Source organism: Macrosteles quadrilineatus, unplaced genomic scaffold, assembly GCF_028750875.1.
Source record: "Macrosteles quadrilineatus isolate MER2022 unplaced genomic scaffold, UCM_ALF_1.0 Scaffold_5__1_contigs__length_97177068, whole genome shotgun sequence".
NCBI lineage: Eukaryota > Metazoa > Arthropoda > Insecta > Hemiptera > Cicadellidae > Macrosteles > Macrosteles quadrilineatus.
In genome coordinates this window covers 81,783,131-81,924,770 of record NW_026542598.1, presented here as the reverse complement: position 1 = coordinate 81,924,770, position 141,640 = coordinate 81,783,131, and the positions used below count along the sequence as shown (strand labels likewise).

At 34.7% G+C, this 141,640-nt stretch overlaps 9 protein-coding genes across 11 annotated transcripts in view; 3 read left to right on the top strand and 6 right to left on the bottom strand.

The window, feature by feature from the left end:
- Positions 1 to 28,520: 28,520 nt before the first annotated feature.
- Positions 28,521 to 40,640, top strand: LOC128994881 (zinc finger protein 729-like). Its single transcript, XM_054419708.1, has 3 exons — positions 28,521 to 28,734; positions 35,152 to 35,286; positions 38,991 to 40,640. The coding sequence occupies exon 3, from the start codon at positions 39,486 to 39,488 to the stop codon at positions 40,629 to 40,631; it is 1,146 nt and encodes a 381-aa protein (XP_054275683.1). The 5' UTR covers positions 28,521 to 28,734; positions 35,152 to 35,286; positions 38,991 to 39,485; the 3' UTR covers positions 40,632 to 40,640.
- Positions 40,641 to 40,963: 323 nt separating this feature from the next.
- LOC128994880 (zinc finger protein 708-like) lies at positions 40,964 to 49,083 on the top strand. Its single transcript, XM_054419707.1, has 2 exons — positions 40,964 to 41,017; positions 46,527 to 49,083. The coding sequence occupies exon 2, from the start codon at positions 46,993 to 46,995 to the stop codon at positions 48,196 to 48,198; it is 1,206 nt and encodes a 401-aa protein (XP_054275682.1). The 5' UTR covers positions 40,964 to 41,017; positions 46,527 to 46,992; the 3' UTR covers positions 48,199 to 49,083.
- A 7,089-nt stretch (positions 49,084 to 56,172) lies between these two features.
- LOC128995227 (peptidyl-prolyl cis-trans isomerase FKBP1A-like) lies at positions 56,173 to 85,476 on the top strand. Its single transcript, XM_054420173.1, has 5 exons — positions 56,173 to 56,419; positions 68,138 to 68,185; positions 68,830 to 68,942; positions 70,251 to 70,324; positions 84,714 to 85,476. The coding sequence occupies exons 1-5, from the start codon at positions 56,383 to 56,385 to the stop codon at positions 84,769 to 84,771; spliced, it is 330 nt and encodes a 109-aa protein (XP_054276148.1). The 5' UTR covers positions 56,173 to 56,382; the 3' UTR covers positions 84,772 to 85,476.
- Positions 85,477 to 86,119: 643 nt separating this feature from the next.
- Positions 86,120 to 96,434, bottom strand: LOC128995844 (slit homolog 1 protein-like). The gene is made up of 3 exons (XM_054420865.1): positions 96,288 to 96,434; positions 91,224 to 91,397; positions 86,120 to 88,136 (listed from the first exon to the last, which is right to left on the bottom strand). The coding sequence occupies exons 2-3, from the start codon at positions 91,362 to 91,364 to the stop codon at positions 86,256 to 86,258; spliced, it is 2,022 nt and encodes a 673-aa protein (XP_054276840.1). The 5' UTR covers positions 91,365 to 91,397; positions 96,288 to 96,434; the 3' UTR covers positions 86,120 to 86,255.
- A 1,022-nt stretch (positions 96,435 to 97,456) lies between these two features.
- On the bottom strand, positions 97,457 to 116,853 carry LOC128994546 (solute carrier organic anion transporter family member 74D-like). 3 transcript variants are annotated; one of them, XM_054419169.1, is made up of 13 exons: positions 116,704 to 116,853; positions 115,045 to 115,248; positions 112,148 to 112,360; positions 111,204 to 111,398; positions 110,522 to 110,662; positions 109,690 to 109,828; positions 108,576 to 108,742; positions 108,053 to 108,248; positions 106,896 to 107,046; positions 101,439 to 101,599; positions 100,388 to 100,491; positions 99,747 to 99,848; positions 97,457 to 97,724 (listed from the first exon to the last, which is right to left on the bottom strand). In XM_054419169.1, the coding sequence occupies exons 1-13, from the start codon at positions 116,714 to 116,716 to the stop codon at positions 97,546 to 97,548; spliced, it is 1,965 nt and encodes a 654-aa protein (XP_054275144.1). In that variant the 5' UTR covers positions 116,717 to 116,853; the 3' UTR covers positions 97,457 to 97,545. The 3 variants fall into 3 exon arrangements, 2 of the variants coding, with proteins under 2 accessions (XP_054275144.1, XP_054275143.1); XM_054419168.1 differs by lacking the exon at positions 116,704 to 116,853 and adding an exon at positions 116,553 to 116,645; XR_008490899.1 differs by lacking the exons at positions 97,457 to 97,724; positions 116,704 to 116,853 and adding an exon at positions 116,553 to 116,648 and having other exon boundaries at positions 99,813 to 99,848; positions 100,388 to 100,486.
- Positions 116,854 to 122,041: 5,188 nt separating this feature from the next.
- On the bottom strand, positions 122,042 to 125,658 carry LOC128995318 (MICOS complex subunit Mic10-like). The gene is made up of 4 exons (XM_054420301.1): positions 125,435 to 125,658; positions 124,396 to 124,443; positions 122,816 to 122,907; positions 122,042 to 122,165 (listed from the first exon to the last, which is right to left on the bottom strand). The coding sequence occupies exons 1-4, from the start codon at positions 125,511 to 125,513 to the stop codon at positions 122,160 to 122,162; spliced, it is 225 nt and encodes a 74-aa protein (XP_054276276.1). The 5' UTR covers positions 125,514 to 125,658; the 3' UTR covers positions 122,042 to 122,159.
- Positions 125,659 to 128,587: 2,929 nt separating this feature from the next.
- LOC128995723 (uncharacterized protein K02A2.6-like) lies at positions 128,588 to 129,787 on the bottom strand. Its single transcript, XM_054420741.1, has one exon. The coding sequence runs from the start codon at positions 129,785 to 129,787 to the stop codon at positions 128,588 to 128,590; it is 1,200 nt and encodes a 399-aa protein (XP_054276716.1).
- Positions 129,788 to 135,957: 6,170 nt separating this feature from the next.
- LOC128995884 (uncharacterized) lies at positions 135,958 to 140,331 on the bottom strand. Its single transcript, XM_054420917.1, has 3 exons — positions 140,040 to 140,331; positions 139,487 to 139,612; positions 135,958 to 136,707 (listed from the first exon to the last, which is right to left on the bottom strand). Exons 1-3 carry the CDS (start codon positions 140,202 to 140,204, stop codon positions 136,558 to 136,560), a joined length of 441 nt encoding a protein of 146 aa, XP_054276892.1. The 5' UTR covers positions 140,205 to 140,331; the 3' UTR covers positions 135,958 to 136,557.
- Positions 140,332 to 140,380: 49 nt separating this feature from the next.
- Positions 140,381 to 141,640, bottom strand: part of LOC128995883 (uncharacterized) — a 9,401-nt gene continuing 8,141 nt past the window's right edge. Inside the window, exons 6-7 of the mRNA XM_054420916.1 lie at positions 141,213 to 141,418; positions 140,381 to 140,506 (exon numbers count right to left, since the gene is read on the bottom strand). Of these exons, the coding sequence (XP_054276891.1) occupies positions 140,396 to 140,506; positions 141,213 to 141,418 (317 nt within the window). The 3' untranslated portion in view covers positions 140,381 to 140,395. The remainder of the gene's footprint in view (positions 140,507 to 141,212; positions 141,419 to 141,640) is intronic.

The window sequence follows — 141,640 nt, the reverse complement described above, 5'->3', positions numbered from 1 at the left end:
TTGACCCCCAAAACACAAAATTTACCAATTTCTCTTTAGACCTTTTTAAAGAGCTTAAAAAAACAAATAATTTAGTATATAAAAGTATTTTTGTTCGGTTATTAGTAACGGAGAAAATTTAAAAAATTTTAAATTTAAAATTCCCATCTTATGGAGAATATTGTCAAATGTTGTAGTTTGCTTGTTTATGGATATAATTTGATCAAACTTGGCAAATTTATTTATTTTGTACTAAGCTATCAATATTTTACTAAAAAACCCACTTTATTAGTTTCCTTGTAGCAACAAACCTAGGTACTCGTTAAACCTAATGATATTAAAATATATTTAATTGAACATCAATTCAGACAAATGGAAATTCGCTTAGTCGGCAGGTTTGCTGCGGCGGGGGTATTAACATTCAGTTTTATATCCGTGATGGTCGTGACAAAATTTCGTGTTTTTCCATCAAAGATGCTCTATTAATAAAATACCCCCGCCGCAGCAAACCTGCAGACTAAGCGAATTTCAACTCGTCTGATTACATTTTTACTAAAATATTTCCATAAATAAGACATATTATCCCCTATTTAAATAACATTAGATTTAACGAGTGCTTAGGTTTGCTGCTACGGGGAAGGTAAAAAGTGTTTTTTGACCATACGTCAATAGTATAGGATGAAATAAATAAATTTGCCAAATTTTAGCGAATTTCCCTATAGGGAAGTAGCTATTACCGTAGGTCTCATGGTAAGACCTAGGCCCGGGACCGATTTACTTTTTCATTTTGATGTCCCCAGAGGCCAAAAACACCATTCGTTCAAATTTTTATATATCTATATATATATATATATATATATATATATATATGTGTCCATCCGCACGATAACTTGAGTAATTTTTGTCCGATTTTGATAAAATTTGGTTTGAAGGTGTAAGGCGGGATAAACTCGAACGAGTTCGCGAACCAGCATGATCGGACTATGGGAACGGGGGTTTACGGGGGGTTTTATGGGGTAAAAATAGGTTTTCCCCATTTTTGACCCAAAAAAAATAAAATTTTGCAAAATCTTTTCAAACCATTTTGTAGAGCTTAAAAAAACAAATAATTTAGTATATTGAAGTGTTACTATGCGCCTAATGGTTACGGAGAAAATTCCAAAAAAATGTAAATTTTAAATTCCCATGTTATTCTTATGGAGAATGAGTAAACTGTTGTAGTTTGCTTGTTTATGAACATATTTTGATCAAATTTGGAAAATGTTTTTATTTCTTACTAACTATAAAAAGTTTTACCCTCCCTGATGCAGCAAACCTAAGTACCTGTTAAAATAATTCTATTTAAATAGGAAATAAATGTTAAATTTTTAAGTAGACATTTTAGTGTAAATCCAATCAGACATATGGAAATTCGCTTAGTCTGCAGGTTTGCTGCGGCGGGGGTATTATCAATATATACCCATAAATTTTCATTTTCTCCATAAGAATAACATGGGCATTTTTAATTGCACTATTTTTGAATTTTCTCTGTGACCGTTAGGCATACAACAGCGCTTCAATATACTAAATTATTTCTTTTTTTAAGCTCTACAAAATGGTTTAGAAAGAAATCGCAAAATTTTTTGTTTTTAGGTTCAAAAATGGGAAAACCCCATTTTTACCCCATAAAACCCCCCATAAACCCCCGTTCCCATGGTCCGATTATGCTGGATCGCGAACTCGTTCGAATAGACGTAGGTTTACACGTTTGTGCAAAATTTCATCAAAATCGGATCATTTTTGCTCGAGTTATCGCGCTAACGGACACACACACACACACATATATATATATATATATATATATATATGAATTTGAACGGATGGTGTTTTTGGCCTCTAGGGACCTCAAAATTAAAAATTAAATCGGTCTCGGGTCCAGGTCTTACCATGAGTACCACGGTAATAGCTTATTCCCTATATGGGAAATTCGCAAAAATCACCAAAGATATTGCGTTACCATGGACATTTTATGAAACTTCAAATGTCAATGAAATAAAAAAAAAAAAAAAAGTTTCAAAAAACGGAACAAAAAATTTTAAAAGTGCTTTTCCTAAAAACGTACGTTTTTAAATTTTCACTCTTTAATGCTTTTGAACATCATAGAACAGAACCAACTTGTTTAATTGAAACAGCTGTTAAGATTCATTAATTCCATTTATCATAAGGTTAACATGGGAAACTCCAGAGCCACTGGGGCGGAGCCGATTGGACGGATCACGAAATTGATGGTGTATGTACCAAGTTTCGTGGCAATCGGTCCAACGGTGTCCGAGTTTATCACTGCCAAATATATATATATATATATACAAACATCCTCTTTTATACTTATAGACTAGCTGAACCCGGCAGACGTTGTCTTGCCTTTGACTATTTATAATTTAAGTACCGTTACGTTCAATTTTCAAGATGATCTCGTTCGCTACGCTCACTCACCTTTAGGTTGGAGCTCGTTCGCTACGCTCACTCACCTTTAGATTGGAGCTCGTTCGCTGCGCTCACTTGCCTTCAGGTAAGCTCGTTCGCTACGCTCACTTGCCTTCACGTTAGCTCGTTCGCTACGCTAACTCGCCTCCAGGTTGAAGTTTGTTTGCTACGCTCACTCACCTTTTGGTTGCGAATTAGCTGTTGTCATAAATGTAAAAGAAATAATAGTGCTGCACCCTGTTGGTAATCCTTGTAACTGTAATGCTATTGAACATCATAGAACAGAACCAACTTGTTTAATTGAAACAGCTGTTAAGATTCAATAATTCCATTTCTCATAAGGTTAACATGGGAAACTCCAGAGCCACTGGGGCGGAGCCCTTTTGACGGATCTGCACCAAACTTCACACAAACCTTCCTTGAATAATGCTTAATAATGCCTGAAAGTTTCTTTACAATCTGTCAAGCGGTGTCCGAGTTTATCCCTACCAAACAAACAAATATATATACAAACATCCTCTTTTATACTTATAGATTTGCTAAAAACAGCTGCTGATCTGAGTAAGTAAAGCTACACATTCCATTCCACACTCACCCCTGCAAATACATGCACAAATTAGCCTACTATATATTATATTATTATTATAAATATTATACAATAATATATATCTATATTTATCTAAGAGGAAGTTTGTATATATATATATATATATATATATATTTGTCACGTTGTCAGGGTTGTAGGGTATGTCAAATTACTCAAATTTGTATATGTATTTTTTTTATTTGGTTGTTATTGTTTTTATTATTATAAAAACAATAGCAATCAAAACAAATACATAATAATTTGACAGTTACAATCAGGGGCCTTTTTCATAATAAAGTACAAACTAATATTATTAGTAAACAGCTGATCGCCCAATGCAAATCTAATGGAAATCACAAGTTACAAGTTGTAACTTGTAGCTTGTAGTTTAAGTTTATTATTAAATGGGCCCCAGGGGATATTTTGTTTGCAACCCGAGTGACGTCAGAATTATGACGGGGATAGCACACATATGTTTTTTCCTTCCAAATTAGGAGCAGAGAAAAACCTCAGGAAACTAATTTTTTTATAAAAAGATAAATCATTTCCTAACTAGCATCATGCTAGCATTTTGAAAAAGCCCCTAGAAAATTGTGTTGATGAGATAGTGCGGCTACATGGTAGTTAAACCAAGCCAGCTGTATTATAGCAAACTAGAAAACAAAAAGAAGAGAGAAGAGAGGAACAGAGGATGGGAGATGGATGGAGCCGATGGGGGTGGAGGAAAAGAGGAATCTAATCAGAATCATCATTTCGAATTTCGATTTCGATTTAGAATCATCCATTTCATTTGTTACTTTTACTGTGGCCATGACGACGTTACGCCTCTTTCACACGACGCGGCGCGCGCCGTGCGGCGCCCGCCGGATCCGGCGTAGGGCTATGGGAGTATATGAGTCCTTTCACACTACGTCCGGCGCGCGCCGCGCGGCGAATTCGCCGCACGGCGCGCGAGTTACCGCCGGATGCACCTTGAGCCGGACGACAGCGCCGCGCGGCGTCCACGCCGGACAACTCGGTGAAGGTGCATTGGTTCTTATGGGAGCCTTCACACGGTGCGGCGCGCGCCGCACGGCCCAACCCCTACGCTGTCTCATTTTAGGCAAACTACCTGACTAAGAGGGTGCAACAGTTAATTAAGAAATTATATATCGTTGTGTCAGAAAATAATATATTTAAAGTTATTACAAAAAATATATTTTTATGTTGATCCCATGCAAATCGACCAACTTAAAGTATTAAAACAAAAAATTTCCTTTAATAACTAGAGGATATATTTAGTATTAAATTAATAATTTAGTAATTTATACGTAATGAAACATTTTTTTTAACTTCTAGAATACAATATTTTCAGATATGACGAATGCTTATATATAATACGTGAAGGTGATTTCTACGAAATACTACTCCTCCGTTAATAATGAACCGATTTTTACAAACGATGTGTCAAAATTAAGTATTTGTTGTGTACACGCCCCCTTTCACCAATTCCTGTAGTAAAAGTCCTCGGGCTTTGCCCCTCAGGCCATCAAAATCCCAATGTATATCTTATGAAGACAAGATTTTGTTTAGTTAAACGGACGAATAATTTGTATTAATTACAGCTGTTCATACAGTACACACATGATACACACAAGAGTTTTCGTTTTCAGTTTCGAAATAGTGATGGAGTGGAGTGAGCGTTCGTTTTCAGAGTGAGTTCGTTTCCAGTTTCGATAACTGGATTGGAGTGATTGGTTTGGTGGTTTGGTTTACATTATCTTTGAGTTGACCCTCACACGTCAACGGAAATAGTGACAGTTATTCGTAAAAAAAACTCCTTTAATATTTTGCAATTGCTCAAATTCGAGCAACACGTGCACTAGTTTATTATATTTAAAATTATCCTATTAATTTAATTTGAACTTTTAAGTGGGGCATTCATTTAAAAGCCACAACTGAACAGAAAATAATAAATATTTAGGAGTGCCGTACGGCGCGCGCCGCACGAAACCGTACTAGTGTGAAGACACACGCTTGTCCGGCGCAGCGCCGCGCGGCGGACGCCGTACGGCGCGCGCCGCTTCGTGTGAAAGAGGCGTTACCGTCGTGAAGTTAGCGGCTCTTTTCATCGGCGCTTTTTCGGTTTGTAATAGATGTGGGTTGGTACTCCTGCGGACGCCACAAACGTGTTTTGCAGGGATGTCGGAAACACAATTCAATGACAATACGGTGCGAAATGATGTTTTTATATTTATATAATGTCAATTATACATTGATAAAACGTGTATACAAGTTAAAACTAATTAATTGACGTATTTTAAAAGGCCAATTTGAGACCGTAGTGTACATTATACGTAGCTATGGCTTAACGCGATCAATTAAAACTCCGAACACAAAAGTGCATAATCTTTTTTTCCCAAGCCCATCACATCAACTTTGAGCTATTCTAATGGTAATATACAATGTGTAGAATACTCAGTATAAATATGATTGAGGCAGTCCAGTGAATTACGAAGCTATAAGGCAAAATCTATATGGTTGATAGGAACTCGCATCAGGAAAAAGTGCACAATCTTTTTCCTTAGTCCATCACATCAACCTTGATGTATTCTAATGGTAATATACAATGTGTAGAATACTCAGTATAAATATGATTGAGGCAGTCCAGTGAATTACGAAGCTATAAGGCAAAATCTATATGGTTGATAGGAACTCGCATCAGGAAAAAGTGCACAATCTTTTTCCTTAGTCCATCACATCAACCTTGATGTATTCTAATGGTAATATACAATGTGTAGAATACTCAGTATATATATGATTGAGGCAGTCCAGTGAATTACGAAGCTATAAGGCAAAATCTATATGGTTGATAGGAATTTGCGTCAGGAAAAGTGCACAATCTTTTTCCTAAGCCCATCACATCAACTTTGAGGTATTCTAATGGTAATATACAATGTGTAGAATAATCAGTATGAGTATGATTGCGGCAGTCCAGTAAATTACGAAGTTATATGGCAAAATGTATATGGTTGATAGGAACTCGCATCAGGAAAAGTGCACAATCTTTTTCCTGAGCCCATCACATCAACTTTGAGGTATTCTAATGGTAATATACAATGTGTAGAATAATCAGTATGAGTATGATTGCGGCAGTCCAGTGAATTACGAAGTTATATGGCAAAATGTATATGGTTGATAGGAACTCGCATCAGGAAAAGTGCACAATCTTTTTCCTAAGCCCATCACATCAACTTTGAGGTATTCTAATGCTAATATACAATGTATAGAATAATCAGTATGAGTATGGTTGCGGCAGTCCAGTGAATTACGAAGCTATAAGGCAAAATCTATATGGTTGATAGGAACAAGTAAAACACCGAATATTAAAAAATAAAACGCACATTAAAATTGGCCGATTGATTATACTATTAAAAGATAATGTAAATGTGACAATAAAAAACATCCGTGTAAATATAGCTGAATACAACAAAGAAAAGAAAAATAGATTTAAAGGTACAGTTAATGAGAAAGCGAAACCATTTGCTAAATTTAAAACCAAAAGAACTGGAAAAGTTCAATCGTCAAAGGATAACGATATCAATAACAATTCAAAACTACCCAACACCTTCCACAGCTCAGAAACAAAATGTAATGCCGAATCCGTAGATGGACAAAAAATTGAGGAAACGTACCACGATAACAATGAAGCTGAATCTGCAAGCGCCATCAAGTTTTTTTGTAAGGTGGAAAATGAAAAAAAGAAAAACTCCGACACCTCCGACACCGACCTTCCTGTATCAAAAGCTATTGTGAAAAATGACAGAGAAGAAGATATTGAAGACCAACTGAGAACCATATTGAAAATAAACAGCGAAGAAGACATAGATGATCCACCGAAACCCATTTTATTCGAAATTAACAGCGAAGAAGACATCGATGAGCCACCGAAACCCATAGTATTGGAAATTAACAGCGAAGAAGACTTCGATGATCCACCGAAACCCGTATTATTGGAAAACAGCGAAGAAGACTTCGATGATCCACCGAAACCCGTATTATTGGAAAACAGCGAAGAAGACATCGATGATCCACCGAAACCCGTATTATTGGAAATAAACAGCGAAGAAGACATCGATGACCCATATATTGAGGAATCATGGTGCAAGAAACGAAAATCTGCTGATAGCTATTTTACGGGCCACTCTCTAAATTCAGATTACGCCCTGTCACTACTAAAGCATTTGTAGAGAATGACACTAAACAAGAGGAGGAACAAGTAGATAGTGTAAAAAGTAGTACAATAACTAAATGTAGAATAAGTTTGAACAAGGAATATCCGCACGAGAAAGCTTTGCCAAATGGACTGTTCGATAACCCGGATTTTTATACAGACGTACTTGTTGCTGATTCATACATAGTAGCAGTATTCAAAAATTTTACTCCAACTAAAACCTTAGTATTATTTGGAGAAGAATATTCGTCTCTATTTGATAACCGCGAGTTAATTCAAGGCTCGGTTGATGCATGTATTGCAGCAGTTTTAAAATCATTAAACAAAGAAACAATTATAAAATTAGTTAATGTGGAATCAAATTACTCCTTGTTGAGAGGACATTCAGTAACTGTAGCATCACCACTGTGGAGTTATTTTAGAAACTTAAACAGGTACGAAGCCATGCTAATGCCGTATGTAATACCAATTAGTGACCAAAGGAACCATTATTGTTTGATCATAGGCGATTTAAAAAATAAAGTTTGTTATTATTATAATCCTCTACCAGATTGTGGCGATACAAACACAATAGCTCATAGAAAATTTCGCAACTTCTTGTGTTCTCTTCAAAAAACACAATACAGATCAGATGACTTTGAAGTAAATAAGTGGACTTTTACTGAAGCTGTCGGAGTAACGCAACAAGACAGTTATAGCTGTGGTGTGTACGTTATAAATTTTATAGAGCGCTGGCTAAAAAAAGAAAATCTGACTTCTAATTTTGATCCAAGAATTTACAGAAATTATTTAAAAAGACTGTGCCTACATCAGTCTGAAAATGTTTCCGATTTATGTTTATATTGCGGAAAGGGAGAAACAAAATGCCAAATTTGGGTAATGTGTGACAACTGCAAACGATGGGTTCATTACAAGCCATGTTTGAGACACTTAAACTTAACATTATCGGAAGCACAAAGTGTAGATTTCTCATATCAATGTGAGCTTTGCAAATCTTATGAGCGAAAATATAACTGTAATCCATGGAGCGTTTGAACTATCTTTGGTTGATGGTTGAGAGACGTTAAATATTGAATTTTTGACGAATCACTGTGTAACAGACTTAGATCTTTCTGTAGATGAATTCAAATTCGTTATATAAGAACTGTAAGCCTTTGTTTGGTGTTTTATTGAGAAATGATTAAACACTCCAAATTGTAGCCTATATAATTCATTTGTATGCATTACAAACAAAACTCAGTAAACAAGATACAATTAGGAAAAAAAATGAAAAATATATATTATGATTTGAACTGCTGTATAGTAATCAAATCTAAATTATCTTAAAACTGTACATACTACTATCATGAAGATCTGTCAGCTTTATAAGTATAGAAACAAGGCTATGGAACTAGGAAGTGCTCTTTCTGCACATTTACAACCCATAATGCCCCTCATTGCCCTTGAATTGTCCAGAAGAAAATATGTTAAACATATGGGGACTCGTGTTCAACGTAGCCGGCTAAAAAGCGGATAGTATACTTCTGATTCTTCTTCTTAATTCAATGCTAGGTAAGTAAGCACGTTAGTTAGCATGTTAATGAGTATAAAAACAGGTGGTAGTACCAGTACCAACAACATCATATTATAACACCGTTTAAAATAATAAACATATAATGTTCAGATACTCGGATCACATATGGAATATTTTTGGTTACTAAATTATTAGATTTGTTTACAAACAAATTATAATCTTTTTAAACCTATGTCAAGAGTGACTGTTAACGTGGTGACTGTTTTCCTATTTAGAAGGCGAAACTTATAATTTTACTCCAAAATATTTTCAATGAAACAGGTGCAGTAAGAGTTTTTAATTTGGAACAATAGTTATTATTTCACATTCGTCCCAGAATTGAAATGAGTAATGTATTATTGCTTACTAAAAAGGGGTAATATTTATATTGAATTGAAAATTTATACTTTTATTGAAATAACTAAACACGATAAATTTAGTAACGGGCGCTAATTAACTCTAATTTTAAAGGCAGTCTTTCGATTTGGACCAGTCCACAAGCGCTCAAAGGAGTTGGAAGTCAAGCGAGTGACGAAATGACTATTGCGGTGCCTCACCTTCCACCTGAAGTCAACGACACCTTGACGACACACAGCTAAACGTAATGTGTTTCTTTATCAGTTAAATTGATTAATTTAACTTACTCTAAGCAAAATCCATGACACATATGCAACCATTAATACTACACTTTAAATAGATATTCTCTAGGTTACCTCCCGCTATCTCCGCGTCCCGCCACCTCCGATTTTCAGAGTGACCCTTATAATCCTCGATTACTACCTGAATTAAGACTTTCCGCGAGCGCGAAGCCCCTTTTAACCGTTTAACAATAACTTATATTCTAGTTATATAAACAAACAGTAAAGCACAAACCATAAAATTAACTCTAAAATAATAGAAACACAATTTCTTGGACACTAGCCACCAGTGTCGCCGGACATGAACTAGATATGGAAAACGAGCTTCAAAATTTACAATGAGTTGGGAAGTATACTTATATTGGTTAGTCTATGGTTAAATATTTAAGAAGTCAATTCGTTAACCCAATAATGGTATTTTATAAGTGTAAAAGAGGTGTCGGCTTGTTTGTCTATTTGTTTGGCAGTGATAAACTCAGACACCAGATGAGACTAGGTACATACATGTAGAATTTTTATAACAAGAATTATCATTACTAAAAGACTGATAAGGTTTGTAAACTCAACTCTGTAGCAACATATTCAAGCTTATTACTAAATGCTCAATGCACATGCATTTATAATTTTGGTTTGATTACAATTATTTAACTCAGAAAGGTTTGATCACTGTATTTTCGTGTATGGAGTGTTTATAAACCATCGATTTCATAATAACTTAGCTTAGCCCTGGGACCGTTTTAAGGGTACCCATGTTAGGGATTTCGAAAGAATTTTTTTGAAATACGCATTAAAAATAACTGTACTATTTTTTATCTTCAAAACTCAATTCAAAATCAATATTGACTATTTTGTTTAAGAATTGATAGTAAAATATCCAGTTAGTATAATTTCTTTGTTTGAAAAATATTTGTATGGTAAAATATTCTATAGAACTATGAGGTTATTTGATTTAGTCTATGATTTTGTCATTGGTTATAGGAAACAAGTAAGATTAGTTGATATGAGTAGACCACACAGAGATAAGTAAGACCATTGCTGTATATACAAATCGAATGCTCTGCTCCTGAGAACTGTTTCAGGGGTTTCAAATTATCGAATTTAAAATGCATAACGAACTGTTCTGAATTAAACACAATTTTAACTGACTACTCGATTCCCGTACGTATGACGGGCCAATAGCTTGTATATATTAAAACGTAACAGGGTTTTTTTTATTTCACGATACTGAATCAACCACACGATTTTTGTGTCGAAAGAAAGATAATTTTGAGAACTAGGATATGTCGAAGGCATAATTTTAGTTTAGGGTTTCAGTTTTCTAGAAATTACGTTTTAATTTTAAAAAAGTCTAGCAGCCGACGCTTACCTTTTAGACTAAAGCTTTTGCTATAACTCCATTTGCTTAACGTAACAGCTGTAAACATTCAGCGTTTGTGACACAAATTCAGCATTTAAAAATAAAATGAAATGCAGTAGGGTGACAGGGGATTACAAGGGTCACTCAAGAATTCAGAGGATAAGGAACAGATTTGGGTTCGGAGGTGGCGGGACGCCGAGATAGCGGGAGCACACGCCTCAACAACACCTGAAAAAGATTAACCAAGTGCAATTAGACATAACCCTCAACATCCAAAGTGAAAGCTAACTTTTGACTCCAAAGTGTAAATTATTCAATTTACAAGTCCCCTTAATACCTACTAAAATACCTGTCAAATTGGAGTATCTATATAATTAATACGCTACATGAAATTTTGTCGGTTGAACTCCTCCACCATTTCTTAGCCGATTTTATCTATTGTCGTCTCACAACAAGTCTCTACAACAGTTTCCTTATTCTCAATAAGATTAACATGGGAAATCTACACTTCAAAATACGAAATTATTTGTTTAATAATCCAAAAAGGGTTAGGGAGAAATTGGGAAATAGTTATATATCGAGTGTCAAAAATGAGAAAAACCAATTTTTACCCCATAAAATGTGATCAATTATCATGCCAAATTTCAGCCCAATCTGACCAGTCCTTGCGTGATTGAACTTAAAAAAAAAACACACAAACTTCCACATTTAAATCTTATATAGTACGGTATGATGTTTGCTAGACTAGGTAATCTATTAACTTACTTTGACGATTGAGATCTGCGTTGTTGTATAGGCCTATGTGCTTTATTCATGAGTGCAATATTTCATTACCAAGTATTTGTAACCGAACCAATTATAAATCCATACCAACGAGTACATTTGGATTTTTTATAGATTTACTAGCTGACCCGGCGAACTTCGTATCGCCTAAGTTATAGGTTTCCCCTAAGACAGACTGATGGAAAGAAAGTACCATTACGTTTAATTTTCAAGATGATCTCGTTCGCATCGCTCAATCACGTCTTGGTTGAAGTTCGTTCGCTACGCTCACTCACCTTTGGGTTGGAGCTCGTTCGCTACGCTCACTCACCTTTAGGTTGGAGCTCGTTCGCTGCGCTCACTTGCCTTCAGGTTAGCTCGTTCGCTACGCTAACTCGCCTCCAGGTTGAAGTTCGTTCGCTACGCTCACTCACCTTTGGGTTGGAGCTCGTTCGCTACGCTCACTCACCTTTAGGTTGGAGCTCGTTCACTGCGCTCACTTGCCTTCAGGTTAGCTCGTTCGCTACGCTAACTCGCCTCCAGGTTGAAGTTCGTTCGCTACGCTCACTCACCTTTTGGTTGCAAATTAGCTGTTGTCATAAATGTAAAAGAAATAATAGTGCTGCACCCTGTTGGTAATCCTTGTAACTTTAATGCTATTGAACATCATAGAACAGAACCAACTTGTTTAATTGAAACAGCTGTTAAGATTCATTAATTCCATTTCTCATAAGGTTAACATGGGAAACTCCAGAGCCACTGGGGCGGAGCCCTTTTAAGAATTTCGAAACGGGAAATAGTTTACGTCCGATTCGCATACCTACAGAATTTACACACCAAATTTCATAACGATCGGTGAAGTCGTTCCGGAGGAGTTTGCAGACAAACACTGTGACATGAGAATTTTATATATTAGACTAGCTGACCCGGCGAACTTCGTATCGCCTAAGTTATAGGTTTCCCCTAAGACAGGCCGATGGAAAGAAAGTACCGTTACGTTTAATTTTCAAGATGATCTCGTTCGCATCGCTCAATCACGTCCTGGTTGAAGTTCGTTCGCTACGCTCACTCACCTTTGGGTTGGAGCTCGTTCGCTACGCTCACTCACCTTTAGATTGGAGCTCGTTCGCTGCGCTCACTTGCCTTCAGGTTAGCTCGTTTGCTACGCTCACTCGCCTCCGGGTTGAAGTTCATTCGCTACGCTCACTCACCTTTTGGTTGCAAATTAGCTGTTGTCATAAATGTAAAAGAAATAATAGTGCTGCACCCTGTTGGTAATCCTTGTAACTTTAATGCTATTGAACATCATAGAACACCTTTAGGTTGGAGCTCGTTCGCTGCGCTCACTTGCCTTCAGGTTAGCTCGTTCGCTACGCTAACTCGCCTCCAGGTTGAAGTTCGTTCGCTACGCTCACTCACCTTTTGGTTGCAAATTAGCTGTTGTCCTAAATGTAAAAGAAATAATAGTGCTGCACCCTGTTGGTAATCCTTGTAACTTTAATGCTATTGAACATCATAGAACAGAACCAACTTGTTTAATTGAAACAGCTGTTAAGATTCATTAATTCCATTTCTCATAAGGTTAACATGGGAAACTCCAGAGCCACTGGGGCGGAGCCCTTTTAAGAATTTCGAAACGGGAAATAGTTTACGTCCGATTCGCATACCTACAGAATTTACACACCAAATTTCATAACGATCGGTGAAGTCGTTCCGGAGGAGTTTGCAGACAAACACTGTGACACGAGAATTTTATATATTAGATTATACGTATTCCTATAAGAATAAAATATTTTCATTACAATACTGTTAAATTACCTGTTTTCGTTACATGGTTATCACCTGCAAAAATTCATAATTACATTGTTTACTACTGCTAAAGTAAATAATAACTTTAAATTGAAGTTATGGCCTGAAACATTTTATGAGTTTGACATGTTAAAAACACAATGAAAGTGGGTCCATACCAGCGACCACAGAATTAAAGTTTTAATTATGTGATCGCTAATCTATTCATGTTGCCATTTAAAGTGCTCGATTAATCTTCCACTTCAGACGTGATCTCAAATATTTAATTAATAACTTTCTACTCTTGTTATGAAATAAAACATCTTACGGCTTTAAAAATAAAAAGTAAACTAAACGTCAGAACATGGACACATAAAATAAAATTAAGGGCTAACTTATTACAGTATGTATTTTGTCAGAACTTGTGCTTCAATAACTACATTTTTTGTTATTGTATTGGTTACTGGAATGTTAAAAAATGCCTAGGGATATTGTTGAGCTTATTAATGATATCAATTAACTTTTTAGTATCACTTACCATGAGGGTAACGGCCGGCAGCCGCAATCTAGCTGAAGAATAGTGAAATGCACTTGATATTAATACATTTTCATTTGCAGGAAAAACATTTATAACATTTTACCAATAACATAATTTGTTTTTAATACTTGTCATTATTGTTACATATGCGATTACTGCTGATCTGTCGGAACATTGGAGATGTGTCGTCCTGCCTGTCCCGTCAAGACTGTGTGCTGTGTGCTTCACTGTTGCGGCGGAGGTTCACCGTTGAACGGACAACAGTACCAATTCTGACACCGGCATACTTGGACGTGCTTCAAACAATGATAGGGCCGAGTCAACATACAGCATACAGTTTGACATCGCGGCTACACTCGGAAGATAAGACAGTCGAAACGCTCCACTTTTACATTTCATTGGCCTAGTAGTCCTTGGAGCCTAGACGTTCTGATTCATAAAACAATTTAGGAAATTTTCCATTTAACAGGGTGCTGTATATTTAAATTACAATCACTTTGGTATTTGAAAACATATTTTGAGGTGGTAAATAACTCTTCAGTGGCTATTTAAAAATAACGCATTTAACATTGCTCTTATTGCGGGAAAATCTAATATGGCCGTTTGCTTCCATGATCTCCCTTGAAAATCAATTCAAAACAAACAAGACAATTTTTAATGTCATAGTATTGAGGATATTTAAATGATCACTTTGGTGTTTGAAAAACTATTTTTGGATCATTAACTCTACAGCAGCTGTTTAAAACTATCCAAGATGGCCGCTAGCCTCCAAGGACTCTTAAAATATTGTTGTTGATTATATTTGTTTTACTGTAATAAATTGACACTTTGTAGCATAAGAAGTATTACTAAAAATAATACTAAATATGGGTTGTAAGACAATACACTAGTACCAACAAGCATGTACAGTAAGTTTTTTCTGTACATCTAGCGACAATCTTACCAATTAATAAATCTTACAAGATAGTTTCTAGGTGTATAGAAACCTTATTGTACAAGGTATTATAATACCAACTAGTAGGAGAGTCATCATCACCATTGGTTTGTGTGATCAGTTATCGGTGGAGGGGAGGGGGTGGTTTCAGGACGAGCGGGTGCTGAAGGTGAAGAGTACAGTATTTTACGGTACAGCAATACGGCATTACGGCATTTTAGCAATACGTAATAAAATAACTGTACTACGTTTTTAATTACAATCTCTTCTAGTATGTGATAGAAACAAATATAAATAAAATACACAAAATGTACAAAACAAAACCGGCAGTTGCTATTATATAAATTGTATCCATTTATCAGCGTTCTACATCGCCCTTTATTTTTATATATAGAGTATATAGCAATTTAGTTCAAATTGCACATTTTTAAATAACGTGGGAAGCATGGGAATATTACCAAAACATGTTTGTAGCGTTTCTCTGGGGGTGATGAAGATTCTTATCTGAATAGTGATCAAAATGTCGAGGTTTCTTAAGAGTCTAGCCTAGGAGGATTAAACATTACGGAGAGGGCATGCGAATAGGGATATACATGTTGCGGTGAAGCCTAGTACCTAATAGCGGTGAAGCTTATGGTAGAACCGTTAAGGATTTAAAGTCAACGGTAGAACACTCGAGTGGCAAAAACCGTAGCTACCTATAATAAACATGGATGAGATTGGGAAACTTTTGCGTAGAATGTTTTCTGTGCTTTTACTAAAAAGCGAAATCTTTCTGCTATCGCATCCTCTGACGCCACAGTGCGTACGTAGAAGACCCTATCATTATTTTATAGTTATTTGATTTGTTTTTATGCAAATATTTTCAAATAGGTACTTCTACTTTTTCTTGATTTGAGTATATGATTATGAACCACACAATCTATATTAACACAACTAGCTGTTACACACGGGCTTCACCCCGTTTGACTTCATAAGTATTAATAAAAATATTGGTTGGTTAAGTTAAACAGAAATTAGCAAAACATAATACAGTAATACAAACAAATAATAACACCTAAATTTAATAAGGTAATAAATTATAATATTAACAAACAAATAAGTACAGCTGAGGTATTTTTAACATTAGGTATATAAGTGTTCCCTTTAGAAAGGAATTGCGACCTTAAAGGGCAATTTATGGCATAATGGATAATTTTGCGCAAGGTTTCTCGTAATAACAAACATTTTAAGTATATGGTTTATGGGGGTGTGACTTGTATTTTTCTCATGTGGGATTTATGGATAGTAGTAGGACAAAAAACATGAATCCTTTTTAAAACCATATTAACTGGCCATCTTAGTACATATTATTCGTTTATTAATACATTCTTCCTCTTATGTAGGTTTCTAATATTCCGATTCCATAATATGAGTTATTAATTTTGTTTGCGTGATTTATGTAGACCTATATAAATCTTTTAAATACTTCACTGCTATTTCAGTAACTTAATCTCTAAAATGACATTCTAACGGTCCTAATTGGTTGGCATGTACGGTTGCCTTAAAAATGTTATATTGTAATGCAGGTATCTAAAAATCCCCCCCCCCCCCCACACACACACAAAACGGATCGGCGCGCGGTCGGGCTGGCATCAACAAAACTAGAGCTTTTCCTCTATCCTCCTAAAATTTAATCCTCCTACATTCTAGCTGTGTTAAATTTGCTACTATGTATAGTTCGGCCGCTTAGAAAGCGACCTCCTCCAGCATTAGTTTAGCATTAGCGCGCAAGTCGTTTTCTAAGCGGCCGAACTATACAGTCAAAATCATAAGGGCATTTGTTATTATTATTCAGTTTGTTTACGTAAATATTTCCTCAAAATCTTCATTATAACGAATCTTGAACTTTTTACTTTATCACTGTAATTTGGTAACTTTCTATGTAGTTCTGTTTGTACATCAGATGCATTTACCTATTATTGTTTTGTGTGTGCATTAGATCAATTATCATGGCTATGGAATAATCAATAATCAGTATCCTTAAGCATAAATGTCCTTTTTCCGAAAACTGTATTCATTAAACCCCATTACTCGTTATTATTTACTCGTTATAGTGCAATTTTCAACGTAATGCTGTTATTAACTGTTTTCCAGTAATTTATTGAGATCTTCCACTAGTATAAGGTTTGTTAGCTTGTTCAGTTAGTAGATTTTATGACCTATTTATGTCAGTCGTAAAACTCCAAAGAACATTTCCTGTCCAATACAGTGTTCATAGTATTAGGTATTGGTTTTTCTTGAATATTTTAGTATCCTTTTGTGTTAGTCGTGTGTTCATCAGAGCCGGCCTTAGATACAATGCCCACACATTGGGTATAAAATACAGAATAATTTAAAAGTATTAAAATTTTACAATATTTATGTTAATTATAAAAAATTTAAAGGGGGAATTATTTTATCATCAATTTTTTGTTTGCACCATCCACGGCCGGCTATGGTGTTTACAGTTGAAATCTATTTAAACTTCGATATCTATCTCCACTGATTTGACAGAATTTTTTAAAAAAAGAATCGTCTTTATTACCTTATATAACGTATCTATTAAATTTTGAAGTAATACAAATTTTATATAAAATTCTTTTCAACCCATTTTTAATGTCTTAAAAACAAATCATTTATTATGTTGAATAGTTGCTAAGGCTTAAAGTTAAAAAAAACATTTATAAAAAACATGAAAAATTTAAATTTCCATGTTATTTATACATTACCTACATAGAATAATTAAACCGTTGCAGTTTGCTTGTTTATGAACACATTTGTATAAAATTTGGCAAATAAATTTATTTAGTAATAATCTATTAACATTTTACAAAAAAAACCCTTCGTTGTAGCAACTCGCGTGATAACTCATTAAACTTAGGTTATTATTTAACTTCGGAATAAACATGACTATTTAAGGAGATATTTTGATGAAAATCCAATCGAGCAAATAGAAATTCACTTATTCCGCTGGTTTTCTGTGGCTGGGGTATCTTGTTACTTCAGTTATACTACTTAAAACATTGATTAAGCAAATAAAATTATCCAACTATTGTAATACAGTGGAACAGTAAAGCGCTACTCATAAAACTCACACAGAAAAATAAAATAATACATTGTCGACTTAAGCGTACAGTGACACTAACGTCTTGAAACAAACATAAAAAATCGTTTTACAATAGGATGAAAAGTCTATAAGCTAATCGGCACAATAAATTCGGACACCTAGACTAAAATCTAAAACTACAAATGAAATTATTTGATCCAGAGGAATCATGGATCAGAGTTTCGGTAAAACATTACAGTATAATGGAACAAATTAGATATTATTCTAGTTAGTTGTTTTTTATCATTATGTTTTCCAACATGTTTTGCTTACGATTATAGTTTAAGGTTGTGTAAATAGATTATTTTCATACACGATATGTTTATAAAGTAAATAAAATAGCTTATTAAAATTTTTATCTTTTTGAAAAAGCAGTTTCATTTTGTTTCCCTTTCGTTAAGGTTACCTCTCCTCAGATTATACCTCAGATTTCTCCACAGATAATTGACTTGATTGCCTCAATCATATTCATAAATATTATATACTACGATGTATTTTACAATTGGAATAGCTCAAAGTTGTTGTGATGTGCATAGAAAAAATATAATGCATTCTTATTTGTTGCAAGTTCCTATCAACCATATACATTTTGCCATATAACTTGGTAATTTAGGGGACTGCCTTAATCACACTCATACTGATTATTCTACACATTGTATATTAACATTAGAATACCTCAAAGTTGATGTGATGGACTTAGGAAAAAGGTTGTGCACTTTTTCCTGATGCGAGTTCCTATCAACCATATACATTTTGCCATACAACTTGGTAATTTAGAGGACTGCCTCAATCATACTTATACAGATTATTCTACACATTGTATATTACCATTAGAATACCTCAAAGTTGATGTGATGGACTTAGGAAAAAGATTGTGCACTTTTTCCTGATGCGAGTTCCTATCAACCATATACATTTTGCCATATAACTTGGTAATTAAGGGGACTGCCTCAATCATATTTATACTGACTATTCTACACATTGTATATTACCATTAGATTACCACAAAATTGATGTGATAGGCTTAGGAAAAATATTGTGCACTTTTCCTGACGCAAATTCCTATCAACCAAATACATTTTGCCATATAACTTGGTAATTTACTGGACTGCCTCAATCAAATTTATAATGATTATTCTACACATTGTATATTACCATTAGAATACCTCAAAGTGGATGTGATTGACTTACGAAAAAGATTGTACACTTTTTCCTGATGCGAGTTCCTATCAACCATATACATTTTGCCATATAACTTGGTAATTTACTGGACTGCCTCAATCATATTTATACTGACTATTCTACACATTGTATATTAGCATTAGAATACATCAAAGTTGATGTGATGGACTAAGGAAAAAGATTGTGCACTTTTTCCTGAAGCGAGTTCCTATCAACCATATAGATTTTGCCTTATAGGTTCGTAATTCACAGGACTGCCGCAATTATACTCATACTGATTATTCTATACATTGTATATTAGCATGAGAATACCTCAAAGTTGATGTGATGGGCTTAGGAAAAAGATTGTGCACTTTTCCTGACGCAAATTCCTATCAACCATATAGATTTTGCCTTATAGCTTCGTAATTCACTGGACTGCCGCAATCATACTCATACTGATTATTCTATACATTGTATATTAGCATTAGAATACCTCAAAGTTGATGTGATGGGCTTATGAAAAAGATTGTGCACTTTTCCTTACGCAAATTCCTATCAACCATATAGATTTTGTTATATAACTTCGTAATTCACAGGACTGCCGCAATCATACTCATACTGAATATTCTAAACATTGTATATTACCATTAGAATACCTCAAAATTGATGTGATGGGCTTAGGAAAGAGATTGTGCACTTTTCCTGACGCAAATTCCTATCAACCACATAGATTTTGCCTTATAGCTTCGTAATTCACAGGACTGCCGCAATCATACTCATACTGATTATTCTATACATTGTATATTAGCATTAGAATACCTCAAAGTTGATGTGATGGGCTTAAGAAAAAGATTGTGCACTTTTCCTGACGCAAATTCCTATCAACCATATAGATTTTGCCATATAGCTTCGTAATTCACAGGACTGCCGCAATCATACTCATACTGATTATTCTAAACATTGTATATTACCATTAGAATACCTCAAAATTGATGTGATGGGCTTAGGAAAAAGATTGTGCACTTTTCCTGACGCAAATTCCTATCAACCATATAGATTTTGCCTTATACCTTCGTAATTCACTGGACTGCCGCAATCATACTCATACTGATTATTCTATACATTGTATATTAGCATTAGAATACCTCAAAGTTGATGTGATGGGCTTAGGAAAAAGATTGTGCACTTTTCCTGATGCGAGTTCCTATCAACCATATACATTTTGCCACATAACTTCGTAATTCACAGGACTGCCGCAATCATACTCATACTGATTATTCTAAACATTGTATATTGCCATTAGAATACCTCAAAGTTGATGTGATGGGCTTAGGAAAAAGATTGTGCACTTTTCCCGACGCAAATTCCTATCAACCATATAGATTTTGCCTTATAGCTTCGTAATTCACTGGACTGCCGCAATCATACTCATACTGATTATTCTAAACATTGTATATTACCATTAGAATACCTCAAAATTGATGTGATGGGCTTAGGAAAAAGATTGTGCACTTTTCCTGACGCAAATTCCTATCAACCATATAGATTTTGCCTTATAACTTCGTAATTCACTGGACTGCCGCAATCATACTCATACTGATTATTCTATACATTGTATATTAGCATTAGAATACCTCAAAGTTGATGTGATGGGCTTAGGAAAAAGATTGTGCACTTTTCCTGATGCGAGTTCCTATCAACCATATACATTTTGCCATATAACTTCGTAATTCACAGGACTGCCGCAATCATACTCATACTGATTATTCTAAACATTGTATATTGCCATTAGAATACCTCAAAGTTGATGTGATGGGCTTAGGAAAAATATTGTGCACTTTTCCCGACGCAAATTCCTATCAACCATATAGATTTTGCCTTATAGCTTCGTAATTCACTGGACTGCCGCAATCATACTCATACTGATTATTCTATACATTGTATATTAGCATTAGAATACCTCAAAGTTGATGTGATGGGCTTAGGAAAAAGATTGTGCACTTTTCCTGATGCGAGTTCCTATCAACCATATACATTTTGCCATATAACTTCGTAATTCACTGGACTGCCGCAATCATACTCATACTGATTATTCTAAACATTGTATATTACCATTAGAATACCTCAAAGTTGATGTGATGGGTTTAGGAAAAAGATTGTGCACTTTTCCTGACGCAAATTCCTATCAACCATATAGATTTTGCCTTATAGCTTCGTAATTCACTGGACTGCCGCAATCATACTCATACTGATTATTCTATACATTGTATATTAGTATTAGAATACCTCAAAGTTGATGTGATGGGCTTAAGAAAAAGATTGTGCACTTTTCCTGACGCAAATTCCTATCAACCATATACATTTTGCCATAAAACTTCGTAATTCACTGGACTGCCGCAATCATACTCATACTGATTATTCTAAACATTGTATATTACCATTAGAATACCTCAAAGTTGATGTGATGGGCTTAGGAAAAAGATTGTGCACTTTTCCTGACGCAAATTCCTATCAACCATATAGATTTTGCCTTATAGCTTCGTAATTCACAGGACTGCCGCAATCATACTCATACTGATTATCCTAAACATTGTATATTACCATTAGAATACCTCAAATTTGATGTGATGGGCTTAGGAAAAAGATTGTGCACTTTTCCTGACGCAAATTCCTATAAACCATACAGATTTTGCCTTATAGCTTCGTAATTCACAGGACTGCCGCAATTATACTCAAACTGATTATTCTATACATTGTATATTAGCATTAGAATACCTCAAAGTTGATGTGATGGGCTTAGGAAAAAGATTGTGCACTTTTCCTGACGCAAATTCCTATAAACCATATAGATTTTGCCTTATAGCTTCGTAATTCACAGGACTGCCGCAATTTTACTCATACTGATTATTCTATACATTGTATATTAGCATTAGAATACCTCAAAGTTAATGTGATTGGTTTAGGAAAAAGGTTGTGCACTTTTCCTGACGCAAATTCCTATCAACCATATAGATTTTGCCATATAACTTCGTAATTGACTGGACTGCCGCAATCATACTCATACTGATTATTCAATAAATTGTATATTACCATTAGAATACCTCAAAGTTGATGTGATGGGCTTAGGAAAAAGATTGTGCACTTTTCCTGATGCGAGTTCCTATCAACCATATACATTTTGCCATATAACTTCGTAATTCACTGGACTGCCGCAATCATACTCATACTGATTATTCTAAACATTGTATATTACCATTAGAATACCTCAAAGTTGATGTGATGGGCTTAGGAAAAAGATTGTGCACTTTTCCTGACGCAAATTCCTATCAACCATATAGATTTTGCCTTATAGCTTCGTAATTCACTAGACTGCCGCAATCATACTCATACTGATTATTCTATACATTGTATATTAGCATTAGAATACCTCAAAGTTGATGTGATGGGCTTAGGAAAAAGATTGTGCACTTTTCCTTACGCAAATTCCTATCAACCATATAGATTTTGTTATATAACTTCGTAATTCACTGGACTGCCGCAATCATACTCATACTGATTATTCTAAACATTGTATATTACCATTAGAATACCTCAAAGTTGATGTGATGGGCTTAGGAAAAAGATTGTGCACTTTTCCTGACGCAAATTCCTATCAACCACATAGATTTTGCCTTATAGCTTCGTAATTCACAGGACTGCCGCAATCATACTCATACTGATTATTCTATACATTGTATATTAGCATTAGAATACCTCAAAGTTGATGTGATGGGCTTGGGAAAAAGATTGTGCACTTTTCCTGATGCGAGTTCCTATCAACCATATACATTTTGCCATATAACTTCGTAATTCACTGGACTGCCGCAATCATACTCATACTGATTATTCTAAACATTGTATATTACCATTAGAATACCTCAAAGTTGATGTGATGGGCTTAGGAAAAAGATTGTGCACTTTTCCTGACGCAAATTCTTATCAACCATATAGATTTTGCCTTATAGCTTCGTAATTCACTGGACTGCCTCAATCATATTTATACTGAGTATTCTACATATTGTATATTACCAATAGAATACATCAAAGTTGATGTGATGGGCTTAGGAAAATGATTGTGCACTTTTCCTTATGCGAGTTCCTATCAACCATATAGATTTTGCCTTATAGCTTCGTAATTCACTGGACTGCCTCAATCATATTTATACTGAGTATTCTACACATTGTGTATTACCATTAGAATAGCTCAAAGTTGATGTGATGGGCTTGGGAAAAAAGATTATGCACTTTTTATGTTCGGAGTTTTAATTGTTCGCGTTATGTTAAGCCTTAGCTACGTATAATGTACAGTACGGTCTCAAATATGCCTTTTAAAATACGTCAATTAATTAGTTTTAACTTGTATACACGTTTTATCAATGTATTATTGACATTATATAAATGTAAAAACATCATTTCGCATCGTATTGTCATTGATTTGTGTTTCCGACATCCCTGCAAAACACGTTTGTGGCGTCCGCAGGCGTACCAACCCACATCTATTACTTACTGTATCTGCCAAATTGAATAAGCTCCTAGACAACTTTGCCCAGCTTCCTACTAAAGAAGATTTTAGCAAATTAGCGAGCGGGATTTCCGATCTTAAGGCTCAACTGAATGACCTCTCCTCTAAGGTCTCTGACATCGAACCTCGACTTGCCGTTGCTGAAAATGACATCTCCGACTTGAAAGGCGTCATCTCTGAACTGAAATCTACCTCCCTGGACCAATCTACAACTGAACATATTTTTGAGGAATTCAATGACCGGATACGTCGGGCTAAGAACATTATCCTGTACAAGCTCCCTGAAAGCAACTCCAACAACGCTGACCTGATTAAGGCCCATGATCTGGATACTCTTAATAAAATCTTTCAGAGCCTGGGGGTAAGCTTCTCCTCTTTCAGTTTCTTTAGAATCGGCCGTAGTAAGGGTCGAGCTCCTCGTCCCCTGAAGGTTACTCTTCCATCTTCTGATGATGTTCGTTCGTTCTTTACAACGTTTTCTGTTGATAAGATTGCCTCGATTCACGCTTCTTTCTCCGAAATAGAGCTTTCTAGAGATAGAACTCCAAACGAACGTAAGCTTTTAAGCAAACTACGGAAAGAGCTGGAAGAGCGCACAAAAACAGGCGAAACCGATCTCACTATCAAGTTTGTCAATGGTACACCCGCTATTGTGAAAAAGCCAAAAAACGGTTAGACTCCCCAGTCCTTCACACAATTCACATGTTCTATCAAAATGTGAATGGACTGAGAACGAAACTTTTGGATCTAAGGAAGTCACTCTCGACATGTGTCTATGATATTATTGTTCTTACGGAAACTAACTTGTTACCTAATATTTCTAGCTCTGAACTTGGTTTCCCTAGCACCTTTGATATATACAGGCAAGACCGATCTAAGGATAATAGTGCCAAGTCTTCGGGTGGTGGTGTGATGATGGCTGTTGACAAGAAGTATTGCTCAAGGAGGGTTGATATCCAGAGCGAAGATGTTGAGTGTCTGGTGGTATCACTGTCGTGTGGCGCTCTATCGAACTTTCTTCTAAGTGGCGTCTACCTTCCCCCTAAATCCCACAGAGATCTCTACCAGGAGTATTTTTCCATTATTGAAGAAGCTGTTGTTACCACTAATCCCACTGAGTCCCTCCTGATTGGCGATTTTAATCTACCTGAAGTGAACTGGTGCCAAACTGCCGACCCCCCCTACCCCCAGTCAGCTCAGTCCAACGTGGTTATGAACTCTATGTCCTTTTTGAATTTAAGTCAGTTCAACGATGTCCTAAATGACCGTGGAGTGTGTCTAGACCTTATTATGTGTTCCCTCAACAACATCATGGTATCAAAAGACACTGATCCTCTGGTTCCAGCGGAGTCTCATCATCCTGCTTTATCAATAGATGTACCTTTGCCTCAAAAAATCTCTGACAGAGCTCCTATTTTCCGACCAAACTTCAGTCAAAGCGATCTACCTGCTGTTCATTTGGAACTTCAGTCACATGATTTTAGTTGGTTTGACCCTGAGTCAGATACCAATGCTTTGTTTAATAGCTTCTGCAGTACAGTCAGTACCATAGTTTTGCGTCATACTCCCATGAAAAATATTGCCAAGTCTCCCTTTCCCGTCTGGTTCACACCCCAGTTGCGTGAGCTGGTGATCGAGAAGAAAATCCTTCACAAGGCTTTTAAGACGTCCCTAAAGGATAATGATTACGTCAAGTTTGCACGTGTCAGAGCTGAATGCAAACAACTCTCTGGAATCTGCTACAAAAACTACTTGCAGTTTATTCAAGCCAATATAATGGGCAATCCTAGGTCTTTCTGGGGTTTTGTGAGGAACCTTAAATCTTCTGATGATCAGCCTAGAACCTTCAAGTATGATGATCATTCATCGGAGCATCCTGATATAATATCCAACTTCTTCGCTGACTTCTTCTCGTCGGTCTATACCAACGATCATGCCTATAATCCTCCACTTGATGTGGGAGCTTCAGATGTCCTCTCTTCCTGCTCGCTTCAGCTTGGGGAAGTTGTCGACTGCCTCAGGAACCTGGATGGATCTAAGGGTTGCGGCCCTGACAACATACCGCCTAATGTTCTCAAATCAAGTGCTGATGTACTAGCTCCTGTTATTTTAGTTCTGTTTAACCACTCTTTAGCCTCGGGTGTGTTTCCTGATGCCCTGAAGACTGCTTACATCTTACCCATTCACAAATCTGGTCCTACTCTAGACGTCCGCAACTACAGACCTATAGCTATCTTGAATACACTCTCCAAAATCTTTGAAAAGTTGATCCTCAAAAGACTGAATTTTGCCATCAAGCCGTATCTCTCTCCACTGCAGCATGGATTTTCTACCGGACGCTCAATTACCACCAATCTTTTGGTAATGCAAGCTGACATCCTTGATGCCTTTCAAGATCGCTTGCAAGTGGATGCAATTTATCTTGACTTTGCTAAGGCGTTCGACAGGGTAAACCATCCGCTCCTCCTCACCAAGCTCCAAGCTGCTGGTGTAACTGGGAAAATGCTATCTTGGTTCCGGTCCTACCTTGCAAACCGCCCCGTCCAAGTTAAGTTTCTTGGTTCTTTATCTCACGAATTTTTCCCCACATCTGGTGTTCCCCAGGGCTCACACCTCGGTCCACCACTTTTCAACATCTTCATAAATGACCTTGTGACCCACGTAGGTAACCATTGCCTTCTATTTGCTGATGACCTGAAGATATACCGTACCATTAGAAGCCACGAAGACTGCCTTCTCCTCCAACGTAGTCTCGATGCCGTCCAGAACTGGTGTCTCTCAAACCACATGGATCTAAACATTAAAAAGTGTGTAGCCATATCGTTTAGTAAGAAGAAGTCTCAGTCTCAGTTCGTATATAGCCTGGGTCAATCTAATCTTGCTAGGGTTAATGAAGTGAGGGATTTAGGTGTGACCTTAACCTCCTCCCTGTCATGGGAACGTCACATTACCTCTAGTTGCAGAAAAGCCCTTCAAGCCCTGGGTTTTGTTCTTCGAAGCTCCAAATATTTCCAAGACGTTACTCTACTCAAAACCCTGTTCCTGGCCTTCGTATTGCCACACCTAGAGTTTGGCTGTTGTGTTTGGTCACCTCACCAGGACTATCTCAAGACCGAACTTCAAATGGTTGTTAATCACTTCTTGAGAGTGGTCGGTGTGAGGTTGGGCTACAACTACAGAGAGGTACCCATCCAAGAAATCTCCAAGGCCCTTCAAATCCTTCCATTGGAGTCCAGACGTGAGATCCAGGACATCTTGCTCATTTACAAACTGGTCAATGGCTTCATCGACTGTCCCGGACTTCTCAAACTTCTGAACTTCAGGGCAGGTAGATCTTCAAGATCCAAGGATCTCTTCTCTCGTGAGCATCTCAGCACCAACTACCATCTCTTCAGCCCACTGCCTAGAGCCCAACGTCTCGTAAATGCTCTACCGGATGATATTGACCTCTTTAATATGTCGCTGGCTACCTTCAAGAAATGTGTGGTGATTTCGAAGTGGTGAAGTGAAGATCTTTCTGTGTTTTGTGCCTGTGCCTCTCTGTTTATGCAAATTCTTCTACTGCCCTTTCTGGTTTTGTTTAATTGTATGGCAGTATTCTTCTCACATTTTCTGATATGTTTGGGTTGTTCTTTGCTTGGTTTGTTCATGCATTATTATTGTTCTGTTTTTGCACTCAAATGTTATATCACATAATTTTCTCAAATTAGTAAATCATTATTGTGAATTTCGCCTGTTTGTCAACTTGTATTTATTGTTGCTATTTATTGTTGTTTTTGTTTTTATTGTTGTATTTATTGTTATCTCGTAGCTTGTTACTGTTCTGAATTGTTAACATTTGCTTCTTGTTAGTTCCCAAATTGTATCTCAATCTAATCATCTATGTATTGGCGTCAGCCGTTGAAACGATAAATAAATAAATAAATAAATAAATAAACCGAAAAAGCGCCGATGAAAAGAGCCGCTAACTTCACGACGGTACGACGTTCGATAGTCTAACCCAGTGTTGCCACTTTTAGGGTAATTACCCTTTTTTAGGTTAATTTACTAGTCTTAGGGTAAAGTTTAGGGTAATGGTAGATTTAGGGTGATTTTAGGGTAAAACAAAAAGTTAGCATAACAATGGAAATTTAACGAAAAACATGAAAATAAACTTCAAAATTTGGCAAAAAACGTTCATTACTACATATTATAGCCAAACCGTCATATGCGGTTCAACCGGTTTAAAAATTGATTGTTATGATGCATTTTTCATTTCAAGTTAATCGATGGATCCAATCAATAGTAGTGAATTATCTGCTTTAGATTGTATTCAATTCTATTTCCATAACACGTTATAATAAAATATGACATATTATTCATTACTTCTTGATTTTTAATTATGTGATTGAATTGAATCAAACTAGGATTATTTTACAAATTGTGTCAAAAAATGTCTGCTAAGTATAGATTAAAGCTTTGGTGTTACCGTACTGTATTAAAAAGATATGATTGTCCAAAAACAGTAGTAGGCTAATGGGTCGACACAGTAAGAAAATACGATAATTCTTGATTCGATATTTTTCGTACTGTATATACAATAGAGCTGGTTATCGACATTTTGTTCTTCTTTTTCGGGTTTTTTTTAGAAACGAGTATAATTTTACGTATATTGATTGATATTGGAACCTTATTTAGTTTAATTAACCACCTTATGTAAGATTTATATTATTTTAACAATGTTTTATAGCATTGAACGAAAATATTAACATTTAGGGTAACTTTTAGGGTAACTCAAAGTAGATTTAGGGTAATTTAGGGTAATTTTAGCCCGCCTTTAGGGTAAAAACGCAACAACGAGGTGGCAACCCTGGTCTAACCTAACCTAAACCTAAGATGAACCTTTTTAAATTTGTCTTGTTTGACATTATATTCTGTTGCATTAATCATTAATATCATATAGGCCTAAGTTTGGAATATAGCCATTTAATAGTATACAGTAGTTCTAACCATGTGCAGTTCAAGTTAAAGGAAACTAGGCCCATTCCCGACCAAACTGGACCAGAAATTTGTAGATGAATAACTAAACACGGGTAAGTTATGAGCTTAGGTATATCTCCCCTATTTATAGAGGAAAATTAGTAGAAGGCCTAACTTAGTTTGGTAGGTGTATGGCTCTGGGGAGTGGGATTTTCCCCTTGAAACCCTTTATTTTGCAATGGAACAAAGTAAACCTTAAAAGCTTTATACCACCGTCAACGATTTCATGGGACACTGACCACGTTAAATGCTTTTCTTAGATCACACTAACATGTTCAGCAGGACTGAGTCCTTGGCTTCAATGAAAAGCATCTGCGATTTGGTCGACCATGCTAACCAGGGCTGTCGTGGTAGATCGTCCTTTAAGAAAGTCATGTTGGGCATTTATAAGTACTAAGTAGCCTATTTGACTCAAAATAATCAATTAGTTTTACAGACTATCTTTTAAAAGAGAGAGCAGGCAGTATGGCAATAGGTCTTAAGTTTGACAGCTGTGAGAGGTCACCTTTTATAAAGATGGGGATGGCCCGTGCAGTCTTAAGCAGCCAGGAAAACAGCAATTTTTCAAACAAGTTACTTAATCATATTCATGAGAGGATAAAAAATAGCGTTGATAAAAATTATTTTTACTCCTGAGTAAAAATGCTACTTTAGACCCGCAACACATACATTAACCCTCCAAGTGTCATGCGTCGCTGCAGCGACTCACGAACACTGTTTACGGCGAAGGCTCTATGTAGGGATGAGCGATAAATCACAGACTGTGATTTTGTCACCGATATTTTTAAGTCGCAGTCACAGTCTGTGACACGATATCAAAAGTAGCAGCTACCGGAGTCACAGTCTCTGTTCACCATTTGCAGTCGCAGCTTTTTAGTTCAAAATATCGACTGTAGAAGCGCGAGCAGCGCTGTGACTGAGCGAGTCACAGTCTCTGTTCCCCAGTCACAGGCTTTTAGTTCAAAATATCGACTGTAGGAGCGCTGTGACTGGGCTGTATCCGCCGTCCTTGTAAGTGCTTAGTGATGTAAAATTCCCGGGAATTTAATATCGAGGAAATATTCCCAGGGAATATTGCCGGCAATATTCCCAAAATTCATAAATTCCCGGGAATTTATTTTTAATTAGCAAGGTAGGTTTGAAAACTGTTACTTAATAGTTAAAAGCCATAATTATAAGGTTAAATCAACCACAAAAACTGAAATATATTATAATACAAAGTTTTAATTGAAATAAATAACTGGGAATTTATAATTTTATAAGCTAATTGCTCAAATCGGTCACTGTGTGGTAGTTTGTTTTAAATAAAACACAAACAATCTATTTTCAAAAAATGTTGATTTAATACAGCTAGTGTACCTGTTGCTCGAATTCAAGCTATTGCTAAGTATTACAGGTGTTATTTTAAAACGAATAAAAGTCATAATTTCTGATGACTTTAAAAGATTTCGCCTCAAGAATTATGGAAATACTCAAGATCTATATAACAGATCGATATAATCAACATTTCTTGTAAATATCTTATCATTTTTCAAAAGCTGATCTTGTTTTTTAGTGTTTTCTACAAATAGCCTTACACATAGCTGCATTAGGTTGTCCATAATAATGATTATAAATTCTTAAAAAACATTATTTCTATTTCTTCTTCTTGGTGGTGTTCTATGACTTTCCTACGGTTCCATAGTTTGCAAATCGGCTCTTTCAATTATTACTAAGAAATGCAGCACAGTGTTAATTCAGTTTTCTTTTAGCGAATTTCCCTATAGGGAAGTAGCTTTTACCGTAGTTGGCAAGGCAAGACCAATGAGCACATAATATGATAAGGCCGGGACCGATATACTTTTTCGTTTTGATGTCCTTAGAGGCCAAAAACACTGTTTGTTCAAATTTTTATGTCCGTAAATGGCATGTATATATGGCGGACATATATATACACAGACATATGTAACCTATATATGTCAGTAAACGTGATAACTTGAGTAATTTTTCTCATATTTTGATTAAATTTGGTTTGAGGATGTAGGGCAGGATAAACTTAAATGATTTAGCAAACCAGCATGATCGGACCATGGGAACAGAGTTTTATGGGGTGAAAAATGGTTGTTCTTATTTTTTACCCTCAAAACACAAAATTTCCCAATTTATATCTAGACCATTTTAAAGTACTAAAAAACAAATAATTTAGTAAACCAAAATGTTTTTGTACGGTTATTGTTTATTACAAAAATTAAAAAAAATAGCAAATTTAAAATTCCCATGCTATTATGGAGAATATTGTAAAATGTTGTAGATTGCTTGATTATGGAAATATTTTGATCAAACTTGGCACATTTATTTATTTTATTTAAGGCTGACCTTCTTCTGCATCGCAGTCATGACCTCCCATTTTAATCTTTTGGAGGAATACAAAACTTTAAAGGGCCCCAGGGCCTCACTTTCTAATTATTTCCCTAAAAAAGTTTCCTGCACAACTTCACGTTACGCTCTTTCCAATGACACCAAAAACATATCTATATATATATTGGTTCAGTAGTTTCGGAGGAGTAGGCCTAATTGTCACAAAAAACCTGCTTGCGTATCAAATAAGTATATATATATAGATAATCAGAAACGAACATAACCTAGTAAATATACAGGAAATAAAAATATTATTTGAAAAAAAAAAATAATTTAGTGTATAAATCAAGACTACATATTAAAAACAAAAAGGTTAGATGGGAAATACTGAAATGACATATTTGCTTTCTGTATTAATTTTTATGTTTCCTAGTCACTGTCACTTTCTATGTCAATTATATTTACTTCGTCCTTCTCGTCATTTACATCTCTAAATCCACAAAAATCGTCTTCATTGTTACTTGTCAAGTCAATCTCATCCTCATCCCCTTCTTCGATTGTGAGAAGGGACAGGATGTCTTCATTTTCTTCCTGTCCTGTTTCCTCTGGGTTGCCTTCTGCTTGCTTACTCTCTCTTAGAGGTTGAGCATTCATGAGTTTCCAGTTGTAAGAAAGAACTGTCAGTTTTGCTGCTCATTTAGATAAAAGTCTGTTTCTTTTCTTGGAATGCAATAATTAAAATCCATTCAATTTCATAAATTCCAAAAAAATTTTATAGAAATGTACATGGAATGACAACTCTTAGATTTAAATGTAAGAATTTACTATAGGTAACAAGTTTTAAGGTTCTTTAACCATCAATATGTGTTAAAACGTTCAGAATTTTAAAATTTTCATAAATTCCCAATTTTTGGGAATATTCCCAGTTTTGGGCCAAAGAAATATTCCCGGCAATATTCCCATTTTATAAGTTCCCTCCCACTGGGAATATTCCCGGCCCACATCACTATAAGTGCTGCTCTTTGTATCCTTCGGATTTTGAGCGAACTACTGTACTTTGAGCGGGCTTTGCACCCTATATCGTCAACAGCGCGAGATCACAGTAGCAGTCATTCGGGGTTTGGAGCAGTCACAGTCGCAGTCACAAGTAGCTGGTTAGCCGTTCGAGTGATGCACGCCAATGGCATCGTCACAGTTTCGTAGTTTTGAGTATCACCGCACGGAGCGCCACCGTAGCATATATCGCTGTGACTAGTCACCGATATTTTTAACCGATATTTCTTTGTCACAGTCACAGTTCCGAGTGATATTTTAAAGTCACTGATATTCTCATCCCTAGCTCTATGACTGACAAAATCGGATTGAACTGGATCGAGTTTGGTATCGTTCTTTTCATTATATTCTAAGCTTTCTCCAGAGGTCTGTCTCTAAGCGCTTTATGTTCTCCGAGCCGATCGTAATTGTAGCAGACAGCTGACGTGCGTATTTGTAAACAGGTTAGTTAACCTCGGACCGATGACTGATGTGTTTTATTATGTTTATCATTGTTTTAGTGTTAAAAATCAAAAGTAGTGATATACGTGGTGCATTATAAGAAGATTTAAGTTATTTTGAAGGGCTGGTTGATGATCCTGAAGAAGTAGGTAGTGATATTGATGTAAATTATCAGCCAGATTCCTAGCTATGGTTAGGCTATGCATTCTTAGCTAAACACTATGTACTGAAATCTGTTTTTTGCCCATAACTTATTTATTTGCAAATCTACTTCCTTATACTATTATATATTTGTAACCCTCATAAAATTTAGAACAAAGTGGCTATTTTCAAATATTTATAGGCCTATAATTTATACAATTTCATTGAGCGCGAACTTATTTTTTTTCAATTTTTCCAAAATAATTTTTATTTTTACCTAAAAAAATTTTTTTGAAAAAATATTTCTTAGGTTTTATGTATGATATTGAAGCCCATGATTTTCCAAACAAAATGGTATATAGAACAGTAGAATTAACATTGTTTTAAGCTTTTCAGATCCGTTTTAATAAAACCTTACAAATGCGCCAAAAATAGGCGGACATTAAGGCCTAAACTATGGACACTCGGAGGGTTAAAAACAGCTGTTTTTGCTGCAGTATGACGAAAAAGTATTTTAATACCTGATGATTATTATATGGACACCAGGTCCTATAACTTACAAGCTTAGATTACGGTAGGCCTACAGTACACAAATTTTAACGGCATTAATGGTTCAGATTTTCATTGGGCCTAAATATTATGATAATCTAGATCTACTTAGTACAGTACGTATATTTTCGCAAAACTAACTTACTGTGAAATTACATGTTTTCATTTCATGTTTATCAGCTGTGAAAATCCATCATTAACTTACATTGTTTACTTCAGCAAAAGACTGTTAACCATGTGAAAGTAATGTTTACCGTAGGCTACCTGGATTTTGCCGACGTAAACAAACAAATATATGTTATTAATTTATCAACTGTTTCAATGTTCAAAATTAATAAAAAATACTATGAGTTTTGTAATGAAGAAAACAATTATCTTTTGTAGTGTAGCGAAAAGTAAGGTTCAAAACACGAGTGAAATTGGGCCTTTACACAGTGGCAGTTCCAAGGGGGGGGGGGGGGGGCTACAGGGGCTAAAGCCCCACCCTTGGACCCTGAAAAAATAAATTTAAACGTACATTTTGTCCTTAAAACACGCGATGTCTTAAAACAGACATCATCAATGTAGTTTTTATTCATCTTAATAAGCGATGGCAGGAGTATTATTAAGTTCCACATGGATAAACTTTTTGGACAATAGCGTTAACGAATAAGACAATATTATGCTATGGAAAGTTGTATGCATCATCCAATTTTTACAGCAGTCAGCTGTGGACATGCTAGGCAAAGGCGAGCGAGGACGTAGAAACAGCTGATTTCCTGATGTTCCATAGTTAGTTGTCAAATTGTCTGCTAGACACTAACTTTACAAAGGCTTCAATCAGCAATCAGCGGTAGCACCAGTAGCCTATTATCATTGACTATATAAACAAAAAAAGTATAGTGTTAAAGTATATAGCCTAGTCAATGCTATTACTGGATTCGATAATATACATATTCTGACAGATCTATGAAATGGAGAAAAACGTAAGGTTAAAAAACGTGTTCACTTGCTTGCATGACATATATAGGCCGTTAGGTTTTCCTGTTAAGGTGAAATGGAAGGTTTTAAAACAATTGGGCACAGTTTTAGCCGTTAGAAATGGCTTTAAAAAGTCACCATACGGCTTTTAGGAGATATAGCTTCGTAGTCTACAGTAGGGCCTATGTTTTGAAATTCATGAATGCAAGTTCGTCATAGTTTGATTTTTAAAATGTCTACTTGCTCATGACAATGACAATTAACAGGTGAAATGGGAGGTTTTTGGACAGTTGGACACAGATATAGACATTAATAATGGCTTTAGAAAGTCAGTAAACAGCTTTTAGGAGGATATGGCCGTAGCCTACAATATGTTTTGAGATTTATAAATGCAATCGTCATAGTTAGTTTTAAAAATGTCTACTTATTCATGACAAATAAATGGGGAAATGGGAGGTTTTACACACAGTTGTAGACGTTAAAACTGGCTGTACAAAGTCACCCAACGGCTTTTAGGAGGATATGGCCGTAGTCTAAAGTGTGTTTTGAAATTCATGAATGCAATCGTCATAGTTTAATTTTTAATATGTCTATTTGCTCATGACAAACAACAATAACTTGGAGTTTGACAAAATGGGAGTTTATGGACAATTGGTCACGGTTTTAAGTGTAAAAATGGCTTTAGAAAGTCACCAAACTGCTTTGAAAACTCCAAATTTTCCCAGGGGAGAACCTCAGGACCCCCCTGCTTTATTGGGGGATGCTCCACACCCACCAATCCCCCCGGTAGCCCCCCCCCCCCTGACAAGGTCCTAGAACCGCCACTGCCTTTACATATTCTCGATTATTTGTAATGACTTACTTTCTACTCTATAGCCTAAATATACTATTGTAATGCTTTGAATTAATTGTTTAGACTAAATAAACAAAAACTTTCCTGGATGATTACAACAAATGTATATATTTAATGAAATTATGATATTTTTCAGGAGAAGTAATAGATTTGAAGAGGAAAAGGAACTTCAATTCATGCCGCAAGAAAGATAATTTACATTATCTGTTATAATACTTAAAACAACGTTTAAATCAATTAAGTGTTTTCTTCTCTAAAAGTGCAATTTAAAGTAAGTAATTAACTATGTAAAACTTAAACTATACATTACTTTTATATAGTTGATGCAATATTATTTGGGCAAGAAATTAAACAAAGAAGCAAAGTTCTTATAAATAAGTAGGATGATTCAGGCCTTATATTAAAGTTGATTGATAGGCCTACACACATAACTGTTAAAACATTTAACAAATCAAACAGAAATAGACATTCAAAACCAACTGACTGATTCCAATTAGTTTCTAGCATGTCTAAAAGGTTATGTCAGAAATTGAAAACTAAAAACATGTTAAAGATCACTAAAAAGCGTCCCCTTGAGTGTCCAATATGTAGACAAACTTTTTCAGCTGAATATACAATGAAGTGTCATATATATTTACACACAGGCGAGCGTCCCTTTAGATGTTTGGCATGTGAGAAAAAATTTATTCAAATAAGCCATGTGAAGTGTCATTTGTTGACACATTCTGGGAAGTGTCCTTTTAAGTGCACTAAATGTGGAAAATCCTTTAAAACTAATAAAGATTTAAAGCGACATACATTGGTTCACACAGGAGAGCGACCTCATAAGTGCACTATATGTGGAAAATCCTTCATATCCAGCAGCCATTTGAAGAGTCATACATTAGTTCACACTGTAGAGCGACCTTATAAGTGCACTACATGTGAAAAACCCTTCAAAACTAATAAAGATTTAAAGCGACATACATTGGTTCACACAGAAGAGCGACCTCATAAGTGCACTATATGTGGAAAATCCTTCACAAACAAATACTATATGAGGCAACATATATTGGTTCACACCGGAGAGCGACTTCATAAGTGTACTACATGTGGGAAATCCTTCACAACCAATTCAAAAATGAAGCGACATTCACTGATTCACACAGGAGAGTGACCTCATAAGTGCACTAAATGTGGAAAATCCTTTAAAACTAAGGACTGTCTGAATAAACATTCTTTGGGTCATACCAGCGAGCGACCAAAAGTGCACTACATGCGGAAAATCCTTTAAAACCAACAGCCTATATTAGGAAAACTGCAATATATTTAATGAAACATTGATCATTGTACAGCGTGGTGTTTTCCTAATAATGTTACGAGGATTGTAAAACGTGACTATGCCATGAATTGCAATGTTGTTGATCCCACTTATAGGATTTTTTTGAAGTGGTAGGAGTCAACAATCATTTTTTTTTTTTAAGTTAGATTTCTTATTAAACTTTTAAATGAATTTATTAAATTTAGTTTATGAAAATTGAGATGGTCAAGGAAAACATAGCAATTAATTACAAGGTTTAATACTACAAGAATATAAATAATCTTACAAAGCAAAATATTGTAAAGATATTTGCTCCATTGTTCATCAAATTTATATTGTTATAAAGGGTGATTGAGAATAAACCGGGCATTTTAAAAATAAACATTAATCATTGGATTTTTTCAATTAGAACTTTTATGTCTGAAAACACTTGCCATTTAAGACATGCATTATTTGCTAAACATACTATAGGCTACACTTGTAAGATATCCTTAACTTTTAGAAAATATCAGGTGGAATCCACTTTCATTCATACAGGTTTGAGTTATTTTCTTAATTTCTTGCATTACACTTCCATAAAAAAAAAATATTTCTGCAACTTCCTGGTAAATAGTGTCCTTTAAGATCCATCAGAGTTTGGGGTTTGTTCAGAGAAACGTCTCCACAAAAAATTCACACACACGCACAAATCTCTTAATGTGGAGGCTACAGAATACCACGGGAACACAAAATAAACCCTTTATAGGAACCTCTAATACACAACACCAATGCCATTGAATCCTGAGTTGTATTTACGGTCAATGGTAGAATGTACGGTGGATCTTGTTGCAAATAAACTAAGGTACATTTTGTTTATCAAACGTCTTACCTGTGACTTAAAAAAGTTCTTGAGCACATCAACACATTGTATTTAATTCCTCAATTTGTATTTAAAGCTTGCCGAGCCCTTTAAAAATGTACTATGTGGGAACAGTTATTTGTTTGGCCAAACAGCCTCTTTTTCGGATGGGTCCTCTTTTCCTCAAAATTTTAACCTACTTGAGAATTGTATTTTAGCTGAGAATTTATTAAATCATGACGTCTAAGATGAAAGGGAACTAATAAAAAGTCCCTGCGCTGCCGTGATAGGCACGACATTTCGCACATATTCACAATAGTCAAACGTGTATGGTGTTTATTATCTAGTGCTCCATGACTATTAAAATAAGTTTTTTACATACATATAACAACTTGAATACAGGGTGTTGTTTTTTTTTTTTACGCAACACAAATAATTACAAGTATTGTGAGGTTGATTACTATATTGAATTTATATTAAATCTTAAATTAGGATAAACCTACATTAGTTACATGTCTCACAAAGTTACATAAACTAACTGATATATTAATTTAAGTATATTTGTTAATTGTTGTATCACTAGTGAATTAAAAGGTACTGTATTAACATTAACTGCTTGAGTGTTTGACCTTATTTAGGTATTGTAGTTGAACTGTATTCCACCTACCTAGTGATAATCCCTCTTCTTGACCCTACACCATTCAGCTCATTTTATTCTATAAAAAATTAAAAAAAATGACAATTAGCTCCTTGTATAAAATAGACAGTCAAGCTTAACATACTGAAAAAAATTCTACATCAGCCATGTTATCCGTCTTAAGAGCTATTATATCAAGAGCTTTCTTTTTGGGGATCTCAAACTACGCATAAAAATCTAGGTAGACACAAATATCTGATCTTTATTAAACATCTTGTGATTTAATTTTAAATTGTATACCTAGAAAAAACTATAGCTCAAAGTGGAGAAGAAGTTATTACCATGGATGATACACCTTTAGTAGATTTCTCATCCTTATCGATCAGCTGAAGACAATTTTATTGTTAGATCTGTCGACCACAGTGAATGAGCAATATTTATTTAGGGATAAAATGAAATCGTTATAACCTAACCAAACTTGCTGATTATGAAAAAAATTTAATGAAGGTTTAATAATCGAATAAATATTAGTTTTCAATCGATATTAGGGTAGTCCAGTTAAGAAACTTCTTGGGTAGTCCAGTCTCAGTTACATCCTGCCCACTACACCCTCTTCCAATAATACTCCTCCCCCAAATCACTCTTACGCTCTGAAGTCAAACGGCACTCAGACCTATCTGACGGTTTTGACAGTTTATTATCCCCACCCACGGCAAAGAATAGAACATTACTCTGTCTGTTTCCCAATGTTGTCAGCTGCCCACTTTTTCTACCCATATACCTATGTCCTATTTATTTGTTGAATACACCAAAGTGAAAGATCCCCTCTCACTCTGACAATTAGACCAATTCGTTAATTACAAAACAAAAATGTGGTTTGGATTCCACTTTAAACTGTAGGTACCATGTTTACCACGAGCTGTGTGGGATATTAAATAACAGTCATCTCTAAGGAACATGTTGGGCTTAGTCACTACAAGACTACAAGATCGCGCCACTCTTCCTACACTCATTTGCATTCATACTTGGCTTAAAATGCCTACCTTCGTATGGTCGCCATTTCAATTAAAAGTATTAAAGTATGTTAAACAAAATGCAGTGTAAAGTTTTAAAATAATTGGTCAAGCTAAATAAACATAAAAAATACCTAAATGATTACAACTAATGTGTATATTTTATAAAATATGGTATTTTTTTCAGAAGAGGCAATAGATTTGAAGAGGAAAGGCAACTTCAATTCATGCCACAAGAAACATAATATTAAAAATCTGATGTACTTAAAACAGCAGCTAAATAGATAAGTTGTTACCACTTGAGAAGTGCAAATTAAAGTCAGTAATTGACTATGTAAAACATAAATTTAAATTACACCATTGACTAAGTCAAAGATTATACACAACTTGAATATGGCTGATGCAATAGTATAAAAAAACTAAACCTAGACGCTACTTTTTCTTTTAAATGAGAAGACTAGTTTTACATGATGGGACATAAATGTCAAGCAAAAAAATCAAATTGCTTCAAGTAGTCTATGCTGTAAGCAATTTAATACAAAACAATATTTGAGCAAGAGTTGTTTTAAAGTTGATTGATACACGTATATCAAAGGAAATACGCATACAAAGCCAACCGACTAGTTCTTATTAGTTTCTAGCAAGTATTTAAAGTTAGAAGCTAGAAATTCAAAACTATAAGATGACCACTAAAAAACCTTCCCTCGAGTGTCCAATATGTAGGAAAATGTTTTTAACTCTATTAGGAATGAAGGGTCACATATATTTACACACAGGCGAGCGTCCCTTTAGATGTTTGAAATGTGAGAAAACATTTATTCAAATAACCCAAGTGAAGTATCATTTGTTGACACATTCTGGGAAGTGGCCTTGGAAGTATCATTGTAAATGCACTATATGTGGAAAATCCTTCACATCCAGTAGCAATATGAAAAGTCATGCATTGACTCATACAGGAGAGCGACCTCATAAGTGCATTATATGTGGAAAATCCTTCAAAACCAAGAACAGTATAAAGAATCATACATTGGTTCACACAGGAGAGCGACTTTATAAGTGTACTGTATGCGGAAAATTATTCAAAACAAAGAACAGTTTGAAGATTCATACATTGGTTCACACAGGAGAGCGACCTCATCAGTGCACTACATGTGGAAAATCCTTCAAAAGGAAAAGTTATGTAAGGAATCATATATTGCTTCACATAGGAGAGCTACCTTATGATTGCACTGTATGTGGAAAGCCCTTCAAAACCCATACACAAATGAAGCGACATGCATTGCTTCACACCAAAGAGCGACTTTTTAAGTGTACTATATGTGGAAAATCCTTTAAAAGCAAGCATTGTTTGAAGCAACATACATTAGTTCACACAAGAAAGCAAACTCATAAGTGCACTACATGTGGAAAATTCGTCACAAGCAAGAGTGGTATGAAGATTCATACATTGGTTCACACGGGAGAGCGACCTTATAAGTGCACTACATGTGGAAAATCATTCACAACCATTAGCACTATGAAAAGACATACATTTGTTCACACCGGAGAGCGACCTCATAAATGCATTATATGTGGAAAATCATTCACAACCATTAGCGATATGAAAATACATACATTTGTTCACACCGGAGAGCGACCTCATAAGTGCACTATATGTGGAAAATCATTCACAACCATTAGCAATATGAAAATACATAAATTAGTTCACACAAAAGAGCAACCTCATAAGTGTACTTTATGTGGAAAATCCTTTAAAAGCAAGCAATGTTTGAAGCAACATACATTAGTTCACAAGAACGTTCCAATCGTTCGTGTCTCATGGGAGTAAGGTGGCAGAAAAAGGTGAAGATGGCATTGATCTTTGATCATCTTGACATACATGGTTTCCGTTTTAAGTGGAAAGATGGGCAGCTTCGGGCAGGGAAGGAAGATGGTGTGGCCAAGCTCCGTAGCATGTTTAACTTGGACCTAAGTGACTTTCTGGCTAAGCAGAGTTCCCAACATGCCATGGAGAGAAGCTTCACACAGGATCCGACAAAGGTCGACAGCAGCGACACTACACAGGCAGGTGGCACTGACAGCGGCAGAGGTGGTGCGAGGGACGTCGAACGGGACCAAGTCACCGGCCAAGGCATGAGGTGTCAACTCCAGCCCCACAGTGAGAGGACGAGTTAGTGATGTAGACTGTTAGAAGGCAGTTTAGATTTATTTAAGGTAGGCCTATTATCATTTAATGTTTGTGGTTTATAACCGAGGAATCTTTTTTTAATTTTTAAATCGTTATGACATCAGAATCAATAATCTTTATTCGGTCTGTATGTACATACATGAATAGAGTCAATACACTAATACATAGGTTACACAAATTTTACAGAAATCTTAATATATAATTAATAATATTGGTTTTATAAAAAAACTGATTTTTAATAGAAACAAATCTATACATTAAGAACTGTAAGCATACGCAAAATTCAAATATGAAAAATATATATGTTACAAACTGATAAATTTAAAACTAAGATTGTTGTCAGATTTAATTGGTGATTTGAATAAAAATTCTTCTATGGAGTAGCAATTTTTCGTTAGGAGATAAGTTCTTTTTTGAAGTTTTAAGATTTTGTCTAAGTTTTGCTTTGTAGTGCCCCCATAAATTGCTAGCTCGTACGATAAATGTTAATGAGCATAATGTATTGATTTTAGAGTATCAAGGTTACATAAAAATGACATCCTATATAAAATATTCCTATAGAAATATAGGAATAATTCCTATAAAAAATAATCCTATAGAAATTATATCAGTTACTTTTTGAACATGATCATCCCAACTCAAATTATTATCAATCTCTATCTCTAAATATATTGTGACATTTATAGTATTTATTTCACTGTTATTAATGGTTATACTTATGGTAGGTTTTTCTTTGCTCTATGCCCTTGAAAAAAACATTTTATTAGTTTTCTCCACGTTCAATAATAAACAATTTCTAGTGAAATAAGATTTGATATTTTTTATCTGTTCCTTACACGATTTTTCAAGACCTTGATGTGTTTTAGATGTTTTTATTAGATTCGAATCATCAGCATAGAGAACCAAATTGCTGTATGTGTCATTAGTATTATTTATAATAGAGGGATTGATATAGATTTGATCCCTGAGAGACGCCATGTTTGATTTCCATTATATTATAATTGTGATTTAAAACTTGGTTGTCTTTGATTGATGTAATTTCCGCATACTGTTTTCTGTTTAATAGATATGATTCAAACCATTTTAACTGTAAGTAAGGCAAACCTAGATTTTTTATTTATTTAAAAGAATTTTGTGTGAGATACTGTCAAACGCTTTTGTGAGGTCCATAAAAATACCAACTACTTTATTTCCTTTCTCAACCGATTCTATAAATAGTCTCCGTAAACTCTAACAAAGCAGTGGTTAGTTTATTTTTAAGGGACAAGATGATGTGTTTTTTATCTCTTTCTCATTGACTGGGGTGCATTGAAATCTATATTACAGTAATACTATCTGCACCAATCCAGCCACACTTATTTTTATTTAAATTCCTTTTTACTTTCTTTTTAGGAAATACTAAGTTAAAATAGTATCGAAATATGTTTTCAAAAGTTTAAAACTTATCCTCTACCCTAGCCATGTAAAGGTCTTCATATTGGAGTTGTTTGAGAAAAATATTCATGTTTCTTTCTGAAAAATCCCTACTACAGTATTAATGTATCAAAATTTATTTTGTGAATTATGACAATATAATTTTAATTGAATCTTTCATTTCTGAGCAGGATAAAAAGATTGGTTAGTCTGTAAATTTAAAAATTTTAAACTTCACTTTGAACCTGCTGTTAGAAAACACAGTCATGTGCATCAGTAGTATGGTTGCCTTATTGAACTTAGCATCTGCTTATTTAATAAACTGTCTTTTGTGCAGTTAAGTGACCTTTTTTTAATAGAAGTGAAAGTAATTAAAGGGGAACAAAGTATTTTTTGTCTTTCTGTTTACTTAAATTTCAATAATTGGGATGATGTTAAACTATTAGTGAAGGGGGTACAAAATTATTACAGTAAACATTTACTTATTATTGGTTATTTAAATGGGGCCATTGGACAAGAGATGACAGATTTATTCGATGGGGGTATTTATTTAAGGAAAGAAATTAATCTGTTTACTTTCCATATTTAAAAATTGTACAGTGAAGCTTTGCAAAAATTTGTGGAAAATATAGGGACCTCTCTAGGGGGGAACCCTGTGTTGAGGTTACCATCACTTAATTACACACTATTAAAATTAAGTTCATTCAGTGGAAAACTAATTTTTTAACACAAAAAATATACATTTAAATTAAAAACTAAAAAGAACTCTTGCGAGCATCAGAAACAAAGAAAGATACTGTAACTTCATTATTAATCATTATTATTATTAATTGGATTGATAATACATTAAACAATCAAAGGTCAATCGAAAGACAAGATAATAAATAATAAGGGCAACATTATTCTTGATTTTATTGATAATAGTGGGTTAGTTGTTTTAAATGGAAGGTCGACAGGTGATTCAGAAGGAGAGATAACTTTTATGGCCAGGGGTTGTTCGGTTATTGATCTAGTTATAGTATCAGCTGATTTTCTGAACTATGTACATGACTTTAAAGTGTTTGAACGCCCTGGTTCAGATCACTTGCCCATAGAGGTCAGTTTTAGTGTTGGCAGTCCTGTGGCGGTGGTTGGTGGTAAGGGGTGTTGGGGAAGAGGTGTGATTCCATTGTTGCCAAAGTTGATTTGGAAGCTACAAGATAATACAGATTACAGGGATAAGCTTATTTAGTACACACTTTGTGTTGAGTGAAGATAATGATTTAAAAGTAGATTTGATAACGAAAGTTTTTACAGGCTGCAAAAGTAAAGACTAGTTTACAGAAAAAATGTTTTATGGAACAAGGAACCATGGTTTGATTTTGATTGACTCTTTAAATTTATTTTGAAAAACCAATTCCAACATTATAATAGCTAGATATTTAGTATGCCAACGACTGTTTGAAAAATTGTGTAGGGATAAGAAAAAACACACTTTGCGCTATTGATTGACAATTTAAAGGATGTAAGAGACGCACACACTTTTTGGAAAGCAATGGGGACTTTAAAAAGAAAGGGTAGCGATAGGATTGCAGGAAATAACATGTCACAGGGTCAACAAATTCCAGAACTTACTCGACCAACTGCTGTCGTCTGCTAGCGTCAGCTTTGCTTTTCCCCTGATTGTTGATAACGATCTCGACGCCAGCTTTACACTGCATAAACTTGAAATTGTGCTCTCTAGGGTAAAGTGTAATACCCCCCGCAGCAAACCAGCAGACTAAGCGAATTTCCATTTGCCTGATTGGATTTACACTAAAATGTCTCCTTAAAAATATCACATTTATTCCATATTTAAATAGCATTAGTTTAACAAATACTTAGGTTTGCTGCAACAGGGAGGGTAAAAAGGTGATTTTGTTGTAAAATGTTAATAGTTTAGTATGAAATTAACACATTTTCCAAATTTGATCAAAATATGCTCTTAAACAAGCAACAACAGTTTACAACTTTCTCCATAAGAATAACATTAGAATTTCAAATTTATACTTTTTTAGTTTTCTCCGTAACCATTAGGCATACAACAATGCTTCAATATCCTAAATTATTTTTTTTTAAGCTCTACAAAATGGTTGTAAGCTCTATCATGTTGGGAAAGAAACGAAAAACCTATTTTTACCCCATAAACCCCTGTCCCCATAGTCCGATCATGCTGGTTCGCGAACTAGTTAGAATAAATGTAAGTTTACGTTTACACGTTTGTACCAAATTTCATCAAAATCGGATGATTTTTGCTCGAGTTATCACGCTAACGGACATATATATATTAAAAATTGTACAGTGAAGCTTTGCAAAAAGTGAAAAAACTTTGCAAAAAAGAATTTGAACGGATGGTGTTTTTGGTCTCTAGGGACCTCAAAACAAAAAGTAAATCGGTCCCGGGTCCAGGAAATTAAAAAAATAATGAGCCCAAACACGATGTGGATACTTAATATCTACGATCTGAAAGTAGTACAATTACTCTGTATAGTCACCAGCTTTGTTCGACTTTCAGATCGTAGATATTAAGTATCCACATTGTGTTTGGACTCATTATTTTTGGAATTTCATGTAGAACTTAAATATACAAAGAACAATTTATTTTAACTTAAAATTTAAAAAGTTAAAGATCTGAGGGACTGTTACAGTAGGTAGGTAAACTTTTTATTAACGGCCAGCCTGGCGAGCGGGTCTGAAAGGTGAGTGGAGTTCTGAGAAGGTTCCTAATCCGCTGGGTATCATAGCCAAACGGACGGACTATAATTTACGCGATGATATTGTGTTTTTAGCTTCTACGGCAACCTGTCTTCAACTAATAATTTCGAATTTGGACAAATATTGTGATTGTTGGAACTTAAAAGTTAATTTAACAAAATAAAAAATTATTTGTGTTCAGAAAAGGAGGCAAATTGAGTCAAATTTGCAGATGGAGATGTTCAAGTTAATATGGAGAATAAATAACTTGTTACTTAGTTTGCTTGTTTATGAACATATTTTGATCAAATTTGGAAAATGCAATAATTTCACACTAAACTACATACAGTACTGTATTAACATTTCACAAAAAAAAAACTTGTAAACCTTCCCTGTTGTAGCAAACCTAAGTACTTGTTAAACTAATGTATTTAAATAAAATAGGGAATAATTTTGTGATATTTTTAAGGAGATATTTTATTGTAAATCCAATCAAGCAAATGGAAACTTGCTTAGTCTGCAGGTTTGCTGCGGCAGGGGCATTTTTTTTTCACTGCGGCCTTGAATGAGCTATATGATTTTGAATTCTTAATCTCTTGAGGTAGGCCATTATAGAACCTCAAGCCGAAATAAGAAAAAGTCACCTTCTTCCAACCTCGAGCCTCACTTTTGAAAGTAAGGCTTGTGGTCGGAGGGACTACTACATAGACAGATCTCCTCCCTGTACTTCAGCATCTCGCTGAAGTAATGAGGCTCTTCCAGCTTGAGCACTTTGTGGACCAGGCAGCAGGTCAGCTTTCTCCATATGTCATCCATAGTTGAAGAAACACATTGAAGAATACAAGAGGAAATTACAAAGAGAATATTACGCTCTGAGGATTCAAACAGCACTCGGGCCTATCTGACGGTTTTGACAGTTTATAATCCCCACGGCAAAGAATAGAACAGCACTCGTTCTGTTGTCAGCTCTCCACTTTTTCTACCCATATACCTATGTCTATATTTATTTGTTGAATACACCAAAGTGAAAGATCCCCTCTCACTCTGACAATTAGACCAATTTGTTAATTACAAACAAAAATGTGGTTTGGATTCCACTATAAACTGTAGGTACCATGGTTGCCATTAACTGTGTGGGTTATTAAATAACAGTCCTCTCTAAGGAACATGTTGGGCTTAGTCACTACAAGACTACAAGATCGCGCCACTCTTCCTACACTCATCTGCATTCATACTTGGCTTAAAATGCCTACCTTCGTATGGTCGCCATTTCAGTTAAAAGTATTAAAGTATTTTAAAACTAAATGCAGCGTTAAGTTGCAAATTAATTGTTCAAGCTAAATAAACATAAAAAAATACCTTAATGATTACAACAAATGCATATATTTAATAAAATATGGTCTTTTTCAGAAGAGGCAATAGATTTGAAGAGGAAAGGAATTATATTAACAAGCTGATGTAATACTTAGAACAGCAGCTAAAAAAGATAATTTATTTCCACTCTAGAAGTGCTAATTAAAGTAAGTAATTAACTATGTAAAACATAAATTAAAATTATACACAACTTGAATATGGCTGATGCAATATTATTTGAAAAACAATTAAACCTAGAAGCAACTTTTTTCTTTTAAATGAGAAGACTAATTTGACATGATGGGACATAAAATTCAAGAAAAAAAATCAATTTGTTTCAAGTAGGCAATGCTGTATGCAATTTAATACAAAACAATATTTGAGCAAGAGTTGTTTTAAAGTTGATTGATACACTTACATCAAAGATAAACAACAGAAATATACATACAAAGAGAAACCAACTAGTTCTAGTTTGTTTCTAGCAAGTATTTAAAGTAAGAAGTCAGAAATTAAAAACTAAAAGATGTTTAAGAACACTAAAAAACCTTTCCTCGAGTGTCCAATATGTAGAAAAATGTTTTTTACTCTATTAGGAATGAAGCGTCATATATATTTACACACAGGCGAGTGTCCCTTTAGATGTTTGAAATGTGAGAAAACATTTATTCAAAAACGTAATGTAAAGAATCATTTGTTGACACATTCTGGGAAGTGTCCTTATAAATGCACTAAATGTGGAAAATCCTTCATATCCAGCGGCTATTTGAAGAACCATACATTGATTCACACAGGAGAGCGACCTCATAAGTGCACTACATGTGGAAAATCATTCACATCCAGTAGCAATATGAAAAGACATACATTGGTTCACACCGGAGAGCGACCTCATAAGTGCATTATATGTGGAAAATCCTTCCAAACCAGTACTAAAATGAAGCAACATACATTGGTTCACACCGGAGAGCGACTTTATAAGTGTACTATATGCGGAAAATCCTTCAAAACCAAGAACAGTATGAAGATTCATACATTGGTTCACACAGGAGAGCGACCATATGAATGTAATGTATGTGGAAAACGCTTTAAAACCATTACTAGAATGAAGCAACATGCATTGCTTCACACCAGAGAGCAACTTTATAAGTGTACTATATGTGGAAAATCCTTTAAAAGCAAGAACAGTATGAAGATTCATACATTAGTTCACACAAGAAAGCAAACTCATAAGTGCACCACATGTGGAAAATTCTTCACAACCAAGAACGGTATGAAGGTTCATACATTGGTTCACACGGGAGAGCGACCTTATAAGTGCACTACATGTGGAAAATCATTCCAAACCTTTAGCAATGTAAAAAGACATAAATTAATACACACCGGAGAGCGATGTCATAAGTGCATCACATGTGGAAAATTCTTCACAACCAAGAACGGTATGAAGATTCATACATTGGTTCACACAGTAGAGCAACCTTATAAGTGCACTACATGTGGAAAATACTTCACAAGCAAGAACGGTATGAAGTTTCATACATTGGTTCACACGGGAGAGCGACCTTATAAATGCACTACATGTGGAAAATCATTCCAAAGCAGTAGCCATGTAAAGAGACATGAATTAGTACACAACGAAGAGCGACGTCATAAGTGTAACATTTGTGGAAAATCTCTTCAAACCAAGGGGAGTATGAAGATTCACATTAGTTCACACAGTAGAGCGACCTTATAAGTCAAGGACAACATGAAGAGACATACATTAATTAGTACCGGAGAGTGACCTCATATTAAGTGCAGTACATGTAGAAAATCCTTCAAAACCAACAGGCTCTATTTGAAAAATTTTTGGTAAGTGTAGTGTAATATACAGGGTAATCAAAAAAGGTGGGGACATATTTTACCTAGTGCCAAAATAAAGAGAAAATCAAGAATACATGTTCTTCCAAAATCTATTCTTTAACCAGATATTCGCCATTTTGTATTTATTACATAAACATTTTTATCTTTTAGTATTTTCAACTGATCCTTGTGAAACTTGGTATGTATGTTAAGATAAAAGAGACCCGTGTTATAAAAAAGATTCATCTTGATTCAACCAAAATTTTACAATGGCGGCCATTTAAAAATTTAAACTTAAATTAGGTACTCAAAAATGCCTGATTTTATGAAAAAATGTTAAGAACACTTTTATTTAGCATGTAAAATTACCTATGAAACAATACCAAGTTCTAAAACCCCCGCCGCAGCAAACCTGCAGACTAATTGAATTTCCATTTGCCTGATTGGATTTACACTAAAATGCCTCCTTAAAAATATCACATTTATTCCTTATTTAAATACAATTAGTTTAACGAGTACTTAGGTTTGCTGCAACAGAGAGGGTAAAAAAGTGTTCTTTGTTGCAAAATGTCAATAGAATGAAATGAATGTTTGTTTTAAGAAATGAATGTATTTTCCAAATTCGATCAAAAAATGTTCATAAACAAGCAAACTACAACAGTTGACTTATTCTCATATAGCCAAAAGAATAACATGGTAATTTTAAATTTACAATCTTTTGGAATTTTCTCCGCAACCATTAGGCGCACAATAACGCTTCAATATACTAAATTATTTGTTTTTATAATTATAAACTCTTTTTTAGTAATTTAGATTTAAAGATTTTAAACGGTCACCATTTTGAATGTTAAGCCCCCCATACACGGGCGAGCATATTCGCGAGCATGTTGGTGAACATGCTCGCGAACATGCTCGGCGTTGCCAAGAGACGTGCGAGCATGTTCGTATTTGGGCTCGTCAGGTCTGACGCGCCGAGCCCAACATGCCCGCCGCGACGGATCCCACACACGGGCGAGCATGTTCGTCGCCAACACCGTCACGAGCATGCTTGCGAACATGCTCGCCCGTGTATGGGGGGCTTTAGGTTGAATCAAGATGAATATTTATTCTAACACGGATCTCTTCTACCTTAACACACATACCAAGTTTCATAAAGATCGGTTGAAAATATTAAAAGATAAAAATGTTTATGTGAAACATTCAAAATGGCGGATATCTGGTTAATGAAGTGATTTTGGAAAATTATGTTATTCTTGATTTTCTCTTTACTTTGACCCGAGGGATCACCAGATAAAATATGTCCTCACCTTTTTTTAACACCCTGTATATTAAATGAAACATGAGTCATTACACAGCGTGGGGTTTTCCTTAAAATTTTACAAGGATAATTATAAAGTTTGTCAATGCCGCTGTAGATCCCACTGAGAATATTTTATTTTAATTTGCACAAGACCACAATCTTGATTGTTTTTAAGAGACTTAAAATCCTAATAAAACTTTTATGGATGTATTAAATTTAATTATGAATGAATGAATGAATGAATCCTTTTTATTTCATTACAGAACATCATTTACAATGGTACAAACAACAATTACTGAAATGTAATCCCCAAATGGGCTAATGCCTGTGGTTGGGGATTGAGTCCATCATCCGCACAATAAAACAATAAATTTAGGCTACTTTTATAAATGGAAAGTAATATACATTGTACACAGAATTTTGTTTACAAGAAAAGATAAATAATAAAAAAACTAGTTTCTGAGGTAAATATATACAAAACGATACAGTGTGAAACATGAATGCACGCATATATCACGCGTTCAGTTTGCGCGTTAAATATAGGAAATGCCTTTTATTGATAAAAGTTTAGTTGATAAAAATTAAGATAGTACAGGAAAAATATAGCATTTGAAAGGTTTAACACTGAATGGAAATAATCATGTAACGTAAAATATTGCCGAGATACTAATCGCCTTTGTTCATTAAACATTTTTATATATAGATAAAAAGGTGACCGAGAATAAACCGGACATTTTTAAAGTAAGCATTACTGATTTGATTTTGTGACAAATATAAGTTTTATTTTCATTACAATGTTTCTTAACTCTTGCCAATAAAGAAATAAACTATTTATTAAACATTCGAGGGCGTTTTTTTAATGTTAGGGCTGTTTTTGCGTATAGATCTGTAGTTCGCTGGTAGGCCGCAACGAGCCTTCTCACCACTTGAAAAAGGTCCACAGTATATGAGTATAAAGATTTGTAAAACACTTCCTAATTCAACATTTTAGTAAATCGAAGAGTACATCGAGGAATGTAAAGAAAATTTTAATTAATAGAGTTCACTATTCTATCGATGACTTTTTGATGACAACTGGGAAGACTATTTATAATTTAAATGAAAAATGTAAAATCAATTTGTGTTGTTAGTTTATTTATGTTATATGTTTAGTGTGTATAATTGACAATGTCACATTTTTCATCTAGGGAAAACCAGAAAAATGTAAACGTTTTTGTGGCAATAAACGACTTATGATTTTTACGGCCGAGCAGCTTCTTTTTTTGGATGGATCCTCTTTTCCTCAAATTGTTAACCTACTTGAGAATTGTATTTTGGCTGGAAATTATATCATGGCGTCTTAGATGAAAGGGAACTAAAAAAGAGTTCCAGCTCTGCCGTGATAGGCACAACATTTTGCACATATTCATAATAGTCAAACCAAACGTATAGTGTTTACCATCCAATGCTCCATGGCTAATAAAATGGCATAATACACAACATTGAATGATCAAATCAAAATCGAAAATCACTTTCAGGAAATATGTTTTGGTTATTGTCCATAGGTCAAAAACATATGCACACTGTTTATAAAATAATGTGTACATCTATACTTAAATATGTATCAGGAGCTCTTAAAAATATATATGCTATATAAATATGTTGTATACTAGAATTATTTAACAATAAACAGCCTTAAGCAACAATAAAAATATTAATCCATGAAGAAAAATGTATTTTGGTAGCTATTATGGGGGTGTTTGATGTCAGAGATGAATTTAAATGTAAGGCGAGCGAATTAAAGCCTCTGCAGCCTCTCGTGCCACAGTCATCAGCCACTCACAGACCTTGCTTTTATACACAGCGACACTGCCTGATTCAGCATCAGTTATGTTGGGCGGCAAGTTGCAATAAAGGATGTGAGCTATGTAAAACACGTTATTTTTCAATGAACTATAGACTAGTTGTGGAGTGTGGTATCCAAATTCCAAAGCTATGCCTGTGTCTAGTGTGATAAATGTGTGTTGTAAGTTAGAAAAAATAATTTCCTTGTTGTTCTTAATGAAAAGTAATAGTGTTTTGATAAACGATTGTCTAATACTAAAACTGGGAATTCGGAAAAAAGTAAATTAGTTGAATAATGTTTCGGCCTTTTAAGAATAATTTTGATTTAGGTTTTCTGGGTTGTCAGCCTTTGATCAATGATCACCCCAAGGTACTTGTCTTGGTCCACACGATCGACTGTGTCACATCCGCAGGTATTAGACCACAGATCACCACATGAATGAAGATAGAGTTTTCTAGGGCTAGGGTCACGAGTTCGAGATAAGAAAACTGGCATACACTTGCTTTTTGATACATTCAATGCCAATGTATTATGATCCAGCCATTTTTTTTTATTTTAAGTAAGTCAGATGCAGCTTGATGGTAAACATCGTCCCACGTATTAGCGGAGGGCACTGACCTGTGTTGTCAGCAAAAAGAAACAATTTAACTATCGACTCTTAATTTAGTAATGTTATTGATATATATTAAAAAGAGAAGAGGGCCTAGGTTACTTCCTTGGACGACACCATAGTCAATGTTAGTGATATACTATTTTTGCCATTGATAGTAACGAACTGTGATCGACCAGTCAAATAGCTGCGGAACCAGTCAAGTGATGGGTTGTCAACGCCTACCAACTGCAGTTTTGTGGTTAATTTATGCCTATCAATAGAATCTAATGCTTTGGCCAAGTCTAAAAAGGTTACAAGCACACGTTTTTTATCATCAATTTTTTTCATAAATATGTTTTGAGATATTAAATAAGGCATGGGTAGTGCTTACGTTAGCTCTGAACCCAAACTGTGCGTTGTTAATGATATTATTTTCCTCGAGATATCCATACAACTGTTTCTTGACACATTTTTCAATTATCTTGGATACCGCACTAATTAAAGAAATAGGTATAAAATTTGCTATCACATTCTTTGGGCCTGATTTATAGATCGGGATTACTTTGGCGATTTTGTAAGGATTTGGAAAAGTATTAGTTGATATACTTAAATTTACAATGTGAAATAAGGGTTGGTGTAAGACGTCTATGCTTTTTCAGTTTAGAGGAAATGCCATCATACCCAGGTGCCGAGTCTCCTCTGATTTTGGTCCACGTCTAGTAAATCTTGGTGGGTAATTGGTTCCAGTGAGAACTGGGAGTTCACAGCAAAATCAGCATCCTCCATTTCGACAGGACCAACAGGCTGCAAAGCCCCGGCTAGCTGGGATCCGACGGAAGCAAAGTATTTGTTAAATTTATCACAGATGGAGGGGACAGTGTCGCTGTGTGCTCCAAATGCGCCGACTGGAAATTTGCATTTGGGATCTGCGCGACCCGCTACTTCGTTCACTATATTCCAAAATTTCTTTGAATCTCCTTGAGCATCATTGATTTTATTTTTGTAAAAACGTATTGATTTTAAGAGACCGTTAGTTATCCACGGTTTTATCTTGAACGTTTTAGCGGTAGTGGTAACGGTAGATGAATTACGTTCAACAAATGATTCAAATGATTTATTAGGCCATTCAGTTCTTACAAGACAATAGGCTACGTCAACAATACAATAAATAATAATAATAACATGCCAAGCTTCTTCTAGCATTCTTGACTAACAAAATTATTAACAGGCGGTGACTTCTCTGCAATGGACAAAATTATAAAAACTTGCCAAAAAATAGTAATTATTAAAATATATATTCAGCTTATAGAGCGAAGAGCAAACTTTACATAATCTTTATCTCCAAAGCTATATAGCAAAACAAGTTCTCGTGGTACCTACTTAAGTTATGTGTATACATTATCTCCTATACAAAACAACAACGTCCCTACAGTTATAATGTCTTAATCGAACTCTATTTTTGAAAAATTACTATGGAGGTAAATAAGTATTTTAAATCAATAACTTATTTTAAACACAACCATTCTTGTATTCCTCATGAACAGTTGCATTTTCTGGTTTGCTCCGCTCTACCTGCACGGCAAGGGCAAAAGCGCGTTACAGTTTAACCATAGATAAAACGGGGATGCGGAATACTATCTCCCGGAAAACCACCCCCTAGGTGAAACGTGACGTCACAAAATCTGCCAACTAACAAATATGGAAGCCGTGTCCGCGACTGGAATACTACCCTTCCCCTAGACAAATCATGCTATGTAATTGTAATTTTAGTTCGAGTCATTTCGTTGGATAATAGAAAATGCATGTGGGGAATATAAAATAGAATTTCGAAATGTTACAGCAAGTTTGGTTGGTTAGGTTAGGTTAGTTTAGAATTGTTTTTGACAACTGAATTTGAGTGTCCGTGACTGGAAAACTGCCCCCCCCCCGGTCTCTGACGTCAATATGAAGTAGGGACCTGTTTGGGGTGGGGGGGTAGTTGTCCTGGGGGCAGTCTTCCGGTGACCCCTCCCCTAAGAGACTATGTTTTTTTTATCTATGGTTTAACCACGGCCGCCCCAGGCCGGGGCTTTCGAAGTAGCAACGTCGCAAGTGGTGTTGTAACAGCTGTTTTGTTTGGAAGCAGCTAATGGTATTTGTGTATTTACGAAGGATTGGTTACTGGACTATGACAATATTGACTCCGCTTAAAATGTACAGATATAGATTTGTAATTCATATTGTTTCGGTTTTCAATTCTGTATGTTTTATTTTCAATATTTTAATAAATTTATGTTTATAAATTTAAATCAATAAAGTGTGAATTAATGAGCTGATGTCACCTGTCTGCCATGTTATCCTATGGGACGTCTGTTACTATAATTGTTTATTTCTTATAAATAACACCACTTGTAATGTTGCCAATTCTACCAGGCCCAGGCCGCGGACTAGGCGGCCGTGGTTTAATTAACTGACAACCGCTTGGTGGGAATGGGACGGGTGACTGGTGTGGGTGAGCGTAAGGCGGTCGACACACGGGTAGACTGAAACCCAACTAAAGTTGAGCCAACTGTTTTGTGACGCGATTACGGTTGCAGTTGCGTTGGTTAAATCCGCACACGGTCGTGACTGTAGTTGAGTTGAGACAGTGAATGAATTCTAATTTTGTTACGCACATAGTGGCGTCCCCATCTTAAATAATTGATAATTGATAATTGATAATTGTTATAATGATGCTGTGTAGGCTTACTGTGTATGGTGTTTAAAATGAGTAATAGTGATGAAGAAGCCCTGGTGTTTTATAAACCATCAAGAAAGCGTAGAGTAGAAGGTGTTGGGTACATCCTTATGTTAAAACAAATATTTTATGCAGGCTCTTTGTAGCTGCTGCTGCATTACAAGAAACAGACGCAAAATTTCAGTCTATGTACAGAATGTCAAAAATTGCTTAAGAAGAGTTATCGCAGTTGGTATACCTGATCCTAAAAAAAGGATAAAAGTGCAATACAAATATGCAAAAAGTTGTTCAAACCAGGCGACTGAAATCACCTAGCAACCGGCAGGTCCGGTTGCTTAACGACTGATCGCCGACTGGTCCTCAACTGGTCGCATCGCAGTCGCACCGTGTGTACTGTCCCACCTAACTACAGTTCAGCCGTCTATCTGTGCGCGCGGGCCGGTGGTCAGGTTGCATGGCGGGAGGGTGGGAGGGGGCTCTTTTCTAAAAACATTGGTTACCCCAAAACGGCAACGGGAAGTTGAGGCAGCCCAAACTGGCCTGAAGGTGTAATTTTGTTAGTGACGCTTCCGTGTACGACCTAGTACAATTTTGAATTATGTAAATTTTACTTAGGAAATACGAGGTCATGGTCCTATATTATTAACAGTGACATAGCAATCATTTCTGTTTTTGTTACATTCCAATTGGACATATTATGCGGTTTTTCAGCAACAATAAACGGTAAACTATTCACATTACATATTTTCTCAATTGTTAGTTTTAACGATGTCAATAAGGATATTACCTTATTAAAATGTTGAAAAAAGGAATAACCCAGCACAAGTTTGTGTTTATTAACAACACACCAATCGCTATGATGTTTGAAAATATATTCTAGAGCAGTGTTAAAATTGGTCATGTTATGGTGAATCCGTAATATTTACCATATTAAATAATTTATAAAAACTCTTTTGTTATTCTTATTAACTTGACCTTTAGCTATACAAACATGGAATAACAAGGCAGCACAGTTTTAGTAAAATTAAAATATTTTTATGAGGTACCAATGCCCTTCTAAAGTGCATATTAAAGGTAAATATGAATGAAGTTCGAGTGCAAAATTAGTTGTGAATTACTATTGGGTTGGTGGAAATGAGCGAACAATGCCCTCAGTCGCCCCTACCGTAGGTTTTCTGCAAGGATAGTAGCGAAGGGCTCGCGCGCACAGATAGGCGGCTGAACTGTACATTGGTCGGGACGTAGGCGACTAGTTTGTCCAACTGGTTGCCGATTTCAGTTGGAAAACAGTCTTCCCGTGTGTCGACGGCCTAAGACTGAGACTGAGTGAGTGGTGGTTGAGAGCGAGAGGACAGACAGAAAGAAGCACGACACAGTACAGTACAGTACAGTAGTTTCGCACGAGATAGCGAAGCGATAGCGAATCGAGCGCAGCGTAGAAGTAGAAGTAGAAGCGGAAGAAGTGTTAGTTAGTTAGGTGTACGCAACGCATTCGTCATTTTATTTCCAAAAGCCGGTCCACATTGTAGAACTTTCAGCTTTGTCATAAATTTCGTCCCCAAACCTATAGTTTAATTTTCATCCGTGCAATTTGCATTATACTTTCTTCTTTTTACTTTAACTTTTGGAAATTACATTTTCGACATGGGTGTTGAGGTACTGACAATTTCTCCTGGTGACGGTAAGTGTTAAATTGTGTCTTTTATTAGGCCTAGGCTACAATAAAACAAGTTATTAAAACACCCATTTTCATGAGCATGTTATGACGGTTATGAATTTAATAAAAAATTAAAAATAGGCCTAGGTCTAGTTTTGATCAAGGGAACACTGATGTGCAATTTCAAATTTTAAAAGTAAGTTAGCCCTGACGTTGGTGCATGTAGCCTAGGCCTATTCCTAGCCGCTGTTATGATGTGGTTTAGGCCTTTGAACATTGTGTCTGATTTGATTTGCTTTCAGGCCTATATCAAATTATAATCTTGAAATTTTGGTAAGAGCCATTTTTAATAAGGCCTAGGCCTAGTCCTACTATGGGCTTGCCTATCTTCATTATATTAAACCTAGGCTTAGATTGGGCGTGGCTGCACTTTACTTTAGGTCCTACACTCATTCGAATGAAAATATCGATTATTCGATTGTTTCATTCGATATATCGTTTGGTTAGATAGGTTAGGTTAACCCTTTGAGTGCCAACGTCCGGGGAACCGGACGTTTTTAAAACGAGCCAAAAGTGCCGACGTCCGGCCGACCGGACGTTTTTAGAACGAGCCAAAAGTGCCAACGTCCGGCTGACCGGACGTTTCGTAATGATCGAACAGCTGTCATAACAACCGAATGGATACTCGGATTCTTTTAACCCATATATAAACATTGAGTCGAAAGTTACTAGATGCGATACATCGATTTTCGTTGGTCGAAATATCGAAAATTCGATTTTTACAAAATTTTAACCTAAAAATCGCCAGATCGCGCTCGGATCGGCGTGAAACTGGCAATAGATGAGCAATAACCCATTCCACTTCTCCTACTTCCCCTCCGACGAATATACGTCACAGTAAAACGTCATAACAATGATGGCGTCACAGCAGCATTCGTCATAGAGCCGACGACATAACCTCCAAAATATCAAGTGGCGGGAACTTTTTTTTGCCGGCACACGGCCAAGATGGCGTTCGGTTGCTCCCGCCAAGCGTTGATTATACCAAGTGTCTAAAATATATGTAAACAACTGCATAAATGAATTAATGTTAAGGAGTTGTAAACAAAGTAAACGCCTAAAGCCTATCCTAGGACCATAGACTAACAATCACAAGAAGACTTCTCATCCCATTGTAAATTTTGAAGCTCGTTTTTCGTATCTAGTTCATGTACGTGACACATGGGCGCTAGTGTCCACGAAACTTTGTTTCTATTATTTTAGGGTTAATTTCTTGATTTGTGCTTTACTGTTTGGTTATATAACTTGGGTACAGGTTATTGTTTATGATTAGATCGTATTATTTAGTTAAACGAGGCTTTAAATGGCTGTAATAACGGGAAGCAAATTGTAAACAAAACAGGACCTCAAGAAAATAAGAAATTGCCATAAATTTCTATTGCTGGCCTATTCGGTTGGTACGATTTTCTGTTTTTCATTTGAAATATGTTTATTACATTGTTATGAACTGGAAAAACTTAGTTTATGTTCTAAGACTCATTTATAGTTGAGCTATGTGACTTTGATTTTAACTGGTGTGACCTCGGTTCCATAAGAACCTAACTTACTAAAAATCTTTTTTTTCGTTTGTACATGTTAGGTACTTATTAATAAACAACTTATAACGCCTTTTCGATAAAATTATCGGTAATTATCAATTTAATGTATTATTTAAGTTTTGCCATTACCATAATTTTACCATAAATTTCTATTGCTGGCCTATTCGGTTGGTACGATTTTCTGTTTTTCTTTTGAAATATGTTTATTACATTGTTATGAACTGGAAAACACATATTTTATGTTCTAATAACTATTTATAGTTGAGATATGTCACCTTGAATGGCATTGGTGTGACCTCGGTTTCATAACAACCCAACTAACAAAAAATCGATTTTTTTCGTTTGTACATGTTAGTTGCTTCTTAATAAACAATATGTAACACCTTTTTGATAAAATTATCAGTAATTATAAATTAAATGCATTATTTAAAATTTGCCTCAAGAAAATATTAAATTACCATAAATTTCTATTGCTGGCCTATTCCGTTGGTACGATTTTCAGTTTTTCTTTTGAAATAGGGCCTATGTTTATTACATTGTTATGAACTGGATAACACGTCGTTTATGTTCTAATAACTATTTATAGTTGAGATATGTCACCTTGAATGGCATTGGTGTGACCTCGGTTCCATAAGAACCCAACTAACAAAAAAATCGATTTTTTCGTTTGTACATGTTTGTTGCTTCTTAATAAAATATATCTAACGCCTTTTCGATAAAAATTATCAGTAATTATCAATTAAATGCATTATTAAAATTTTGCCTCAAGAAAATATTAAATTACCATAAATTTCTATTGCTGGCCTATCCCGTTAGTACGATTTTCTGTTTTTCTTTTGAAATATGTTTATTACATTGTTATGAACTGGAAAACACGTCGCTTATGTTCTAAGACTCATTTATAGTTGAGCTATGTGACTTTGATTTTAACTGGTGTGACCTCGGTTCCATAAGAACCTAACTTACTAAAAATCTTTTTTTTTCGTTTGTACATGTTAGTTACTTATTAATAAACAACTTCTAACGCCTTTTCGATAAAATTATCGGTAATTATCAATTTAATGTATTATTTAAGTTTTGCCATTACCATAATTTTACCATAAATTTCTATTGCTGGCCTATTCGGTTGGTACGATTTTCTGTTTTTCTTTTGAAATATGTTTATTACATTGTTATGAACTGGAAAACACATAGTTTATGTTCTAATAACTATTTATAGTTGAGCTATGTCATATTGAATGGCGTTGGTGTTACCTCGGTTCCATAACAACCCAACTAACAAAAAATAGATTTTTCCGTTTTTACATGTGAGTTGCTTCTTAATAAACAATATCTAACACCTTTTCGATAAAAATTATCAGTAATTATTAATTAAATGCATTATTTAAAATTTGCCTCAAGAAAATATTAAATTACCATAAATTTCTATTGCTGGCCTATCCCGTTGGTACGATTTTCTGTTTTTCTTTTGAAATATGTTTATTACATTGTTATGAACTGGTAAACACAAAGTTTATGTTCTAATAACTATTTATAGTTGAGATAGGTAACTTTGAATTAAACTGGTGTGACCTCGGTTCCATAACAACCCAACTTACTAAAAATATATTTTTTTCGTTTGTACATGTTAGTTGCTTCTTAATAAACAATATCTAACACCTTTTTGATAAAATTATCAGTAATTATTAATTAAATGCATTATTTAAAATTTGCCTCAAGAAAATAAGAAATTGCCATAAATTTCTATTTCTGGCCTATCCCGTTGGTACGATTTTCTGTTTTTCTTTTGAAATATGTTTATTACATTGTTATGAACTGGAAAACACGTCGCTTATGTTCTAAGACTCATTTATAGTTGAGCTATGTGACTTTGATTTTAACTGGTGTGACCTCGGTTCCATAAGAACCTAACTTACTAAAAATCTTTTTTTTCGTTTGTACATGTTAGGTACTTATTAATAAACAACTTATAACGCCTTTTCGATAAAATTATCGGTAATTATCAATTTAATGTATTATTTAAGTTTTGCCATTACCATAATTTTACCATAAATTTCTATTGCTGGCCTATTCGGTTGGTACGATTTTCTGTTTTTCTTTTGAAATATGTTTATTACATTGTTATGAACTGGAAAACACATAGTTTATGTTCTAATAACTATTTATAGTTGAGATATGTCACCTTGAATGGCATTGGTGTGACCTCGGTTTCATAACAACCCAACTAACAAAAAATCGATTTTTTTCGTTTGTACATGTTAGTTGCTTCTTAATAAACAATATCTAACACCTTTTTGATAAAATTATCAGTAATTATTAATTAAATGCATTATTTAAAATTTGCCTCAAGAAAATATTAAATTACCATAAATTTCTATTGCTGGCCTATTCCGTTGGTACGATTTTCTGTTTTTCTTTTGAAATATGTTTATTACATTGTTATGAACTGGAAAACACGTCGTTTATGTTCTAATAACTATTTATAGTTGAGATATGTCACCTTGAATGGCGTTGGTGTGACCTCGGTTCCATAACCACCCAACTAACAAAAAATCGATTTTTTTCGTTTGTACATGTTTTTTACTTCTTAATAAACATAATCTAACACCTTTTTGATAAACCTATCAGTAATTATCAATTAAATGCATTATTTAAAATTTGCCCCAAGAAAATAAGAAATTGCCATAAATTTCTATTGCTGGCCTATTCCGTTGGTACGATTTTCTGTTTTTCTTTTGAAATATGTTTATTACATTGTTATGAACTGGATAACACGTAGTTTATGTTCTAATAACTATTTATAGTTGAGATATGTCACCTTGAATGGCATTGGTGTGACCTCGGTTCCATAACAACCCAACTAACAAAAAATCGATTTTTTCGTTTGTACATGTTTGTTGCTTCTTAATAAACAATATATAACGCCTTTTCGATAAAAATTATCAGTAATTATCAATTAAATGCATTATAAAAATTTTGCCTCAAGAAAATATTAAATTACCATAAATTTCTATTGCTGGCCTATCCCGTTGGTACGATTTTCTGTTTTTCTTTTGAAATATGTTTATTACATTGTTATGAACTGGAAAACACGTCGTTTATGTTCTAATAACTATTTATAGTTGAGATATATGACTTTGATTTTAACTGGTGTGACCTCGGTTCCATAAGAACCCAACTTACTAAAAATCTTTTTTTTCGTTTGTACATGTTAGTTGCTTCTTAATAAACAATATCTAACACCTTTTTGATAAAATTATCAGTAATTATTAATTAAATGCATTATTTAAAATTTGCCTCAAGAAAATATTAAATTACCATAAATTTCTATTGCTGGCCTATTCCGTTGGTACGATTTTCTGTTTTTCTTTTGAAATATGTTTATTACATTGTTATGAACTGGAAAACACATAGTTTATGTTCTAATAACTATTTATAGTGTAGCTATGTCATATTGAATGGCGTTGGTGTTACCTCGGTTCCATAACAACCCAACTAACAAAAAATAGATTTTTCCGTTTTTACATGTGAGTTGCTTCTTAATAAACAATATCTAACACCTTTTCGATAAAAATTATCAGTAATTATTAATTAAATGCATTATTTAAAATTTGCCTCAATAAAATATTAAATTACCATAAATTTCTATTGCTGGCCTATTCCGTTGGTACGATTTTCTGTTTTTCGTTTGAAATATGTTTATTACATTGTTATGAACTGGAAAACACGTCGTTTATGTTCTAATAACTATTTATAGTTGAGATATTTCACCTTGAATGGCGTTGGTGTGACCTCGGTTCCATAACCACCCAACTAACAAAAAAATCGATTTTTTTTGTTTGTACATGTTTTTTACTTCTTAATAAACATAATCTAACACCTTTTTGATAAACCTATCAGTAATTATCAATTAAATGCATTATTTAAAATTTGCCCCAAGAAAATAAGAGATTGTCATAAATTTCTATTGCTGGCCTATTCCGTTGGTACGATTTTCTGTTTTTCTTTTGAAATATGTTTATTACAGTGTTATGAACTGGATAACACGTAGTTTATGTTCTAATAACTATTTATAGTTGAGATATGTCACCTTGAATGGCATTGGTGTGACCTCGGTTCCATAACAACCCAACTAACAAAAAATCGATTTTTTCGTTTGTACATGTTTGTTGCTTCTTAATAAACAATATCTAACGCCTTTTCGATAAAAATTATCAGTAATTATCAATTAAATGCATTATTAAAATTTTGCCTCAAGAAAATATTAAATTACCATAAATTTCTATTGCTGGCCTATCCCGTTGGTACGATTTTCTGTTTTTCTTTTGAAATATGTTTATTACATTGTTATGAACTGGAAAACACATAGTTTATGTTCTAATAACTATTTATAGTTGAGATATATGACTTTGATTTTAACTGGTGTGACCTCGGTTCCATAAGAACCCAACTTACTAAAAATCTTTTTTTTTCATTTGTACATGTTAGTTGCTTCTTAATTAACAATATCTAACACCTTTTTGATAAAATTATCAGTAATTATTAATTAAATGCATTATTTAAAATTTGCCTCAAGAAAATATTAAATTACCATAAATTTCTATTGCTGGCCTATTCCGTTGGTACGATTTTCTGTTTTTCTTTTGAAATATGTTTATTACATTGTTATGAACTGGAAAACACATAGTTTATGTTCTAATAATTATTTATAGTTAAGATAGGTGACTTTGAATTAAACTGGCGTGACCTTGGTTCCATAAGAACCCAACTTACTAAAAATCTTGTTTTTTCGTTTTTACATGTTTGTTACTTCTTAATAAACAATAAGCAATAGAAATTTATGGTAATTTAATATTTTCTTGAGGCAAATTTTAAATAATGCATTTAATTAATAATTACTGATAATTTTATCAAAAAGGTGTTAGATATTGTTTATTAAGAAGCAACTCACATGTAAAAACGGAAAAATCTATTTTTTGTTAGTTGGGTTGTTATGGAACCGAGGTAACACCAACGCCATTCAATATGACATAGCTCAACTATAAATAGTTATTAGAACATAAACTATGTGTTTTCCAGTTCATAACAATGTAATAAACATATTTCAAAAGAAAAACAGAAAATCGTACCAACGGGATAGGCCAGAAATAGAAATTTATGGCAATTTCTTATTTTCTTGAGGCAAATTTTAAATAATGCATTTAATTAATAATTACTGATAATTTTATCAAAAAGGTGTTAGATATTGTTTATTAAGAAGCAACTAACATGTACAAACGAAAAAAATAGATTTTTAGTAAGTTGTGTTGTTATGGAACCGAGGTCACACCAGTTTAATTCAAAGTTACCTATCTCAACTATAAATAGTTATTAGAACATAAACTTTGTGTTTACCAGTTCATAACAATGTAATAAACATATTTCTAAAGAAAAAAAGAAAATCGTACCAACGGGATAGGCCAGCAATAGAAATTTATGGTAATTTAATATTTTCTTGAGGCAAATTTTAAATAATGCATTTAATTAATAATAACTGATAATTTTTATCGAAAAGGTGTTAGATATTGTTTATTAAGAAGCAACTCACATGTAAAAACGGAAAAATCTATTTTTTGTTAGTTGGGTTGTTATGGAACCGAGGTAACACCAACGCCATTCAATATGACATAGCTCAACTATAAATAGTTATTAGAACATAAACTATATGTTTTCCAGTTCATAACAATGTAATAAACATATTTCAAAAGAAAAACAGAAAATCGTACCAACCGAATAGGCCAGCAATAGAAATTTATGGTAAAATTATGGTAATGGCAAAACTTAAATAATACATTAAATTGATAATTACCGATAATTTTATCGAAAAGGCGTTAGAAGTTGTTTATTAATAAGTAACTAACATGTACAAACGAAAAAAAAGATTTTAGTAAGTTAGGTTCTTATGGAACCGAGGTCACACCAGTTAAAATCAAAGTCACATAGCTCAACTATAAATGAGTCTTAGAACATAAGCGATGTGTTTTCCAGTTCATAACAATGTAATAAACATATTTCAAAAGAAAAACAGAAAATCGTACCAACGGGATAGGCCAGAAATAGAAATTTATGGCAATTTCTTATTTTCTTGAGGCAAATTTTAAATAATGCATTTAATTAATAATTACTGATAATTTTATCAAAAAGGTGTTAGATATTGTTTATTAAGAAGCAACTAACATGTACAAACGAAAAAAATAGACTTTTAGTAAGTTGGGTTGTTATGGAACCGAGGTCACACCAGTTTAATTCAAAGTTACCTATCTCAACCATAAATAGTTATTAGAACATAAACTTTGTGTTTACCAGTTCATAACAATGTAATAAACATATTTCAAAAGAAAAACAGAAAATCGTACCAACGGGATAGGCCAGCAATAGAAATTTATGGTAATTTAATATTTTCTTGAGGCAAAATTTTAATAATGCATTTAATTGATAATTACTGATAATTTTTATCGAAAAGGCGTTAGATATATTTTATTAAGAAGCAACAAACATGTACAAACGAAAAAATCGATTTTTTTGTTAGTTGGGTTGTTATGGAACCGAGGTCACACCAATGCCATTCAAGGTGACATATCTCAATTATAAATAGTTATTAGAACATAAACGACGTGTTATCCAGTTCATAACAATGTAATAAACATATTTCAAAAGAAAAACTGAAAATCGTACCAACGGAATAGGCCAGCAATAGAAATTTATGGTAATTTAATATTTTCTTGAGGCAAATTTTAAATAATGCATTTAATTAATAATTACTGATAATTTTATCAAAAAGGTGTTAGATATTGTTTATTAAGAAGCAACTAACATGTACAAACGAAAAAAATCGATTTTTTGTTAGTTGGGTTGTTATGAAACCGAGGTCACACCAATGCCATTCAAGGTGACATATCTCAACTATAAATAGTTATTAGAACATAAAATATGTGTTTTCCAGTTCATAACAATGTAATAAACATATTTCAAAAGAAAAACAGAAAATCGTACCAACGGAATAGGCCAGCAATAGAAATTTATCGTAATTTAATATTTTCTTGAGCAAAATTTAAATAATGCATTTAAATGATAATAACTGATAATTTTTTTCGAAAAGGCGTTAGATATTGTTTATTAAGAAGTAACAAACATGTAAAAACGAAAAAACAAGATTTTTAGTAAGTTGGGTTCTTATGGAACCGAGGTCACACCAGTTTAATTCAAAGTCACCTATCTCAACTATAAATAATTATTAGAACATAAACGAAGTTTTTTCCAGTTCATAACAATGTAATAAACATATTTCAAATGAAAAACAGAAAATCGTACCAACCGAATAGGCCAGCAATAGAAATTTATGGCAATTTCTTATTTTCTTGAGGTCCTGTTTTGTTTACAATTTGCTTCCCGTTATTACAGCCATTTAAAGCCTCGTTTAACTAAATAATACGATCTAATCATAAACAATAACCTGTACCCAAGTTATATAACCAAACAGTAAAGCACAAATCAAGAAATTAACCCTAAAATAATAGAAACAAAGTTTCGTGGACACTAGCGCCCATGTGTCACGTACATGAACTAGATACGAAAAACGAGCTTCAAAATTTACAATGGGATGAGAAGTCTTCTTGTGATTGTTAGTCTATGGTCCTAGGATAGGCTTTAGGCGTTTACTTTGTTTACAACTCCTTAACATTAATTCATTTATGCAGTTGTTTACATATATTAAAGACACTTGCTATACTCAACGGTTGGCGGGAACAACCGAACGCCATCTTGGCCGTGTGCCGCCAAAAAAAAGTTCCCGCCACTTGATATTTTGGAGGTTATGTCGTCGGCTCTATGACGAATGCTGCTGTGACGCCATCATTGTTATGACGTTTTACTGTGACGTATATTCGTCGGAGGGGAAGTAGGAGAAGTGGAGTGAGTTATTGCTAATCTATTGCCAGTTTCACGCCGATCGCGCTCGGCATTTTTAGCGCGACCTTCGGGAAAAATCATCGGCATTTTTTGAGCGTTACTTTTATTTCTCGCCTGGCACTCTAAGGGTTAACCTTGCCTAACTAACCAAACGATATATCGAATGAAACAATCGATTAGTCGATAAGATCGATCGATATTTTCATTCGAATGAGTGTAGGACCTAAAGTAAAGTGCAGCCTTAGGCATGGTTTAATGTAACTTAAATACTAATTTGTGATATCAATCCAGTCCAAATTGGACTGAAATTGACTGAGTTTAAAGACAATATGTGACCGTCTGCACTAACATCGATGCATCGACGCTTGACACCCCAGAGCGTGTCATTACCATCGATGCATCGATATTTAACACTGAAAGGGTTAAAGTAGGCTACATTAAGTTACATTCTTATTTTGTCCGAAAAGTGCTAGGCTTGCCAAGGGGGCAAAGTCTAAAGCTTAGTGTGCAAGAAAAAAATCGGTAAAAATAAAATTTTTCATCTCAAAAGTGCTACTTAAGGAGCCGATATCTTAAGTTATCGGGCCTCGACCGTATGAGGATTCAAAAGAAACCATTGCTGTCTGAAAACAACAACCGAGTCAACCAATAAGCCTATTTAAACTCAGACAATCGAAAGTCACACTGGAACGATATATCGTCGCTTAACTTAGCTTTATTCGGATGAATCACGAACAGTCGAACAATGATATATCGTTCCATAGCACTTTTCGGGGAAAAGATAAGTTAATAGCTTAGGCTAAGTAAGTTACTTAACCAGCGAATAATGCAAATTAGGCCAGTTTTAAACAGGTGTCAGAGGAAGTGTGTTCTTAGCGTAATGGGTCAAATAATGAGAAAATGTTTGTTACATTTTTTTAGAACATAATTTGGGTAAAGTTCTGGAGAGTACCTGTCCCTGAGATATAGCCCAAGTGGATAACCAGTTTGGTATCGATATAATAGTGATTATAATTCGGTACGATATTGGCCTATCATTACCTATCACTACTAAATTTAGTTTAGCCTACACCAATGTAGCCTAAGTTAAACCCGGAATTGAACTATGATCTGTACGTTTTTATTGATTCAATTTAATTATTTTATTTCCACAGTAACACCATCTTACTAAATGGTAGGCCTATAATTAAAGCTAAGCTTTACCTTTATCAATTTACTTTAAACTTATTTTCGATTTCTCATAAAATATGGTCTACTTAAATTTAATGCCACAATAATATAAACTAAATTATAATAAGTTAATTAATGTAGGTTATAACCCTTAGGAGACCATTTTTTGATTTTTTAAAGTTAGTATATTTTGCTAAAAAGACGAACTTCCGATACATCGGCAGAGTAGCCTACTTTCCTGTAAAAGGGAACATTCATTATTATCAATGTTTTTTTTTTTTTTGTTTTTTTTTTTCGATATATTGATAGCTTAAGCTATCTTATTTTTCAACCCGATAGGTTAATGTACTGTAATTTGAAACATATCACCTGACAACTAAACTTACGATAAGGATACAGTAAATAAATATTGTTCAGTATCAACTAACAATTGAAAAAAAAAAAAATTATATTGAAATGAATCTGTTCTAAACTGACCTAAGCAACCAAACTTGCTGTAACATTTCAAAATTCCGTTTGATAGCCTATTCCCCATCTGTTATCAAACAGAATTTTGAAACGGCAGGTAGGCCTAACCACAGACAATAAACCATTATTTCTTTTGTATTTCTTATGGTATTTCTTTTGTCTATGGCCTAACTTAGCCTACAGCCAGTTTGGTTAGTTATGTTAGGTTAGCTTAGAATAGTTTCATTCATAACAGCATGCAAGAAATGATAATGAGGGCTACTATTCAAAAGTTATAGCATTTATTTCTGTAACATTGCAGAAATTGTTCAAAGTACCCCAGTCCTGCGCAGCCCGTCATATACTATAGGGTCGGTCTCTAAAGGGTTAATCTCTGCCGATCTGTACCCCCTAATTTAAATGAATAAGTTACCCAAGTTTGATAATGTAAAGGAATAGCTAAGTAGGTACAAAACTTATAGCTAAGTTATAAATTTAAACAACAGTTTTCTCCTTCGTAAAATGTTTCTAAAAATAAGTGTAACTTAGGCCCTATATTAAATTATGTTTTTTTTTTCAGGCCAAACCTTTCCAAAGACTGGCCAGACAGTAGTTGTTCACTATACAGGTAAGTGTAAATTTATTTCAATTTATGTGACAGCCTATTGTTAACTTAAGGGAAAAGCCTTATTAGGCCTACATTAATTTTTGAAAAGGCTATTGATCCAATGGCATGGATTTAAGGTGGGGGCAAGTGCGTTCTCTGTTTGTAATTTCATGAAAAACAACAATAATGAACTGAAATCGCCACCACCTAGTAAAAAAAAAATTATGCAAATCAATCACATTTCTGCATAGGGAAATTGCCTACATTTTTTATAAATCTTAGATCGTCTGTAAAAAAATTCTTTGTCAGAATGCTAGGCCTCTAGACTTTTAAAAATTATTCCAAAAATTTGAATAGAATATTTTTTTCACATTTTGCAAAAAGACCACCAACAGGAATTCCTCTAATTGTATGTTATTATGAATTTCCTTCTTTTTCTGAACAAAACAAGTATAAATATGACTAGGTTATCAACAGTGGTTTAGGCCCTGCGAAATTGTCAAAAACAACTTTACAAATGACCAAAATTGCCAGGACACCGAGCAATTTGTGAAAGCTTTTTACAGTTCAATGAGCTAATTGTTTAACATTGTTACACGTTTAAAATGTGTTCTTTAAAGTGTTTCAATATAATGTGAATTGAATCAGAACTGTTATTTCCACAGGTACACTTGAAAATGGCGTTAAATTTGATTCCTCCAGGGATCGAGGTTCACCATTTAAGTTCCGCATCGGAAAAGGAGAAGTTATTAAAGGGTGGGACCAAGGCGTCGCTCAGGTTTGTATTTACAATTATTTCTTAAACTGTTTGGCTTACGTGCTAAAATAGGCTACTTATGTGAAATATTCAGGTCTGTTTTGTCTGTATGAATTTGAAGGTGTTTACTGTCTATTATGAGTGTCATTGCTTAATGATGTAATCTTGAAACTCGTGTTGAAAACCTGTTAAAAAATAAGTAATCTAAAAGGGATATTGACTTCAAGGTGCTTAACCAAACACCTTACACCTTCCCTTCCCCCCCCCCCTTCCCTTCCCTTACCTTACCTTCGTGTTTGGTTCAAGGTTAACTTTTATAACCTAAAGTCTTTTTTTTTTAATTGAGTATTATGATCCGAGTCAACTTTTTTTTCTCAAATACTTGCACTGAGGCAATATTTTGCTGTGTCACTGATACCTTCCCTAATGATAAATTAACCTTTGATTAAGAAAGCTGTATGGTAATTTAAATAGCTATGCAGTAGCGTAGGCTATTTAGTAAAGAGTCATATGTTTACATAAGACTTGTTGTTTTTATTCCTGCATTGCAACCACCAACTTCTAGCCTATGTAGAGTTTTAAATTGCAGCCTTCTCTCGCTAATCCGACAATCAAGAGGCTGTAAAAGTGTCGATCAAGATTAATTCTTAGCCAATTTTTCATATCAGGAAATATTGGACCTAGCTAATTTTCCGTAAATAGGAAATAACTTAAGCTATTACCGTAGATCTCATGGTAAGATCTAGATAGATCCTGGACCGATTTACTTCTTGATATTCCCAGCTGGGCAAACACACCATCCGCTTACATTCATAGATATATGTGTGTCTGTTGGCACGATAACTTGAGTAAAATTCATCCAATTTTGAGGAATTTGGTACAAACGTGTAAACCTACGTTTATTTGAATGAGTTTGTGATGCAGCATTATTTGGGGCAGCAATTTGTTTTTCCCATTTTTGACTCACTAAACATAAAATTTAGCAATTCCTTTCTTATTCTTTAGAGCTTTGAAAACAAATTATTTAATAGGCCTATTCTAAGTGATTTTGTTTAATAAATAGTTACTAAGGAAAATTCCAAAAAAAGTTAAAAAAAATTCCCATCTTATTCCTAAGGAGAATAAGCAAACCTATATTTTTATTATTTTTTACTAAAAAATCAACCGGTGAGTAAACTACCAAGTATCTCAAAAAGTGTCCGATTATCGAGAGACAACTGTAGTGTTTGTTGTTGCCCTATTCTAACTTAACCTGTCAAAGTTGTTGGCCTATCCAAGATAAATTTCATGTGATTATGTTTAACAATTTTTTTTTTATTATTATTTCAGATGAGTGTTGGACAAAGAGCCAAGTTGACCTGTTCCCCAGACTACGCTTACGGATCGTGTGGACATCCTGGAATATATCCTTTTACACTACCTCGCTTTTGAGTTATCTTATGTAAAATTTTAGGAATGTTTTTACTTTTAACCAGAAGTTATTCAGAAGGTTCAAACATTGGTTTTTAAATATTTGATATTTCATAGAACATAGTTATTGGTAAGTCACTGCTAACATTTTAGAGCTTTACTTTATGTAGGTCTATACCTCAAACGGTGGTATCTTCAGAATAATCATAAATGCGTAAAACTACTGTAGAACTTGACTAAACCTCATCCTCCAATCAAAGACTTAAGAATACTATTTTTTTAGGTCTATTAAATCTAGCAACTGCATACTTAGCCATAGGGGAACTAAAATATTGATCAATTGATTTTGTCGTATGACCAGGGTTGCAATGACTCTTTCTAGTTTTATAACTTTTACAATAAAGAAATTGTCAAAAATATATAATTTGTTTTGTAAAATTAAAAATGTCATCACATTAGTCACAGGTACAGACCCTGCCATTGTTTGATTTGTGGTGTGTATTCAATATGGATTCAAGTTTTAAACTTCGATAAGAAACAAACTTTGATTGAAATGGATTTTGTTAAATATGAATTCCTACTGAGCTTGCGTTTGCACTTTAAATTGGTCACGATCAAGAGATGAACACATAAATTTAAGATTGAATGGTACTGATTTTAGTTTGAGGGGTTTTTAGGATTTCAATCCTACTTACCTGCATTTTATTTGGTTCAATGTTTTAAAGTAAGTTAAATAAAAACAAACAAATAGTAGGAAACAAAACACTTAACGTAAACTGGTAGAATATGTGAGAGTCGTCGGTGAAAAATAAATTTAATAATCCCCACCAAATAAGCATTTACCAGCATTATTTGTTACTTAATGAAAAATCATGAATTTATCATAACCGTATTTGCAATCAGAACACTACCCCTGATTGCGAAGACTAAATAATTTTTTATCCATTTTCACACAATTTGCCACACTCAAGAATCACATTTGTTACTATAAGTGAAGTACACTTAGGGTTGCCATTTCCCTGGATATTACGGGATTTTGATGGTCAAAATTTAGCTCCGGGGGATTTCTGCAAAAAGTGAGAAATCTCCTCTTTTTTACCCTCTATTAAAATACATTATATAACGGCACTTTTAGGACAAAATAAATGTTTGCGTTCGCAAATCTAAATAACTATACAGCCCGTCTATATCTAATTAACTATACAGCCCGATGTGTAACTCACTGACACATGAGGTATACTAATTCTAAGGTAGTTCTAGAAGAGCTAGGGACTTGAAATTTTCGGTGGTCGTAGGTCTAGTTCCTAAACCCCCGGTAAAAATCCGAAAAGTCGCATTTTCAAATTTTAACCCCCCCGAAATTTTGAATTTCCCCCCCATGTTATCCTTATCTAATTAACTATACAGCCCGATGTGTAACTCACTGACACATGAGGTATACTAATTCTAAGGTAGTTCTAGAAGAGCTAGAGACTTGAAATTTTCGGTGGTCGTAGGTCTAGTTCCTAAACCCCCGGTAAAAATCCGAAAAGTCGCATTTTCAAATTTTAACCCCCCCGAAATTTTGAATTTCCCCCCCATGTTATCCTTATCTAATTAACTATACAGCCCGATGTGTAACTCACTGACACATGAGGTATACTAATTCTAAGGTAGTTCTAGAAGAGCTAGAGACTTGAAATTTTCGGTGGTCGTAGGTCTAGTTCCTAAACCCCCGGTAAAAATCCGAAAAGTCGCATTTTCAAATTTTAACCCCCCCGAAATTTTGAATTTCCCCCCCATGTTATCCCTATGGGAAATAACATTGAAAAATACCGAATTTGGTACGCTCATATGAACCGCTTAGAAACGTGCTAGAGACTTGGATTTGGTAGTATTGCAGTATAGGATCTTAAATTAACGGTGGAATTCGTAAAAACCCAATTTTCAAATTTTAACCCACCCAAAAATCCCAAATGGCGGACGTCTGAAAACGAAAAAACACTTTTTTTTCAACCGGATGTAGCTTGAAAACGGTAAGAGATAGAAAAGATTTGAAAGTATATCCAGGAACAGGAATGAAATTTTCTACAAAACCCTCTTAGGCGTTTTCCAAAAATTGCACTCCTTCAGCTTCAAAAAACGCCCTACTTTCAAAATTTGGTAAATTTTTATTAAATTTTTACCGGTTTTCGCCATGTTTTCATGCTTAAACAATTTTTTTTTTCAAAAATTATTATTGCTTTGTATTTTCCATACTTTACTTTAAATTTTACTCATTACATGTTTTTTGGTAACTTTACTCTTTGACCCCCAAAACTTAATTTTAATCTCAAAATTTGAAGGTTTTTTGCCACCTTTACAAGCCCCATGTTATTCTTATGGAGAATAACATTGAAAGTGGTCGACTTTGGTGTGCTCATCTCAACCGTTTAGAAACGTGCTAGAGACTTGAAACTTGGTATTATTGTTGTAGGGGATCTTATATTAACGGTGAAATTTGCAAAAGTCCCACTTTCAAATTTTAACCCCGCCAAAAATCCAAAATGGCGGACCTCTGAAAACGATAAAACACGTTTTTTTCAAACGGATTTAGCTCGAAAACAGTAAGAGCTAAAAAAGATTTGAAAGAACATCCAGGAACAGGAATTCAATTTTTTACAAAACCCTCTTTGGTGTTTTCCGAAAATCGCACTCTTTCGGGTTCAAAAAACTCCCTACTTTCAAAATTTTGTAAATTTCTTTAAACTTTTTACCGGTTTTCGCTATTTTTTCATACTTAAATAATTCCTTTTTGCAAATATTATTATTGCTTTGTAGGCTATTCTCCTTACTTTAGTTTAAATTTTACACGATACGTGTTTTTTCGTAACTTTACTCCTTAACCCCCAAAACTTAGGATTAATGTCAACATTTGATAGTTTTTACGAGCCCCATGTTATTCTTATGGAGAAAATATTTACCCCATAAAAACCACCATAAGTCCCCGTTCCCATGGTCCGTTCAAGCTATAGATTTACTCTGGTTTACTTAAGGTTTTATCCCCCTATCCTATTTACAACCCCCCCCCCCCCCCCCCCAATAATTAAATCCCCCCAATGTTATTCTTACAGGTGCATAAGTCTAAATCACGTTTACACATTTCTAGATTAACTGGATATCTGAAATTTTGCATGATTGTAGATCTTGTGCCCTTTCCGAAAAGTGACATTTTACAAATATAACTCCCTCCCCCACGAAATATAGAATCCCCCCCAATGTTATTCCTACAGGTGCATCGGTCTAAATCAATTTTACCCACTTCTAGAATAGCTAAAGATCTGAAATTTGGCTCAATTGCAGGTCTTGCGCCATGGCCCATTTCTATTTACCCCCTACCAAAAAAGGGGGGCTGGGGGCGGAGCCCCCAGCGAGCCAAAGGCGAGTCTAAATCTAAATAACTATACAGCCCGATGTGTAACTCACTCAATGGGGATACAAATTCTAGACCACTTCTAGATGTGCTAGGGAGTTGAAATTTGGCACGATTGTCGGTCTTGGTACTAAACCCCCGGGAAAATTCTGAAAAGTCGCATTTTTTTATTTTAACCCCCCCTTATTTAAGAATTTCCCCCCCAATGTTATTCTTATGGGAAATAACATTGAAAATTACCGACTTTGGTATGCTCATCTGAACCACTTAGAAACGTGGTAGAGACTTCAAATTTGCGTAGTATTGCAGTATGGGATCTTACATTACCGGTGGAATTGGCAAAAGTCCCATTTTAAAATTTTAACCCCCTCAAAAATCCAAAATGGCGGACCTCTGAAAACGAAAAAACACGTTTTTTTCAACCGGATGTAGCTCAAAAACGGTAAGAGATAGAAAAGATTTGAAAGTATATCCAGGAACAGGAATTAAATTTTGTACAAAACCCTCTTAGACGTTTTCCAAAAATCGCACTCCTTCGGCTTCAAAAAACGCCTTACTTTCAAAATTTGATAAATTTCTTTCTAATTTTTACCGGTTTTCGCTATTTTTTCATACTTAAATATTTTTTATTTTCAAAAATTATTATTGCTTTGTATTCCTCTTACTTTACTTTAAATTTTACTCATTACATGTTTTTTCGTAACTTTACTCCTTGATCCCCAAAACTTAATTTTAATCTCAAAATTTGAAGGTTTTTTGCCACTTTTACGAGCCCCATTATATTCTTATGGAGAATAAGATTGAAATTTAATGACTTTGGTATGGTCATATGAATCGTTTAGAAACGTGCTAGAGACTTGTAATTTGGTAGTATTGTAGTAAGGGATCATAAGCTAATGGTGAAATTTTCAAAAAACCCACTTTCAAATTTTAACCCCCTCAAAAATCCAAAATGGCGGACCTCTGAAAACGAAAAAACACGTTTTTTTCAACCGGATTTAGCTCGAAAACGGTAAGAGATAGAAAAGATTTGAAAGTATATTCAGGAACAGGAATTAAATTTTCTACAAAACCCTCTTAGACGTTTTCCAAAAATCGCACTCCTTCGGCTTCAAAAAACGCCTTACTTTCAAAATTTGGTAATCTTTTTTCAATTTTTTACTGGTTTTCGCTTTTTTTCATACTTAAATCATTTTTTTTTTGCAAATATTATTATTGTTTAGTATTCTCCTTACTTTACTTTAAATTTTACTCACTACATGTTTTTTCGTAACTTTACTCCTTGACCCCAAAAACTTAATTTTAATGTCAAAATTTGAAAGTTTTTAAGAGCCCTATGTTATTCTTATGGAGAATAACATTTTCCCCATAAAAACCACCATAAATCCCCTTTCCCATGCTCCGTGCATGCTGGTTCACGAACTCGTTCGATGAAATGTTGGTTTACACGTTTAAACCAAATTTCATCGAAATCAAATCATTTTTGCAAGAGTTATCGCGCTAACGGACACTTGGTTCTCGCTCTTAACTTTGCACTCTGAAATCACTACCCCAATCTGATGCTCGAAACATCCTATCGTTGATTCTGAGCTCTGTTCTCGCTCTAATTTCTTATACATTTGTTTACACTTGTGGAATTAGAGCTTATCTCAGTTAATCAGTATTTTCCTGTTTTCTTCGTGAATTTTGATTTGGTTCGGTCATCATGGACTTTGCTTGCGTTGCTGTTGGATCCTTTCACCAAGGAGATCCAAGATTCACTGACAGCAACAACTCTCAGTGTATGGCCAATGCGGCCTGTGCACTGGCTTGGCAGGTGTTCCACGGTTGTTTCAACACTCTTGCTATCGATGAAATACTCACGGCGGGTGATCGTTTGTATAGAGAATCTCGCCGTGGGCATAACATTGTTAACAGGTACTTGTTCCCCGAGGACCTTGCCAGGCGTTTCCAAATTGCTGATATTGGCATTACAGTGGACGAAATATCTTTCGTCTGCAACGGGTTGTACCCGAACAGTGTAGATGGTCTTGATGAGGCAGTGAAATCATTGTCAACTGTCTTGGAAAGTAATATGCCGTGTGATTCTCTCGACGGCGGGTTCCTGTTCACGGGACAATTAGTGACTGTGGCGTTTTGGCGTCACCGAGAACAGTTGTATCTGTTTGATTCCCACGCCGTGAACGAGGCCCGCCTTAGAGACATAGATCCGGATAAAAACAAGGCAAGACTATTTCGATGTAACAACCCTCCTATACTGGCCTCACTTTTACTAGCAAATTCAGCGTTCGTCGGTGGTCAGTATAACATCATGAAACTCAAGTTTTCCATTGACCCCACTGTCCAACCGATTGAACGTGTTGATAATAATTTATTATCGATTCCCCCCTCTCAGACAGAAGTACTTCCAAACTTGAACTGCAAAAAGGGCCCTGGAAGGCCTAAGAAAGTAAAACGTGGGCGCCCAAAGGCATTGGACACCACGCGGGAAGAGCAAGTGGACGCGGCAAAGAAGAAATATAGGGAGACCCACCCAGATCAAATCAGGGAGAAGAATAAGGTTTACTCTCAAAACCATCCTGAGATTTACAGAGATGCTGCCGACCGTTACAGCCAAACGCACCCTGAAGTCAATAGGGCTGCTGTTGGCCGATATAGCCAACAAAATCCTGATGCCTCTCGTCAAAGGGTGCAGATTTTTCGGCTACGTAATCCTTTGTTTTCCGATCTTCGTCACTTGCCAGCTTCACTTGCACGAGCAAAAATGTTTCCGGACAACATCCTGTCCCCCGTGACAATTTCTCATCACGGCTACTATTAAAAGGGGGCCTGGGGGCGGAGCCCCCAGCGAGCCAAAGGCGAGTCTAATTAACTATACAGCCCGATGTGTAACTCACTCACTCAATGGGGATACAAATTCTAGACCACTTCTAGAATAGCTAGAGATCTGAAATTTGGCACACTTGTAGGTCTTGGGCCCAAACCCACGGGAAAATCCTAAAAAGTTGCATTTTTTAACATTAACCCCCCCGTAATCTCGAATTTCCCCCCTTGTTATTCTTATGGGAAATAACATTGAAAATTCCCGACTTTGGTATGGTCATATGAATCGTTTAGAAACGTGCTAGAGACTTCAAATTTGCGTAGTATTGTAGTAAGAGACCTTACATTACCGGTGGAATATGCAAAAGTCCCATTTTCAAATTTTAACCCACCCAAAAATCCAAAATGGCGGACCTCTGAAAACGAAAAACACTTTTTTTTTCAACCGGATGTAGCTCGAAAACGGTAAGAGCTAGAAAAGATTTGAAAGAATCTTAGCGAAAGGAAATTAAATTTTCTACAAAACCCTCTTAGGCGTTTTCTAAAAATCGCATTCCTTCAGCTTCAAAAAACGCCCTACTTTCAAAATTTGGTAAATTTTTATTAAATTTTTACCGGTTTTCGCCATTTTTTCATACTTAAATAATTTTTTTTTCACAAATTATTATTGCTTTGTATTTTCCTTACTTTACTTTAAATTTTACTCATGACATGTTTTTTCGTAACTTTACTCCTTGACCCCCAAAACTTAATTTTAATCTCAAAATTTGAAGGTTTTTTGCCACTTTTACGAGCCCCATGTTATTCTTATGGAGAATAAGATTGAAATTTAATGACTTTGGTATGGTCATATGAATCGTTTAGAAACGTGCTAGAGACTTGTAATTTGGTAGTATTGTAGTAAGGGATTATAAGCTAATGGTGAAATTTTCAAAAGTCCCATTTTCAAATTTTAAGCCCCCCAAAAATCCAAAATGGCGTACCTCTGAAAACAAAAAAACACACTTTTTTCAACCGGATGTAGCTCGAAAACAGTAAGAGCTAGAAAAGATTTGAAAGAATCTTAGCGAAAGGAAATTAGATTTTCTACAAAACCCTCTAAGCGTTTTCCGGAAATCTCACTCCTTCAGCTTCAACAAACGCCCTACTTTCAAAATTTGGTAAATTTCTTTCAAATTTTTACCAGTTTTCGCTATTTTTTCATACTTAAATAATTCCTTTTCGCAAATATTATTATTGCTTCGTATTCTCCTTACTTTACTTTAAATTTTACACTTTACGTGTTTTTTCGTAACTTTACTCCTTGACCCCCAAAACTTAGGTTTAATGTCAAAATTTGAAAATTTTACGAGCCCCATGTTATTCTTATGGAGAATAACATTTACCCTATAAAAACCACCATAAATCCCCGTTCCCATGGTCCGTTCATGCTATAGATTTACTCTGGTTTACTTAAGGTTTTATCCTCCTATCGTATTTACAACCCCCCCCCAAATATTAAATCCCCCCCAATGTTATTCTTACAGGTGCATAATTCTAAATCACGTTTACCCATTTCTAGAATGACTAGATCTGAAATTTGGCATGATTGTAGATCTTGCGCCCTTTCCGAAAAGTGAAATTTTACAAATATAACTCCCCCCCACGAAATATAGAATCCCCCCAATGTTATTCCTACAGGTGCATCGGTCTAAATCAATTTTACCCACTTCTAGATTAGCTAAAGATCTGAAATTTGGCTCAATTGTAGGTCTTGCGCCATTACCCATTTGTATTTACCCCCAACCAAAAAGGGGGCCTGGGGGCGTCGTATTTTCAACCCCCCCCCCAAATATTAAATCCTCCCCCCCTAATGTTATTCTTACAGGTGCATAAGTCTAAATCACGTTTACCCATTTCTAGATTTACTGGATATCTGAAATTTGGCATGATTGTTGATCTTGCGCCCTTTTTGAAAAGTGACATTTTACAAATATAACTCCCCCCCACGAAAATTAGAATCCCCCCCAATGTTATTCCTACACGTACATCGGTCTAAATCAATTTTACCCACTTCTAGATTAGCTAAAGATCTGAAATTTGGCTCAATTGCAGGTCTTGCGCCATTACCCATTTCTTTTTACCCCCAACCAAAGAAGGGGGCCTGGGGGCGGAGCCCCCAGCGAGCCAAAGGCGAGTCTCTATATTTATACAGCCGGATGTGTAACTGATGAGGTATACTAATTCTAGACCACTTCTAGAAGTGCTAGAGACTTGAAATTTTCGGTGGTTGTAGGTCTAGTGCCCAAACCCCCGGGAAAATCCCGAAAAGTCGCATTTTCCCCGTCCAACCCCCCCTAAATTACCGATTTCCCCCCCATGTTATTCTTATGGGAAATAACGTTGAAAAACACCGATTTTCGTACGCTCATCTGAAACGTTTAGAAACGTGCTAGAGACTTGGAATTTGCGTAGTATTGTACTATGGCATCTTAAATTACCGGTGAAATTCGTAAAAACCCCATTTTCACAATTCTACCCCCCCAAAAAAATTCCATAAAAATTTCGGTTTTTGGAAAAACATGTTTTTTTAAAACGGCTCTAGCTCGAAAACCGTAAGAGCTAGAATCGATTTGAGGAAAAATCGTGAGTTCGAAATTAAATTTTCTACAAGACAGTTTTCTCCGAGAAGGCGTCATATCGAAATTCGCACTCCTTCACCTTCAAAAAACGCTCTAACTCCAAAAATTGTGAAAATCCTCTATTTTTTTACGTGTTTTTAATTTTTAAAACGACTTTTCGTATATATATTTCTACTTTTTATGCTCCCAACGTTGAAAGGAAAGTCCCTAGAGTGACCCTCAATAATTTAAACCCACAAAAAAATTCAAAAAGGTGGATTTCCAATTTAAAATATGATTTTTTAAGCATTTTCTTATGGAGAATTAGCATGCGTCGACAGGCAAACTAGACGTAAACGTCAGTAGGTGAAATATGGGCGTTTGGCGACAGAAAAAAACATTTTTGTCACTTCTAGAGTAGCTAGGGAGCTGACATTTTTTCTGAAGGTTTGTCTGGGTACTAAACCACCCAGAAAGTCCCAAAATTTATTTTTTTTTCAACCGAAACCCACCAAAAGAAATCCCTTAAAACCCTAGTTTTTGCGAAAAACACGTTTTTTTTAAACTGCTGTAGCTCGAAAACGGTAAGAGCTAGAAACGATTTGAGGGAAAATCGTAGGTTCAGAATTAAATTTTCTACAAGACATTTTTTTTCCAAGAAGGGGTTATATCGAAAATCTGACTCCTTCACCTTCAAAAAAGGCCCTACTTCGAAAAATGGTGAAAATTCTTGATTTTTTTGGTGTTTTTAATTTATAAAACGACTTTTCGTACATATATTTGTCCTTTTTATGGTCTTAACGTTAAAAAGAAAGTCCCTTGAGTGACCTTCTATAATTTCAACGTACTGAAAAATTTATAATGGCGGGTTTTCAATCATAAAGGTAGTTTTTAACTATTTTTAACGTATTCCTAATAGAAAATTAACATGCTTATACACGCAAACGAGATGGAAATGTAAGTAGGTGAATTATGGATATTTAGACCAATCACATTCCAACCCCCCTCTTTCATCCCCATTAATAAAATTTTACCATTAGCAACAAGGTGCAGCACTATTATTTTGTTAAATTTAAGACAATAGCTAATTTGCAACCTAAAGGGGAGTGAGCGTAGCGAACGAGCTTACCTGAAGGCAAGTGAGCGCAGCGAACGAGCTCCAACCTAAAGGTGAGTGAGCGTAGCGAACGAGCTAACCTGAAGGCAAGTGAGCGCAGCGAACGAGCTGCAACCTAAAAGTGAGTGAGCGTAGCGAACGAGCTACCCTGAAGGCAAGTGAGCGCAGCGAACGAGCTCCAAACTAAAGGTGAGTGAGCGTAGCGAACGAACTAACCTGAAGGCAAGTGAGCGCAGCGAACGAGCTCCAACCCAAAAGTGAGTGAGTGTAGCGAACGAGCTAACCTGAAGGCAAGTGAGCGCAGCGATCGAGCTCCAACTTTAAGGTGAGTGAGCGTAGCGAACGAGCTAACCTGAAGGCAAGTGAGCGCAGCGATCGAGCTCCAACTTTAAGGTGAGTGAGCGTAGCGAACGAGCTCCAAACTAAAGGTGAGTGAGCGTAGCGAACGAACTTCAACCAGGATATGATTGAGCCATGCGTTTAGTTTAATTTTTTCCCATCTCCACCCCAAATTCGTGTTTAAACCTGAAATTTTACCTCATTTTCCCTATTTTTTGTGATTTTGACTGCGCAAGGGGTCCATTCTTCATGCCGATGATTTTTACCAACCCCCCGCCACCGAAGGGGGCCTAAGATTATTTTAAAATATTATTTTACCTCACTCTAACTCCTAAGACTTTATATCGATGCTTATTGATGTGAAGAAAGTTTAAGAGGTAGTGACTAGGCAAATTTGTGACTTGCGCCATGGCCCATTTGTATTTACCCCCAACCAAAAAAGGGGGCCTGGGGGCGGAGCCCCCAGCGAGCACAAGGCGAGTAAATAACTATACAATCCGATGTGTAACTGACTGGGGATACAAATTCTAGACCACTTCTAGATGAGCTAGAGACTTGAAATTTTCGGTGGTTGTAGGTCTAGTGCCGAAACCACCCATAAAATTCCAAAAAGTCGCATTTTCAAATTTTAACCCCCCCGAAAATTCGAATTCCCCCCCCATGTTATTCTTATGGGGAATAACATAAAAAATGGCCGACTTTGGTGTGCCCATCTGAACCACTTAGAAACGTGCTAGAGACTTCAAATTTGCGTAGTATTGTACTATGGGATCTTAAATTAACGGTGAATTTCGCAAAAGTCCCATTTTCAAATTTTAACCCCCCAAAAATCCAAAATGGCGGACCTCTGAAAACGAGAAAACACGTTTTTTTCAACCGGATGTAGCTCGAAAACGGTAAGAGATAGAAAAGATTTGAAAGTATCTCCAGGAACAGGAGTTAAATTTTACACAAAATCCTCTTAGGTGTTTTCCAAAAATCGCACTCCTTCAGCTTCAAAAAACGCCCTACTTTCAAAATTTGGTAAATTTTTATTACATTTTTACCGGTTTTCGCCATGTTTTCATACTTAAATAATTTTGTTTTTCAAAAATTATTATTGCTTTGTATTCTCCTTACGTTACTTTAAATTTTACACATTACATGTTTTTTCGTAACTTTATTCCTTGACCCCCAAAACTTAATTTTTATCTCAAAATTTGAAGGTTTTTCGCCACTTTTACGAGCCCCGTGTTATTCTTATGGAGAATAAGATTGAAATATAATGACTTTGGTATGGTCAAATGAATCGTTTAGAAATGTGCTAGAGACTTTTAATTTGGTAGTATTGTAGTAAGGGATCATAAGCTAATGGTGAAATTTTCAAAAGTCCCATTTTCAAATTTTAACCCCCCAAAAATCCAAAATGGCGGACCTCTGAAAACAAAAAAACACGTTTTTTTCAACCGGATGTAGCTCGAAAAATGTAAGAGCTAGAAAAGATTTGAAAGAATCTTAGCGAAAGGAAATTAAATTTTCTACAAAACCCAATTGAGCGTTTTCCGAAAATCGCACTCCTTCAGCTTCAAAAAACGCCATACTTTCAAAATTTGGTAAATTTCTTTCAAATTTTTACCAGTTTTCGCTTTTTTTCATACTTAAATAATTCCTTTTCGCAAATATTATTATTGCTTTGTATTCTCCTTACTTTACTTTAAATTTTACACATTACATGTTTTTTCATAACTTTACTCCTTGACCCCCAAAACTTAATTTGAATCTAAAAATTTGAAGGTTTTTTGCCACTTTCACGAGCCCCATGTTATTCTTATGGAGTATAACATTGAAAAATGCCGACTTTAGTATGCTCATCTGAACAACTTAGAAACGCGCTAGAGACTTGAAACTTGGTAGTATTGTAGTATGGGATCTACCATTAACGAAGAAATTTGCAAAAGTCCCATTTTCAAATTTTAACCACCCCAAAAATCCAAAATGGCGGACCTCTGAAAACGACAAAACACGTTTTGTTCAAACGCCTATAGCTCGAAAAGGGTAAGAGCTAGAAAAGATTTGAAAGCATCTTAGCGAAAGAAAATTTTATTTTCTACTAAACCCTATTAGGCGTTTCCGAAAATCGCACTCCTTCAGCTTCAACAAACGCCCTACTTTCAAAATTTGGTAAATTTCTTTCAAATTTTTACCAGTTTTAGCTTTTTTTCATACTTAAATAATTCCTTTTTGCAAATATTATTATTGCTTTGTATTCTCCTTACTTTACTTTAAATTTTACACATTACATGTTTTTTCGTAACTTTACTCCTTGACCTCTAAAACTTAATTTTAATCTGAAAATTTGAAGATTTTTTGCCACTTTTACGAGCCCCATGTTATTCTTATAGAGAATAAGATAGAAATTTTAATGCCTTTGGTATGGTCAAATGAATCGTTTAGAAACGTGCTAGAGACTTGGAATTTGGTACTATCGTAGTAAGGAATCATAATTTGTTGGTGAATTTTGCAAAAGTCCCATTTTTAAATATTAACCACCCTAAAAATAAAAAATGGCGGACCTCTAAAAACGACAAAACACATTTTTTTTAATCGCATATAGCTCGAAAACGGTAAGAGATAGAAAGATTTGAGAGGATTTTCATGAACGGGAATTAAATTTTCTACAAACCCCGTTTAGGCGTTTTCCGAAAATCGCACTCCTTAACCTTCAAAAAATGCCCTACTTTCAAAATTTGGTAAATTTCTTTAAACTTTTACCGGTTTTCGCCATTTTTTCATACTTAAATAATTTGTTTTTGCAAAAATTAATATTGCTTTGTATTCTCCTTACTTTACTTTAAATTTTACACATCTCGTGTTTTTTCGTAACTTTACTCCTTGACCCCCAAAACTTAGGTTTAATGTCAAAATTTGAACGTTTTTACGAGCCCCATGTTATTCTTATGGAGAATAACATTTACCCCATAAAAACCACCATAAATACCGGTTCCCATGGTCCGTTCATGCTATACATTTACTCTGGTTTACTTAAGGTTTCATCCCCCTATCGTATTTACAACCCCTCTCCCCCAAATATCAAATCCCCCCCAATGTTATTCTTACAGGCGCATAATTCTAAATCACGTTTACCCATTTCTAGATTAACTGGATATCTGAATTTTGGCATGATTGTTGATCTTGCGCCCTTTTCTAAAAGTGACATTTTACAAATATAATTCCCCCCCACGAAAATTAAAATCCCCCCCCCCCCAATGTTATTCCTACAGGTGCATCGGTCTAAATAAATTTTACCCACGTCTAGATTAGCTAAAAATTTGGCTCAATCTGCAGGTCTTGCGCCATGGCCCATTTCTTTTTACCCCCAACCAAAAAAGGGGGCCTGGGGGCGGAGCCCCCAGCGAGCCAAAGGCGAGTATCGTTATACAATAACTGCGAAATGCAACTCTCAAACTAAAGTTTTTTATTCCTTGGTTTCACTTTGGCCAGCAATGTCCTTAGTTTGTCTTAATCGTTTATCGTCTGTTTCATTGCTCCCAGTCCTTCAATTGGCGTCTGCCGGCCAGTCCAAAGGTGTCCGTGTTCAGTAGCAGTAGCAGACAGAAAGAACTTATTGACTTTATTTGGTTATTTGTGATTTTTAATCAGATGTGACAAGCGATGCAACATTTTATGTTTTCACGTACCATTTGAATACTGATAATGTAGCACGAATATTGAACAGAAACGGTATGGACTTAATAAATATAAACCAATTACGACGTCACTGGCCCGTATGTTTAAGTTTATGACCCATACAGTTTCTGTTATCCTATCTATGTTTGCATATGTAGGCGTACTAGGTATGCAATTTCATCGCTTTAATTTTTATCCACTATTATAGTGGGAGCCGCCAGCTAAAATCTCCTCTTTTTTACACATTACCTTATGGCAACCCTAAGTACACAGTCAAAACAAAACAGCATTACAAATGCACTAAATTTATTGGCTTGTAAAATCGCTAAAACCAGGACCGTCTGTAGCATAGTCCTTCTTGTACTGAAGTTTTTAAAGGTAGATGACACACTGATTTCTAGGTTTGAAACATGCTTTTCACATAGTCTTCCTTGACAGCTGCTTACTATCCCTCCAAATGCTACGCTGATATTCGATGTCGAACTACTGAAGGTGGAGCCATAAGTTGTTTCGCTTCAAGAACTGAAAAACCTTTTTAGGAATGTAACATCAAAACTAACACTATACCATATGTTACTGTTCTTCAACATAGTTTTTGGTTTGTATTAAGCAGTTTAAATTTAAATCCTTCATAAATTTAAATGTAAATAATATATGTTTTAAATGTTTCTAATTGGACAATTCTGCTGGTTGCATTCCTAATTGCTCTATTAAATCAATTATAAGAAATCGGAGTTTACTGGTATCTGCCATATTAGTTTATCTTTGAATTATTTAGTCCTATTTTGCAATTTGTTCGGAATTTGAAGTTATTAAGCTTTTAATATACTCAGGGAATTCGGGCCCCTTATGCATTGTGATGTAGGTAATTACGTAGTTTTGGGTAACCAGATCTTCCACTAATCTGAAATTTTAAAATTTTGTTATTGTGAATCATTAACTAAGTGTTGCATTAGATCTGTCGTTGTGGATGTAGTTATTTGTGGGGTTAACTTTTAAAAGGTATCAAACTTCTGTTTCAGTTTTATAACAAATGCATTAGCAAATATTACTTAGCGATATCTTTTGTCTCAAATGTAAGTTAAATGTTTTGGTATAGTATTTTTATTCTATATGTAGCATTATGAATAATTCTGTAACTCTTGAAGTGGCAATGTAACTCTTAAATGTATCTGAATAAACATTTTCATTTGAAATTTATTTTTCTAACTAATTGTATTTCCTTGTATTCCATTTAAATATTTGTATTTCAAGACATATACAGCAGTAAAAGTTTGACATTACAGTATGTTTGAGTGTAACTTTGAATTTCTGTATTTAAATTTTATCCAAAAATTTGCTTTTTTCCTAGACGCAACCTAAATAAATGTAAATATTGTATTTTAGTGTCGGTTATTCTTTCAAACACTTTTTGTGATTTGTTATTGTCTTTAATGTATATGTGGTACCTTCGACTATGGAGAGTAGTATCAAAAAGCTGTATATATATATTATGCTTGTTCTTAATTACTAATTCATTGCTCTCATAGGAAGATAAAATAAATTCTAATAATTCGATCTGAAACATGGTAAACAAATCAGTGATGAAGCTGTATGACTGACTGTGAAAGCCAATTTTTAAATAGTGAGTTAAATTCAAATTAAACCAGCTCTAACTGAAGTTACATTGTGTATTAGACAATTATTGGACAAGATGATTTTTGTGGTAGGTACACCTTTAAAACTAATAAGCCTTTTAACGATATAATAAATTTGAAATTTCTCTTTGTGTGACAATGACAAAATGTTGTGTTGATTTAGGATGGTATGAAGTAACAATCGGTAAAAAAAATGTTTTATTTACAAGCTAATATTAGCAAACATTCAAATCAATAGACACACACAATAATAAAAAATAAAATAGAAAATATTACATTCAATATATACATTCAAGAAAAATATTTATGTTTTTGACATTTAATTGTGAAAACATGATAGTTTGGTACTCTTCACTCATCAGTCCGAAGATTATTCCTAGTTTCATTCACCACAGAATTCCTGGAAGTAGATGGATAGTGTTGATGATCTAACTGTTCATTAATTCCGGAACCTCTTTCTTGAGCATCATTCAATGTAGATTCTTCAAATCTATCTCTCTCTTCATAATTTCGTATTATATCCTTTAGATCGTCTTGGCTTAGGAGTTTCGGCATTAGTAAAGCCTCTTCATAGCTAGGAAGCTTTGACAAGTCATGAATGGGTGATCTTTGAGTCGATTCATTCACCGACATTTGAATCCCTCTCTCTAAATCGTCATCGAAGAAATGTGGCCCAACCCGAGTTGCTCTGGTCTCTGATCTGCGGCTTGTTCTTTGACTAGACTCTCTTTGCTCCACCTCCAATCCATGCGAGACATAGGCCTGGCGAACTACCATGAAAATAGCTATCATGCAGCAAACTGTGAGAAAAGGGACAAGAAAAGAATACCAAGCTGCAGTCTTGTACTTTTTACCTTCTCCTAAAACTCGAAAGCAACTGTTCTCCCATGACATCCCTGAGTGTTCCTTTGGTGAATGGCATTTCAAATTTCTCAATGTGCTACCTTTATTTGGGTACAAGTAGAGATGATGCCACGCCTTGCTGAAGTCTGGATCGGTACAATCGCAGTGCCACGGATTATCTTGTAAATTTAATTCACGAACTTCCTGTAGTAAACTATGATTTAATGGATTGGTCAGTCTGTTCCCCATCAAGTTCAGTCTCCGAAGCGATGGTAGTTCTTGAAAAGATTCGTGTTTGACTTCAGTCAGTCGACAATAACTCAAATCTATACTTAGCAACTTTGACGACGATAGTTTTGGAGGTATACTTTCAACAAAGTTGTTTGACAAGTTTAAATATCTTAAATTCTTTGTTCTACGAAGTATGTTTGAGTTTAATCCGACGATTTCACATCTACTGGCATCTAAAAGTAGTAATGACGGGATAGGAATGTCATCCACAGATTTGAGTAAATTTCTTGAGATATTGAGTACCTCTAGTTTGGGAGTTTCAAAGAAAACATTCCAGTTCAAACCTCTTATAAAGTTTTGAGAAATATCCAGCTTTCTCAGTGATTTAGCTCCTATGAAAGCTCTCTCCTCAATATGGCTTATTAAATTTTCTGATACGTCAAGGGTCTCGAGAATACTGTTTTGTGACAAAATTTCATTGTGTAATGTTTTTATGACATTCCTCCTCATCTCAACCCATTGCAAGTTCGGAAACATTTTTACATCGGGACTTTCAAAAGCACAATTAGATGCCTCGAGGTACTTGATAGATATAGACAGCGGTTCAAACGACGACAACTTTGTCAGATGGCCATTCAGGGAAATATTGAGGTAGTTCAGCTTCGGCAAATTTGTGAAAGCATCCTCTCTAAAGCTTTTGCCACTGATGCCCAAAAGACAGTTTGACAAATCCAAATAAGCCAGCGTGTTTGAATGAAGATTGTCGATTACAAAAATTGGATTACCTGCTAAGCTCAAATGTGTCAAGTTGGTCATAAACATTATCGACTCGGAATTCGTGACTGATTTTATGTTACAGGAAGAAACATCAAGATGAGAGATAGATTGGCTGTACAGAACAGTGTCAATGTCGGATCCCAAATTTTGAATTGGGTTGTTGGATAGTTTCAGATTAAGAAGCTTGATGTTTAGAAGAATACTTTGTGCACTCGTGACTTGTGCTATTTTGTTGTTGGATAGATCCAAACTGACCAAATTTGGGAGAATGTCAGCCAAAATCTTTCCTTGCCATTCGGTTATTTGGTTGTTTGCCAAGTTCAGACTAGTTATGTATTTTCTATTCAATCCGTTCAGGGTATCAGTCGTATCTTGAAATATCTGCAAAAAAAATTATCTTGATAACGATTAATGTAATTAACAGATTAATGTAATTTTTATATTTTCCAATCGTTTGGATACAAAACTAAAATAAAACCTAGACCCAGATACTATTTGTCATTAGATACCGTGTCTGGACCAGGGTAATTAAGGGACAATTAAAAAGGTGGATAGCACTAAAGTATGTCAATTGTGTCGATTGACACAAAATAAAGTAAACAGTATATATTTATTTTATTTTACTAAACATTAAATTATTTATAAATCACCCTCATTTAGAGAATCAGTTTGTTCTTTCCATATTTATTATGTAACATCTTTTATCACACTTTAAAAAGTTATCTAAACTATTCTTTATCAGTTCATAAAACTGATTCATTGACCATGACTTATCTAATAAGTTAACACCTCTTAAATCTCAAAATAAGCTCTATTTTAAAAGTGTAAATACAGGGTTTTTATAAAAGAATGCCGCGATTTTAAATGGTAATGGCTTTATTAATATTCAAGGTACGTTTTATACGTCAAATTTAAGCTAAAATAACTAAGTTTTGTTTCTCTTGTAGCAAGGGAGGAACCTTTGACCTTGGCATGCGCAAAACAGGTGTGTGGTGGTAGGTCGCTATTGCGACTCGCACGCCTGACGCCAGTCACCAGTACAATGTTTACAGCGCAACAGAAGGCACAGAATTTAATCTGTGGTTTGCAGAGTTTATATCAATTGCTAAATTACAATAAATTAAAATCTACTTGATGATAAAGAAATTTGACGCTGGATTAAAAAGTTTTATGGCACCATGGGGTTTTGAAAAGACATTCACCTGGCCGGCTAAAACAAGCGATGACACAGTCAAAGAAATCCGACAATTATTCTGCTTCAGAAGCTTGAAAGAATCGATTGTCCGATGAAGCCTTCAGTCGAACATTCCTAAACCGACACTTATGACGTTATCTGTAAATGATAGAATCTTTGTTCTCAAAAAGATTCAGTTATGGAATCAGATAAAAGCGCCGATCGCCCTAAGCGTACAGACTTTGCTCGTAATAAGCCCATATAACATTGATGAAAATCAAAATTTTATTAAATTAAGTTGTTCCAAATTGTATTAAAGTATGAAGGAAAAAACTTTGTTCTTTTCCATTCAATTTTACGCTTAAATCGTTTAATTATCTTGAATAGTCCCCGAGCAACGGCCGTTTAAAATGCCGCTATTCTTTTATAAACACTCTGCATATTAAATTTCTAGGGAATCACCTCTTTTCATTTTATTTTAATCAAGAGTTGAAGAAACATCTCAAATTTGGTTTAAACACAATTTTCTAACCAAACCTAGAGCTAGAGGTCTATTGTTATTACCCTAGGACACTTTAAAATGTGTCTAAGCTGTCATAGAACTGACTAAGAACCATAATTATGGTATGTTAGTTATTTTAGTCAATGCTGCTTTTGATTAAAGTTCAACCCTAGATCAACACAGGTTTACAAAAACTTAGTGTGGTTTTGGAGAATGCTTTTTATTGCTTGAAGGGCTTTTAGAAAAGTTATTTATTTACATTTTTTAATGCGGAAACTTAGAATTTTTATTAACCCAATGAGTCCTATGGATAAAATATTTATTTATGCCTATTACGAGGTAAGTTCCGTTTTGAAATAAAAGAATAACGGGTACAGATACAGAAATGAAACTCATTTTTTAAAAATCTACAATTCTTATACTATTTTTAACATAATTCCCGCGATTTTCGAGGCATTTGTCATAGCGTGGTACAAGTTTGAGTATACTCTCCTCGTGGAATGTTGCCTCCTGTGTATTTAACCATGAGGTAACACGTTCTTTCAGCTCTTCATCGCAGATTAAACGCTGACCGCCTAGAAAAGACTTAATATTGCAAAAAAAATTAAAATCGCTTGGAGCGAGGTCAGGGCTATACGGAGTATGGTCAAAAACGTCCCAGCCAAAGTCTTGAAGAAGTGTGTTTGTCACATTTGCGGTGTGTGGTCAATGAAAATCACTCCTTTCGTGAGCATTCCTCGGCACGTTTGTAGTTTGAGAATTAACCACATTTGATGAAAGTTACATTAATTTTAAAGAGCATGCGCAGTTTCCTGATTGTCTCGCAATAATCATTATTGATTGTTTGGCCTCGCAACAAAAGATTCTGTCCCAGAAAACAATGCACATGACCTTTCGAGGTGTCAAGATTGGCTTTGGTTTGATTTTTCTGGGGACGTAGTGTGCCTCCATTCCATTGATTGACGCTTGGTTTCAGGGGTATCATAAGCAAGTTTTGTCTCCCGTGACTATCTGCGATAAACAAGTATCGCCATTCTCGTCATAACGAGTCAAGAAGTCAAGTACACTGCCCATTAGGCGGTTTATGTCCCGTTCAGAAAGAGTTTTACAAGGGCTTTGTACGTGTTATTAAATTTACAGAAAGTAAATAAAAGAAACGTCTTGTAACACTTAAAACATATATTTACGCTTATACTGTTACTCACAAGACGGTAAATATTCATAAAAGATGGTGGACATCTTAACCATGAGCAGGAATGTATTCATTGGGTCTGATGATGATTGGAGTGTCCAATCGAAATCAATCACCACCTACCATCTTTTATGTATATTTACCGTCTTGTGAGTAACAGTATAAGCGTAAATATATGTTTAAAGTGTTGTAAGACGTTTCTTTTATTTACTCTCCGAAAACGTGATTCTTACTTAGCAGGAGGAACAAGTTTTCCTTACAGTTTAAGAATACTATGACATGACTAATTGTCACATTACGGGTGGAAACCGGCTACAATATTAGTGAAGTGAAAAGAAAAGCGTTTTTTTTAGATTTAGACTAAGCTCGCTTAATGCCAGGAGCTCAAAGGAGACAGAGTTTTCTCTAAACTCTCCCCGTTGAGTAAAAAACTGTTTTGAGTCAGTACATTTAGATTGGATGTCTACCATTGGATCCAAATTCAATGATTTAAGACACCTAGAAGGTTTAAATGTTTCTTGACTATTAAACTTTCAATGATTGTTTACATGTATTATGATTTTTGTAAATAAATAAAATGAAACTGATCAAAACACCTACCTGGAAAGAGAGGTCATGAGGAAAATATGTCAACTTTCTAGAAGAACAATCAATAGTTTGTTCCATGCAATAACAGCCTGAAGGACAGTCGCTTCTTGCTATGTGTAAAATACCAAGAATCACTGCCGTCTCCCATAACATTCTAAAACTGTTTTCTTCCTTTTCAGCATTACCCTACAAAGATAATCGTATAGATACTACTGTAAGGTACTCAAAAAGTGAGGAATATACAGGGTGAGGCAATGAAAAGACCCCAATTTATAAATAGTACAAATCCAATACTATTTACCATATAAATATAAATAGCACATCAAAACACATCTTATCTTTTGCCATTTTAACTTTTAATAGTATATTACGTTACTAGTCCTGAAAATAAGTGTTTGCCGGACGAGTGTGGTTGTTCCCGTGCGAGACAAAGTCGAGTACGGGATTACCAAACGAGTCCGGTAAACACATTTTGGACGAGTGACGTACGATAGTTTACGCCATACTACTAAATCTGTACAAATCGTTATATATTACCACAAACTAAAGGACTAAAAATCACTTGTCATAACCTCTAAGAGAGGTTATGTTTTTGTTTATAACTACTCATTGCCTATTGTCACCCAAATACAGTATAATCAGCTGATTGTTGTCCGGTAAAACTCATTACAGTACAGTAGTACCATAGATAAAACATACTCCCCCAAGTAGATTTCTCATCCTAATGGAACAGCTGAAGACAATTTTATTGTTAGTTCTGTACGGTTTATGCAGAGGTCGTGTTTTGTTTACAATTTGTTTCCCGTTATTACAGTCATTTAAAACCTCGTTTAACAAAATAATACGATCTAATCATAAACAGTCACTTGTCTCCTAGTTATATAACCAAACAGTAAAGCACAAATCAAGAAATTAACCCTAAAATTATAGAAACAAAATTTTGTCGACACTAGCGCCCAGTGTCACCGTACATGAACTAGACATGAAAAATGTGCGTCAAAATTTACAATGGGATGACAAGTCTACTTGTGTTGGTTCGTCTATGGTAGTACACAATGAAACCCCATTTGATTAAGCTGGCGGCAAACAGCTGTTTTCTGGACTAAATCCTTGTGTGGGAAGTTTGTCAAAATAGTGTAGTGTGGCGTAAAAGTAATTGTTCCATTTCTTGAAAACAAAATAATTTTTAGTGACGTCCTTGTCCTACTTGATACTCCTTTTCAGTCACTTAAAAATGCCATTGAATACTCCTAACATTTCTTCAGGAATCACTTTAGTTTCTTGGAAATTCAAGAAAATCTTTAGGGCAACTTTTAAAAACCTTAAATTTTAAGTAGCTTATAAGGGGAACCCCCCCCCCCCCCAAAAAAAATAAAAGAATCCAACGTAAAGCTTCAAACAACGAAAGCATTCTGGCCAACCTCCTTGGATTTTGAGTTACTGGACTCACACTCTTTCAACATTTGCTGGTTTACAAAGAGTTTTGCGGCACCCACAATAGTTATTTGTGCAACTAGTGAGAAAAGTGAGCAATTGACTCACTCGAGAGAAATCCTTACTCACGAGCCGTAGGCGAGTGAGGAATGGTTTCTCGAGTGAGGCAATTGTACTTTGAACTCGAGTTGCACATTATACTTTTCCTACAGTTACCATAAAACAAATAAATTGGTGAAGAAACATAACCTATTTTTACACAGAAGTGAACTTTTAATATAACATTTAATGCGAAGTGACAAATACAACAGTACAACAGCTGACCAGCTGATTTACAGCCAGTGCTGCCAACGTATTTCGCGCGCATACGACGTTGCCTGCATGTTACGCGCTCACTATTTCGTGCCTACTCGTTGCAAATCTGGAGTGAGACAAAGTAATTAGAGTGAGACAATGTTAACATTGTCTCACTGATGAGCGAATTGGCCACTTTGCTTTCTCAAATCAGTGAGAGAACATGTACATTGTTAGGTAACTGTAGGAAAATTATTTTAATGGTTTAATCTGTTATCCTAAATAATATAACCCAATTCCCTATAGTTTTCCAACCTGGAACAGCGCCATATTGACCAAGTACAGAATGTGGACTAATCAATCTCTGTGTGTTTGCACAAGAATCAATATTTTAAAGATAGATTCCCACAGCAAAATCTCAGTGTTACAAGCCTCAGGCACAATCTATATAAATAAAATTAGAGTTTTGTCTGTACATTGCTTAGAATAATGAACTTTTTGGTTATTTTTACATTTCATAGGTCAGAGAAACCGAATCAAACCTTATCTCAATTTCTGTCTGTCTGTCTGTCTGTCTGTCTGTCTGTCTATCTGTCATTCTCTTGGTAACGCTAAAATACGCACTTTATTACAACTACTCCTCAATAACTATAGCACTGTCCCGCCTGAAACTTATTTTCCAAATACTATACATATATGAGATGGTTTTAGACGTATTTCATCGAATATGAGACAGTTAGATATTTAACAGTAAACCCTTGAAAATCAAGTTTTTGTCGATTTTTGACGTGGAATTTCTGGAAGCCCATGTTAACCTTATGAGAAATGAAATTATTGAATCTTAACAGCTGTTTCAATTAAACAAGTTGGTTCTGTTCTGTGATGTTCAATAGCATTAAAGTTACAAGGATTACCAACAGGGTGCAGCACTAGCACTATTATTTCTTTTACATTTATGACAACAGCTAATTTGCAACCTGGAGGCGAGTGAGCGTAGCGAACGAGCTAACCTGAAGGCAAGTGAGCGTAGCGAACGAGCTAACCTGAAGGAAAGTGAGCGCAGCGAACGAGCTCCAACATACAGGTGAGTGAGCGTAGCGAACGAACTTCAACCAGGACGTGATTGAGCCATGCAAACGAGATCAGATAGTAAAAATAAAAGTAAGCCTACCGTTATAGGATCGACCGGCAGACACAGAGGTAATTTAACCTTTTATTGATTGTCATACCGATCCGGAACAACAAAAAACAACATAAAATGAAGCTATGTATAATAGTTTGGCCAGCATATCTTAAAATATGCAAACCAACTGCTGTTCGTTATATAAGAAGGTTTCAACTGAATATTATAAGATCCCCGTGCGTAGAACGGGTACACAGCTAGTTATTACTAAAATGGCATAGTTTGATTGATGTTATTCAAAATAGGGGTGCTCTTACTGCCTCACCATGTAATACATGCTGCAGGAGCTTAAGCCAAACTGTCAACAATCTATGCTTTAATTTGTTCCTGTATGGTTTTTGTTTTTAAATAGAATAGTAACGTACATTGCAAGGGCTGTCTGTAAATTAAGGTATCCATCACGGTCATGCAAACTGTTTAAATAAGAGACCAAAGTCGTGCTATTTACTTCATCCATTGCTATTCTAACCATCTTGTTCAAATCGCTGTATAGCTGGTAACTTGTGTTGGAAGTAATTTTTGGTTTTTGTTAAATGTGGTTTGTGTAATGTGTTTTGACTTTGATGGCACTGCTTCAGCTGAGTCTTTAAAGTGTCTAAGGATGGCATTGTGATGCCGACACGACTGTTAAACATATTACAACTAATTGAGCTGTTGTGTAAGGTAAAAAGTTGACAAGTAAGAACATGAAATCAGCTACCGTATTTCCCCCCCTTGATGTCACGCTCGGCACCAAGCATGTCAACAGCTGACTGGCGGAAAAAGAGGATGATGCATACTGATTTGCATATCGTAATACGTTTTATTCGTTGTTCTATTATTTACTTCATAAGGTTTATCAATCTGGATATGGCTATCCTGACATTGTTAATTTAGTTTGGTAAAAAAACTATATAACCGTCTGTTTTAAGGGTTACGTTTTTAGGACAAAATATATGTTAGTATTATTTACCAGGGTACAATTGGGGGGGGAGCTTTAGCCCTTGTGACCCCCCCCCCCCCTTCTTGGACCGTCCGTCCATGGTGGATGAAGTAAAGAACATAAAAAGTTACAATCTCAGATTTAAGCTTGCTCGCGACAGGAGCTTGATAAAGACCTTAAGTTATGGACTTATGTAGCTAACTTATGTAGCTCAGGGTAACTTATTTTTTAAATAAATTTAATACAAGAGGATGGATTTTGCTTGAACAGTCCGACACTATGGACAGATCTAGCATTAATGCAAGGCTGCTAGACTTGACGTCTAAGATTTAAATACATATTTTTTTCAGATACAAGGAAAACTTTGATTCATTGGATTCTATTCAAATTTGATTACCTCTAAAACTACAGTAGAACTCCAATTATCCAGATTGCTAATTATTCAGATTACCCCAAAAAGAAGAAAATTAATTGATTTGACCAAATAAATAGTTTTTTGCTGTTTGTGGTAATCCGATATACACTTTAACGTGTGCCAATTGTGTCCGTCATGCCATGAGTCTTATAAAAGTGTCGTATGAATTGGCGGGAAATGCCTTAGAATTTTCCTATCGCCACTACCTTATAATTTTTCTTGAAAATTCCAATTATCTGTAGTTTTGATTATATGAATATATTTTGTTCCCAATTGATCATGTCTCTTGATGTTTGGAGTTCCACTGTATTGAAATATGCTTGTGCATCTTGCATCTCTATTATCTATACCAAGGCTCAAGAAAGTCTGAAAGTCAATGTATGTTTTGTGGATGTGTTTTATGTATGCAATAACAAAATAAATTACATAATCAGATTCCATAGCTGTTCAAACATTTAAAAATGGTCACAAACTTTAAACTACAGTTGTTTACATCTCTTCCATTTCCACCAGACCTATTGTCATATGTTTCATAGGTTTCTACCACCATAAACGTAAATAATCTCAGAATAGTATTTCTGTTTTTAATTTCTTTGGAGAAATAAATAAATATCCATTACGCAACATGTTCACATTTTTTGCTTGGATTATCAATCATTTAAAATACAGTACTAACCCATATTGGCTATTACAAAATTACTAATTGTGTATTTCAAACAACTCAATACCAATTTCTACCCTCACTATCAATTATTAGAAGTATCTAGTTATAACTGAACACATAACAACTACAATACGTTATAAGTAGATAAAGTAATAAATACTCACACAAAAGAAATCCACATTAGGTTTTACAACCTAAGACAATGCAGCAATAAACTCGCTCAGAGCCACATTTGCATTCAATTTGATACCAACATTGCAAAAATCATATTTTACAGCATCGTCAAAACAGTTGCAAACAGTACAGCAGCAGATTTCACTCTTTATCATAAAGGTGAGAATCAGGACTGTGATAAGAGTTGATAAGGACCCAACCCATCTTGGATAACTGTTATCTATCCACAGATAATCCATAGCACAGGTACAGTGTATAGATGCTAGATTGTCAAATTGTTCAGTTGTTGTACGAATAATAACAATATTTTTATACAACTGTAATTTTTTTACTTTGTAACAGATACGTTTTTATTGTTTTCTTCTAATCATTTTTATGGAACAGTTTTTACAGCAATTGTGTTATTGTCTTTCCTAAAGAGCTATAGCCATGTGAATTTAAATCAGTTGAATTTGGGACAAAAAATTGTATTTACAAATTTGCCTTATTTAAGCATAAAAATTAGTCTTGTTAGAATTTTAACTTAGAATTTTAATTTTTTTTTTCTTGTTAAATATTTGTTTCTAGTACCTATAATTGCTCTTATAGAGTTGAACTGGTAATAATACTTTGTTGGAATTTCAACTCATATAAAATTTTAATCTTAATAATCTACCTCTTGAACTACAATCTATTTTCAACTTTCATAAAATAGACATCTTTGTGTTCGTGAATTAATCTTTGAATCTCTAGAATTAAATTTAGTTTTGAGTCTAAATCCTGCATTAAAATTTAGCTCTATTGCCCATTTGCTTATGTAGTGAAAACAGAGTCTTATTAAATTAGAAAATATAACCGAGTTATCTAATATTTAACATAAATAATTTAAATATGTTCAAATGTACATAATATGTACCCATGATAAAAATTGTCTTTGTTTTTAAGAAATGGTCAAATAAATAAAAGGTTGGGGTTAAGGACAAGACCATTGTTTGGTGTGCTTCCTTACAAGAGGATAAATTTCATTTGACTTTAAAAATATAATTAAATTAAATCCTTAAAAACCTAATTACAAATTTGACATGTGAGCTTGATTTTTTTCAACAGTACGAAGTACATTTTACGAAACCTGATAGCTAATAGAATAGTTCGGTTTTAAAAGGGTAAATAATGACTCATATTTAAAAATCTCAATGTCAAAAATGTATTTTGTATAAATTAAAATTGTAAAGCTCATAAATTACTAATTCAACTAGGTTATAACTTTCTCTACGTTGACGGAGGTTGTAAGGCAATTACATCACCTTCGCACGAGTTTACTTCCTTCCCGTCTATATTTGCTGTACTGTTGTTGTTAGCAGCCTTCCCTTCATCTTCTTCGTACAGGGCCAGATTTTTCGAGTAATACCAAATTCCACAGTCGAATAAAACCGCCAGTGAGAGGAATCCTGGAATTGAGTCAAGAATTTGAACAGTTTTATCAAAACAAACAGTTAAATTATTTTGATTACCCACTAAACAATTTTGCTATACCGGTACTAGCAATTTATGAAGAAAAACATTCTTCTCATGGATAATAAGATAAACTATTGAGAAGGGTTTAATTTGGAATAAATGAAGGGGAACAAATTTTTTCTCAAGAGTAAGGTACGGTAGCCTACCTTAGGTGGTCATTATTCTGATGTAGAATTTGTACTTTTATAACAAACTAGCTCAGATAAAATGGGATTTTAATATAATTTCACTAGACTTATCCTATTGCTAGTGTTTTTACCTTTGTTCTTGACCGTTTCAGTACCACAAGGGATTAATTGTGATGTGGAAAGCGAAAAGACCTCTTGTCGGAGATGCAACATTTTCAGTACGGCCGATATAAGTAATTAAGGTCAAAAATATTGAATTTCGGGGTTTTATCGATTGTTAAAAAAGTCAAAGTCAAAATCCTTTATTCAACCAGATTAACAATACATTGCATTGGCCAAGTCAAGAGATTACATTTTTATGAAATTAATTAACTACTAAATACTTTATATACAAATTGTTTTCTTTTATGTTTAATAAGGTTAAAGACTACCAGGAAATTCCCGGACGCTGTAGCAGACCTTATTTATCAACATGGACTTAACTAATTTCCTGAATTTTCCGATGTCCTGTTCGGCTTTCAAAGGGAGAGGGAGGTCATTAAAAAGTTTTACTGCATTGAAGTGGAAATTTTTCTGAAAGAAAGTGGTTGAGTGTCGTGGTACTGAAAGATTGAAATTGTTGCGGAGACGATAACTATGGATACTTGGAGAGCTATATGATGATTGGTTTTTCTTGATAAATGATAATGTTTCTAAAATGTAAATGGAAGGGAAATTTAGAACTTTATGTGATCTGAAGACATCTCTGCAGGATTGACGACGGTGAAGGGAAAAAACTGTTCGGAGAGCCTTTTTTTGAAGCCTGAATATGAACTGAGTCCTTTGGCTTTCACACCCCCAGACAGGTACAGCATATGTCAGATAAGGATAAACTAGTCCATAGTAGGCTGTCAAGAGGACCTCACATATACCTAATTTAACATAGAACATGACAGTATCAGTTAAAATCTCAAATTGAAGATGCAAAAGGTCAAAATAAATCATTTTGTTAGCCTCTGCACGGTCTGAGAAAAGGTACCTTTTGTCGCTCAATGTTATTTCGCCATAACGACAAGAGGTCCCATTTCTAATATTCCCTTTTTTATCAGATTTTAGTCCAAAAAACAAATTATCCTGCATTCTAGTGGAAATTTAGAGAACTACAAAAAAGTTCAGTTCACCACGAACAAAATATCTCACAAATTTTGCAGTCCCGACAAGAGGTACCTTTTCTTATCTTAAGGCGAAATAACATAGGGCCGACAAGAGGTCCCTTTTCTGAAAAAGATTTTTACGACATGCTTCGATAAAACAATTATTCAAATAAAAACTATCGTGAGTAAAGAAATAAATTTGTATAGGACTAATAGAAACTAACTAAACTAACCAAACTAATAGAATGGCTTCTTATGATCTATTGTTTTGACCAATCAACTCGGTTAGCAACAAAAAATATGATAGAAAATATAGTATTAGACACTATAGCACATTCTTTGACTGACTCACATAACTGTTCCTTAAAAATGGCAACAGCTGGTCCAGATATATGGGATGTCTACTTCTGTTTCAAATAGCCAATCATATTTTCTTTAGCTGATAGTGCAACCTTCATATAGGACGCTAAGTTTTAGCCCAGGACCGTTATACTTAGTGCTTCAGGCTAGTCCTAGGGAGTCGCAGCGTTATCACATAACTTAAAACTATTGTTGATTGGCAGGATTTGAACTCAGAACCTTGGGTACAAAAGTTCCACAATTACCCACTAGACCAGCATGTTTATCAATGCTGATCCATAAAAATAATAAATCAATCGTATGTTTAATCTATAGCAATACGATAGGCTCTTACCGGCCGCTGTGTAGTTAAGGTAATAGCGTAGAGTCTGGCCAAAGTACAACCAACAATTGCCTTGTTCGCCACAAGAGTCTCCCCACACCAGGCAGGCTTTGTCTGTAAAGTAAAAAAAAAAAAAAATAATAAATTGAAGAAGATGATTTCACTAAAACACACATTATGTATTTGCACTGTGTCACTCAAAACAATGATAAACTGTAGCGGCTACTCAAAATTTAAAAACTAAAAAAGTTAGGTAGTCGTAAATTTACATCAAATGTTGAGTTTTTTATAATTTAACAACGAAATTGACAAATTATAATTTTATCAAAATCTCACTACTGTAAAAGTAAGAATATAGAGGTAAGTATTGTAACAAATGTGTACTGTATTAATTTTTTTTCTTGTGTGGTGCACCAGTCATTATTTGTGGTTTTTGTAAGTGAATGGTCCAAAACGTAGTCTTGTTACCAATATCAACTTTTTGGTAGATAGCATTATTCTAAAGCCCAATGAGTCTAGAATTGACATGGCTTAAGTTTGAACCAGATACAGATTTGATGGTGTGTTCTATATACATTTGACTTGCATATCAAGATCAAAAATTGTAATGTAAATTGTAAATGAACCCATATTTAGGTATTAAGAGTATTTACCGAGAAGGTTTCCGTAGACGATGGGACCTGGGATGTACGCTAAGGCGCTACAAAGCATCTCAGACAATGCGATGGACACTGATTTGTCTTCAGGGTCAACTGCTCTGGAATAATTACGGGTGCTCAATTTTTCCCAACATAAAACCTTTGATACAGGTAAAACTAAACATTCTATTCCCATGTTAAGTTTGTCAACAGTTTTTTTAAAAATAAACGTTGAAGTGAGCCACTGACAGATTGTGCTGATTTACTAATTTATGTTAAATCATTTTTACCAAGTCAAACCGATCAACGACTGATTGTGAGCTACAGCAACTGTATGGACCATCAACAATGTTAGCAACAAAAAATAAGGTAGGTAATAGAGTTTTAGGCACTAGCACATTCTGTGACTGGCTCACACAACTATGTTCTTGTTTAATAAAAATTGATGGTCCATATAGATGGGATATCTACTTCAGTATTCAATAGTCAATGGTTGTAGCTATACCGTTGTACCTTTTTTATAAAAAATACAAGAACCAAGAGCTTAGGTTATTTCAACAAAACAAGAAAAATCTTGTACGGTTGACATAAACAAATGACAATAATCATAGGTCCAAATATTAATTACAATGATTAAATGCAAATTTTAGATATATAGGTTTTAAGTGAGTCAGTCAATAACAATTTTTAAACTACAGTTAAAAAAAGAAGGCATAGGCAGGAGCCAAATATTAACAGTATAACACCGAAGGTTTAAAAATATATATAACATCTGACAGTAAAGTGAAATATTGTCAGTATAACAAAAAGGTCTAGGGACAAAATAGTATATCACAAAAAGGAAATACCACAGCAATAACATTTAAACTTGGATCTATACTCTAAAACATGATATCAATACTTTCATGGTTTAAAAAGTACTAAGAATAGAAATCCTCCCTAACTAAATTAAAAGTTTCTTTAAATCAAAGATATTACTAGTATATAGACAGTATAAAATTAAAGTTTGTGAAAGACAAAATTGTTTAGTTATTAATAATTTTGTAATTTTCTAGGGTATACTGACCTGAACTGAATGATGACGAGCCCAGAGTGCGCTGTGGAAGATAAGAAACTCATGACTGAGTAAAGTATGAGGAACAGAGTGAGGTTAGTTCTGCAGTCGACAGGGCAGAATGAGTCCAAGGCAACGAGTGTGTCTGGGATACAACTGCAGTTTGTAAATATCTGGATATAAAAATAATATTAGACACAACAGGCAGACAACCCAGACAGTGTTATATTGATTCACTATATGATAGCATCGTAGACAGCTTTATTGAATGGCTCTTAGAGGAGCTCCACAATACAGAAAAAGTACTTTTCTTCTGACTCTGATACAACTCCAGTTAGTGAGTGAGCAAAAGATAAATGTAATAACCATCTCATATTGATTAAAATTTGGTTTAAATGTGTAAATCTATGTTTAATTGAACCAGTTCACGAACCAACATGATAAGAATATAAGAACGGGGTTATATGGAGCAAAAATTGTTTTTTAGCGAATTTCCCATATAGGGAATAAGCTATTACCGTAGGTCTCATGGTAAGACCTGGACCCGGGGCCGATTTACTTTTTCATTTTGAGGTCTCCAGAGGCCAAAAACAACATCCGTTCAAATTCATATATATATATTTATATATTTTACTTGGGTACTAAGTTTATTAATGTTTAATCTTTATTTATATATATATATATGTCCGTCAGCACGATAACTAAAAAAAAATTGATCCGATTTTGATGAAATTTGGTATAATCGTGTAATCCTACGTTTATTCGAACGAGTTTGCGAACCAGAATGACCGGACCATTGGATTGGGGGTTTTATGCGGTAAAAATGAGTTTTTCCCATTTTTGACCTTAAACACATAAAATTTTGGAATTTCTTCCCCAACCATTTTGTAGAGCTTAAAAAAAGAAATGATTTAGTATATTGAAGCATTGTTGTATGCCTAGTGGTTACGGAGAAAATTTAAAAAAAGTTTAAATTTAAAATTCCTATGTTATTCTTATGGAGAAAATGAAAACTGTTGTAGTTTACTTGTTTATGGATATATTTTGATGAAATTTGGCAAATTTATTTATTTCATCCTATAGTATTGACGGTTGGTCAAAAGACACTTTCTACCTTCCCCGTAGCAGCAAACCTAAGCACTCGTTAAATCTAATCTATAATATTAAAACCAAACAGTGTTTTTTTATTTCATGATTCTGAATCAACCACTCGACAGATTTTCATAATTTTTTTGTTGAAAGAAAGATAATTTTGATAATATTTTCCCATAAAACCCAATAAAATAACAAAAAATAGGATTTTATAAAATAATCCGGTTTTAGCGAATTTCCCTATAGGGAAGTAGCTATTACCGTAGGTGGCACGGTAAGACCTAGACGGGGACCGATTTACTTTCCAAAAACACTATTCGTTCAAATTTTTATATATGTATATATATATGTATATATATATGTATATATATATACCTACATCTGTGAACGCGATAACTTGAGTAATTTTTGTCCGATTTTGATGAAATTTGGTTTAAAGGTGTAAAGCGGGATGAACTTGAATGAGTTCGCTAACCAGCACGATCGGACCATGGAAATGGGGTTTTACGGGGGGTTTTATGGGGTAAAAATTGGTTTAAGTATTTTTGTTCGATTATTAGTAACGGAGAAAATTTAAAAAAAAATTGTAAATTTAAAATTCCCATGTTATTCTTATGGAGAATATTGTCAAATGTTGTAGTTTGCTTGTTTATGAATATATTTTGATCAAACTTGGCAAATTTATTTATTTTGTACTAAGCTATCAATATTTTACTCAAAAACACACTTATTTAGTTTCCTTGTAGCAGCAAACCTAGGTACTCGTTAAACCTAATGTTATTAACATATATTTAACTGAAAATCAATTCAGACAAATGGAAATTTGCTTAGTCGGCAGGTTTGCTGCGGCGGGGGTATTTATTTAACATAGTATGTTATGGTAATTTTTAAAGTGTTTTCATTTTTTAGAAATTTTGATTTTTAATGGGAATTTTTCCATAAAATAATGGAAAAATAGGATTTTCCCAAAAATGACCCAAACTATTTTGATAAAAATTTAGTATGTTATAGTCCTTTATATACTGAACAAAATGGTACAAATCCCATTTCTGTAAAAACTATGGTTTAAAAGTTATTGTAAATTATGTTATTTTCCCATGAAAACCCCATAAAATAACGGAACAATCGGATTTTCCCAAAAATGGCCAGAATGATTATGATAAACATTTAGTATGTTATAGTCCTTTAAATTCTGAACAAAATTGTACAAATCCCATTTCTGTAAAAACTACGGTTTAAAAGTTATTGTAAATATGTTATTTTCCCATAAAAACCCCATAAAATAACGGAACAATCGGATTTCCCCAAAAATGGCCAGGATGATTAAGATAAAAATTTAGTATGTTATAGTCCTTTAAATTCTGAACAAAATTGTACAAATCTCATTTCCGTATATTTTACTCTCACCGCTTACACATCATAAAGGTTGTTGACAAACTTATGGGAGAAAGTATGTGTCAGAATGCTGATACCGTTTATTTTTTCAAATTTATGTTATTTCAACCAAACAGCTGTTTCAAACAAACTGTTATTGTTTTTTTTACTTTTCTTTGTTTACACTTATTTAATTAGCAATTAATGCAGTGAAATTGATATAAAGGATAGGTGTGACGATTTATGTGTACTGTGAATTTTATTGGATATTATCGTTTTATTTTAGGTCGTTTCTATTCAGACCTACTGGAAATTGTGTATAGTAGCTGTATTGTGGTGATAATAATTATGGAAGAGGCAGGTATGCTATGGAAGGTGGTATCGTTGACTAAGTCTATACAATTCTCAATTGACTATTACTCTCTCTACTGTAAATAAATAAATATAGGATGGAGAGGACACAGCTAACTCACCTGATGAAAGGTTGCAGACGAGTCAAAGAACACATAAAATCACACACATAATATACTTAATATTTCGCCTCTTTCAGAGGCTTCTTCAGAAGTAGGCCTAGATGGTAGTTACAAAACAACTCTACTGTAAGCTACTTATAATCAGTGTGCGTCTGTGTGAATCGGCTGCAAATCTCACTTCAACACTTTTTCACATCGTAAAAATTGCAGAATTGCTGTTTTATTGTAAAATTACCGGATTTAAAATGCATATCGTATAGGCCTATGATGGAATAAAAACATATTTGGTCACACAACATTTGGTCACAAGATGATTTTTCACATTAAAACTGCACGAAACTTTGTCTTTATATGTGTAAACTAGCTGATCTGAATTGTACACGGTTTTAACTGACTACTGAATTCCCGTACGTAGGAAATAAATAACACCTCCTTCATTGAGGGCTAACACCTCGTTCATATTTAAAAGGAATTAAAGAATTTTTCCAGCTGTTTCAACTACACAAGTTGGTTCTATGATATTCAATAGCATTAAAAGGTTATAAGGTTTACCAACAGGGTGCAGCACTATTAATTCTTTATGACAAGAGGCGATATCCTTTAGAATGTTCACAATACCCCACCACTATGCATTCGTCAGACTTAACGTAAAATTTCTCCCTTTTCTGCTTTGGCACATGCACCATGCTTGACATCCAAATATTCTCAAAAATTTTAAATTAGGTAACAATACTTACTTGAAGCAAAACAATGTCACTAAGTCGGAAGTTTCAGCTACAAGCGTGGTCATGAATTCCATAATTATTATGTTATACTTTCAGTTTTTACTATACAATATTTCTGTTTGTCTGAACAACATTTAAAAAATAAAATTTCCGAGTCATTTATTTTATCATTATTAAAAACCTTTAACATCATGGGTCCTGCACATGGACAAGCGACTGAGGTAGTTCAGCGATCCTAGCATCACACAATCTTAACAAACACGCAGAACAGAGATATTCCATGAGCTAAAACGGATGTCAGGCTTATTGTAAACTAGCAGAGAAACCTGTTGCTCGGGTCCAAATACTAAGCACAATAAAAACACATTTTAAAGGAACAATGTATCAACGTGTATTTTCTTTAAACATGTTTAGATTCCCTTCAGGTGGAGTGTTGGTGTAGGTCTCACGTTCACAGACTGAGCAGGTTTGGATTTTCCTTGTTTGTTTCTTTCCATGCAATTGTCGTCATTACAAGTCTTGCAAAATTTATTGTTCATCTTCTTGGTTTAATTTACCTTGACAAATTGTGTTTTTTCATGGTTGGATTCAATTCCTTGATCAAGATGTCAATCCTCCTCTATCTTGTCAATCCTCCATTTGTGAATTGTTTCAATCGTTGTTCAGCAGTCTCTTGTTCCTCAGCTTTTCCTCCATCCTCTACAGTTCCAAGTAATGACTCCATAGATCATCTAGCCGCTCACCAATTTTATGCTCATTTTACAGGTAGCTTTAAGGCGTGGCTTGTTAAATAGTCTGCAGGTTTGCTGCGGCGGGGGTATTTACCCTTACTGGGTCTTTCTTTCTGTTCTTGTTCTTGTTTTCTGTTCTTGTCGTTGCCATACCCCCGCACTTGTCCCTGCTCTTTTACCCCCCGGCTGCTTGAGGGTGGCCGTGAAACGCTACTGCCCCACCTAACACAGGAGGAGCAGCAGCAGGAGGAGGAGGAGGTCCCATCACTTGGTCCAACAGCCAATTAACTGCCAACCCAACACCTACACCTACCGCAATAGAAAGTATATGACTCATGTACTTATGTGTCAAAAAAGTAGAATAGAATCATTAGTAAAAGAAATTAGCTTGTGTTGGCAATTCTCAAAATAATGAAAATGAGCCGTCTCTATGGATACTTATTTTATTGTTGTAGTTTGGCTAGGTTTAGGATAAATCATAATATTTAATAATGTCACTTTTTAATGATCAATAAATTTCCTACTCAAACTGGTATTTAATAGTTCAAAAACATTATTGCTAGTTTTATTTAAATTGGGAATAAATATGTCTTATTTGTGGAAATATTTTAGTAAATATTTCAGACAAGTTGAAATTCGCTTAGTCTGCAGGTTTGCTGCGGCGGGGGTATTTTAGTATATTTTTTACCCTAAAAAAGATTAAATTTTACACTAGTAAACCGTTTTGTAGAGCAACAATTTTTTTTAAAGAAACCACTTAACTTACGCTGAAAAGCATAAAACTCGCATGTTATTCTTATGGAGTATAGGTCAACTGTTTTCAAATTTGAAGATTCTATTTCGTACTAGAATATAAAAAATTCACTAAAAACCCACTTTATTGCCTTCCTTGTAGCATCAAACCATGGTACTTGTTAAACCTAATTTATTTCAACAAGGAATAAATCTGACATGTTTCAATGTTTGAAGATATATTTTAATGAAAAGCGATTCAGGTAAATTGAAATTCGCTTAGTCTGCAGGTTTGCTGGAGCAGGGGTATGAATAGTTACGACAGTTGTTCTTCTGTCTTACCTTGTTGCCCAGGTCATTGTAGGTGACGTCCGTACACCCAGCATGGCACGGGGAGTAGAAGGTGAGAGATCTCGTCGGGTCACAAACAGGCTCGTAAGGCACAGTAGGACCACAGTTGCACTGACTGTTGCATTCCGCTATCAGGTTCCAACTGAAAAGTATCAGCTGTTGAAGCAAATCAAATATGTCCTTAGAAAAGAACTTTGTGAGAGTTTAGGAATCCTGTCAGTGGTATGCTTTTAAAATCATTTTGATGATTTGTCAACAACATTTTGATGTTTAGTACAGTACAACCTCCGAGATACCAACTCCCGACTACAAGGTTGAATTTTGTTTACAATAAGTAGAGGTTGTGGTTCCTTTTTATGTCTGTACTGGCGGATAGCTTGTTAACACTTATACTGAAACCCCGGTCTGACAGACCCACGGGAATTTTCACAAACGCATGTTGGTACAACACTGTTTACTTGGGGATTCCATTCCCCCAATACCTTTCCCCCTTTTCCTCCCCTACCTGTTGATATATTGCTAGTTCATTTTGCGTGGGTGCCGTGACCTTGACAGGTTGTCTGTTCATAACATGCCCGTCTCAGAAGCCCAGCGTTAGTGTATTTTAAAGCGGGGTCTCACAGGCCCAGGGGTTCGGTTTGTGTGTTTCTAAGCGGGGTCCATTATTTTCAAATGGGGTCCCACAGACCGGGGTTTCGGGTAGCGTCAGCCTGGGTAGGGTTTCGATATTAGTGTTAATGTATTTTTGGCGTTAGTAAGCTTTAGACTCGTGACTTGTGAATCTGTATCAAGGGTTACCAATGGATGGAAAAATCATTAGATATAGTGCGGAGCTCAACGTCCACACCAATGGACATTATGTGAGTGGCGGTTGTTGCCTACTAAGCAAAAGATCGTTACCTAATAAACATAATATCAAATAATGTGTTGTGTAATGTTATGTTATTTCTATCTAATGTTTAACGACCTACCAAAAAAAGTAATTGGGTATGTAAATTTGTATTTATAATAGTTTTGTATTTAAGTTTTGTTATATATTGCAGTATCCTTTTCACTATTGAAAATTTTTTTTGTGTCATTCATTTTAACTTGTCATTCATAATATGATCATGATTCACAGTATGATCCCACAAAGCTCAATAACTAACCTGCCATCAGGATTCCTGTTCCCGTGTATCTCACTGTTGGAGCACCCCAGATGAGTGTAAGTGAGAACACACAACACTCCGAGAGCTTCCACTAAGAAGTTCCATCCCGCTATCTTCCTGGCTGAAGGTTTGATTTTGGAAAGGACAAATCCTGACAGAATGACTCCACACGCTGAGCTTATAAGTCCCATTGTTCCTGAAAGATGGAAACTTGGATTAGGATTATATTCCGTTCAAAGAAGAGTTAGGCTCCATCCCCTCCACCTTACTCTGACTTTGAGACAACAGGCGACAGCTGATCGGCTGATTAATACATTAAGCTAAAAAAAGTGGTTGGAGAATCCAGGAAACCTTCCCCTTAAACCACTTTAATTTTGTGAAAGGACTATAATTGAGGTTATTAAATTTATGATTAATTTTAAGAATATTTTGCTGGCCGTTCCTTAAGCAAGGACTACATTGAAAGAGCCCAATGAATCGTAAAAAAAAACACTCAATTGGAATTTAAATATTTGAAGGTTACCTGTAATTAGGTTAGCATCGGAAGCCGTCAGGTGAAACTGTGTTTCCATATACTTTGGCATGAAGATCCAATAGCCGATGACACCAAACATGTAAAATACATAGCTGAATGTGTTGCAAAGAAGCAAACGATTGTTGAAAAGTCGTTGCAGCATCTCTAGGAATCCTGAAATGTAATTTAATATGACAATCTGTCATTTTGAGTCTTGGATTTGGTATTAGAATTACCATAGATAAAACATACTCCCTTAGTAGATTTCTCATCCTAATGGAACAGCTGAAGACAATTTTATTGTTAGTTCTGTACGGTTTATGTAGAGGTCGTGTTTTGTTTACAATTTGTTTCCCGTTAATACAGTCATTTAAAACCTTGTTTAACCAAATAATACGATCTAATCATAAACAATAAATTGTCCCCTATTTATTTAACCAAACAGTAAAGCACAAATCAAGAAATTAACCCTAAAATAATAGAAACAAAATTTCGTCTACACTAGCGACCAGTGTGGCGTACATGAACTAGACATGAAAAACGAGCTTCAAAATTTACAATGGGATGAGAAGTCTACTTGTGTTTGTTAGTCTATGGAATTACCTAATGGCCGAGTTTTGTTCAGCAAAAATATTATTCATTGAAAATATTTTAATTTTCAACACTAAGGGAGTAATATTTATATTTTAGCACAATTGGCGCTTGATCTCTGGTTCTTGATATATTAAGGCAGTAGGCTAGGAATTTTGTTAATGTAAGCATAAACATTGAATTATAATACTGCGAGTAAACTAGTCATCCTATTGTACATCCTGAATCTTTTCTGGATGTGTGGTCCATCTCCAGTTACATTTGAATTCCCTGATGTTACCCAAATGTTATTCTCCACTGCTATGGTAAAATGTACAAGGTAGATACAAGAACCAGACCAGTGATTTATATTTGGTACTAGTTTTAAAAGCTAGTTTTAAATACTGGTAATGACAAGAAATAAATTGAAGGAATCAATGCACACCAGTGCATTCATAATAAATTAAGGTTGATAAATGAGTGTAAAAGTGTATAGTATTGAATCTTTAGTAAAATAATCTTTGCTTATCAGATAAAGTCTAAATACTTAACTCTGGCTGTTTTCTGTCCTGTTTCTTGTAGAACTTCTTTGGTTTTAACTTTCATGCGGTGGAACGCCCTTGGTAATACCCGAGGAAAGAGTGTGAGGAAAAATGAGTAGAAAGTTGCAATCACCCCGAAAGGAATCCAACCTGAAATAAATCCAGACACTGCAATTTCCTATGTACAATTTCACTGTAGTTTCTAAACCAAACTGTCTGGTCCCAATTAGTATAGAACAGCAAGATTTTACTGTATGGTAATTTCATTTCTTCTAGAATCATTGTTAGACTTTCTGCCTTCTAGTACCAACATGGAAAGTACTATAAGCGCTTGTCTTGCTTTCTTCAATATTTGATTTTTGTTATAAAAATTATTTTGTTTTTATCACAATTATATATTCTTGGGCCCCAAGGATTTTTCATTGATTTAATTTGTTATTACTGATCATAAGAAAATTTCCTCTATAGGGAAGTAGCTATTAATGTGATCGCATGACAATGTCTATAGATCCAGGACCATTTTACTTTATTGTTTTAAGGCTCCAGTGTACAAAAACTGTATAAATTAAAATTGTTATGTCTAAATTAGACTACATGTTTTTCTGTGACCGAACACTAAATTGATTTTGGTCTTATTTTGTTAACATTCAATATAACGTGGAGGGCTGGATTAATTTATCCAAGATTCTCAGATTTACCAAGGTAGTGAGTCTCAGTCCCAACAACCTCAGTTTATCGGGATTGTACTGTACATATTTAACAGTTCCCAAAACATATGCTAAAAAAGATCACATCCATGCCATTCTTAAAAAAAAACCGGAAAGTATTTGAAAAAAGACATACCGATCCACCATGCGCCAATCCATCGAGCGTCTTTGTTGGTTATCGAAGGTGACAAAGATGGGTTGACGTAGAGTTCAAGAGATCTTGCGGCCACCCAGAAACCAAGAGGTGAGCCGAGCAAGCGAATTGTTGAAGAAATAGCTGTAAAAATATAAGGGCTGACAAAGATTGATGTAAACAGTTTAATGTAGAGCTGGAACAAACAGTCTAAACGTATGGATGGGTTAGGACTCCAGATTTATGGAGAAGAGTTTTTTTTTTTTTAATTCTACACTCTAATCATCCAATTATCACTTTTTCTGTAGACAATTTTACTGTGAACAAAATGGCGAAAGAATTATTAATTTATTACCTAAGGTTTTCTTTCTATAACAATTAGAGTAAAAGTCTACAAATTTGGTAGAATTAATTGCCAACAGAGGGTGCTGCAGGCAGCACATTAATTCCTTCCCCAATGGGTTCATTTTATTAGATATTCATTTGTCAAAAAGTGATAAAAATAAAGTTTGTTTAAAACATTTAAATGACACAATGACCCAGCTATGAACAAAATTTCATATTTCAACAGAGCGAATTTCATTGTTTGATCTTTTAAATCTATGTTTATAACACACCATTTTAGCTTTATAGATTGCCCCTTACAGACACAAGAGTTGTAAATAAATATGTAAGGTTAACCAACCTAGAAGAAGAGGTGCTTGATCTTTCCTAACGTTGTCGTCTAGGTAAGCGATCCCTAGTGTCCAGTACATGGATGTTCCTACGCCCAGGAAGAACTGCGACATGAAGAGTAAAACAGGCGGAGTGTTGGAGACATCTCCATCATCACAGTCCTGGGCGAGCAATGCTCCCGGCCCACACCACGACGACGCTCCACCTGAAATGAGCAATCAATACAGAACGAGTGAGCAAAGCTGCCGGATCAGACCACGACGACGCACCACCTACAATCATTACAGAACCAACTAGAAACTTAATATTTGTTATAAACGTAGAATTTGAATTGGGAGAATTATTTTATCAGAAAGATGGATGGAATGTTGAAGACATTTTCGTTCTCTAAGTCTTGAGCGAGCAAAACTGGCAGGTCACACCACTACGAGGACCCAAATCTAAAATATTCCAAGGGCAAAGGTATCATTACAGAACAGATTAGTAGTTAATGTAGGTCATCAAAGTCAAAGTTTGGCTAAAAACCTATTTTATAAGCAAGAGATGGATGGAGCATTTAATATATCTCTATTGTTAAAGCCCTGATCGAACAACTCCCTGTGCCGCACAACGCACAACTATGATGCCTCACCTATATATAATATACCAAGGATGAAGTTAAATTACAGAACGGACTGGGAATCGAACATGAATCATCAAAGTAAAAGTTTGGGTGAAAGGATTTAATTTATCACAAATATGGGATGAAATTTATAAATTTTAGGATTTTCTCCACTGCCACAATTCCACAATTGTATGTGATAAAAAGATCGATAGGGTTTTTGTTAGAGGAAGAATTTGCTATGAAAGCAATTGTTCAGTTTCAAAAGTAAAGCCATTACTCAAGATAAAAAATAATTATAGGTATCCATTTAAGTTTTAACATTTTTGAACGGACCAAAAAGTTTTACTCACTCGAATATTGCGTTGTGTTGGGTGTGTTGGCCAAAGCTATCGCATCATGTCCCGGTCCGTATAAAATATAAGGGAGTAGTTGAGAGTAGCAGGCTAAACTCGTCAAAAGGGTTCCAAATGCGACCCATCTCGTCTTGTGTCCCTTGCTGCCGATGTATGCCATTGTGATTGAGGAGAAAATAGTTCCAATGTCCCATCCTCCTGCTATTATGCCTGGAATGTAATGTAAAATAGTCATGCGAGGGTTATCCATAGAGCAAGGTCTTCATTGAGCTCACACAACAATGGAGAAAGCATGTTCAGATCTACACTAGCACTTGGTTACTTACAACTTTTTTTCCGCCTTTACGGGCTGGTAGGCTCTAGCCCGTAACGATTTTGCACATTAAATAAATAGTTCTTTATTGTCACATCAACGTTTTGAATCATAGCACAGCTAAAAAACAGATGACATTGTCAAGATTAACTTAACCTAATGTACAACAATATGTCTTATGCATTAAAAAATGTTTTTTAACAAGTTGGCAAAATTGGTTAAACGATAACAGAAAAAATAAGTTTCTATGTCATACAAAATAAAAGTCATATTGATTGGTTAGTTTCATTGAGGTGATCATTAACACTGTAGTATGTTTTACTTATCAGAAAATCAGCAAGGCTGCTTTTAAAAGATTTATTATTAATTAAAGTTTTTAGATTTGAAGGTAGTTTATTAAAAAGTTTCTTTCCCGTATATTTAGGTTTTTTTCTACAAGCTTCAGTCTGTGTCTCGGATCATCATTATTTCAGAGGTTTGTGGAATTATCACTTACATTAAGTCGATTGGTGATTGGCGGGATTTTAACACAGGATCGACATTGGGGATCGAAGTCCTGGACCCTACCACTAGACCAGCTCGCTTCCACTTTTTGCCACCAAACTACTATTATATTTCTAGCTGATCTTGGCCTCTTTGTCAGGCCAAGGCCACACTAAAAAAACAGGCCGTAATGCTAGTCAAGCATGACGTCACAATAGAAGACAGCAATGACGTAATGTTTGCCGTTTGTGATCAGCTGCTTGTTTTAATCTTTCCTTGGAAAATTAATAAATAAATACCTATGTCATTGCCGTCTTCTATCGTGACGTCATGCTTGACAAGCATTACGGTCTGTTTTTTTAGTGAGGCCTTGGTCAAGCTCAGTCTTGTTGTGGTAACCATTGATGATGGCATAGAAAATTGACGGTCAGCGGCAGCTAAAGGTATCCATCAGTTTCCTTCGAGACAGTGACATGAATTGAAGAAATTTTGGTTTACAAAATGTTCTTAAACCACCCATACCGGTAACCCTTGGGTGATGTTCAACAAATCATTGGTTTTGGCGTTTTAACTGCCACATTTGTGATCTAGCTCTTCCCTCTCAATCCATGCATGTGACGATTTTAAAAGATGTTGAATTATTGTTTAGACAGCATGATTATAATAGCAATAGCTTGGTGTAACACAGCAAGTAGTTCCAAAATTATTCTCTAAGATTTTTAGACTAGCAACTTCACGGTTTTGGGAATGAACTTGACCTACTTAGATTAGATAAATCAGTCAATACAACAAAACCAAACAAGAAAGAAACAATAACCTTGCTGGATGCTAGTTTTTAAATTGTAAAATACTTTACTTCACAACTGAATTCCTTATCAATCTTAGTCCAAGATTGTAGACTGGCTTGGTTAAATTGTGCTTCTGAGTAAGAAGTTGACATTAGAAAGTAAAAAACTAGCAAACTGTTCTACCTTAAACATAAAAATATTACATTTACAAAAAGTAAACAACATCACAGAGAAGTAAGGTACAGAGGAAACACTCAATGTTACACCTGAGTGGTGTCTAACACTTGTCGCTGGTGTCTACGGAAAAATACAAAACTATGCCCTAATTTACTACAATGTTCACAGTGGAGGACGACCTGTGCTCTGTGCGAGTAATTTCCGCACAGTGCTCTTCCTTGCTCGTCACAATAAGTATATTTCTGGCTCAACATACCAGTGCACGGTCGTCCTATAAGTAGGCTAAGTTAAGTTTCTTCTGGAACTTACTTCTCTGTAGTAATACTTACATCAGCTCAATAAGGCTAAACAATAAGGCTTTTTTGTTTTACGATTTAACCCCACATATTGTATACCAAAATGTTCGTCTAGGTGTGTAGATTAGCAAACTGACCTCACATTTTTGAAAAAGTCCCTTGGCCTCTGCCCCAGTGGCTTTTAAGAATCCCATGTTATCCTTATAAAGAACAATTAATTGTTTATATTGTGATCAGATGGATAGTTTAATTGCTGAGGCCTAATATTTTAGTTTCAATTGAAAGAAACATGTGCTACAAACATTTACTGACTTGGTTGAAATGAAATATTTACTATTTGAATTTGGGTTGGCGTAACTATTAAAATGGAAAAAAGCGAGAAAGCCTGGACAATTTTATATACCGGTACTAAAAAGAAAACTGAATTACACAGTGCTGCATTTCATAAACAATCATTGAAAGAGCCGATTTGCAAACTATGGAAACATTATAAATAATGTTATTTTTTAAATTTATAATTGTTATTTGGACAACCTAATGAGCGGCTATGAGTGGGAAACATTTATAGAAAACGATAAAAAACAAGATCAGCTTTTGAAAAATGATAAGATATTTACAAGAAATGTAAATTATATCAAACTGTTAAGTACATCGTGAGTATTTCCATAATCTTTGAGTCGACTCTTTTAAAGTAATCGGAAATAATTACTGTAATTCGTATTAAAATAACGCCTATAATACTTCACAATTGCACGAATTCGAGCAACAGGTACACTATTTAAATATTAAAGTAAAACTAAGTTTAGTTCCTTACTTCTACTAAGAGAAAATACATACCGGATGTGAGGCTCTGTATTTTAAACCTCTTCTCTAAAGTTGTTATTGTGGCGACAGCATATGAGCCGATGGCTAGTTGGTTTAGACCGACCAATCCAAATAGAATCACGTACGTTTTTTTGCTGGCGAAAAACTGAAGCCATTGAGGGTAGAATCCTAATATGCCACAGCTGATTTGCTTTTCACAATCCCTTTCCTCTGAGCCTGGTAAAGAATTTGTGATGAGTAAAAAATTTAAGAAAAATATTTAATCTCTAAAAGGTATTGTACATGTTTCTACAGAGTAAATTGTAAGATTACTAGAGTAGACTGAACAACAATTGACTGATAGAAAATGTAACGTATATAGGCCTAGCAGCTGTTGTATTCAATACCTATATATTTTTTTAACTATAAATAATTATTATCACTTTGCACTATTTGATGAATGCAATGTAATATCAGTGATAAATTATCAAATTGATTTAAACCATCTTGGTCTGCTGGCATACGGATGTCCTATGTCTAGTTGCAAGTGGATACATCATGTATTTGACACAATAATTATCAAAGTTTCTTTGACAGAACTGTTTAAGGCCTGATTTGAAATAAGACTCGCACATTTGGGTAGCCATGCCCTAAAATTATATCAGAAAATAAAAAGTAAACTCTTTGCTTTGCAAAAATTAATTGTAAATAAGGTTTTTGTGCTGTTTAATTTTCTGGCAAGAACTTGATAGTTAAAAAACAGTATTTTGAAGAGTTTTACATTTTATTTAATTTGTAAACAGACAACACATGTTAAAGAGTATATTTGTAAAGTTTAGTTGGAGACTGAGTAATAATAATACTTTGAAAGATAAAGTTTGTCAAAGTCAAAACTTGAAACTTCAACTGATGTTCAACTGCTGGTAATTAAAATATTTATCAACCAATTGGTACAACCCAGAGGCCGTCCATCTCAAGGATTGACTCTTAATAAGGATTCTGCAGAAAAATTAATAAGATCCCAACTTTTTATATCCTATATATTAAATCATTTATTCACAGACTTTTCCCTCCCTGCAAACTCTTATTACAGTAATACCAACTTAAATTTTAGTCATTATAAATTCTTTGCCAACAAAACACAATAATTGACGTTTCTAAGGTCAAATCGTTCATAATTGTTGCAGAAATTAATTCGTAGCTTAATTAGTTCAGTAAGCATCAAGGTGAATTTTTAATCTAAAAATGTATTTTGTATAGGCCTATTTGTAAAAAAAGAACAATTGGGGGGTGGGGGGGGGGGTAAAATAAGATTAAAAATATTGTGAAAAATAAATTTCTACACAGAAACAAAATCCACAAAGTTTAGCAATAAAACAGTCTTTGAAACACGATATTTAATTTCTTTCTTGTATAACAAATAGTAACATGCTAACTTTATTGGAATTCATGTTAAGCATGTATAATTTGAAGGTACTTGAAATTTAAAGAAAATAAGCACAAAAAAGTTGATAAATTAAAAGAACATTCTTAAAACCTACAGAATATACTATAACTAGTTTGACTTGGCATATGGTTAGAAGTCACATTGGCACTATGACTTTCACACACAAGAACTGCAACAAAACTAGTAATGATAAAACCTTTATAAATTTTTCAAAATTAAAAACATCATTACTGAAATTCACTTACTTGTCCGTTCCATTTTATTAATGAAAACTATCTATAAAACCATTTGTCACTGTCCACTTCACCACTTTGCACCCAAAAGGGAGAAAAAGACTGAAATATAGGCTTTGAGGTCAGAGGACTATCTTATCTTCAGAAAAAAAAAACAGTGACCAAAGCATGTTATACAACTTAATTAATTTCAACTAAGAAACTTCATGTAATGAAGACCGTTGTCTAGGCTCACAGTTCAGTTGGTAAATAGTTGGTTGGAAGTCAAAAAGCATTTCGTTTAGTTCAAAAAGAGGGTAAAGATAAGAATTGTTGACCACTTTATCACTGATTTGTTCTATCAAGACCTTGAGTCATTAATGAAGCATTTGTATGAAAATATTAATATTTTTAATTAAACATAGTCAGAAACCCTCTTAGCTGTAAATGTGGATGGATTACATTAAAATATGTAGCAAACAGATCAAAACTTGTAGGAATCACATGGTGAATGAAGAAACACAAACAACAAAGTAAGTTTCTCACCACTGGACACAGAGGAAATTAAATGACTGTGAATGGCCATTATGCAATCTGTTTCTCAACAGAGAAGGTTTAAATATAGCAATAAAAACCGAGATAAATTGTTTAAACTCATTCATTGTTTCTGTAAATATAGAACTATCACAAATATGAAATCAAACTATTTCCGCGTTGTCAAATAATATCTGAATGTCGTCTAATTTTTTTTCATAGATAATTCAAGAATTACTTTTCTATACTGGGTAGTTTCTGTTAATCAGTTTCTATAAATCATTAAAATATATAAATTTGAAGAGATCCTGTGTTATCAAATACAATACTGAAAATATAATCAGAAATGGGAGATTTTTGTTGGCACAAGCCTATAAACATGATTTTAAATTTGTGTTAACCTTTTAATAATACGTAAAAGTAATAGTTTTTAAACAATGTAGGAATATTAAATGGAGTTAATTTAGAGATTTTTTGTTGTTGTTAAATAAAATCTGAACTAAGTCACAGTTAAGGAAAGCTTTTTGTATAAGTAGATTTGTAGTTAATTAAGATTTGTATAAGTATTGTCTAGTTTTTAATAAATTCTCACAGATTTTGTAAACACAAAAATATCATAAATTAAACAAAATCAGGCTATCAAATAACTGAATACAAGTACAATATTGAAATATTAAATTAAAATGTTAAGGATATTTGTTAGCGTAGCAGGCTTACCTGGATAAGAAAGTGTCTACTCCGGCACAGAAAGACAGCACTTTACACTACACATACACAAACAATACCTGTGTAATACAAAATAGACACAGGAGATACAAGTTTTCGTTACATGCTCTTTTAGGGGGTTTTAAACTTAGGTGACGCAAGAAGTATTCACAGTTCGTATTTCAGTAAATATTATCATCGGAAAAATATGAGTTTTAAGTTAGCAAATTTAATAACATCTGAATATGGTCACAAAAAATAAAATGTTTTTGTTGATAACTATTTTAACATTTTTTTCTACTGTTGTGTAGTATATAGTAGTTTCTGCAAACAATGAACTGCTCAAGTTTTATCAAATAGTGTCTGGATTAAATCAAAGAATAATACATTTTTGTTGCAACCTCTTTCATGTTTTTTTATTAAACTAATGAGACGCTTTAATTTCTTTATGGCAAAAAAAGAACCAAAAAATATATATGGTAGTACTTTCTACAGTTAAATAGTTATTTGTGTAACTAGTGGGCAAAGTGGCACTTTGCTTCAAACGAGGAATGTTTACACACAACACGTAGGCGAGTGTGGAAAGTTTCTCGAGTGCAGCAAAATGTGCACTCGTGTAAAATATTAAATTTTTTCTACAGTTACTAAAGCGTAGAAATAATTAGTCTTTCAAATACCAATTAACATGTTTTAAGGTTTAGGTTAAATCCAAGAGTTGAACAAAATCGGAAACACTGCAACAGCTGATTGTAGTCGTAGTATCTTTATGTATAACCAACCTATTTCCAAGTGTACACGGATTATTGCATGATAAAAGCACGCTGTTATGTGTTCATTGTTTGGAAAACTGGTGTGTGACAAAGTAAAACTGTGCGACAAAGTAAGTAAATGCAGCAATTAGCAGCTTTCTGTACTATAATCAGTGCAAGGAAGCCCACTTTGTCGGGTGACTGTAGGAAGACTAGTTTTCTTCTTCAAGAACACTAATTTATTAGGTCTCCTTGCCTGTCGTTTTTTAACACTCCAGTGATCACATGGGGGATTACTGTCCCCCTTTTGTTTTAAATGCCAGTGGCAGGTGGCAGCTTTGGCGACCTTGAGGTGTCATGTACCTTCCCCTCACCTCCTCCACACCAGTCCCGCCTCAACCCTTGCACTACTGCATTCACAAAGTGCATATTCTTTGAGTGTGGCGAAGCCTGGGTCACTATTGATTAGCCCCCGTGCGACTACTTACGGACTACGGACAATGTTGAACTATAGATTCTAGTGCGACACTTTTTCAATAAATTGTTTTCTCTTTAGTAAAGAAATTTTTATCTATGTTTTAAGTTACAGTTGATTAGTTACCATGTCTTTGCAGAGAACAGGTACGCAGCTGGTTACAAGAAACCGAAAGTGATAACAGAATTGTGTTAGGAATCGAGGACCAAGACGAAGTTGAAGTTGATCATGTGGAAGTTTTATCAGTTGTTAGTAATGATGGTGTAGAGGATGAACCCCAAGATTTGGAAATGGACCAAAAACCATCTGGACCAGGCTATTTGCCCAAGATTAAGTTACAGAACCACAAGGAAGAACTGGAACTGTGACAAGTGTGATCTCTGGGTGTGTCCTGACCACCAGACAATTGTTTGAGAACAATGTTTAAACTAGCTAAGAAATAAGTACCAGAGGTTTCTACAATGGTGATAACTTGATTCAACTAGATTAATTTATGAACATTGTTTAATAGGTACATAATAAAACATTTTTGTTCAAAAATTTAGTTTGAGCATTACATCAAAGTCCTCCCTTGTAGTAGTAATAAATACATTAATAAATAATAATATATAACGCCAAATAAGAATGGGGGACCCCACGCGACTACTTACGTTACATAAATAGGCGCCACCACTGGAATGTTAAATTATAATCATGCAATTTTGAATTAGTTGTGTGAATATCTAGTTGTTTTATATTCCCAAAAAAGGGTATAAATAAATCGTCTACCTCCTAAAATCATCATTAGGTTTTTAAACCCTAAAGTTTTCTAAATAAGTTGCACTGTTGCTATAGGCCCTACCTGTTTGGGATAGACCTACAAAAGTTGGTGTGGTCAAGTGTGTTGCGAAGTATAAGAAATGACATAGTTTCCTTTAACACAAGGCCGCACACTAGCCAGCCTATTATAGTCCTTGCCACCCTAAGTTGAGGCAGCCCAAGGCCGTACGGCGTATATCTAGTGCGGCCTTTGGCTGCCTCAACTTAGGGTGGCGAGGACTATAGTATTAACTTGGTAATAATCAAACATGTAAACATAAACATTGCACACTCCATTATGAATTGTACAACAGCGGTTTATGGGTCATAACAGTTGCTATAGCTCACAATAAGTTGTTTGTTCAGTTTGACTTGCTAAAATCAATCATATATTTGACAGAAATTGGCAATTCAGATCAGCACAATCTCTCAGTGGCTGACATCAACTACGACTATCTTCTATCTATATATTAATAGGCAAGCATGTTTCTTTAAAACCTTTTTTCTCAGCTCGTGTGTATCGTAGGGAAAATCTACGCATACCGTTAGAAAGCTATTTTCCTGTAGGTGTGCAGAATCCCTTTATAAATTAAAATAGGCTCAAAAATAAGCACAAAAAATGAATTTGAAATTTTTAAAAATTAACATGGGTTTTATTGGTTGCTATGGTGATGACAAAATAACAACACAATATAAACAGAAAATCAAAACAAATGGAAGACATTCCAATCACATGTTTTATTTACAGTGTGGGATGAAAATAGAGAAGTTTGTACAATACATACTTTTGGTCGATTTTTCGACCACGGGGCGTGCTCTCGTTTTGATTAAAAGACTGAAGACAACTTTAAAATGGGGATGGAATGTCTGGTTGTATCAATAGTCAACGGTAATAATATTGAAAGAAAACATGTTCAAAACAACTGTTTTATCTATATCTAAGCCTTAGGTTTAATTTGGTACTAAACCGCTTTTTACAGTTGAGAAATGGTATTGGCATGTAACACACAACTCTCTGAACATTTGAGGTCTTGAAACAGTTCCAAGTGCAATAACCATTAATTCTAAGCAGCTCCTGCTGTTTTGTCGTGCTGTTACCATCTTAACTAGTTTGAACATTGAATATGGCAAAAGTATTGGTTTTGTAAACATGTTTGAGTTTTGGGAGGAAAAATATTCATAAATGTCTATCTTTGTCAAAAACGGGGCCGGAGGTACAGAACAACCCCCAGTAAAGAGAGTGTTCTGGGGAGTCCTCCCTCGGAAAATTTTAAAAATTTAGCCTAGGTACAAAATGATGATTTTGTCCATTTGATAGACGCCCATGAAATGTACGTTTTGAAAAATTGTTTTGAAAGTGTGGATGTGTAAAGAGCCACAAAATTATGTGGCAATCCACATAATTTTTTTGTGGTCTGATTTTGATGGAATTTGATATTTAGGTACTAAATCCGTGGTATCTCATTTTTTATTAGTTTTTTTTTATTCTCAATTATTAATTAATGGAAATATGCAATATTTGTGTGATTACATGTTTATTTAGAGCAATTATACATTTATAAAAATCGTAATTCACCTCCAGTTCACTTTAAGTACACAATTCTTTTGCATTTAAGCAAAAATTTCAGAATTTTACAACAACTTTAAATATATATTTTTGGTAGGTTTTATTGAAACGCGGTGAATTAAAAAAATTATTCACCAGAGGCAGGTGAAGAAGCATGAAAAGGACTTATATGGAAACAAAAATCGTCTTCAGGAAGTATGTCGTGTGTACTGGGATAGAAATTGCCAGTCTATGTTATTATTACCTTGATAGAACGTAGTCCGTTTCTACGTTACAGTTGTTGCCAGATATAGTCAGGACCATTATAATTTGTCCATTCTAACTAAATATTGCATTTTTATTATAGGAACCGAGTGACTGAGTCTAGAATATGGAGTGATATGCTTTGTGTAGGTAGCTTTTTTACGAAGAGTGCTTTTTACAGACAAATATCAATTTATTTAGACATTACTATTTAGGTACTATTTCACTATTTACCAAGAACAGCTGATGGGCTATTTCAACATCTCTGGAGCGTAGGTTTGACACAATTGATATCCACAGTAAACTTCTATCTTTTCTTTATTTTCAAACGGTTAAGCGTATATTACATTACTATTACATAACGGTCTAAATATTTTACAAAAAATGTTATCGCCGATCCATCAACTTTCTGCTCCCATTACGTCTGAAACAAAAAGATCAGAGCATTAAAAAATATTGTATTTGAGTTTACTAAGTGAGTTTCCTTCCAGTGCTAAGTTGAATAGTATGGGAGATATGCCATCTCCTTGTCTTACTACATTTTCTGATTGTCACGTTCCAAGACGCTGACATTTCCAAACGATCTTTGGTACATTTCTTAATGAGACACTCGGCACTCAAAGTACGACAATGGTGGGCCCTGAGCAAAGGGTCGGGGAGCGAGCTGGCGTAGTGGTTAGAGCACCCTTGGGACGTCAGTCCCTGAGGTCCCGGGTTCAATCCCCGCCGAGTCAACAATGGATTTTATCTAAGTGATAATGCCGCAACCCCTAGCCTGAAGTAATGGGAAAAACAATCCCAGGCTCGTGCCTCGCGTCCTAGGACAAAAAAAGAGCAAAGGGTGGACAACATTTCATACCAGGAGTGTATTATAAGCTGAATGTGGATGCAAGATGAGTGAAACATTGCGTAAGATGACCATTGACCAATGGTGATTTTGTACTAAGATTATCAATTTCTTCAGCCAGGACCATTTATTAATTAACAATTATTGTACGGAAGTTTTCAACCAACCTTATTTATCTTTTTTTGTTTTTAATTTTATTTCCAAAATATCTATTTTAAAATGCTTACCTTTCTTAACGTTTCATTGATTTCTTGTTCACAATTTCTGTAAGCCAATCCTAGTCCAACGCCTCCCCCAAAGATAATAGGCCAACGTTTAACTAGAAATTAACAATTATTTATGTTGTATTTGGAATATTATAATTAAGGATCTAGCCTTTTAATTCTTTAGGCTACCATAAAAAATGTTTTTTTAGTAAATTTCCTCAATATGGTTATGGCACTGTATCATTTTGATACACAAATAACAAAATTGTTAGCTATAGGTAAATCATAAGGTTAAATAAATAGGTACTCTCAGTAATAATTGCAGACTATTTGTTTATAATTTGCTCAATCACTATCTTTTTTGCTGCTAATATTTTCTTTATTTAGACTTGTTTAAAACATAACATCCATGGTCGTATTGAATCAAAATGATAAAAACTAACAAATCGATATAAGTTAGGCTAACTTGATACAACTCAAAAAAGGTGCCCTGGACAAGTAGGTAAGTTCAGAACTTTGGCTGGTTTGGGCTATAAAAAGGGGTTGCCCATTAATGAGGGGATAGTGATCTGTGGGGAAACAAATAAATGGCGGACGAAAAGGTTGTTGCTTGAATAATACAGTGTGACCAACAGAGGGTTGAATGATACAGTGTGACCAACAGAGGGTTGAATGATACAGTGTGACCAGCAGAGGGTTGAATGATACAGTGTGACCAGCAGAGGGTTGAATGATACAGTGTGACCAACAGAGGGTTGAATGATACAGTGTGACCAACAGAGGGTTGAATGATACAGTGTGGCCAACAGAGGGTTGAATGATACAGTGTGACCAGCAGAGGGTTGAATGATACAGTGTGACCAACAGAGGGTTGAATGATACAGTGTGACCAGCAGAGGGTTGAATGATACAGTGTGACCAGCAGAGGGTTGAATGATACAGTGTGACCAACAGAGGGTTGAATGATACAGTGTGACCAACAGAGGGTTGAATGATACAGTGTGACCAGCAGAGGGTTGAATGATACAGTGTGACCAACAGAGGGATGAATATTGAGAGACCTAGTTTAATTTTATTAACCATGAATAACACTGTTAACAGGCCATTATGTAATCAATTTGATGTTTATATTAATTAGCCTATTAAATACCAATACAAATATAACAAGATTATAGCTCAATTCTATGTTTACATTGGAAATATAAATATTTTAGATACCTACGATAACTTATAAGTTACCGGTACCGTATCGAACCAAATGAAAACCAATATAATTGATATTTAATCTGATAATATAATACCGTACCAGGTTCTCTGCAGAACTGTACCCAAGGCAAAAATCAAATGTTACAAAATACCCAACAGTTATTTAACACCTAGATTGAACACTGGTCTTATTAAAGCATGTGGGGAAACAGGTGAGGGTTTATGCGGATTCGTGCTGCATTAAGGGTTTTGAAGTTAGGTTAGATAAGGAATATAAAGTGTAGGTTATAGTTTATAAGGTTGTTTGTTTATGTTACAACCGTAGGCCTAAGTTTTTTTTTCATGTCTATTGGAATTGTTGGTTAAAATTTTTAATTAGGCTATTTCTGAATTACCTTTGAATAGGAGAACTGAAGCCAAAAGGCCTAGTCCGATACCACCAGCTGTAACATAATCCAAATTAAATTAAACTTAACCTAGGCTACTTCATAATAACTTATATTACTTAAATAGGCCTAGGCCTACAGTACTTAAACTACCCCTTTGAATGAAACACAATCTTCTCTTCTTAAAACCTACTAGGCTTGAATTAATCAGATCCAGATGATAGTTGCAAACAGTAGGAGCAACTCACTGTATTACTGTACATAGATTTCCCATTTTGCTTTTAATGTTATTTTATGAAATAATAATTAACACATTCGCTGCTACGGACGTTCCGGAACGTCAGCCGGGCCACGGCACCAGGAGCTATGAACGTTCCAAAATCACCGATCATTGTTGTTTAACATTTCCATGGATCAGCCAGCTCGTCACGAGCGTCCTATGCATTTCTTTGCAGCTCGTGGGGATATACTTTACTGACAAAAAAAATATGGTTTCCCAAAATCACTTCCAGGATCGTTTAGAACAGGGCTTTATCCCACCTCTATCCTACTAGATAGCAACACTACATTACCTTTCAACTGCAACCTGGGTACTTAGTGCTGCTATCTATCAGAAAAACTTAGTACTATGTCCAAAACCAGTTTTATTGCAGAACATTGCCATCCAGTAAACCTACTGTTGTTTTTACTGTAATTCAGTGTAGCCTACCAGCGGTACGTAATGTTAGGCAGTGGCGAGCGCTAGTTTAGCTCCTGGCGCCGCCCCGGCATCTAGCGGTCAGCTGCGAACGTGTTAATTGTATGTTGGGTTGTAAAAAGTTTTGGGAGGCTTAACCTTAGGTGAAATTTATGTTAGGCTAGGGTACTAGCCTGTAAATAGGCCTCATTATCAACACAACCAAAATAGGCTAGGTAACTTACATGAAAGCACTGTTGAAATCGTTATTTTTGTTGTGTTTTTAAAACCTACTAATTCAATTGTACAGAATTGTAACAATTTCAGTAGTGCAAAAAATTAACATTAAATATAGACGTAACTTAAACTTACTAGTCTTGAGAATTCCATCAGTAACACATCTATCCCACTTCTTGCCAAGTTCATCTTCAGAATGAATACGTCCAGACATTTTGACCGGTTTTCAAAGGTTTTTTAGTTTAAATAAATGCAATTTTAAACGAATAATTGAAACTCTCTGGGTAAGATTTGTGGGCAAGAACTAAAAATCTAAATCTGAATTTTCAATAATTTCATCAAGGCGAAAGGAAAAGAAGGTTCCTAAAACATCGTCTGTCAACTTTTTTTATACATCTTCAGTAACCGTTAGCAGACATGATTTAATGCTATGGAGCTTAAATGTTCACTTCTAAATTAACAATTAATTTTGGAATTAATTAATGCGTTATATCATAGACTAACCAACACAAACAGGATGTCTGACACCAAACAACCCTACTTGCGACGTTGCCAATTCTACCAGGCTGCGGCCTGTAGTTAAAGGTGGCCGTGCTAGTACTTCAGTATCCCAGGTCTCAGATTTTAATCTATGGTCGGTCAACCTTGCTTCTTCTTCTATGGTTTGATGTTAGACTCAGACAGAGCTTAGAGAAAAATACATAAAAAAAAACAAAAAAAGACAAACAACTGAACTGACAAGAAGAAGAAGTGACAACTGAACTAACTACTGGAGTGGAGGTTAGGTTATGTTAGTATTTCAGAGCTGATATACTAACACAATTTAGAGTGTTTACTCCCCATTTTAACTTTTTTGTATTGGTAATTTAATTTAATGACCACTGTTTGGTTCACATTTTTATATCATCAACTTCTGTTGCTAACACAAAGTCTATAGGTAGGTTGAAGCTAAGTCAGAGATATGCTAGGCCTAGTCCAAGATATTCTAAAAGAATAAGATAGGCCTAATAAGAATATTTAAGTTATTGCCATTGTAATTACAGATTAAGTTTGTAAGTAATTACAAAAGAGGCATTGTATTGTCACATTAAAATAAATCTAATAAATATCGCATTAAAGCACTGACAATAGAGATGTGATATTAAAAGATCATAATGTTAATAGGCCTAGGCTAAGTATAATCGAGAAAGTATTGTTTTTGTCAAAACTTTATAGTTTGAGTTTTTCATGCATATAGGCCTATCCGTTTTGATTCCCCCTGGGCTGCACTTTACTTTAGGTCCTACACTCATTCGAATGAAAATATCGATCAATAACTTATATCGAATAATCAATTGTTTCATTCGATATATCGTTTGAACCAAACGATATTTCGAATGAAACAATCAAATTATCGATATTTTCATTCGAATGAGTGTAGGACCTTAAGTAAAGTGCAGCCATAATTAGGGTAGGAAATCACACCTGTGGTTCGATTTTGATGAAATTTATCCTAGTACCGGTATGCAGGTTTATGGCATCCATGGTATATCTCTAGGATGTTTCGTTCATTGAAATTTTGATTTTAATGACTTTTGGATTTAGTTCCATAGAGAACCTGCAATATATTAAGTTATCAGTTAATATATAGGCTATACATGTATAGCAATTATAGCTTAGGCCTAGTTTGATATATTGCTTCTAAAACTTTTTTCCAATGTAAACATTGAATCAAATTGTGACCTGTTAAGTTTTTATTTATAGGGTAGATGGGGGAATTGAGACCCGGGGGTAATTGAGAGCTATTTTTTTAAATTTTGTATTATTTATTTTTTAAACAAATTTGTAAATACGTTAAAGTTTAGGTATACTAAAGGGGTTTCATCGTAAATTATTGGATAATTGTAATCTTGTGTTTGATGTATAAAAAAAATTAAGCCGTGTTTTTTTCCGAATGTTAAACATGTGGCAAAACTTTAGCGTGGTAGTATTTTGAGTTATTTTTTATATATTATATGAATTAATAATCATACCAAAATGTATTTTTTGACACGTTAAAGGTTTAAGCAATAGTTTGTTGGGGCTTTAAAATTTTTTAATAAAATTAAAAGTTAATTTTATAAATTTTTTTAAAAAATGGGTCCCAATTACCCCGGTGTGGGGAAATGGGACCCATATTTTTTTATCCCACATATAATTAATATTAACATTATAATTAATCCCACATATATAATTAACCAATAATTATATGTGGCTGCAGTGGTGATTATCATGTATTATGTGTAAAAACAGAATTTTGAAGTAGGTCCCAATTACCCCAGCATGGAGTAATTGGGAACCAGTCTCATCGGGTGGCTACATCGGGTTGGAATCACAGATGTACAAAAAAGTAAAAAAAATATTTTACAACCACTTGAATAAGAAACTAGGGCCTTAAAGAGTAAGCTAAGCCCATAATTGGCCTATTTTAACTTATATTTGGACTGATAACTATCATTTATTAGAAATTCTTTTGGCTGAAAAAGCGAAATTCCGGAAAGTTTGCATATGACCAGAAAAAAAGTTCGACATAAAATATACTTGTAGTTTTTTTTTTTTATTTAACTATACATGTCTTTAACAGTTTAAATCTAAATTTTCTGGCTGTTATCTGCTCTGGTTAATTTTTCCTATTTTATTAAGAAAAAAGTGTAATGTTTTGGAAAAAATAGTTTGAACTGTTGTAATGTCTTAAAAAAATTTTTTTTTTTCAATAAAAGTATGTTGCAATTTGTTTATTATGTTTTCATTTTTAGAACCCTATTACCCCCACAAATTAATATTAGGTGCTTATGGGTTTATAAGCATAGGTCCCAATTACCCCATGTGGGGTAATTGGGTTCCAAATTATTATTATTATTTTTTTCATAGTAACATTTATTTAAAAAAATGAAAAACATGTGATAAGAAGACAAATTACAGTTGGAAACCTTGTGCATGCTCATATTTTGATTTTTTCTTACAATAAACATATAATTGAAAAAAATAAAAACATGGGTCCCAATTCCCCCACTCTACCCTATTTAATAAATTTAAACATCGATTTGAGTAGAGCCTATAGTAAGTTAATGGTTAAAATGACTCTTATTAATTACAAAATAATTAATAAATGCACGCATATTAACTCAACACAAAATCTATTTCATGAATGTTTACAAAACAAAAACAATAGAAAAACATATGATAGTAAAAATATGTATAAATGAATTATAAACAGTCTTAGAGAAGACATAACAGTCTCCCCCACTATTTTGAACTTGCAGTGTATTATTATGAAAGCACAAAGTCCTTGTATCGGCCCGGCATTTGCCTTTGTCGCCTTGATCTTTCTTGATTCTCAGGAATATGGCTATTGTTCGTTTCTGTTCCCTGAACTACTGGAACCTCTGCATTGTTTGCTTTGGGAGTTGGTGGTCTTTCGGAAATTGACGGTCCTTCGGAAGTTGATGGTCTTACGGAAGTTGATGGTCTTTCAGGAGTTGATGGTCTTAAGGGAGTTGATGGTCTTTCAGGAATTGACAGTCTTTCAGGATTAGAACAAGTAACAGCCTTAGAATTTTCTTTTGTGCTGTGTTTAGAAGCCCGTGGAACATCAAATATGTGGATTGGTCCCGTGGTAACAATTTTTGGTTTTGGTATCAAAGTAGACCGCAATTGATCAATGTGTCGTTTAACAAGTCGGCCTGACTTGTCAAGGGAAACTAGATAGTGTCGAGTTCCCAACTTTTTGTTTACTTCTCCAAACTCCCAAACGTTCTTGTTGTTTATGAAGAGACGAACCTGAACTCTCTCCCCCTCGTTGAATGAACGTGCAGATGGAGCATTTCTAGTTGAAGCTTTTTGTACGTTGGGAAAAATGGCATCCATTCGTATTCTTAACTTCCTGTGGAGGTAAAGTTCAGCCGGTGATTTGCCACATGCTAGAGGAGTTGCCCGGTACCGCATTAAGATCTTCTGGACCTTTATTGCCATTGGTATGTTTTCCGAAGCTGTGGACTTCAGGCGGTTCTTCAATGTTTGAACAGAGCGTTCTGCTAAGCCGTTTGTTGCTGGATGTCCTGGAGATATGAATTTCTGGAAAATGCCGTGCAATTTGCAATAAGCTTGGAATGTATCACTTTGAAAAATTGAGGCGTTGTCAGATACCATAACATTCGGGTAGCCGTGTGTTGCAAAAATCTGTTCAAGCAGATTTATGGTATTGGAGCTGGATGGTGCATCTTTGATTACTTTTATCTCCGCCCATTTTGATCTAGCATCAATACACACGAGGAAGTTGAAGCCTTGAAACGGTCCTGCGTAGTCAATGTGTATTCTTTCCCAGTTCTCTTTTGGGATTTCCCACGGGTGATTGGGAGCTTTGGGCGGATTTGACCGTGTTAGTGCACAATTTTCACATCCTTTCACAAGATGCTCAATGTCCTTGTCAATATTTGGCCAGTAAACATAGCGCCGTGCTTGCTGTTTCATTTTTGTGATTCCAAGATGACTTTCGTGAAGTTCATTTAGAATCTTGTTTCTAAGTAGTGATGGAATGTAAACTCTTTCTCCCCGGAAAATAATGTTTTCGACCAACGTAAAATCAGAATCAGTTGAATTGGTGAGTAGGTCTTTCAAAATCTTAGAGAGCACTGGATCTTTGGCTGTCTCGTTCTTAATGATTTCAGCTGTGATTTCATGGCTTGAAATTTGAAAAATAACTTGGCTGCAGATTTGGTGTACCTCTTTTCCGATTTTCTTGTCTTAAGTAGAGTGAGTCTGTGTAAGAGGAGCTCTTGAAAGACAATCCACGTTTTTATTTTCCATGCCCTTTTTGAACACCAACTTGTAATTGAAACCTGACAGATATGATGCATATCTGAGTAAACGAGCTGAAGTCATTTGTGGTAGAGCCTTGTCATGTCTGAAGATCCTAGATATTGGCTGATTATCTGTTACAAGTTGAAATTGAGTCCCGAATAGGTAATAATAGAAGTGGGAGACACCAAAAACTATGGCTAATGCTTCCCGGTCTAGTTGACTATAGTTACATTCGGCATCAGTGAGTGAACGTGAGGCGTAAGCAATTGGCCTCTCAGTACCATCTATTAAGTGGCTAAGAACTGCAGCTAGTCCAGTAGGTGAAGCGTCTGTGGTGAGGACCAACGGTAGTTTTGGATCGAAAGGTACGAGTATCCTGTTACTGCAGAGCTCAGTTTTGATTCGTTGAAAAGCCTTTTCACATTCTGGTGTCCATTCCCATTTTACCATTCCATACCCTTGTATGATACAGAAACTGATACCTTTCCCTCTGGTTTGATTATGTCTCCAGAGTAAGAACGGAAAGCTAGCCTTGATGGTTCTACAGGTACGTTCAGATGTAGACGTTCAAAGTCATTCTTCGCAAGGAGAGAAAATTTAGCCCCACTGTCAACTTCAAAACATTGCAATTTTCCATTTATAGTGACAGAAACAATGTACTTGTCTGAATCATATCCAACTTCAAATAAATCTACGACATCAAAGTTCTGGTAGATCGAATCAATTTTGTGCACTCCGTAATCAGAAGAGTCGTCACTAGAATAATCGTCATCATTTGATCCTGAATGTAGGTTGTTGGTTGAATTTAACTTTGATGTTGATTTCTTAGTCCTTGACATCAGTGTAGTTATGCAGACCGCAGAGACATGTCCTCGTTTTAAACACTCCCCACATTGGAGTTTATACTTGTGTCTGTTACAATTTGCAGCAATGTGTTTGTTACTTCCACATCTAAGACAGAGGCCTTCTATTCCGAGGGCATTGAAGTCAGGTCTTTTGTTATTTGAACGTTGTTTCCAGTTGAGAGATGTCTTGTTGGATGAGCAATTGTTAGAGAACTGGTGGGATCGTCTGGAAGACCTTGTAATTTTGTGCTCTCCAGCCGAATCCATATTAAAGTTGTTAGAACATGCATGTTGGTGAAATTCTTTGCTTTCAACCTTTGATGCTTCAAGAGCAATAGCTTTCTCTAGAATGTCATCAAACTTTGTGTAAACGGATTGTAAAAGGTGTTCCCTAAGCCAATTGTCCTTCAATCCTCTTATGAACTGTGCCCGCAAGAAAACATCAGCAATTGACACAGATGTTCCACATTCATCGTTGGAGCATTCTACTGCAAATTCACATTCTTGAAGATCACGTCTGAGGTCGGCCACAAACTCTGAAATTGACTGGTTTTCTTTTTGAAAGATATTTAAGAAATAATGTTGAGCAACAACAACACTTTTCGTTGGAGTCAATAGTTTCTTGAAGTCATTCAACAGAGTTTCATAATCTAATGATTTGAGTGGCCCAAAAATGCAGATAGGTTGTTATAATGTTCACTACCTATAGAATTACACAAGAGCTGAGCAATTTTCTTCTTATCAGTCAAACCTTTCATTGTATAATAGTTTTCGAAACGTTCTAAATAGCTGGTAAACTTTTCTTGTTTGGCATTGAAGTTTTCGAATGTAGCAACATTTGACATTGTAGATTGACAGCTTTCTTCTCTGGGTTTTCCAATTGATGTAACAATTGTTTGAATTTGAGCTTGAAACATGTTTGACATCTCACGTACAAGTGCTTTTTGTTGTTCATTGAATGTGTTTAGAAGTAAGGTAAACTGTTGTGCATCCATTATAGTTTGAACTGTATAAAATATTAATGTATCTTGAAACTAGAAATTGAATGTAATTTTTAAAAGTAAATGTGTTGAATTTTTCAGTGGCTAGTTGATTTTCACACTCGTCGCCAATTAAAATGACTCTTATTAATTACAAAATAATTAATAAATGCACGCATATTAACTCAACACAAAATCTATTTCATGAATGTTTACAAAACAAAAACAATAGAAAAACATATGATAGTAAAAATATGTATAAATGAATTATAAACAGTCTTAGAGAAGACATAACAGTGGTCTGTTAGTTTTTATTTACATTTAAGTAATAAATGAAGCCATGAAACTAACTTATAAATAACTTACCGGTATTCAATTAAAAACAAAATATATTTTATTAACGTTAACAAAACAATCAATTACAAAATTTTTGTAATATGGTTACAGCATAGCGTTCAAAAACTTATCTAGTTTTTTCCACTTTTTGTCATAAAAATTTAAAATAAAGGGTACACTTCTGTATCTGTTGTCAAAAACAACCGAATTAATTGTGTTTGACAACAGATGCGGAAGTCTACCCAGGATAAAACCAAGCATAAACATATTTAGATATTAGTATTTTTGTTATTGTCTTTATTTATATCATACAGCAAAATTAAATTTGATGTGTATTAATATCGAACAGAAATATAATCGATATAGGTATATTGAAATATAATCTGATAATATATAGCAGGTTCTCTGCACAACTGTACCAGATTTTCTCAGAAAACCCCATTAAGTATCAGAAAATTGGATTTTCTAAGAACAAGTTTTAATGATTTAAATTAAAATCGTTGTAAGCAATTTCAACTTTTGTGGTTTCCCCCATACAAAATCATAGTAAGCCCTAATCCCACCTTTTAACCTTGATTAGGGTTGTTGACAAGCTAATGGGAGAAAGTATAGCCTATGTCATATTGCTGATACCATTCATCGTAAATTATGAAATGTGTCTGTTTTTTGTATTTTTTAAACTCAACTGCTACAGTTGTTGGTACTTGTTAATTAATAGGCCAATAACAAATTCTGATGCTGGATCTAAGTTAATTCCTTTCCAGGCTTATCACACTATATATCACTTATAGGCCATATCACTTGTCAGTGCTCATATCCTAATTGTTCTTCTCGATTCAGCTTAACTTGAGGTATTTTGTATATCTCTTCCTGTATTTGCTACATTTCATCTAATAACAATTGAATGTTATATCCTACAGGTGTAAAATGGCGGATGTAAAAGAAAAAGTAAAAGACACAACATCTGCACAGATCACATTGAGAAGACTAGCTGAAGAAGAACGACTTGTTCATAAAGCGTTGCAAGAGGTGAGACTAGCGATTGAAAAAAACAATATCGAGCTCATGGAAGTTCATAGTAAAGTCAGCGAAATAAAACGTGTTTGTTCACAAGAAGTATCAAGAGATGAAGATGATAAAAGTCTTATAGCTAACCTTCCTTCGTGTAGTAATATGGACATTGATAACCCAAATGTTGTTAATCAAACAAAGATTGACCTTTCAATTTTTCCTAAAATTGCAAATGGGTCTGAAGAAGAAGAAAGTGATGACTCTGACTGAATTGTTTCCAAATTTAGATTTTGTTACCTAGCTATTTAACATAGCCCTAGTTTGTTATAACATAATATATTTTTCAAAATAAAATAACTGCAACAAAATATTTAATCCTTACAAGCCCAAGGGTTTTGAGTAAGAACATACTGAATATAGCAATGGATTTTATATTAACTTAGTTATTTGTCAGATTAGATTTTGAGGTAGCGACTGGTGTTCATAGGTGGTGGGATGGATCTGCATATTTTTATATACAAACGAAAGCCTAACATCATTCATGTTTGTCAAAGAATTAAAAACAAATTAAGGGTTAAATCTTTAATACAAACACACATGAGCCCAGCCTACGGTATATATATTTATTTAAACTTGTTTCCAAAGCTCCTATTGTATAATAGTGTCTGCAAATGGGCCTGTCCTGAAAATAACATTAACAAAATAATGATAATATTGCATTGAATAACTAAAGTAATAAGGAATAGAAAGCCAAATAAGTAAAACAGCTTATAAAAAAATGCATTCCAACACTTAAAAACCTAAAAACCTATTGTACTTCTCTAATAATAATTAACCAGAAATGCCTACCTTTGACTAAACTGGATGTGAAATCAATTTAATAAAGTATACAGTTAGTATTTTACTTAAATACACGCAAGAACAGTACTCCTACTCATCACTATTCATTAATCACTAAACAACAACACCAAGCCAAACCCAAATTAACAGTTTGGGTTGTTTTCTAGTTTTAGGAATTAGATGGTTTGAGTTATGACAAACATGTGCGCCAACATCAGTTCTACCCATCATGACGGTAGCTTGCCATACAGACAGAATATCCAGATTGTGGTGGCTGCCCTGATTCAAGAGTGCACGCGCAAGTTTGGACTCTGCCCCAAAGCGGCCATACTAAAGCATTGGAATGACGTCACGGCACCATCAGCCCTGTTCGGTTGTTCTGCCATAAGGCTACATGTATTGGGATTGGGACGGTCTGGCTGCCGTCCTTACTAAGCAAGTGACGATCAAAGCTAAGTCTTTACTGAATTGTATTATCCAATTATTTGATACATTTATGTTGTAGGCCTATATTATTTAAAATACTCGTTTAAGTAATTTTATCCTATATATAATACGAGTAAAGTTTGAATAATTGTTACTTCGATCTGGGAATCAGCTCTAACAAAAACGTTTAAATTTACGGAATAACTAAGTTCTGGGTAAAAAATAAGTTCTAGACCAGTGGTATAGCCAGGAAAAATCTTTTTTTCGCCATAATATGAGTACAAACTTTTGAAAATTTAACATGGGCCTTATGAGAAAACATTCCGCCATTATTGTCATTTGTTTACATTTTAAGACATAACTCGACGTTCTGTACCCACGGGCACCTCAGCTTGCGCATTGCGCAGAAAGCTCTTGAAGCACTTTCCGAGGTAACTGGTGTACGATGTGTATGTCTCCCTCACCAACAAGGATCAACCGTAATTTTTTTCACTCAGAAAGTGTCCTGAGTTTCCGGAAAATTGTAACATGTTACATTTTAAAAATTAAGGGTAAATTAAAGGTTTAGGTTCTGGTTTCTGAGCGAGTCCAAGTTCTTGCAGTGACGAAGATTTTCTTACTGCTGATAGCCTTTTTCGAATTCAGCGTGAAAAATACTGAGTAATTTCTATAGTTTGGGCCGTTTAGGGAACCAAACACATTTTTGAAAACTCTTCTATCTCATCATTTCAGTAAACTATGATAACTTATTATTATTTTAATAGAAGTTAAATAGATGTCAAGAAAAAATATACCACAAATTATTATTTTTGGGATAGAATTACATTGACCAAAGAATACTCTCAGAGTATAGTGTAGTGATAAAGTTTCCCGAGCAAAGCTCGGTCCCCAGGTACTTTAATTTAACTGAAGAATTTTAAAATATAATTTATCTATGTATTGTTGGGAGGGCGGGGTCTGAGAGTCCGTATAGGCTAGCCGCCACTGAGATTTTGATCTTGTATGCCACAGGAATTTTTTCCTCTTATGTAAGGAGATTATTATGTCATAATAGTAAGAGGTAATATTTTCATTACGTAGAGAATGTTTACCTGAATTGCGAGATCACAAAAAAAACTATACATTGGATGAAGCTAGTTTATTGTCAAAAAGTTACAAATTGTAAATGGAAATACTTCTCGAGTCAGTGTAATTCCCCCAGAATAAATAGTTACAATTCACAGCCCTAGGATTGTAATTAATGACAAATATGTTACATCTACTCTGCCATTACTTTAGTTCTGATTATTTTAACAGAAGAGAGAGTCTATGGAAGATTTTGAGATCTAAGAAGGCTTTCATTCTAGCTAGCCTGACTCTAGGTAGTCCTGAAAGTGCCCTTTTAAAGTAAAAAGGTCTGCAGTAAATTGCTACTAGGTTTTTATACCATTTATTAAAAATGTAACAAATGTGAAAACAATACAATACTGTTTATCTCACTATTAAACAAGGATACGACAAATGAAAAAAGTATCCAATATTTATTTACCAAAGAAATACATCTTGGAATCACATACTACTGTTTTAATTTCCCTCTATTGATAAAAAAACCTTACAGCTTGGAATTTACACTTTGCTCTTTAGAGATCTATATAAGTCTAATATTAATCAAGAGGGCAACAATAAAAGGAAAATTGACACTGCATAGAATAATGTGAAATTTGTATAAATATTAACAATTACAGATTAGATGATAACCTTTTGATCGAAACAAATATCAACTGTAATTTTGAAATCTTACGACCACAGGCATAGAATTTTATTATGTCTTTGAAATCTGAGATTTATATAAAGCAATAGGTAAAGACAGAACTTAACACTACAAAGCTGATTGTAAAATTAGCACGACCATTGGCCAAATCAGATTTGAAATGAACTTTTCTCAAGTGCAAATCAATTTGGTAATTTGGAATCGCAAGACCACAACATGTGTTTCACTATTAAGTCTTTGATTCTTCTCACACTATCTATGGACCATCTCCAAGAACTGTCGAGCCAAGTTCTGTCTCACCACGGATGACTGGATGGAGCCGATAGAGGTTGTCACAGTGTTCATCTCGTGAGCCGTGAGAGGCTTGCGTCGACTACCTTCTGGCAACAACTGCTGTAGCACCTGCAAACATATGTCGCTCTTAGTGGCGTTGTCGTAAATTTTCCTGTATGGAAACACTCATCATCGCCCCGGGAAAACCAAGGGTCACCTACTAATAGCATTTTGTAAAAGGCTACAACAGTGCTCTTACTATCTTTATTTATCAACTTTATGATTTTGATTAGTTTATATGTAGTGAAATACAATTTTTTGTGCTTCATATCAGTAATTACATTATGAGTGTGAATCCTAATCATCCGATCTATGGTTATACACCCTCCCTGAGAACAATTGAGTTCTCTGAAATTGCAAGCTATTACATATACTGTAGCAAATACCTAAAGAATCACTTAGTCTCTCCGTCTGTATTCAGAAAATGCATGTTATGATTCAAATACCACTTCAAATTGATTGTACTTGTTACCTTCTTTTAGGGTTAACTAGTTTAATTTTATGTTAAAATTACTCTTTATTCGTCAAATATTTTAATTTTGTTTTTACAGTTCCACATATCTGCATAGTTGGGAAAGTTAGTCAAAAATTCTAACTAGTTAGAAGTTATAAGTTAGTCCCGTAAAAAGTAACTGATAGAAGTTATAAGTTAGTTAGTTTAAAAAGTAACTGATAGAAGTTATTAGTTAGTTGAAAATCTAACTGATAGAAAATAAAGTTAGTTTTAGTATAAATTAGCTGTTCGTTGGGCAGTTGTTTTAAAGTATTTTTTATGTCACATCTTGGTTACTAATATATACTATAATATGAGTAAAGATTGCGCACGATACGATTTTAAAAATGGCTCCTACGATTTCCTCCAATTTCAATGCCATTGAAAATTGCTTGTATAATACATTTGCATTGTATGATGTCTTACTAACCAAAGGAATAATTACGACTATTCAAAAACATTAAGTGTTTTACTGCAAAATAATAAACACTGACATTGAACTAAAAATCTAAAGGAAAGGCCAAGGAGATTTGTATTTTTCGACGATGCACGCATGAATTGATGCGTTATTACACCATCCCGTAATTATAGTTGCAACGTTCCACGATCCCAGTGACTTAATGCAATAACGGTCGTCAGATAACAGATGTTATGTATCATGAGCTTTATATTGATTGAAGCTTATTGTGGAAATTTTATAGATTGATCGTCCAGATTAAAAAGTTTTGTAGACTAAATTGAGGATAAGTGGATGTCTAACAAAAACTAATTGACTTTACTACTTAATTAATTGTAGTAAGACTGAAAATATGTGTAGGCTTATAAGCTCTATTTTTTACCTCTTGAACAAATCAAACACCTCGAGCAAGATCGGTCCCCTGGTACTTGTGTTTTAATCAAACATTGTCACATTTTACATTACTACAACATAAACAAATGACATAAAACTTGTCAGATAATGAACATCAACTAAAGGCAATGTTTTGACACTTGAGATGATATATCAATCACCAAACAAATATTTCCCCTTCCCACCCATCAGTGCTTGCTTGGGGTGTTGATAATGGCCGTCACTACCCTTCCACAGGCCCACTGCATTCCAAAGCAACTGGACTTTGACTTGACTTTGACTTTCTCTTTCCCCACCCCCCGCGTTGTTAGTCTACAAGGGCACTGACCTCTCACGTACGCAACCCTCACTGATCACGTGAAATAAATAACCCGTATTTTAGCTGCTTCCGCATAATTGGGCAAGTTAGTTGAAAATTCTAACTAGTTAGAAGTTATTAGTTAGTCCCGTAAAAAGTAACTGATAGAAGTTATTAGTTAGTTAATTTAAAAACGAACGAATAAAATAGAAGTTAGCCAAAAAAACTAACTGATAGTGCTATTCGATAGAATTTCTATTAGTTATTCCCAAGTATGCATATCTGGATACTTTACTTAAAACTTTTCGGTCACAGAAATTACATACAGGTTTGCCATACTACCTAACCTACTGGTGTTTTCAGTACTAAATCCATGTGTTGAAAATTAATGAAAACAGGGAAGCGTGGCAATTCTTTATTATAGCAGGTAAAAGTTAAGGCCACATGGCTTTTAGCGAATTTCCCTATAGGCAATTAGCTATTACCGTAGGTGGCACGGTACGACCTGGAGCCGGGACCGATAAACTTTTTCATTTTTAAGAGGAGAAAACCATTAATCGTTCAAATTTTTATATATACACACATGACCGTGAACGCGATAACTTGAGTAATTTTTGTCTGATTTGACGAAATTTGGTTTGAAGATGTAAGGCGGGATAAACTTGAATGAGTTTGCGAACCAGTATGATCGCACTATGGGAACAGGGTTTTACGACATTTTATTGGGGTAAAAATGGGTTTTTCTAATTTCTGAGCTTAAAAAAACTGTTGGAATTTCTGTTTTTACCTTATATTGATTATAGTCAGCCGATGCAACAGTTATAAAATGGTCGGTTATTGACGTGTGTATTATTGTTGACTTTATTATTGTCTGTTAGACTGTATTTACATGTTTTACGTTGGTAAAAATGTGGTCAATGCAGGTCTTGGAATCAGCTGAAACTCGAGTTGGGCTATTAATGCATGGTGTAAAGCCTGCCGTATAAAGAACGTCAAGATATCTCTGGGGCAAAATATGTGTGTAGTTGCTGTTGGTAGTGTATCAGCGTGGTTGGTAGGGTTAGTGTTGGAGGGATAATAAAATTAAGTATACAGGGTTTCCTGTAATTAAGTGCAAAAAATATGTTATTCTTGATTACTATACGGTGACCCATTAAACCTGTCCCTGAATTTTTTACAACTCTCACCATTATTCCTTACAACATACCTTGACCAATGAGAGACCTGACGACTCTTGACGATCCAACGGAAGGCTGGACATCAACAGACACATTTTGCTCAGAACGCTGATGCGGTATTCATTGTCATCTTTCGTCCAGCGGGTCAGTTCATCCTAGAAACAATGGAACATTTTAGTAGAAAAATGGTTAGAGCTAGAGGTTAGCAATATTGATATTTAAAAAAACTTAAGGATGAGCCAATTCTGATCCTCAATACCTTCAATACCAGCGGTACTGAAGAATCGCTGATACTCGATACTTCGCTTCATTGTAGTCGATACCGATTCTGAAAAAGGAGGTTAATTATGATGCTGAAGTTGCAACATAGGTTTACACATTTTTACAGAATTTGACCAAAATGAATTATTTCTACTTGAGTTACTGTGCTAACCGATTATTATCTATGAATTTTTTACTGGGTTTTTGGTCTCTAGTGACATCTAAACAAAAAAGTAAATCGATGCTGAGCCCAGGTCTTACCATGAGCCTATATGGGAAAATCGCTAAAAAAAGTCACTTGTGACTAACAGGGGATCTCACCTTGATAACATGTGCAATGTTGAGGATCGTAGCGCTGAGGCAGGTGACGACTGTTTGGTTATCTGGCTTCATCTTGGCGGAGTCCAGACACAACAGTAGAGTGTCGGTGACGATGTTGAAGAGAATGAGGAACTCTGAGCACTTGGGGGCAACCACACAAAACATCTCTCGCCACTCGCCAACAGTCAGCGTAGGTAGTACCTGCCAAACATAGATTATGACATCAGTGTATAGGTTCGGTGACAATGTTGAAGAGAATTAGGAACTCTGAGCACTTGGGGGCAACCACACAAAACATCTCTCGCCACTCGCCAACATTCAGCGTAGGTAGTACCTGCCAAACATAGATTATGACATCAGTGTATAGGTTCGGTTACGATGTTGAAGAGAATTAGGAACTCTGAACACTTGGGGGCAACCACACAAAACATCTCTCGCCACTCGCCAACAGTCAGCGTAGGTAGTACCTGCCAAACATAGATTATGACATCAGTGTATAGGTTCGGTGACGATGTTGAAGAGAATTAGGAACTCTGAACATTTAAGGGCAACCACATAAAACATCTTTCGCCACTCGCCAACAGTCAGCGTAGGTAGTACTTGCCAAGCATAGATTATGACATCGGTTTGTATTATTTAATTATTCAATTTACGGACCTCTCAAAGATTTAAATTTTTGGCTTGAAACTAGGGATGTGTCGATTCTTGAACATAGTTAGTATCAAGAATTGGTCTACGCCCATATTATTACCTAGTCTACAAAGAGTACATGGTTGAATTCACCCTTTTCGATAGGGGAGAACAACAAACAGTGACCACGGGAGACAATGATGTCCATACGACTAAGGAAGGTGATCAGAAGTTTGATAATTGTGTGATAGTTGTTGTGATAATTGAAAATATTTAAAAACGTTACCCTGTTACCTAATAATAATTATCATCTGTCAAGCCTTATTATGCACTTTAAATTATCGTTCAAATAAACCAGTTGAAGGCCTTATTTTACAATAAAAACCTGTTGCTAATCACGGATTAAGCTTTAATATACAAACTTCCATCTTGTTTTAAATAGTGAAATCTAGGAAATCTAGTGTAAATACTGAGAAGTCTTAGTACTGATAAATTATTCAGATAACTAGACAAATACACAAACTAGATACTCATGATACTCACAAAGCATAGAGCGTAGACAAGCATAAGTCTTTCATCGGGCGTGATCTGTGACACGCTCCATTCTCCGATGCCGTAATGTGTGTAATACATGAGTCGCAGAGCAGAGTCCGATGGTACGGGTTCGTCCATCAGACGGTAGAGGTGGAAGCGGTTAAGTGGACTTATGTGTTGGCGGACCATGAGTTTTAGGTTACTTAACTGTTTCTCTGTAACAGACAAAAAATTACTGCAAGGCTCGTAAACTGTGCGGAAGGATAGATTAAGATTGAATAAATAGATTGGAAATGGTTTAGCTATTTCTTAAATGTGTTGTCTGTAATAATATATCAATTTTAAGATACAGACACATCAGAGTGTGTATTTTATGGTGAATTTGAATAAGAGAAGTAGAACGAACGAGATAACAGCTTGTTCTTTAGCTAGGAACG

Excerpts from the sequence above, each read along its gene's own strand:
- LOC128994881 (XM_054419708.1), top strand. The coding sequence starts at position 39,486 with ATGACCACTAAAAAACCTTCCCTCGAGTGTCCAATATGTAGGAAAATG.
- LOC128994880 (XM_054419707.1), top strand. The coding sequence starts at position 46,993 with ATGTTTAAGAACACTAAAAAACCTTTCCTCGAGTGTCCAATATGTAGA.
- LOC128995227 (XM_054420173.1), top strand. The coding sequence starts at position 56,383 with ATGGGTGTTGAGGTACTGACAATTTCTCCTGGTGACG. Across the intron at positions 68,186-68,829 it reads AGTAGTTGTTCACTATACAG|GTACACTTGAAAATGGCGTT; the intron begins GTAAGTGTAAAT and ends TTATTTCCACAG. Across the intron at positions 68,943-70,250 it reads GGGACCAAGGCGTCGCTCAG|ATGAGTGTTGGACAAAGAGC; the intron begins GTTTGTATTTAC and ends TTATTATTTCAG.
- LOC128995844 (XM_054420865.1), bottom strand. The coding sequence starts at position 91,364 with ATGTTATGGGAGACGGCAGTGATTCTTGGTATTTTACACATAGCAAGA. Across the intron at positions 88,137-91,223 it reads CTCATGACCTCTCTTTCCAG|ATATTTCAAGATACGACTGA; the intron begins GTAGGTGTTTTG and ends TTTTTTTTGCAG.
- LOC128994546 (XM_054419168.1), bottom strand. The coding sequence starts at position 116,583 with ATGCCAAGTCAAACTAGTTATAGTATATTCT. Across the intron at positions 101,600-106,895 it reads ACAATGACCTGGGCAACAAG|ATATTTACAAACTGCAGTTG; the intron begins GTAAGACAGAAG and ends TTTTATATCCAG. Across the intron at positions 97,725-99,746 it reads CCTTAACTACACAGCGGCCG|GATTCCTCTCACTGGCGGTT; the intron begins GTAAGAGCCTAT and ends ACTCAATTCCAG.
- LOC128995318 (XM_054420301.1), bottom strand. The coding sequence starts at position 125,513 with ATGTCTGGACGTATTCATTCTGAAGATGAACTTGGCAAGAAGTGGGAT. Across the intron at positions 124,444-125,434 it reads TGATGGAATTCTCAAGACTA|CTGGTGGTATCGGACTAGGC; the intron begins GTAAGTTTAAGT and ends ATTATGTTACAG. Across the intron at positions 122,908-124,395 it reads TTCAGTTCTCCTATTCAAAG|TTAAACGTTGGCCTATTATC; the intron begins GTAATTCAGAAA and ends GTTAATTTCTAG.
- LOC128995723 (XM_054420741.1), bottom strand. The coding sequence starts at position 129,787 with ATGAAACAGCAAGCACGGCGCTATGTTTACTGGCCAAATATTGACAAG.
- LOC128995884 (XM_054420917.1), bottom strand. The coding sequence starts at position 140,204 with ATGTTTTGTGTGGTTGCCCCCAAGTGCTCAGAGTTCCTCATTCTCTTC. Across the intron at positions 139,613-140,039 it reads ACATTGCACATGTTATCAAG|GATGAACTGACCCGCTGGAC; the intron begins GTGAGATCCCCT and ends CATTGTTTCTAG. Across the intron at positions 136,708-139,486 it reads CAGGTCTCTCATTGGTCAAG|GTGCTACAGCAGTTGTTGCC; the intron begins GTATGTTGTAAG and ends ATATGTTTGCAG.